This window comes from Eleutherodactylus coqui, chromosome 8 (genome assembly GCF_035609145.1).
Source record: "Eleutherodactylus coqui strain aEleCoq1 chromosome 8, aEleCoq1.hap1, whole genome shotgun sequence".
Lineage (NCBI taxonomy): Eukaryota > Metazoa > Chordata > Amphibia > Anura > Eleutherodactylidae > Eleutherodactylus > Eleutherodactylus coqui.
In genome coordinates, this window is record NC_089844.1 from 137,201,244 (window position 1) to 137,344,276 (window position 143,033).

The 143,033-nt window shown below is 47.1% G+C and overlaps 5 protein-coding genes across 7 annotated transcripts in view; 3 read left to right on the forward strand and 2 right to left on the reverse strand.

Annotated features, from left to right (window-relative positions):
• Nucleotides 1-952: 952 nt before the first annotated feature.
• PRR35 (proline rich 35) lies at nt 953-3,282 on the forward strand. Its single transcript, XM_066577851.1, has 2 exons — nt 953-2,418; nt 2,652-3,282. Exons 1-2 carry the CDS (start codon nt 953-955, stop codon nt 3,280-3,282), a joined length of 2,097 nt encoding a protein of 698 aa, XP_066433948.1.
• Nucleotides 3,283-18,838: 15,556 nt separating this feature from the next.
• Nucleotides 18,839-31,967, reverse strand: ASB8 (ankyrin repeat and SOCS box containing 8). Of its 2 annotated transcripts, none has more exons than XM_066576521.1 (4): nt 31,887-31,967; nt 24,803-24,917; nt 22,849-22,953; nt 18,839-21,585 (listed from the first exon to the last, which is right to left on the reverse strand). In XM_066576521.1, the coding sequence occupies exons 2-4, from the start codon at nt 24,905-24,907 to the stop codon at nt 20,953-20,955; spliced, it is 843 nt and encodes a 280-aa protein (XP_066432618.1). In that variant the 5' UTR covers nt 24,908-24,917; nt 31,887-31,967; the 3' UTR covers nt 18,839-20,952. The 2 variants fall into 2 exon arrangements, with proteins under 2 accessions (XP_066432618.1, XP_066432619.1); XM_066576522.1 differs by lacking the exon at nt 31,887-31,967 and adding an exon at nt 26,280-26,476.
• Nucleotides 31,968-42,256: 10,289 nt separating this feature from the next.
• PIGQ (phosphatidylinositol glycan anchor biosynthesis class Q) lies at nt 42,257-95,891 on the forward strand. Of its 2 annotated transcripts, none has more exons than XM_066576524.1 (11): nt 42,257-42,288; nt 78,717-79,353; nt 82,095-82,226; nt 82,370-82,490; nt 82,593-82,719; nt 83,684-83,837; nt 85,123-85,234; nt 85,813-85,893; nt 89,357-89,471; nt 89,584-89,645; nt 92,377-95,891. In XM_066576524.1, exons 2-11 carry the CDS (start codon nt 78,719-78,721, stop codon nt 92,524-92,526), a joined length of 1,689 nt encoding a protein of 562 aa, XP_066432621.1. In that variant the 5' UTR covers nt 42,257-42,288; nt 78,717-78,718; the 3' UTR covers nt 92,527-95,891. The 2 variants fall into 2 exon arrangements, with proteins under 2 accessions (XP_066432621.1, XP_066432620.1); XM_066576523.1 differs by lacking the exon at nt 42,257-42,288 and adding an exon at nt 76,711-77,206.
• Nucleotides 95,892-100,930: 5,039 nt separating this feature from the next.
• On the forward strand, nt 100,931-136,511 carry ERN2 (endoplasmic reticulum to nucleus signaling 2). Its single transcript, XM_066576525.1, has 22 exons — nt 100,931-101,151; nt 109,834-109,951; nt 113,377-113,410; nt 113,700-113,772; nt 114,285-114,357; nt 114,460-114,582; nt 116,457-116,558; nt 116,732-116,993; nt 118,925-119,003; nt 119,382-119,529; nt 120,653-120,771; nt 122,405-122,590; nt 124,329-124,563; nt 125,277-125,367; nt 125,650-125,839; nt 128,347-128,446; nt 129,641-129,840; nt 129,920-130,067; nt 130,295-130,422; nt 131,523-131,646; nt 132,608-132,675; nt 135,961-136,511. Exons 1-22 carry the CDS (start codon nt 101,107-101,109, stop codon nt 136,141-136,143), a joined length of 2,829 nt encoding a protein of 942 aa, XP_066432622.1. The 5' UTR covers nt 100,931-101,106; the 3' UTR covers nt 136,144-136,511.
• A 5,974-nt stretch (nt 136,512-142,485) lies between these two features.
• PLK1 (polo like kinase 1) overlaps nt 142,486-143,033 on the reverse strand; it is an 11,824-nt gene continuing 11,276 nt past the window's right edge. Inside the window, exon 10 of the mRNA XM_066576526.1 lies at nt 142,486-143,033. This exon is cut by the window's right edge and continues 37 nt beyond it. Coding sequence (XP_066432623.1) covers nt 142,861-143,033 — 173 coding nt within the window. The 3' untranslated portion in view covers nt 142,486-142,860.

The window sequence follows — 143,033 nt, forward strand, 5'->3', positions numbered from 1 at the left end:
GGAATGCAGCTGATTGTAACTTTTGCACATTGTGGCACAGATACATGGCAATCAGTCTATTAAATGAACACATTACATTTGCCATTCACTTTACTGTAATGCAACTCGAGGTGGGAAACGTTGTATGAGTCAAATATGATGCCGAAGACTGAATGTTTTAGATTATCCTCATACCTGGCTCTTAAATAGATGATTGAGTTTAGAAAACCCATTTTCATGCATCCTATCAGGGAATTCTGAGTTAAAAGAGGAGTGCTCAGTTCAGGATCCTCTACTGACCAGGAGAGAAGTTCTAAAGACAGTCTCTTGCCCTGGAGGACTTGTCCTTTTCTGTATTATACAGACAACCCATTGATGTGAATGAACACTGTGTATTGCAATAATTTTCCCTGTGGTGGCGCTGTTGGGAAATTTATCACTATTGCCAGGTTTCCCCACAGTTACAGCTGATCACTGGAGGTCCCAGCAGGGTATACACTTTGCCATCGGCTTATTGTCATAGGACCGTTCAAACAAGTAGGCAATGTCCTAAGTAGAGAACCTCTTTATCATTTCATTTTCTTTCCTCTTTTCTGTGATCTTGATGCCCATCAACCTTTTTTTTTCATCCCATTTCATTTTTCTTTTTTAATATTCGTGTTTCCATCTTTGTCTTCCTTCTTTCCCTTTTTTCAGATCTACAATGTATTTCCATTCACCAAATTCTCATTTTCTCATAATCTACATGGACAGAATCTTATCTTCTATTTATTGTCTCATGTATAAGATTGTGCATTTAGGCCTACCATGCTGATATATTGACCAAAATGCACCTACATTTTTTAAGAAAGTGACTCTAAATGTATTTACTTTTTCACTGCAGGTTGATTCTTACTGAAAGAACACAAAAGAAAATAAATTTTGATAAAGGATCTTGTAATTCTTAACGTGATAGGTGACCAAATCAGAAACAATGTCAAAAGACGAAGAGGCTGGTTGTAAATTGAACTCTACATGTAAACATAAAGAACGAAAGCCCAAAAAACCTCACTATATTCCCAGGCCATGGGGGAAGCCATATAACTACAAGTGCTTTCAATGCCCTTTTACTTGTATGGAGAAGTCGCACTTGTACAACCACATGAAATACAGTCTGTGCAAAAATTCTCTGTCACTTCTCATAGAGTCTGACTGGCCCTACAAAAAAAACAGCTTCCTTGTCCCAGAAATGAACCTACATGAAACACCTACAGAAGGAAACCAAGACAAACAAGAGGCTTGTGATTCTACAGGAGTATCGAACAAGTCTAGGCAGGTTGGTGAGAAGACTTCTTCTGAAATTCAGAGATTCCTAGAAGAGGACGATGAAAGACCAGAAGAAGAAGAAGAAGAAGAGGAAGTGGTGGGTCAAAGTCGGAAGGAGAAAAGTAAGAACATTTTGTCATCACATACAACCATGAACAAGACTGAAACTGGACCAAAGGGCAAAAGAGAGCCAGTGAACAGAGATGGAGAACCAGAATTTATCATTACTGATGTGTTCTCATTAGAAGGACACTGTGAGAAGGAGAGAGAGGAACAAAGATTTGTCAAGGCTGCTCGGAAAACTTCAAGCAATTTTGCAAGATCTCGGATGGATCAGTGGAAACTATTGACCAATACACTTAAGAAAGCTGGAGCAGAGACACCAGTTAGTTGCAATGGAACCAACATCATTCCTTGTTACCCACCACCAACATATTCTGATTACCAAGAACATCAGGGTCTTTCACTTTTGGGCCTTAATTACCCACTGAACACCAACCTCTTCTCATATTTGAACCCCACCATGACAAGTGGTACAACCCAGCTCCCTTTTCTTGCTTCTACAGCTCAACTAATGCACAGTCCACACTCCACTCACTTCCAGACCCTACAAAACACAGAAAGAACATCATTCCTTCCTCGGTTTTACTATCCCTTGCTGTTTGAGCATGCATTTAACAGTGACCCGAAAATAGCCACAAGTAAGCCAACGAACCAAGGTCAACCAGCAAACACATTTATTGGTACTCCAAAACCAAAGACACCTGCTGACCCTGTAAAGACCTGTTTACTTAAATCAGAAGAAGGTAACACCACCATCTCTTGGGTACCTGGAGACAAATTGCAAAATCAAACACTGGCTCAAAATAAACCGGAGGGAGAAGAAAAATGGGTTCCCCATACGGTAAGAGACATAATTCAACACCAGAAGGAGATTTTAGGAGCTTATGGGGTACAAACCTCCCAAAATAATGAAGTCTCCACACAGAAAGGTAACATTGAGATGACTCCCTGGGTAAAAATGAGTCCTTCAAGATGTGTGAAGAGAAAGTCTTGGCTAGACAAGGATGGACCCAGTGTAGTGGGAGAACAGACATCCTCTTTGGTGGAAGGTGAACGGACTTTCAATAGTAGGTAAGACTTTCTTGACACATTTAACTCTAGTGTAGATCTGTAGACTTAGCACCCCCTCGTTGCATTTGACTGCCAGGCCAGTAAGAAACTCACCACCATGATTCATGTCATTACATGTTCATTATTATGAAAAACTCATAAAAGTCGATTTTATCTAACTGAAGATATTTACTTAAAGTATCACTTACAATTTCTTTTTTCTCATGTTAGTTTCTTGAATTTTTTTCCCAAAGCACTCGTTCTCCTATTACATCACCGGATCTCTGGAGTGAGAAAAACCCTGTTTTAGAGGCGACTGCTTGCAAGAGGAGAAGACTATCTGAGGCTTCCAGTGAAAAGTCAGAGCCTGTGTTTGTCAATGCATCTCTACTCATTGGGGACCTCTCAAGAACCCTGGAGGAATATGGAAAGGTGGAGAGGAAATTGTCGAACCTGACGCCTGACGACTGTGGTCGACAGAAGACACTGGGAGAGCAACTTGGTAAAATACGACAAGAACTCCTTCATATCCACCAGGCTCTAGAGAAGGCTTCATGCTCACATGATGGGCCATTAGACCTCTCTATAAAGAGGACAGAAGATATAGATAAAGAAGATCCAGAAAAGATGCTACTGAGAGAAGATCCCCAAACACCTCCACCCCTTGAATGCGCACCAAAGCAGGTGGTCAAAGTGGAACTGTTGCCCCCAGAGTTGGTAACTTGTTATGCCCGTCCCACCAAGTGTGAAGCAGACTCAAGCGTGCTACTCTGCCCAGATGGAAGAGTCGGGAGCACTGGGCTTGCCCAGACACATGTAGCTCTTCAGGATGAAGGGGCAGGTGTTGGATTTGGAAGAAGCCGACTGCAAATAGAGAATATTTGAGGTCAACAAATCTAATATGGTCATCTTCACAAACATCCCCCATGAAGCTTTCCACATATAAACTCAAAAGACATTAAATGCAGGAGATTAGTAGAGCCGCGCTACCAATTCTGCATGAGTAAAACATTCAGCCACTTCACTGTGACAGATTTACAGAACACTGTGTCATATTACTTGGCAAGAGTTCTGGAGATGATGATTCCTTTTTCCCGGGAGAGACTGTTTCCTAATGTTAGTACCAGCCTTTAGCTGCGAGAGTGTACATACACCAGTTGTGGCCCCTATGGCTGCTGGGGACCTATTGAGATGGAGGCCCAAGCTCAGGTTAGCGACATCCCCATATCCCCATGGGCAAAATGAACTTATGCAAAAATTTCCCACATGTCCAATGGTTATGCTGCCATACTTTCTTACAAGGGATGGGAATAGGGGACAAAAACACTTGGTTCTTGTGGTGACGTGACCCAGCATTAGGTGTGGGCCTTATTTTTCTCTATGGGGCGTCCTGTCCTCTATGTACAATCCTGTTTATAGGACTTTTCAACCTTCTTAAGGCCACCTAAAACTTATATAAAAGTTTCTACTGGGTAACATCCTCAAGAAATTACATGTACGCTCTGCACTTCTCTCAAGGACATCTAAGTCCATGACACGCAAAGATCATGCAGTGCGTTACCATTATTACGGTATCTATAAACATGGGAAGTGTTATATATAATATCGCTGAGGTCTTAAAACCACAAGTGTAAAAAAAAAGATATTTATCATATGTTATTCACAACTAAAAAGTTCTTTGTTGATACCAATATTTAATATTTGTTAGTGATCTGATCTATTAAAGCAGTGACTGTGAAGACGTCTTATTTATTACAGGCAGAAGAGATAATTTACATTGTTAATGAAGTTTTCTTAAATGCTAATATTGTTGACCTATATTTACAATAGGGGGGGGTCCAACTTCTGGCACGCCACCAATCCGCCAAGTGTTGCTTCCCCTTCATCGTTTACCATTTACAGCTCTGTACAATTGGTAGTGGCCATGTCTGGTACTGCAAATCAATACGATTTTGCATAAATGGGACTATGCTTCAATACCATGCACAGCCACTAGCAAATGTACAGTGCTGTGAGCTGATTGGGAGTCACACCCCACTGAATTGATATTGATTGCCTATCTGAAGTACAGGTCATTAATATTATAGTCCCCCAAATAAAAGCTTAACTTAATGCATGCATTGCCCACAGCATAGCTGCTATCAGTTTAGATTTTTGTGGTGTTGACTCACAAACTGAACCACAAAGCCGACAGAGTTGATGATAAGATGATCCAAAATTAGGTGTTTTCGGTTGGGACAAAGTGGTGCTGAAATATTTCACGGTTTGGATTCAAATATTGGTAAGTACGCAGAAAGAAATTCTGGCAGCTACTACAGTAAGTACTGAAATGCTCAACCACTACTTCATTCAACCTCCTCATTGCAGCAAGTGCAGATCCACAACGATTAGACTTTTAGCACTTATCCTGTTGATAGGTGATAAAAGTTGATTTTGGTAGATCCCCTTTAAAAAGGGCTTGTGCATAAATAGAAAAACATGGCTACTTTCTTCGAGAAACAGTGCAGCACCTGTCCAACAGCCAGCAGAATTGATGATAAGATGACTGAAAGCAAGGTGTTACCAGGTGGGACAAGGTCGAACTTAAATGTTTCACGGTTTGGATTCAAATATTGGTAAGTATGCTATAAGAAATTCTGACGGCTACTACAGCAAGTACTGAAAATTGAATACAGTAAGTATGAAATTGTATGGAGCAGCAGTTGTGCATGTGCGGTGCTGCTCCATTCATCTTCAATGACAGAAATAGCCAAGTACAAGTGATAAAAGTTGATTTTGGTAAAACCCCTTTAAAAGGGCTTGCACAAGCGCTCAACTATTCCTTGCAGTCCTATTGAAGATGAATGGAACGGCAACCACTACTCCATTCAACCTCCTCACTGCAGCAAGTGCAGATCCCCACTGATTAGACTTTAAGCACCTATCCTGTGTATATGGGTGGCTGAAAAGATAGTGGTGGGCCAAACCAATGTTCAGGCAGCAGAGGACCATCCATATAAAGGGTACATCTACCACAACGGTAACTTCTACAGCTACAGTCCGGTCAGCAGGCTGTATCTCAGATTAGCACCACCTCCTTCCCCATGGGTGACTGGAACCTGCACATATCTCTGTTTTTCTATATGCGCCACAACATTAACATTAGACTAAGGAAATGGGCCAAGAGTGATATCATCCATATTTCCTTCGAGGAATGAGACGATACAGAGGTGGGAGAGGATACAAGCTTCATGCCCTGTTGTGCTTACCATAGAAACATGGCACACAAATGCATTGAGGCCCAGCACTGAATTGCTTCCATGCTTGCTTGTTATGTGTCATGGCGGTGACCTGCAGTCACTACTACCGTAGGTGAAATTGTTGCATAAATGGTAAGGAACTGAAAATTTTCCATTAGCATGCTGTGGGCCACGGATAGGAACCCCTGATCACTGATCATGCTGGCCTTATTCTAGTGAGCCGACAGGTAACCTTCTCTTCTGTAGGCACCATCATGTTGAAAAACAAGTATGGAGGGAGTAAATCATTTAAAGGGATTCTCCAGGATTAGAAAAACATGGCTGCATTCTTCCAAAAAACAGTGTCACAGCTGTCCATGGTTTGTGTCTTGTATTTTAGCTCAGCTCCATTGAAGTGAATGAGATGCAGTACCACATACAACCTGTGGACAAGGATGGTGCTGTCTTTGGAAGAAATCAACTGTGTTTTTCTAAACATTTCCAACCTTTTTAAAAATTTTAGATTCATCCTTTTATAAAAAAACAAACCCAAAATGTTCCTGTTAAACAGTTCTACCCTTCACATGCAGATCATTACAAGTATCTCAGCCCTGGCATTTCTGAAATCAATAAGATTGTACTTAGTCACCAACACATCACCCCCTGATTGTTTGTTCCGAAGCCCCTCCAGATCACCATGCTATCTAGAGAGATCCTGCCTCCCAGTAGGATGTGTGCTTACAGTGTAAGCCGTGGCAGAGCCTCACACCAGCGGGCACCGCTGCCAGCCCATGCAGATGAGTAAATAAGTAAGCCAGCAGAGTTCACATAACCCTGGGGACAGCCATAGGACACTGTCACCGCAGATCAACGTCACTGTCACTGGACCTCACTGCTGCCCCATTAAACACAGCTCCGGGCTCATGTAATTGGCTCAGACTGAGGGTTACCCTTAAACACGAGAGCATGGCTACCAGCACTCATTTACAGCAGGTCCCAGACTCTTAACCCTTTTCATGCCAAAAAGTCTGCAGCTCATACTCGACTGGATCTGATTACTAGACGGGGATATCAGGACTGATGAGTCTGAACACATATTAATTCTGCTCTGGTCTAGGGCCACATATGACACCCGCGTCAAAGGATCTCATGGTCCAAGTTGTAGTCCAACTTTTTTTCTTCCACTCTATTTCAATGGAGAAATGAGCAACCAACATTTACTCTGCAGTATGACTGTTGCTAATCCATGCCTATGAGGGCATGCATATTAATTTTTTTTCACACGGACTGATGGTCCACGTGAAAAAAAACTCTTGGCATGTCCTATTCCTGTCCTTTTCACAGACAAGAATTAGGACATACCAATGCATGTCAATCTGCTGTCTCCATATAAAACGGACAGCTGTCCAATGAGAGTTGCGGCCAAGCCTCTCGGTAAGCTGCCTTGTGACTCTGTCCTCGTCCCCATCTACGGATAGCCATCAGAAAACAGGTGACTACTGCAGCCAATCAAAGGCCGCAGCAAACTCCTAGCATCATGGCAGCCAGGATGTGAGCATTGATTCCAGGAGTTCGGATGATGACATTTCATACCTTCTGTGGATGGAGACAAGGGCGGGGTAGTGGAAGTGGTTTAGCTGGGTCCGAGGGGGCCAAAGACAGGTAAGTATAGTGTCTTTTTTATTTACTCCCTGCCCAGGCTTTAAAAAATGTTGTTAGAACCACACAACCCCTTTAAAGAGAATTCCATCTGCTACCAATAGATTGTATCAGTGGTGGTTTGTGAGATGGGACCCTCCCTAATAGTTCCCAGAATTCAATGGGATGTCTTGCCATTGCAATCACTTCCCATATAACGTATTTGGGCATATGGATGTCACAGCAAGGAGAAGCTCTCTGGCAGACCTAGTTTAACCATGTATTGCATTACAGTTGAATGGCCACATGTAATACTACATATCCCCTGTAGAGGAGCTACAGGAAAAATGAGCTACTAATAGCAACTTCCTCTGGCAAAATCTAGTGTTTACCAGGAGTCTTAAGAATTGAAGCTGTACCGAATCTCTTATGAAAGGAGTTGTCTGTTATGAGACAACCCTTTGCAGCACTTGGTAAAGCACTTTCGGCCTTGCTCATAATTTTTGAAATGATAGACAGATAGATATGAGATAGATAGATACCCTTTTCCCTAAAAATAAGACTTATCCTGAATATAAGCCCTAGGGTGATTTTTCAGGATTTTTAAGAATGCAGAATGTTCTTCCAGATTTTTGAGGATGCTTGAACTATAAGCCCTACTCCAAAATTAAGCCCTAGTTACACTTAATAAAAAAAGTCAATGTAAATAGTGTCTAGGCAACTATACATATAAAAAAGTAAAATCTTTTGGAGCTAAAATTTTTGGGGAAACAGGATGGGGGGGGGTGGATGGTAGGTAGGTAGATAGATAGATAGATAGATAGATAGATAGATAGATAGATAGATAGATAGATAGATAGATAGATAGATAGATAGAATATAGATAGATAGATATGAGAGATGGATAGATAGATAGATAGAATATAGATAGATAGATATGAGAGATGGATAGATAGATAGAATATAGATAGATAGATAGATAGATAGATAGATAGATAGATAGAATATAGATAGATAGATAGATAGATAGAATATAGATAGATAGATATGAGAGATGGATAGATAGATAGATAGAATATAGATAGATAGATATGAGAGATGGATAGATAGATAGATAGATAGATAGATAGATAGATAGAATATAGATAGATAGATATGAGAGATGGATAGATAGATAGATAGATAGATTGGGGCTGTCTAAAAGTATTAAAACGCACCAGATTTATCACAGTAGCTCTGCTGATTGACAAATCCGTCAAATTTTAAGACTGACTACTCTAAGTTTTGACAATCTTTTTGCTGTATTAGTTTGTGCTAAAATTCTGGTGCAATTTTTGGCATAAATTGTAGTTATTCAGGCCATGCCCCCTTTTTTATGATGGATTGCTGCTTTGTCAGATACAGAGGGGAAAAAAGCGTTTGAACGTACCTAACACACATAGTAAATCTGGCACAAACCATGTTCAACAATTTTCTGATGCAATCTGCGTGAGTAAACGTGAGTTTTCAATAGTACATAAGCCCCTATATCTTTTAGCCGTTCCTGGCTTGTTTAGGGTGCCGACAGAGGGGATGAAAAATTCCACAGGATGCTGCAGAATATTCCGCTGTCATAATCAGCACCTAAATCTGCAGATTATAATACAGATATTGACACAGAAATGCCAGCAAAATTCTGCCAATTTTCAGTTCTGCATCACATTAGACATGTGGATTTTTCCGCACGGTGGAATATTTCGCAGCATCCTGTAGAATATTCCATTTCGTATGAAAAGCGCCCTTAATGTTCCAGGACTTTTCGACACAACTTCCAAATTTTCCCGACAGGTCTAATTCCTCTGGATCGTTCTAATGAGGGCAGATGTGATGTTGGGCCTCCAGCTCCCTATAATGATCCCTATTGTGTGATATCTTTATTAGTACATCTCTTGCTGTGTTTTCTTCTCCAAGTCTTCCTCTCCTCCTTACCTCTCGCTCTCCCTTCGTCCCTCTCCCTCCCGCTTTCTCTCGCCCTTTCCTCTAGTTGGATGGATTGGTTGTGTCAGACTCAAACAGCCGTGTCCCTTCATCCCCCCCAGCTTGGTGCTATCATTTATCCCGATCACAGGAGAGAGGGGACCTGTCAGATTGCGCTCATGTCTTTATTTGCAGGGCTGCACTGAGAGGCAGTGACAGAGCTGTGAGTGTTTGTTATTACGTGCAGCGGGGTTATAATGTGCGTCAGTATGTCTGGGTAACGCACTACAATTTGCTCACTGGTTGATATCAAAGCTGATGGAAGAAGAGCAAAGGTTCACTATTTCCTACCTGGCCTGAAATCTGAGGGTAGTGTCCTAACACCTAAGTTTTTAATCGTAAGGATAAAATGACTTTCTCAGCTCAGTGAATTTTTTTTGCATTTTTACTGTAATTCACACATTTACATTTTTTGTCATTAGATTTTTTTATACCCCATTATGCACTAGCTTTTGTACGCACTGGGCAGTGGTGTATATAGAAGATGTGAAAAAGTCCTATAGATCAGGGGTCCCCAACTCCAGTCCTCAGGGACCACCAACAGGTCATGTTTTCAGGATATCCTAGGGTAAGAACACCGGTAGCAATGTCTGAGGCACCGACAATAATTACATCACCTGTGCAACACTGAGGAAATCCTGAAAACATGACCTGTTGGCGGTCCCTGAGGACTGGAGTTGGGGAACACTGCTATAGATCCTTTTACATGGAGCAATTCACTCCAGAGGACGAGTGAGGTGGGCGCCCATCTACATGGCCTTCACACAGGCCAATGCTGATTTTATTGGGGGACAAACAATGATTTAAGCAATCGTTTGTTCCCATAGTGCTACCGTTTGTCGGCTATGTCACAGAAAAGGGGGCTGCTGTCACCAATCTGTGATGTACGGCATCCTGGGGCAGACTTACTTCCAGCTGCCTGGATCATGCACTTGTGCAAGATGGAGGCTAAATCCCACCCAACCACGGTCTCACATGCCCCAAAACACTTTGCTGCACCCCTCTGACTGTTTACTTATAGTTGGGGCAGCTACCTCGGTTCTGCTTGTTGACTGGATTACAAACCTCTCTGGTTTCCAGGAGCCCAAACACAAGTATTACACCTTTGGGGTTGATGGATTGCTTAGAGCCCAAGGACAGACTAATAAAGTTTAAAGCTTTATTCTAAAAAGTAGCACTGCTTAGATATAAAATATTCAAAAAGGATCATGTACAAAGGGTAAGAAATAAAGATGAGCGAGCACCAAAATGCTCAAGTGCTCGTTACTCGAGTCGAACTTTCAGTGATGCTCGAGAGTTCGTTTCGAGTAACGAACCCCATTGAAGTCAATGGGCGACCCGAGCATTTTTGTATATCGCCGATGCTCGCTAAGGTTTTCATGTGTGAAAACCTGGGAAATTCAAGAAAGTGATGGGAACGACACAGAAACGGATAGGGCAGGCGAGGGGCTACATGTTGGGCTGCATCTCAAGTTCCCAGGTCCCACTATTAAGCCACAATAGCGGCAAGAGTGCCCCCCCCCCCACACACACACACAATTTTTACTTCTGAAAACCCCTCATTAGCAATGCATACCTTAGCTAAGCACCACACTACCTCCAACAAAGCACAATCACTGCCTGCATGACACTCCGCTGCCACTTCTCCTGGGTAACATGCTGCCCAACCGCCCATTTCAGTAATAGTAGGGGATGAATTGTCGGGAAGGGCTTAAATATATAAGCCCTTCCCTGCAATTCATCCAGAAATGTGTAAAAATAAAAAAAATATATATACTCACCTGGTCCCGGCAGACGGAGTTCAGTGCGACCTGCTGCAGTCCTCCTGAACTGCTCTGAACAGCTGTGAGTAGTATTCAGCAGCCGGGGATTTAAAATCCCCGCCTGCTGAATGAGCTGCCTCTGATTGGTCACAGCCTGACCAATCAGAGGCAGCTCTCACTCACACCCATTCATGAATACTACCCACAGCTGTTCAGAGCAGTTTAGGAGGTCTGCAGCCGGCTGCGCTGAACTCCGTCTGCCGGGACCAGGTGAGTATATATTTTTTTTTTATTTTTACACATTTCTGGATGAATTGCAGGGAAGGGCTTATATATTTAAGCCCTTCCTGACAATTCATCCCGCGATCGCCGGCAGCCCATTGCTTTCAATGGAGCCGGCTGTATTGCCAGCTCCATTGAATTCAATGGGCTGACATCGTTCTGCCGGGACAAGGTGAGTATATTTTATTTTTTATTTTTACACATTTCTGGATGAATTGCAGGGAAGGGCTTATATATTTAAGCCCTTCCCGACAATTCATCCCGCGATCGCCGGCAGCCCATTGCTTTCAATGGAGCCGGCTGTATTGCCGGCTCCATTGAATTCAATGGTCAGTGCTCGTTTAATCGAGACGAGTACCGCGTGGTGCTCCTCTTGAGTAACGAGCATCTCGAGCACCCTAATACTCGAACGAGCATCAAGCTCGGACGAGTATGCTCGCTCATCTCTAGTAAGAAACATATAATATACACACAAAACAGTTCTGAAGGTAAAAGGGATAAAATAATAGGAAAATACCAGTTTTAGAAAATCCTGGTTGCGAGAATAAAAGCGGAAATATGGACAGACGTGCATCAGATGCAGCTCCTTGGTCTGAGTTTGGAAAGAGGACCCCCTACAGTTTTAAAGTTTCTATGGGCTCCGACCTCCTTTCTGGGAGAGACCGGCTAAGTGGATGTACAGATTTTCCTGATAAAACACAATTCAATATTTTGGCTATGTCTGGCAGCTGCTTATCTCTGGAGAACTAGAAGAATGGACAGGTGAGATCCAACTACTTGCTCCTTTTCTCCTTCAGCATATCATCTGGGGAAAAGGTAGGAGGCCATCATATACATTAGAGATCATCTGATCAAAATCAGCATCCTACTAAAGTCAATGGAAACAGCACTTGCAGTACCATGTCAGCCACTGCAAGACGTACGGAGCTATCTGCTTCCTGTACAGCAAAGCAGCTCTGTACATTAGAACACCAGACCCCGCCAATCACTTATTGATGACCTAACCAGAGGAGAGTTTATTAGTCTTATAAGTGGGACAACTCCTTTAATAATCCCAAAAATGTTTAGTCCATAGGTTGTGTCTGGTATTGTGACATTCAAATGAACGGACCTGAGCTGCAATACCAGACACAACCTAATGGCAAGAGTGGCACTTTGTCTTGGTGAAAATACATTTTATATTCATACAACCCCTTACAGTATGAAGGTGTCATTTATATTCAGATATACATGAAGTGCTTACTTGTATTTCACCCAGATTTCCAGTTGGCAAATACCCCTCCCCCACAACATAATTTTCTAACATGTCTAAATGATATGTCAAGTGTCAAAGAATATTATGGTTCGAAAAGTCTTTAAACCCAGGAATATGGGATAATGGCAGTCACGGAGTATTAGCTAGGAGACTGCGGGAAGTTTCTCTTGTCAGATAACTTTTATCTCATTACCTATAGGAGAGGTTAGCGGCTTATTACAAATCACAGCTGTAGTACATACAGTCTGCTTATCTTCACATCTGACAAGCCTTCAATCCATACAATATCTTCTACCCAGGAGACATGACTGGAGCTGGCTGCTAACGACACCTACTAATGGATGTGCTGTATGGCAGCCTCTGTCACTGCCGATAACGTAGTAGATGCAGAATCACTGCGGGAAAAACGAGGCATCCATAGCATACGGTATTATTTATAAATGGTGCCTGCCATCACACTGTATGCAGACTATTCCAGGGGGCTAAGGACCATCATATAAGGTGGTTTGTATGTAGAGTGAATGGAGGTAAATGGATTAACAAGAGAAATAACGGGCCCTTGCACTATGGCCTCCAGCACACTAGCGTATTTGGCTCTGTGTACTGTGCGTATTAATTCACAAACAGCACACAGACCCATTATAGCCTATGGGGCTCTGTACACTGCCATCTTACCAAAATACATCATATGTTCCCTTCTTGTCCGTATCACGGACAAGAATTAAGACATGCAAATGCATATCAATGTGCAGGCCATCCGTACATCGGACAGCACATGGACAGGTGTTCGAAGCAAATTGCGCCCAAGCATCTCGGGCACAACTCGCATACGCAGTAAGTGTGCACTCGTCCTTAGGAAGAACATCCACTGGCGATATGACATCCTTGCGATGCGAGAGGTGAGTGAAAACGCATGATAATGAAACCAATGATTTTCAATGGTTTGATTCTCATTAGTGATGTTTTCACTGTAACCTTGCATCGCAAGAAAGAATCTGCGATATCGCCTATTGTTTTCAATGGGGCCAGCAGGGGACCAAGGGGATGAAGGAATGCCCTGTCACAGCTGTGGCAGAGGTTCAAGAAGCTATCCCATTGCTTTCAATGGGGCCGGTGGTGCTGCAGCCCCATGGAAAGAAATGGAATGAAGGCTACCACCGAGGCAATGATTTTCGGGGAAGGGCTTCCAATATATAGGCCCTTTCATGAAAACCATGGCTAGCTGTAAAAAAAAAAAAGAAAAAAAAAAGATTAACTCACCTAGACGAGCCGTCCGGCTCTTCTCTCCGGCCCTGGCAGTCGTCTTCTGTGTTCTGGAGGCCGGGGATTGAAAAATCCCCGCCTCCAGAAAGCGCTGCCTTTGATTGGCTGAGCGCTGTGGCCAATCAGAGGCAGCGCCCAGTCATCATTGCATGATAGCTGAGCGCTGCCTCTGATTGGCTGAGCGCTCAGCTAATCAGATGTAGAACTCAGCTGTCCTGCTCTTCCCCGAAAATCATTGCCTCGGTGGTAGCCTTCATTTCATTGCTTACATTGGGGCTGCAGCAGCGCCGGCCCGATTGAAAACAATAGGATAGCATTGCGGACCTCTGCCACAGCTGTGACAGTGCATTCCTTCATCCCCGCGGGGATGAAGGAATCCCCTGCCATAGCGGTCACAGCTGTGTCAGGGGAGCGCAATGTACTCCCTATGTTTTCAATGGGGCTAGCGCTGCTGCCGCCGGCCCCATTGAAAACAATGGGCGATATCGCAGATTCTTTGCGATGTGCGGTTACAGTAAAAACATCGCTATTGAGAATCAAACCATTGAAAATCATTGTTTCATTATCATGCGTTTTCACTCATTCTCGCATCGCAAGGATATCGTATCGCCAGTGGGTGTTCACCCTTAAAGTGACCCTCTGAACTCAGGATAAAAATTTGTCCAGGAACTTGGTGGGTGAAATACAGTTATATTACCTGGTGCCGTCCTTTTCCTGGTACTGCCACCAATTGACCTGTTCCAGGGGCACCTCTTCATACGTTCAACATTACAGGGCTCCTGTAATTACTTGTTTTGGTAATCAGGAAATGCAAGCTGATTAGGTTACTTTCACATGGGCTGAATACTTGGTGTGATTTAACGAGTGCCGATCAACACGCATGTTGATTGACGCTCATTTACTTTTGTTTTAAAGGGCCAAGAATAACTTATGGACACAATAACGATCGTTCGACCCTGTAGGCCAGCTGTACATCAACCAGTTCACACTGGCAGATGAATAGATGATCAGTGAGTATTCACTCGTTCATCAGCGATTGTTGTACCTTTTAAAGGTACGTTAACACGTAGTGGAAATGGTTTGGATTTTCTGCAGCGGAAGATCCGCACCATTAGTCTTTTGCAGTTCCGCACCAAAATCCATACCGATGGTGCAGATTTTGACATGGTTTTGACGCAGAAATGACATGGATTTTGGTGCAGATTTTCTACTGCATGTAAACATACCCTCATATGGCCAGAGGATCTGGGTGCCTGACGATGGGACTGTGTAAAAGGGTCTCTAGACTACAAATGCACCACCAGTCCTCAGGGTAGTCTAAGAATCGTTGGCCATCTTGGATTATGAAGTGGGGCCCCAGAAACAGGTGGGTTGGAGGCCAAAGAGGCCAGCACAGGTAATGTAACTGACCACTGAGTGCGTGGACAAATTTTGCCCTGGGAAAGAAGGGTCGCTTTAAGATGGACCTTTTTAGAAGGTCCAACCCTCAGTCACTTAATGAAGGGCCCACCGTATGGGAGCCAAAGAGCTCTTCTAGGCACCATACTGAGGTCCAATCTTTGAGTTCTCCCCCTGTCTGAAGATCTTTGAGTTAAATTTTGATAGATCCTTTGTGTAGTTGTAGCTGGTTCTAGTAATTCCAGAAGCCATCTTTAGTAGCAATGGAGCCATCACTTAGTCAGGGAGTCACGCTGGCTTCATAATTCAATGCAGCACTAGACCTATAGCTGCCCATACAACTCCAATGGCATTCGTCCGCAGCTATTTCTCTTTAATCCCCCATTCCAACGAACACTCGTTTCAACCAAGCACTCATGTGTTTTACACAGGGACAGTGGAGAAAGCTACAGCCAGACAGTTCTGGCATCGGCTTATCTCTCGGTGGGACAAAAAGATTAGGCGTTGAAATTAAACATCTCCGATCATTCGTACCTTCAACATCATCCATCGGGAAAAAGTCAAGAGGCCCACATACACATAGGAGACTCCTCTAGTCCCCTTGATATCAGCGAGTTCAGATGACTTATCTATTGCGTATCGGAGCCTTAAATATTTGCCTCTTACAAGAAAACCATGGTGTAATAATCCAGCACTATGAAGGACGACTCTACATGAATGTTAACGATTATTTCTGTGCACCATATCAGCAATTAGTCCCGTTCCTCGTCTCTAGTGCTAACTGCCCACACAGCAGCCGCTGATCTTATAGTATGCCATCAGTAGAGGGCCCTGATTCTCCAATGTGACCCAAGCACGAGCCGTGGTTACTGGTTCTGGCAGGGCTGGAGCAGCAGAGTGAGAACCGATAGTCCTAGAATAAAGAGATTAATGACCCCTGGCAGAAGCCTCTTCTCTGCCAGGCCCCCAGGCTTGATCTACTAGATAGTGAGTGATAGTAATCTGTATAGGTCACAGGTGAATAGCAGTGTGTTGCTGTACACGATCGTTTTCCCATCGTTATGAATGCTCATTAGTGTGTGCGGATCAGCGCACCCTCCCCTGGCTCCTGTCCATGTGTATTCTGAACAATTATACAGCGTTTCCTTCTGAGGTCAGAACATCACCGATAAATACACGTCCTTGACTAAAGTTATCAAAAAATTCCATTCCGCTTTGTTGGGGCACTATTATACCGCCCCGGTTACGGTCGCATTGTAGTGTATAATTGACAGTCTGCACCCATACTTACAAGTGAAAACGCAAGCGCTAGCGCACAGTTATGTTTGTTTCAGCAGTTGTTAATTCAGTAGTAGATGTATAGTTTTATATTTAGGTAGATTTGGCAATCAGAAATTTAGGAAAGCTGGGTGGCAACTTGTTGGATCAGTGACGGTGGACAGATTACTTGTCACTCATTAGGCATGATTTCCCAGAGCATTTCCTAAATGGAAAAATGTAGATTTACCGACACTAATAGTAGGACTAAAAGATTAATTAATCCTTTAATATGGGAACAATCAGTTGATTTTACCAAGAGAAGCTAAGATTGACTGCGTAGTTTTCCTGCAGTGGCCACTACAGGAGAAATGTAGAATTACATGTGGTCACTCAAATAAATAGCTGCTCAGGAAATGTGGGGACAGGTAACAACCCACATGCAATCTCTCACATCTATATGTCAGAGTGCTAAGGCAGCAGAAATGCAGTCCTAAGTTCTTGCTCACGACCTGAAGGTTGCAAGTTCAATTCCCGCGTGGCTTAGGTAGCCAGCTCAAGGTCAACTCAGCCTTCCATCCTTCCAAGGAGATATTAGATATACGGCAGCATATGAAGAAAAATGGAGATGCACAGCCTGACTAGGTCCAGATCAAATGGAAAGAGGTGATGTTTGAGACAGATGTTTGACCCATTGATGAACACCCACCCATTGACCTATTTAGATGCAGGTATGGAGCTCAGCTGCTAGTGACCCAGAGATCAGGTAGAGGTCATTCTTTACCCTTTCTATGTAGCATGCCTGCGTGGTGCCCTATCTTTTCGGCTGTGATTATGTAAGTATAGGCTTCAAAAAAATATACAAGCCCTACAAGGAGATTAGGCTGTGTTCACATATTGCTTTGTGAACACATTCGGTATATGTGCTGAGACGGCTCCCATCACATACACCAAATGTATCCATAGGCCCCTACTCCCCCGTCCTTTTGACATACCCATTTTTCTTTACTATAGAAAGATCCTCATACACAGGATGACTGTGGAGAACTTAAGTGCTTTCACACAGGAATGATAGTCTTTCAGTGAATAGAGGTGAAATCATCTGTAGATAGATTCCGGCCAGCCGCTTTCAATCACAGTAAACAGGCAGTCGCTTATAGATGAATGACTGCCTGTTTACACGGGACAATCGTTGTTTGATTTTTATGCCTGCACAAACTTAATGATGAGCGATAAGAGAAAGAATTATCGTTCCTCATTCAGTCGCTGGAAGAGTCGTACGATCCAGCGAGAATCTGAATGATAATGTTTCATGTAAAAGGGCCCTAAGAAAGGGAAGTGTAATGTACTTTCCTAAAACAATGGATAGTTAGAAAAAAAATCTGCATACATTTTCATTTTACAACGGAAATCAATGGAAGTCCTAAGCCATTGAATGCTTATATAGTGGCATACACTGATGCCTGTTTTGGGATGTGTACATTAGCGAATATACCTAACGTATACTTCCGAAGAGAGTTAAAAAATTAGATGAATAGAGCCTTAAAAGGGTCGTACCACAATCTACTGTTCTGACTTTTAGCACTTATTCTATGGAAATGTCATATCAGTGGGGACCTCCCTTCTGAGCTTTAGCGATTCTTAGACTACTGTGTGTCCCCCTCTTCTCGTTACTGTGGGATTGCTGCACCTTGCGCAGTGACTAGCCAAAATGTGACCGGTACTATGGAGTTAATTCCACGACTAGTCAGTCTTCTGGCTTCATCTATTAATATGGAAGTTCCCACTTACACTGCCCTACATATCTCCAGCCTTGGTTCATTTAACCTCTGCTGAGCTGGAAGACAAGATTTCTTACAGGGCAAGAATGGGAAGTGAGTGAGTGACAAGCGCATCCTCCTGACTGAGGGAATCTCTGTAAAGGTCAATGGAGAGGGTGGAGAATGTGGTAAAATGAGGGAAAGCCGGGATATTGCCCAGAGGGACAATCTGTTATTGTCTACAAAACCCTTTAACCTTTTCAGCACAGAGGAGGAGCTTTATGGTTATGAGCGGCAAAAACCAGGAGATGAGGCTGGAGCGGAGGGGTTAAAAATGCATTTAATAGTGCAGTATATCTAATCACCTATACAATGGGAGAAGCGTGACATAAAAAGTGCAATTTATTGTATTTTCAGCCATGAGATGAGTCCAATTTATAAAGATATAATAAACATTTTTATCAGCTGTAGCTAAAGGTGACAATACCTCTAACACTTTTATTGGTACCATTTAATGTTCCATATAAGGTATTGAGAAACTTTGAAAGTTTTCTAAGTGGGATGAAATGGGAAAAAATGCAATTCAAGCGATCGGTTTTTTAATTTTCTTTGTTTTATTTTTCATTTTGGTGTTCACAATGCAGTAAAAATTTAGACGTTCACTTTATTCTTTCATTGACTTTATTGAAAAGCTGTAGTTTTTATTGGCACCATTATGGGGTACATACAACTTCTTGATTCACTTTTTTCTTGAGTGACAGGGTGGCAAAAAAACCCTGCAATTCTGGCCTTATAGATTCTCTTTTTCTTACGGCGTTCACTTTGCAGGATAAGTAATGCAATATTTGATAGCTCAGACTTTTCAGTATGCGGCAATATCAATTATTATTTTACTTACTGTTTCGATTTTTTTTTAATATCCGAAAACGTGGAAGAGGTTTTTTTGTACTTTTAATATTTAATCTTTTAAAAAAATATTGCAACACAATAAAAGTTATTTATACTTTTTTTAATCCCATAGGGAACTTCAACTTGCGATTGTCTGATCGCTTGTACAATATACTGCAATACTTCAGCATTGCAGTACATTGTGTTTCTGATGATAGGCAGGATTTAATAGACTAAGATTCAGGGCAGGCTTGTGAGCCTTCACAAGGCAACTTATGATAGTGTTGAAAAAGGACGGGGCACCGGAGGGCCTCCCAATCCAGCTAGCAGCTTAGATGTTGTGGTGAACATTAACTGCAGCATCTACGCTGTTAAAAGGCTGCTATAAGCTCGGCTCCCAAGCCCCCTTTCTACTCACCCTGCAGATTATTGATGTACATGTACATCATTGGTCATTAAAAGGGTATTCTCGTCTCGGGAATTCTAGTTCAAGGTGTTCGAAATCACAAAACTATTTACTCCCCCATAAAATGTTTATTTCCAAAAGGCTCCGTTCTCCAAATATTGAAAATATTGATTCTGCTGTCCTCTGGTTATTTATTGCTCGCTGCCAGGAAAATGGACCATCTCTTCTATGGAAAGAAATAGTAGAGGAGGCCGGCGCTTGAGCACTTCTTTTATCTAAATCTGGTGGCAGGGATCTCAGGAGTGGATGCACACTATCTTTCGGCCCGGCCACCAGCCGCTGGTCCCCTTTACTATTTCTTTCCATAGAACAGGTGGTCGTTTTCACTGACAATGGGCAGTATGCAACCAGAAGACAGAGGAATCAATAACTGCAATATCTGGAGAACAGAGCATTTTGGAAATAAAAGGTTATGGGTGAGTGCATTGGTTAGCAATTTTAAACACACTGAAATAGGGTTCCTGAGACGGGTATATCCCTGGAAGGGGTTTAGGCCGAGCCTATACAAAGTCATTTTTGCTATTTTTCTTAACAGCTAGTGTTGAGCGATTATTGCAAATCAGGTCTTAAATGACCGACCTAATTATAAAAAATAATTATGAAACAAGACTCCCAATTCCATCTTAAATTAAAATCAATGGGAGTAAAAATCAGGTTCCCTAATTTGGCCTCTAAAATGTCCTTTGAACAATGGAGGAGGTGGTGGCGGCCAAGTGGTTAGCACTGCTGGCCTGCAGCGGTCAGATTGAAACCTAGAACTCCATTTCCTTTCCAAGCAGAATGCTGATATTTTTGCTAAAAATCAGATGGGGAGCATCCAATCCAATTGAGCAAAAATCCAATCAACACTATTAACAGCAGCTCAGGTAATATGGCTGCCTCCATAATCTTAGGAGGCGAACATCTTAAAGGAACAATTTGGTTATGTAGACATCAAATCATTTTAATCCGCTCTTAACACTGCTGGAAACAAAAATATCAGATTGTAACAATCACCCCCCAATCATATTCAACCATCCCAAGACACAATGTAGAATAGGAAACATTTTTGAGAACGGTTGCTTGTTTAATCACGTCTTCCTCAATCGTATGCCTCATCATCAAAGTCTTCATCCAACTGTGCTCATGAGGTCCTCTATTAGACGCTTACTCCCCATGATACAGGCCTTTATAGGGCATTAAATAAATACTAGAAAATGACCCTGTGCATCGACATCTATAGGTGTCATGACCATGGCTTGAGGCACTGGGAAGGCAAGTAAGTCTTCACTTGAAGAACCAGTCCACCCTGGGATACAATATGGAAGGCCAGTGGTCTTCACCTGTCATTATTTAGTATAGTCCAGTGTATTCAGTGTAACAGTAGAACATAGTCCTGTATGGATTTAGGGATGGGCAACTCAGTCACCACCTGAGACAACTGGCATTCACCAAGGCTGCCTCTCACTGCTCTCCTTGCCAAAGATTTCAGAGTGCCTGGTACTGAGCACAGCTTGATAAGGCGCTGACAAAGACGGGCATCACGGGCAGCTTCAGGGGGCACACCGCCTTCTCTCTTCAACCTGAGGGTACCACAAGCTCTGTGCAGCAGTTCAAGGCATTCCTCCTCCCTCTCACCACCCAGGCGTCTACCCATCAGAACTGCAAGACGCCCTGCTGGGTACTGACCTTTGAGGTTAAGAGTGTCAGGCTGTGCCCCATACTCCAGGAGCAGCTGCACGCTCTCTAGGTTGCCATTAATAGCTGCCCAGCTCAGTGGAGTGTCCTGGTTGTAGTCTCTGGCGTTGACCTTTGCGCCTCCATCTAGCAACGCCTGTACACAGTCGTCCATATTTTTGAAAGCTGCCCAGTGTAATGGAGTGTCCTGGTTACCATCTAGAGCATTGGGATCGGCGCCATATTCCAGGAGTATCTCAACGCAGGTCTCGTCTTTTTCTGCTGCATAGTGCAAAGCCGTGCGCTGGTATCCATCGAGTGCATTCACCTGCGAGACAGAGAATACAGTCATCTATAATCCAGGACCTATACAGATCTAATACTTATCACAGCTGAGGGTTTGTACCAAGCCGTATTTACATGGACAAGTGTGATACTATCCGAGAAACCCGTACCGATATTGCATTTGAAAACCTGCGATTTTGCCTGTGAGTGCAATGCGTTTTGCAATAGAAAAAGAACTGCATTGCTTCACATGTGATCTTCATGTGCGTGAAAATAGCATGTTGCTTTAATAGGGGGAAAAAAAAAAAAAAATCACATCTACATGAGAGGGTGTGGTGATTTTTTTTATTGCTCCAATAGAAAATAATGTCAACATGGTTCAAAACTAGTACGAGATTCAAAAATCACAGCAAGCCCTATCAGTGCAAGCGAAAAATCACTCATGTAAATTAACCGGTGGAAATCAATGAGTTATTTTCCCATGTGAGTTCCATCCATATCACAATCGGACAGAACTCGCACAAGAATATCGGTCGTGTAAATACCGCCTCAGTATATCCAGTCTAGACGATCCTCTGCATCACAAACCTCTCTCCTATCTTGATAGTTTGCTACAATGTATTGGACATTTCTGCTCACAGAAGGTATCTAGACTGGCTACAATTGTAGCAAGTCCTCAGCCATAAGAAATATGTTTGTAGAGGTCTTCAGACTCTGATGTAACTCAGAATGTTTTCAATTCACTGATAGCAAGCAGAAATACTGCCAGGGCACGTTTATATCAGCGTTAGAAAGTACAGTTTTCTTGCTCTGTTCAAGGAGCAGAAAAATGTCACCCCCTAGCTGAACGGTTTCGTCTGATGACAGAACCGAATGGCGTCAAACAGACCCCTATTGACTATACTGGGGTCCATTCGATTTACGGCCAGAGGTCCGGCATTTTGCCATTATTTATAGGATGAAATAGCAAGACTTGCTGCGCCATTTCATTGTGCTTTCTAGTGGAAATCAGCAATGGAGATTTTGAATAGAACCTCCAATGCTGATGTGGACGGACTTTAAATGATAAAAAACAAAGTTGCAGAGCTTTTCGTTACATGATGATTAAAGTGACCCTCCAGTTCCGGACAAACCACTGCCAATCCAGCCAGCACGTACTGTCTTTGACTTCCTGATGCATGCTATGCATTGGTAGTACACAGTAATCGGAGTAGCGGTACAGCCACCTATATGAGACTGCAGTGTCACTTTAAGATCTATGGACATAAAACTGGAATCCCCCTTTAAGAAGGTTCAGGGTACTGACATTAGCTCCATTCTCCAAGAGCAGCTCCATGCAGTCGGCGTCGCACACCATGCAAGCGCTGTGCAGAGGCATCAGGGTATCATGAGGACTATTGACGTCGGCCCCCTGTGGACAGACAGGTTCAAAAGAGGAAAGTTATGGAAAAGGGTGCATAGAAATAATGTATTGTCACCAATAGTGATTTATCACATGTAGCCATTTATAAAGCACACACATGGGTCCAAGTAAAGAAATTCAGCGACCTTGGACAGCTGAGTGACAGCGGAAACCATAAGTGGCTATAACAGTTACCATCCAGCTTTCCGATACACAGATGTAACTAATGGCTTGTTCACACCACGCTACAGGCTACGTTCTGGGGTTCCTTCTCAATTCCAAAAAATTCAGACAAAACTCCAAGACAAAGTCCTGAACGTAATCTTTAGCATGATGTGAACAGGCCGTAAAGAAAACGCTGAAGGTAATTTTTAAAGTGACCCTCCAGGCTTGGACAAACAAAGATGGCGAAGCACTTCGCTACTTATCTGATACACACTGTGCTTTAGCATGCATTGGTAGTCTAAAGGCCCATTTAGACACAACGATTATCGCTTAAAAGCCATCTTTTGAGCAATAATCGTTGCCTCTAAACGCAAAGCCATCATGCACTGTTCGTTCATCGCTCATTTCTAGCTAGCTAGAAATGAGCGATGCGCCTTATCAGCACAGCACGCTGTAATGCTGCTGGCAATTCTCAGCGGGACACCAGCTGAAAGCACGGAGAACAATGCAGCTGTTTGCATATTCAAAACAACTGCATTGTTCTCCAAGCAATAGCGGTGGTATCCCGCTCCACCTGCATAATTCTTAAGTAGCTAATTAGCTACTTAGAGTTATGCAAAGATGATCGCTCAAAACTGTCACTCAAACTGTGGTATGAGCAATTTTTGAGCGATCATTGCTCCGTGTAAATGGGCCTTAAGACTCTCCATGCTGCTCTAAAGGCCCTTTTACACGGTGACAATGATCGGGTGTGGCAGTGCTCGAGAGTCATCCCAGTAATAATTGACCCTGTACATCACATAGGAACGATGATTGTTCAGTGAATGGAGCTGGAGTGGGCCGGAGATCACTCCAGTCGCCTGCCTCCATTTACAGTAAACAGGCAGTTGTTCATAGATGAGACTGCCTGTTCACACAGAACGATCAGCTTTCAGTTTATATGCCTGCAGAAAGTGAATGATGAACAATAAGCAAACAAATTATTTTTCATTGTTTAGACTCCTGCAATCCAGCGAGAATTTGAATGATTATCATCCAATGTAAAAAGGACCAAACTGGCCAGTGTTGCTCACATGGGCAGCACTGGCCAATCAAAGCAGCGTGTAGTGTCTTAACCCTTTCCAATCCAATGCCCTCGACGGACATTAAGATCTCCCTGCATGGCTCTGATGTCAGACAAGGGCTGACACGTTTCCAACAGTATGCAGGACAGCTCTCCGATGCTGGAGGCTGTTCTGTATATGTATGTTAGAGTATACAGGACAGCGCTCCATCGGATGGCATACATATGCAGAGCACTCTCCTGCATACTGTTAGAATCGGAGTTATGCTGGGAAATCTTAATGTCGGACGAGGGACGACACTGGATTAGAAATTAATTTTGAAAAAATTGCTAATGAAATCATCATGACATCATTTTTATGTGTTTCTGTTGAGTAATTCCAAGAAATCCACAATGCACTTTGCCACCCAAAATAAGTAAGGGCAGGAGAGTGTGCGGGTGGCAGGGAAATTGGATTGGAAAGGGTTAAGACTAATGACGCATACTAATGCACAGTGTACATCAGGTAATCAGGAGCCATCTTCGTCTAGGGCCGGAGAGTCGCTTTAACAGCTTTGTATGGTGACGCTGCCAATTTAAGCCCCCCCTGACATCATGGATCACTCACGGCTCCCGTCTCTCTTCACTCACTTTGCGGATAAGGGACTCTACGGTGTCTCCAGGCAGGGACCGGATGGAGGAGATGGTCCGTATCAACCTCTCTGAGAGGGAGCACTTCTTGTACGTGTGGAGCATGATCAACGATCTATAAGAAAATATACACATAGCGGAAAGGGTTAATTTGTAATCAGATTACAGGTCTTCATATGAAATTAAAAAATCCTCCGTAATCATGCTCTTCACCCAATCTGTCATAGCTAACCCCGGGAAAGATGGGTCCCCGCAGTAAATATGGGCCCTTCATTCAAACCCATCTGTCATATCTGATCCCAGGAAAGCTGGGTAACAACCATTATCGCTTTGATTGCAGCTTACACAGCTTTCTCAAAACCTGAATAGCAAGTCTGCAATAAACACAGATCCTTGACTCGCTCCCATCTATCATATCTAACAGCTAGAAAGCTGAGGAAGAACCAATATATCTGCCATTCCAGTTAGACAGTGTGCTTCATCCGCAGTGTGCTGGAAAAGCTGGGTGACGACTATTACAGCCTCCATTATGCAGCTTTCTCCAAACCTGAATGGCACGTATTAGGTAGATATAGGTCCTTATCTCCCCCCCCCCCCCCCATATATCATATCCAACCCTAGGAAAGCTGGGTGACAAATGATACCATTCAGGGTTGGAGAAAGATGAGTAAACTGGAAAGGTGGAGGTATTGTCTGTCACCCAGCTTTCCCAGGGTTGGATATGATATATGGGGGTAAGGACCTGTATTTACTGCAGACGTACCATTCAGGAAAAGAGATGAGTAAACTGGAACGGTGGTGGTAAGTCTGCTGTAATTATGAACCCTTAATTCACATCCCTCTGTCATATCTGATCCCGGGAAAGCTGAACAACCATTATCGCCTCCATGACATCTTTATCCAACCCTGAATGGCAAGTCTGTGGTATATTTCAGTCTTTGATTCCCCTCATCTGTCACATCCGACCTGGAAAAGCTTGGTGACATACAAGATCTCCACCGTTCTAGGTTACTCAGCTTTCTCAAACCCTGCATGACAGACCTGCAGTAGACATATATCCATAATTCACCCCGTTTATCATATCTGATCCAGGGAAAGTTGGGTGACAACCACTATAGCCACCATTCCAGCTTATACAACTTTCTCCAACCCTGAATAATGACAAAAGATGTATTACTGTAGAGGAGCCAAGGAAAAGCTGGATAAGCTATACCAGCGGCCATATTGGTTAGCACCCAACTTTCCCACAAGACCGAAACAACTAAGAAACTGCTGAAAATCCTTTTCTTAAGCACTTTTAAGATGATGACGACTTGAGGATTCCTACGGGAGCTTCTTAAGTAGAGGAATGCAGAGTAGATGCAGGATATGAATGATGCAGGAAGGTTCCCTGTCTTGGCCTGGTCTCCCCTTTCCGCACACTCTTCCTGCGGTCCCCGGGGGGATCGCTGAGGTGCTCTTTCCTGCCTTCACTCACCCTCAGGGGAGGCTCCCTGCCTCTGGCACTCAGCGGGCACATGAGACGGACCAAGGCGATGCCTCCTAGGGCTGCTTTTAATGGATGAAGAGCAGAGAGCGTCTCCTTCCATTAATTCTTCCTCAGATGGGATGAAATATTCAGCAGGAGGAGGAGGAGGGGGACAGAAGAACCGGGCTTCCTCGTAGGCAAAAAGAGCGCTCTGCCAAATCCTCACACACGGCAAATATTAGGGGAGACTTTAACCAGTTTGTTGCCGGGGGGAGCAGCTGTAGATTGCTCGTCCCACAGTACAGGACATGACAGGACTGGGAGCGATGCGTTAACGTACAGCAGCTGGAATCTGTCAGCTACATGACGGGAGATAGGCCATTTACTGCGCGCCCAACTTATAGCTGCGTTCAGATCCCCTTAGAAATTTTAGCACATGTGACACACGAGGCGAACATGAAGCCGTGCCGTATCCAACGTGACATACAGCAGACGCTACATGTAGCGGGAAAGGGACTCTATTTGCGCTGACATCTCAAGTGAATGAGAAAAAAAGGCGAATTAACTAAATGTGAAAGAATGCAAGTGAGGGCTCATTCACATCTGCGTTGGGGGCTCCTGGTAAACATCATGGACAACATAGTATAGCATGCTGCACTATTTAGTCTAGGGGAATGTTGGACAGCATTATAGAAGCCGGACAGACCCCATTGTAGTCAATGGGGTTCAATCGGTTCCATCACAAGATGCCTCCGTTCCAGCCAGGGGTTCTGTATTTCTACTCCCATGAGGGAAGGAGAAAACAGAATTCATAAATGGCGATGTGAACGAGACTAAGGACTGGAAACTGAGCTTATATATAGGGAGCTTGTTAGCAAATTCTACATATTTAAAGGGAACCTGTCACCGGGATCATGCTGCCCGAACCATGGGTACCATAAGCTCAGGACTGGTATGCCCATTACCCTCCTGTATCCATTACTCTTAAATACTACACTTTGAAGTTTGACTCGGAACGGAGCTCCGAGTCGTAGAGGCGGGCCGCGCTGGCTTCTCCCTGCCCACAGCATGTTGATTGACAGATCTCTCCCTATATACAAAAATATGCATGATGCGGGTGGGGAAAAGATGGAGTGGCCTATCTCCTTGACTCGGAGTCTAGTTCCAAGTCAAACCTCAAAGTGCTCTTCTGAAATGCCACAGCCCGTGCTTTGAGCAGCATGAACCAGTGGCCGGTTCACTATAACGCATGTAGCATATATGTCAAAGAGGGGAACCGCAGGCGAGTCTATTCCTCCGAGATCTCTCCCTCCCTCTCTCCCCCCCGCAACTCACCTGTCACCTGCGCCGGCCCCGAATCTTTAGGGACGAGCGGGGAGATACTCGGCTAAGGCACTACTCGCTTGAGTAACGTGCCTTAGCGAGTATACTCGCTCATCTCTAGTCCCAACACCTCCTAACAGTCTGGTCAGAACAGTCCGGTGGGGGACAATTCATTGATATGACCATCCAGCTTCTCACTGCCCAATAATGCGCCCCTCTCAGACTCTGGTAACGGGGTGAAATCTCTTCTCTGTGTCATAGAGACGTCTAGTGGTCAACAAGCTCCACATAAGCGCAAGAAGAGGTTACTATACACAAGGAGCCTCCGAGAGCCTTTATAGGCCAAGGGGGAAACTACTTTTAAGGCCTCAGATGGCAAGACTGTTCATCTAATCACCCACACCTCTCATCATTTGTATATCTGCCTGAGATGGAACTGCATGCTGAGCCTTGCAGCAAAATGACAACAACTTGTGTCTACTGACGCAGTAGATTTGCCACAGTGTGGATATGCAACGGCAATCCGTGGCAAATACGCACTGTGTGAACCCAGGCTAAGTGTTCCGTTCTCCTACAGCACCCCCACAGGTGAAATGAAGCATTACACAGTATATAAATAAATAGGTTGCCCATGTAATGCACATACTCCTCATGAGTAACTCACGCTTTCATGGCCATTCTGTCTAACAGATGACAGTCCTGACCAGGTGAGCCCTCTGACAACTGCTTTAAATAATGACCATATACACGAACATACGACATTGATCATTATCTAGTTTTTTCCTCAGTTGTCCATTGATTTTAACAGTTAAAACCACTGGATGGAAAATGGATTTTGTCCCAGAGAATTCTACATAAATAACACATGCAACAGACAATAAGGTATCAGCTGCATCCCAGCAAAATAGATGTATGCAGAACCTAAATACAGTACATTTCCTGGAACTAACTGCATGGACAGCACAGCAGCAGCGCAAATGTCATTACTTATGGAGAGGAAAACCAGCAGTGCCACCTGGTGGAGAGAAGGAGCACTGCATATAACAATACGCAATTCCACCTACTAGACTATATATTTGTACGGGGTGGTGATAGCCACTCACTTACAACTAAAATTCTGTTTATCTTAAGGTCTTTTATGTCTTATTTTGTAAGTGTTCCCTTGTTACAACCCCCTGAATTGGAGAGGTTGGTAACATGAATGAGGCAGATAGATAGGGTGCCTCTCCTGTGTGGCACAATCCAGCTGGATGAAAAAAGTGGCATATATTGTAGAATATACGAGGTGGTACCTAAATTAACAGGACTCTTCATCTGGTGGTGGGGTGTTACTAGTACAGCTTCTGTTGCTAGGTATTGTCTGCAGAAGAGGCGGTATGCTGGCCGGCGTTATTGCGGATGGTTGCGCTTGGCTCCATTTAGTTTTTTCCCCCAACAAGTTGTTCAGTCTTTCGCCTGTTTTGCGATGGTGGATTCATACAAAGAACGTGTGAACAACATCCACTGGTTTCTTTGGTGTAAGAGGGATCGTGTGCTCAGAAGTTGTTACATGGGGCCAAAAAGTCAACCAAAGTTTTTATTGGAAAGTCCTGAAGAGGTTGCATCCCAATTTGAGGCGATTGGTTCTTCCATCTGGACAACGCACCTGCCTTCATAGTGTTAAGTAATTTCTGACGAAAACCGTCATGACCCGCTCGCTGCACCCTCCGTATTCACCCCATCTCACTCCGTGCAACTTTATTTTATTTTCTCTCGTAACAAGAGATGTCAAAGAAAACATTCTTCTGATGTTGAAGTGAAACAAAAAATGGTACAAATACCAAAAGAGATCAATAATGGGTTAAATATTTGGACAAATGTATAGCTTCAGATGGAAAGGCGGGTATTAGAGATGAGCGAGCACGCTCGGATAAGCCAGTTACTCGCTCTTCTTGAGCAACTGCATTCTTGTCCGAGTGTGCTCGGGGAGGGCGGCAGGGGTGAGCGGGGGGCAGCGGCGTGGGGAGAGAGACAGCTGCCCCCCCACCCCCCCCCCCCGAGCACGCTCGGACAAGAATACAGTTACTCGAGAAGAGCGAGTAACTGGCTTACCCGAGCGTGCTCGCTCATCTCTAGCGGGTATCACATCTGCGCTCAGATCCGGCTCAAAGTAACAGTAGAAAAAGTGCTGCATCAAGCAACTTTTCTTCTTTCCAAAAGTTGGGCAGCTGAGCGGAAACCCAACGGAACCCAATATAGTCAATGAGGTCCGTTCAGGGCTGTTTGGTTCCGTCCTAGGGAGGGGGGTAAAAGAAGGCACGAGCGCACTGCGGATCGCTTGCTTCCACTGAGATCCATGGAGCCCATTTGTGCAGAATCCACAATAAAATGCTGCGATTTCTTTTCCGAGCGTGGCATCCGCAAATCAAATCCGCAGGTGTTAAGTGAAGTGTGGACGCCCTATGCTTCCCTTTGGGCGGCTTGAACTGTGGATCGTCCCGCCCCTGGGACAGTGGGCCTAATAAGAGTTCCTTCAGATGTGTGCATGCGCAAATCCGCTAGTGTGAAGGAAAAAGCAAAAATACATGCCTTTCAATGGCTGCGTTTTTCAGTGGGATATCCGCAATACGAATCCAGCTGTGTGAGCGCAAAACTCATGAATATGAACTCCATTCTTATTCACACGAGTGATGCTGTGAGCGCGTTCTATCTTCCGTTTCCCCGATAGCCATCGTTTTCAATGGGACCTCACATGGCCCTCGCATTCCGTGCAATGTGATGTTTCCCATTGAAACCAATATGAAACACTTGCGATCCTCTGATGTGCGTGAAACGCCCGACTGCAGACCGCGATGTCACAGAAGTGATGCGAGGAGTTTTTAAATGAGAAGCCCCTCGCCTCAGCGTGAAAAAACGCAGTGTGGCAAGTGCGATATCGAGCAATATAGCGCTCCTCTGTGTGAATTTGGCCTTGGACCAGCGTCACATGAGCATAGCGTTTTCCAAAATGAACAATGTTTTTTCGTCTGCGCATTGGCGTATTTTACTGTACTTTTTACACGCACGGGGCATCGGCATTTCCGCGAGGGGAAAAAAAAAGCACACCAATTGAAATTGCTAATTAGTCTAATTAGTTTCAGATGTGTCCCTTTCCTGCACACTTAGGCTGCCTTCACACTGGCGAGAAAATTGCGCGAGATTTGTGTGTTGGCAGACGTACAAATATGAGACCAATTCATTGGAATGGGTTCATACACATGAGCGATGTTTTCGGACATGGAACCGCGATGCTATGCGGGAAGCAAATGGCGGCATGTTCTATCCTGAATGGGGTTCATATGACTGCACCAATACGCCCGTGTGTAGAGCGCCTGAGGGTGTATTTACACGGGCGGGCCATGAAGATCAGGCCTATATCGCACTTTTCAGGCTTCTGCGAAGTGTTTCCGCATTAAAAATGCATGATACGCATCACTGTACGTGTTTTTTACGAGCGCGACAAAAGAAAAACGTGCTTTTTTACGCATTTTTACGTGAGCACGATGTGATTTTTTTTGGCTCCCATACAGAATAATGCGCAATTGTTGTACAGAATCACGCAAAAATAGGACATGCTGTGATTTTTCGACCTCACACTATCGGTGCGAGCGAAAAATCACTGGTAATTTCAAGGCACACGTTTTGTGCGTCTCGCAATCGCACAGAAAGCGCATATTATTATCGCGCCTGTGTAAATGAAGCCCAAGGGAGTCCCAGTGAATGGGTTTTAATTGCGGAATCTGCAATCGCCGTCTGCACGGACCTTCCACGGCAAAACGTAAGCAATGACAGGCAAGTAGTTTCAATTTTTCCTTCGTACTTCCGGATACAAATTGCGTATTCTGCGAGTGGAAGAAAAATCGCAGCATGGCTGCATCTAAGTCAAAGGAGGCATCCGAACTGCTGCCCATACGCAATTAAAGTGCGTATGGGCTGTGGGAACCCTGCATGCTCTATTTTCCTGCGCACCCAATGGGGATGCGCAAAAGCACGCAAAATACACCAACGCAAAAAAGCATCATTCGTTGTACAAAAAGACTACGCTCAAGCGCCCGCAAATACACGTACGCTCGTGTAACGCTAATCTAAGGCGCCAAATACACAGAAAATCCTCCAATAATTTTGAAAAACAGCTGACTACACCCCTCCCTCATGTGACTCAGGACTGCCATGACACCACTAATGCTCTGCACTACAACTCCCAGCATACTGTGCGCAGACCAGCACTACCACGCGCTGTACAGCCATTGGGACTAATACACACCGCACACTCACCTACAGCACCGCACAAACCAGCTCAAGACCGAAGACGGTGTGGACACAGCTTCAGCCAATCAGGAGTCTGCAAAGTTAGACTGGCGGTCGGCTGCACCAATAGCTGAAGACGCAGGTGAGTAGGCGGGCCTACAGACAAGAGGGTCATTGACGTAATAGATATACGTTTTCTTACTAATTTGGTCAGTGCGGTGCGCCGTACGTCGCCATATTTGGTATTGGCAGCTGGTGTCCTGTATCGCTTGGTGCTGCAGCAGCTGCCTGTGCAGTTCCTCCTTATAGTCTGAGCAACTAGTATAGTAACAGGAATTGTTTGTGTAAAGTACAACTCGAATAAAAGGGCATCAAAACAATGGTACTGACTACAAGTGTAAGCAGTTGCCCATAGCAACCAGCCAGCTCAATTATATCAATATCAATGCTGCTCTATTATAATGAGATGATATTTGATTGGTTGCTATGAGTAATGGTGTCACTTTAAATCTTCGCTTGAGATCCATGTATTAGCTACATGTTGTATCCTCAGGATAGCTCATCGGTATCACATTAGTGAGGCCCATGGCTGGAAACCCGATGATCAGCAGTTTTTAACCACTTAAGGACTCTGACCTTTTTATTTTTTCGTTTTTTTCTCCACACTTAAAAAAAAAAAAAAAAAAATCATAACTAATGATGAGCGAGCATACTCGAGAGAAAAGGTTCGGGTGCCGGCAAGGAGCTCTCTCCCTCTCTCCCCCGCTCCCCCCTGCTGACTGCCGCAACTCACCGTTCCCCCGCGCCGGCACCCGAACCTTCTCTCGAGCGGGCAGGTACTCGCTAAGGGCAATGCTCGCTCGAGCAATTGCCCTTAGCGAGTATGCTCGCTCATCTCTAATCATAACTCTTTTATGTATCCTGTGGCTGTATGAAGGCTTGTTTTTTGTAGGACGAGTTGTATTTTTCAATGGTATTATGCAATGTACAATATAATGTACTGAAAAACTTTAAAAAAAAATCTAAGTAGAGTGAAATGGAAAAAAATGCAATTACACCATCTTTGGGGGACTCTTGTTTCTTCTGTGTACACACTGCAGCAAGAATGACAAGATCATTTTATTCTATGGGTCACTACGATTACTATGATACCAAATGTATATAGTTTTTTTTTTGCTACTTTTTTTCTACTTTTAGAAATAAAATATCTTTGGAAAAAATAAAATAATTTTCTTCCGCCATCTTCTGACAGCCATAACTTTTTTACTTTTCATCTGACATTGTTGTGTGAGGGCTCATTTTTTGTGGGAATGTCCTGTAGATTCTCTTGGTACATATGACTTTTTGATCGCTCTTTATTCCATATTTTCTGTTGCCAAGATGCGTGTTTGTATCCCATCTTTAGAGGATATGTGATAGTCGCACAACATGTGATGGGGTTGTTCAAGCCAGCCGATGTCTTTATGGACTCAGGGCTAATGCCCACGGACGGATTTCTGCCACGTTTCCCGCAGTGGAAATCTGCGGCATTATCTCGCAGCTAATAGGTTCTATTGAATCTAATAGCCTTCTGCCTTCTAATGCTCACGCTGCGGAATTCTACAGGGTGAAAGAAATCGTGGCATGTTCTATCTTCTGTGGAAATACGCGCGGTCGGCTTCCATTGTAGCCAATCTGTCCTGTGATACGTCAGCTGTGAGCCTACTGCACATGAGCATCGGCTCGCCGGACGAGACTCTCGCAGCGGATCCGGAGATGTGAGTATGGGGTCTTTGCGGGGCACCGTGTCAAACTCCGCTGCAGTATTCCGCTGGCGAAGTCCGACACGGCCGTGGACATGAGGCCTCATTCATACACATGTTTTCCGACATGTTTAAAAACTTTTTATAAAAATGCTATTAACGTCAACAGTTTTTCATAGGTTATTTACAACCTAATTTTCTAGCGTTTCTTCTCTGAAAGCCTCTAAGGCCCCCTGCATGACAGAATCGGATCCGGCATGCGGGATCCGGCATGCGGGATCCAACCCTGTGCCCAGTCGGTGACCCTGCTTACCTGACTGGATACTTCTTGTCCTGTACTGCAGGAGCACCGGCCGGCGTGCATGCGCAGTACAGATAAAGCCGCACCTTCGCTAGTCGATGACGTGGATCTTGCAACCCTTCTGCAGTGCTCCCTGCGGAAGGGCCGCGGGAAGGACAGCTTCCATTGACTTCAATGGAAGCCGTCAGTGCGAAAAACCGCACAGAATGGAGCATGCAGCGATTTTTCTGCCACAAGTGGAAATTTCTGCTCGTGTGCAGGAAGCAGTGGGACTCCATAGGTGGCTATGGGCGGTATTCGCTGCGGAATCCGGGGGCAGCCGTCTAAATATGGCATTAGTACTCTGTTGTATTTTTATTCCAACCTTAACATGAAGCGTTAAATCAATACTGACGAGCAAATACTCGGTTAATGTAATATATCTCCGTATCAGAATGGGAGAGAAGGAATGCTAATTAACCATGGAGCTAATGCGTATCATGTTTATTTAGTGCCTGTGTTAATAGGTGTTGCTAAATCTTGGTCGCCAACAACATTATATCCAGGGAAGTGTGTTTAGTAGATTACACTGTAGGCGGATTATGACTCGCATTAATATCACACAGGAGGATACGGACAGACCTGGGGTGAATTATCTATATCACTTGTAAGTACTGAACTGCATTTATTTTTCATGTCCTTATTTAAAAAACGGATATTAGACAGATTAGGAATTATAGGCGGGATTTTTGATGATAGCATGTATCAAGGGGGTCATATAATTTGGGTCCCAAGAGCAACGACCTTACATAGAGGAATCACCATTAGAGATGAGCAAGTATACTCGCTAAGGCTAACTACTCGAGCGAGTAGTGCCTTAGCCGAGTATCCTCCCGCTCGTCTGTAAAGATTCGGGGGGCGGGGAGCGGCGGGGGAGAGCAGGGAGGAACAGAGGGGAGATCTCTCTCTCCCTCTCCCCCCCCCCCCCGCTCCCCCTTGCTCACCGCCGCAACTAACCTGTCATCCACGCTGGCAGCCGAATCTTTACTGACGAGCGGGAGGATACTCGGCTAAGGCACTACTCGCTCGAGTAGTTAGCCTTAGCGAGTATACTCGCTCATCTCTAATCACCATGCATTGAAATCAATAGTAAATACGGAAACTACGGGAAGGTTGGCTCGGGATTTGCTTATTCATTGCTGTGAGCAGGAACCAGACACCCATGCACTTGGGATTGCGGTAGTTTAAGCAATGTTTGACATGGGTTTGTTGGGTCCACCAGAGAAGATGATATGTCTCTGAGCAGTTTATTTGCATCGTAACGTTTGTTGTTACCGTAGCACATCCAGGATATATTATCAGTAAGGTCTAATAGGCCAGGCTATTTTTACACTGTTTTTTAATGTTTTACTTCATTTTGGGTTTCCATCTTTTCTGCAAAGAACTGCATAGGGACATAAACCGTGACAGAATCATAAGGTATAATATGTGAGACAGAGACCTTCTGTTTTAGAAGGTGTCCGCCAAATAGGTCTCCATTTAAAACGTTAAACTTTAGTGTTCCATCCTGGTTTCTGACCCTGTGCAATTTTCTCAAGAGAAGTCATAAAACCGAAGACAGAAAGTGGTATTAGGTACAAAAACAATGTGAAAGTAGCCTTATTTGTTAATAATTCCTAGTGGCAAGTGACTGGCTCTACATTCTCCAAAACCTATGAGCTTGTCTTCTGCTGGAACATTGGGGACCACCAGAGTATTGTCTATGGTGGCGGGCAAGGTTGACCCTGGGTCTGAGCAGACAGAACCCCACCGATCATATATTTAGGCATCTACTACTAAAAATTCACCTACTTTTTCACATCTATAGTCTTTATTTTACAAGGTAGAATTAGGGTGTTGTGTTGTCAAGACTTTCACCTATGGAACGATTAGGTTTGGAAAAGTGACAACTTTCCTGAGCAAGAATATGTTTAGTAGGAAGTGCATAAGGATGAGAAAGCTTCTCCCAAGGTTTCATGAGAGTGATACATTTTTTTGTAAATGGCCTTTTCATGTTGAATATCAATTGCAACTACAATTGGCCTGAAAGTACCAGAATTGATCTACAGCAGGGGTCCCCAACTCCAGTCCTCAGGGACCACCAACAGGTCATGTTTTCAGGATCTCTTATAGTAAAAACACCTGTAGCAATGTCTGAGGCACCGACAATAATTACATCACCTGTGCAACACTGAGGAAATCCTGAAAACATGACCTGTTAGTGGTCCCTGAGGACTGGAGTTGGAGAACCCTGATCTACAGGATAGCTCTGTGTCTTTTTCAGAATGATGGACAGCTCTCTGGAATTTTCTCGCCAAAAGGAAGATCTAGTCCGGACAGTAAGGAGTCTTCAAGTAGCTTCACAGAACACTCTTCAAAAAACCGTCCCTCTTCTTTCTTCTCAGCCTGGACTTGGCCTTTTGAAACCTTCACATGTACAGCAACTCTCCAAAAAGACCACTCAAGTCTGCCGAGACCTTGAAGATGTGGGTAACCTGCTTTTGTTCCGTCAGAATGAGTTTACTCAAAAAATATTGGTGCCTCGGAAAGGGGGTGCATCTTCCCTTCACTGGTGTTCAGATGGCTCCCTCTACGTATGTGGAGATAATGGTCCTTATGTCCATTTAATGAATAGCCATGGGAAACCCACTCAGGCTCTCCACTGCTGTGATGATGTTCTCTTTCTTCCAGACTGTGTTACCATGACTCGTCTTGGTGCTGTAGCAGTCACTGACCTAGTTGAGGGTACAGTCCGAATTTACAATCCAAATTCACAGCCACCTTGGATTAAAGTAGGTGGTAATTTTAAGTCTCCAACGAGCATTGCTGTGGACTCCTCTGGACGGATCCTAGTAGCTGAATACACCTCTGGGGAAGTGCAAGCTTTCCATGTGAACCGAGCTTATCACATACATGGAGTCAAAAAAACCTCAGGACTTCAAGGGCCCCAGTATATTTGCTCGACACCAGATGGGGGCTTTGCAGTTAGTGAAGAGTGTGGAGATGTGAAGTTATTTACATCAAATCTAAAATTATCCGCTTCCCTTTCAGAAACTTACCAACATGAGTTTGGAAATCCGACAGGAATATGCGCCGATCCTGAAGGAAATATTTTAGTAGCAGATGCCCAAAAAAGAAGCATCACCCTCTTTCCACCCAGCGGGTCACCCATTTGCATCGTTTCCCAGGGTCTTTGTAAACCAGCAGGAATAACATGTTCGCCTTTTGGGCTCTTGTATGTGGCTGACTCCGGTGATAATTGTGTAAAGGTTTACAAATACCGTGCAAAGCCATACTACACTGCCACCAGCCCCCGTTGATTGGGAGATGCCCCCCCCCCTTAAATGCTAATGTGTTAAGTTCATTAAAGATTTACTATTCCCTCTAGCACATCTCTTTATCGGGATCCCATGGGGTCAGTATTGTAGTAGTTAGTGATGGTATATGAAACATACTCATCTAATTTTTGAAAGAACAACAAGTAGATGGGTCTCAACATGAACCCCTTTCCTCAAAGAAGATTGTCATTACTGATCCAAACCATGTTGCAGTCATTAGTGCATATCAATTTTATGTCTGTTATACCAATAACGATTTGTCCCAACTGATCATTTTAAAGGGCTTGGTTCATGAACAACATTTATGATCACTGGGGTTCCGACTGCTGGGACCCCCACCGATCATTAGAATGGAGTCCTGAGAGGCAGTTGAATGGAGCAGTGGTCATGCGCGGACCCTGATTTTCCCTTTCATGTATATAGGACTGACGGAGATAGATGAGCAAAGGGCTTGGCTATCTTCATCAGTCATATAAACATTAAATGGACCTGTCGTGTGTCTGCACGACCATGGCTCTATTCAAAATCCTAGTAAATGTAGCTCAGGACTAGAGATGAGCGAGCATACTTGCTAAGGACAATTACTCGAGCAAGTATTGTCCTTAGCGAGTACCTGCCCGCTCAGAAGAAAAGATTCGGGTGCCGGCGCAGGTGAGCGGTCAGTTGCGGGAGTGAGCGGGGGGGGGGGGGGGGGAGAGGGAGAGATCTCCCCTCCGTTCCCCCCTGCTCTCCCCCGCCGCTCCCCACCCCCCGCGGGCACCCGAATCTTTTCTTCCGAGCAGGCAGGTACTCGCTAAGGACAATGCTCGCTCGAGTAATTGTCCTTAGCGAGTATGCGCGCTCATCTCTACTCAGGACCAATGTTCTAGTGATGGAGGGGGTCCCAGTGGTTGAACCCACAGTAATCATACATTTATCCTGTGGATAGGTGATTAATCTTGTTCTTGGGTCAACCCTTTAATATTCACTATACAGATTTATATTAAACAGATTGTCTTATCACAGACAATTAGTGTTGAGTGAACCGCACCAACAGAACCCTGTTTCAGGTAGAACTTTACTTAAAGGAGATGTCCCGAGGCAGCAAGTGGGTCTATACACTTCTGTATGGCCATAATAATGCACTTTGTAATGTACATTGTGCATTAATTATGAGCCATACAGAAGTTATAAAAAGTTTTATACTTACCTGCTCCGTTGCTGGCGTCCTCGTCTCCATAGAGCCGACTAATTTTTGGCCTCCGATGGCCAAATTAGCCGCGCTTGCGCAGTCCGGGTCTTCAGCTTTCTTCTATGGAGCCGCTCGTGCCAGAGAGGGGCTCCGTGTAGCTCCGCCCCGTCACGTGCCGATTCCAGCCAATCAGGAGGCTGGAATCGGCAGTGGACCGCACAGAAGAGCTGCGGTCCACGAAGGTAGAAGATCCCGGCGGCCATCTTCAGCGGTAAGTATTGAAGTCACCGGACCGCCGGGATTCAGGTAAGCGCTGTGCGGGTGGTTTTTTTAACCCCTGCATCGGGGTTGTCTCGCGCCGAACGGGGGGGGGGGTTAAAAAAAAAAAAAAACGTTTCGGCGCGGGACATCTCCTTTAAAGTTTGCTGTGGCATGGAACTGCTTCGAACTTTTAGGAAAGTTCTACCCAAAACAGGGTTCTACTGGTTTCGTTCGCTCAACACTGGTGTATAAAAGTGCATTAAGAGACATAAAAGCCCTGTATAACACTACCAGAGTGTTATACAGGGCTTTTATGTCTCTTAGGGTGAATTCACACGAACGTATATCGGCTCGGTTTTCACGCCGAGCCAATATACGTTGTCCTCATGTGCAGGGGGGAGGGAGGATGGAAGAGCCAGGAGCAGGAACTGAGCTCCCGCCCCCTCTCTGCCTCCTCTCCACCCCTCTGCACTATTTGCAATGGGGAGAGCCGGGACGTGGGCGGAGCTAATTTGTGCCATTTAGCCCCGCCCCCGTCCCACCTCCTTTCATTGCAAATAGTGCAGAGGGGTGGAGACGAGGCAGAGAGGGGGCGGGAGTTCAGTTCCTGCTCCTGGCTCTTCCATCCTCCCCCCCCTGCAGATGAGAACGACATATATCGGCTCGGCGTGAAAACCGAGCAGATATACGTTCGTGGGAATGCACCCTTAGGGTGCGGGCAGACGAGCGTAGGCGTATTTACGTTCGCACGAGCGCAACGTATAATCGCCCGAGCGATCGTTTTTCACCGATCACGACCAGAGCTAGAAAGCGTATTTTCGTTTGTTCCTACTTTGCAAACGGTCTTTTCGGCGATCGAATATGCATTGGCGCGTATTTCGGTCGCATATGTTCCGTTTTTTTTCGAATTGCCGTTTTTACGCGCCCTAAAATCGCCCATGTGAACGAATACATTCGAAACCATTGCCTCAGATGGTCACGTATATACGTTTGGTCGCAAAAACGCGCCGTTTATGCGCTCGTCTGCCCGCACCCTTAGTGTTATATACTGGCTTTAATGGTTTTGGCAAACTTCCTGTTCAGTTTGAACAAATTTGGACCAAACCGAACGTTCTGCAAAAGTTCGGTGAGCCTGCTGAACTAAACTTTTCAAAAGTTCACTCGTCACTACAGACAATCCCCCAAATAATCTCCACTAAATATATTTTCTCCCTATAGAGTTCGCTGCAGGTGAAATATATTATTACATGGAGGCCATTTAGATGGCTTCTTGTTGCTCGCAGCTCTTTGCTCTGGAGCATAAAAGCGGGTCCTGAGCGGGGTCAGTGGTTGTCTGGATGGACAACAGTTTTAATATCACTTGTGACTAGAAATACTCTTGGTTAACAATACTGATCCAGAATATCTTCATATACTGTATATATTATTATTATATTATTGGATGTTTGGAATATATTTTGACATTTTTATACTATATATGGTTTTGGGCCTCAATTGGATTATATAGTTGTACTTTTACGATTTTGTATATTTTTTACAAAAAATTGAATTCTAAAATAAATGATTGCGGCATTAAATACATATTTATCTCCAGTCTTATATCATGTGTGCTTATGATAAACCAGTGGGAACAAGTTATGTACAAGTGATAGGCATTACAATTTCCTGGTCCAAATAGGTCGTCATTTTAGAGAAAATAACAATAAACTGTCATTTTTTAAATAAATAAGTGTTGTAAAGTCAGGCCATGGTTCTGTTAGGACACTCAGCATGCCCCCATAAATTATGCCAGCTAGATTACTCCTGTAAACTGTGCCAGCCAGGGGGCGTAACTATAGTGGGTGCAGAGGATGCGGTTGCCCTTGGGGCTTGGAGTTTTAGGGGTCCATAAATTCCCCTTTCCCCATGTGAGGAAACCAGTAATTTAACCCTTCCCAATCCAGTTTGTATCCTGGTTTTCCTAGGGGGCTTACTCTTTTTCTGCTGTTATACAACAGCGCCATATGCTGGCTACAGCCAGTACTGCATGAGGTAACACTTTGGATAGGCTCTAACAGCAGAGAGGCTGGCAATATACAGTAAGAGAACCCTGACAAACGTCTTCCAACATTAGAGCTGTACAGCCTTAAATCATAATGTCTTTAGACGTCAGATAGTGGATTAGAAAGAGTTAAATGAAGAATTACAATTGGGGGGCCCAGTTACAGATTTTGCTTTGCGACCCACCAGCTTCAAGTTATAGTCCATCTAGACCTGATAATTTCTCATTTGAACAAGTGTTTATACGAGCAGGAACATTGTTGACTCATTCAAACGAGAAATCATTCAGTCATTCACATTCGCTGTATAAGTGAATGAGAAAAACTGAACGATCAGTATTTAAAATGAACGATACCAACAATGATTTTTATGCCAGCATAGAATGAACAAAGAATAAAAAGTGAACGATTTATCATTAGACGTTCGGTCCTTGACTGTGTTTACACTGAGCTATATCGTTCATTTTCGCTTGTAAAGGGCCTATTTAGACTCAATAATTCTTGCTTAAAGCCGTCTTTTGAGCAAGAATCGTTGGGTCTAAACGCGCAGTTTTCGTTAACGATGCGTCTTATGAGTTCTCAGCGGGATAAAGCTAATACTATTGTTTCAGCTGGTATCCCACTCGGAGAACACAGCAGAAGTATGAAGAAGACAGCACTCCAGCTTCTTCTGTATACCCCGCTAGGAGCGCTTAGCTGTATACCAGCTAAGCGCTCCATGAACACAGCAGACTTATACAGAAGACAGCGCTCCAGCTGTGTTCTGCATACCTCGCTCGGAGCAATGAGCTATACACCAGCTGAGCGCTCTGTAAAACACAGCAGGAGTATGCAGAAGACAGCTCTCCAGCTGTGTTCTGCATACCTCGCTCGGAGTGCCCAGCTGGATACCAGCTGAGCTCTCCGAGAAGACAACAGCTGTATGCAGAAGATAGCAGTCCCGCTTGTCTTCTGCATACAGTGTAAGCCTTCATTTACACACTTATGCAAAGTGAACGCTCAAAACTGTCACTCAAACTGCTGTTTCAGCGAATTTCGAGCGATCATCTTACCACGTAAATGCACACAACGATTATCGCTCAAAAGATGTCTTTTGAGCGATAATTGTTACGTCTAAATGGGCCTTAAAAGGGCCTTTACACTTCTGGTGCCATTCAGAGTGCCCACAAGAGTTGTGTCAGCTAGAGTGCTACAAACGCTAGTCCCATTTAGAGTTCTTCCGTGAATGGCACTTTCTAGACTGCTATCATATAGAGTGCCAGCCTGAGAATCCATATACTCAGTATTGTCTGCAAGCGTGCCCCTTTAATTGTGCCTTCCTATCTGACAGGCAGTTCCCAACTTTGTGCGAGACTTTCTGCCAGGAGGGTTGCCACATGCGGTAAACAGCTTATACACAAATGTTACAGGCTTTATTATTTGGGCGTGTAACATTTTTGCAACAGCAGCACATGAACAGTTAGGGCGGTTGCCCAGTAGCCCATAAAGGAGGGCGGATGTTTTGTTATCAGTAGTGGTTCAGGTCTGTGATGCCGTTACATACATCCCCTGTGCTGTCTGTAAGTATATAACATATATGCTGTCATTTTATTATTATAGTACACACTCGTCTATATGTAATAGCACTCTATGAATCAGTGAATTGTTGGATGGTACACGACTGGCGTTTGGCGTTGTGTTGAATGGTTTAGCTTTATTGGATTACTAAGCAGTCCTTTATTTAATTACTATAAAGTGTCATTATACTGTTCAGCTTGTAATAAGGTTATTGCTCCATTACAGTCGCCATTATTAGATTACTTTACGTTCTGATAGAATACGCTATTTATTATCAGCCTACGCTTTGTATCTGCTTAATATCATACCGCTGTGTTATACTATCATACCCATCAGTGCCTTGCTGCATTTAATCAATGCTCTATTACTTTTATTGAAATGTTAGCAAATTCTTAGTGCAACTGCATTTGTAATTCCCCCTTGCCCAGTGTTGGAATGTGATCTAGAGGTGGCAGGAAGGGGGCACTCCGAGGAATGCCCTCTACCCGGATTTTCAAACAGCTGGTTAGGGAGGGTGCTGAGAGTCAGACCCCTGCCGAGCTGCTTATTGATAACCACCGTGGATAAGTACTTTAAACGGTTAAGGACTAGAGATGAGTGAGTATACTCGCTAAGGCACATTACTTGAGCGAGTAGTGCCTTAGCCGAGTATCTCCCCGCTCGTCTTTAAAGATTCGGGGGCTGGCGGCGGGCGGGGAGCGACGGGGGAGACCGTGGAGGAACCGAGGGGAGATCTCTCTCTCTCCCCCCCCCGCTCCCCGCCGCAACTCACCTGTCACCCGCGCCGGCCCCCAAATCTTTAGAGACGAGCGGGGAGATACTCGGCTAAGGCACTACTCGCTCGAGTAATGTGCCTTTGCGAGTATACTCGCTCATCTCTATTAAGGACCAAGCATCGTAAATATGTGGCGCTTGGTTCTGGGCTTTAATTCCGCACCATACTAAATATATGGCACGAGATTAAAGCTTGGGCTCCTACAATCTAGCAGGAACAGGTCAGGTGCCCAGCTGTAAGACACATCTGAAGACCTGAAGGAGAAGACATGGTTTTTAACCACTTCTGCCTTCTCTTTTACAGGCCACATAGCACTCAATGAGCGCCAGAGGCGTAACTTGAAGCTCCCGGGCCCCGATGCAAAACTTGTAACAGGGCCCCCAACTATAATGCTTTACTTATAGTACTGGGTTCCCTATATGGAGAAGAGAGGCCTTATGGGCCCCCTAAGGCTAAGGGGCCGGGTGCAACCGCATCCCCTGCATCCTCTACAGGCACGCCCCTTGTGATGAGCAATTAGTGGTATAATTGCCAGGATGGGGATGAGTTCACCAAAACTATTGTGAATCATGACTGCTGATTCCAACTCCCATGAAACTCAATGGGAGTAAAAATCATTTAGTATAAATATGGATTATTCAGTTATTCTCATTCACTGGTACAGCGGACTGAGTGATCCCGTAAGAATATAAATAAAGGATTTATCTTTTTTTAAACTGACCGCCCGAGCTAACTGTGTCATCGTTTGCTCATTCGCTCAGGCAAGCAATTTCTCATTCCATCTAAAGGCACCCTTAGACTGCCTATGGATCATAATACACAGTGTGCATCAGGCAGCCAGAGAAGTGGTGCAGCCATATTCATTTGTCCAGGCCCAAAGAGTCACTTTAAATACTTACGTTAGGCCACCAATATTTAAATGCTGTACCAGCATACAAATTCTAGTTCCAGCGGCAGCAATTGCAGTGATCACTCTTGATCATGATCACCATGTAAGGAGAGATCCAGATTAAAAAAACACCACGACCACAATGTATGTTTCTAATTTATTTTTTTTTATTGGAATGGCAATAAGCAACATTGTAATTAAATAGCCGGTAATAATAAGTTACACAATGGTCACAATGACTCTCAGGTCAGGCACAGTGGAAACTTGCTGCAGCCATTCTGACCTGCCCACCACTGTCCTGAGATGAAAGCCACCGGACCCAAAGATCCAGAGGAAGGCGAAGAAAACCCCCGGAGAGTTATACCTCAGGGGGAAAAATAATTCCTTCCTGACCCCACATGTGGCGATCGGATATCACCCTGGATCTAAAATAACCTGATGCATATTGCTATATATACATATATATAACATACAACAGTTGTCCTACTCCTAAGAGCTTACAATCTAATATAACAATAGCCGCCTTGCTTTTAAGAACTTAAAATTGAACACAATAGACATTCTGTTCCTGAGAGTTTACACTTTAGGGTGACTACCCACTACAGTTTTTTTTCACTGCTCAGGAGCAGCGATTAGCAAAAAAGTTGGCGCTCCCCATAGTCGAGGCACCGCTTAGGAGCAGCGGGTGGCCAAAAAGTTGGCCCTCCCCGTAGTCGAGGCACCGCTCAGGAGCAGCGAGTGGCCAAAAGGTTGGCCCTCCCCGTAGTCGAGGCACCGCTCAGGAGCAGCGAGTGGCCAAAAGGTTGGCCCTCCCCGTAGTCGAGGCACCGCTCAGGAGCAGCGAGTGGCCAAAAGGTTGGCCCTTCCCGTAGTCGAGGCACCGCTCAGGAGCAGCGGGTAGCCAAAAGGTTGGCCCTCCCCATAGTCGAGGCACCGCTCAGAAGCAGCGGGTGGCCAAAAGGTTGGCCCTCCCCGTATCGAGGCACCGCTCAGGAGCAGCGGGTGGCCAAAAGGTTGGCCCTCCCCGTAGTCGAGGCACCGCTCAGGAGCAGCGGGTGGCCAAAAGGTTGGCCCTCCCCGTAGTCGAGGCACCGCTCAGGAGCAGCGGGTGGCCAAAAGGTTGGCCCTCCCCGTAGTCGAGGCACCGCTCAGGAGCAGCGGGTGGCCAAAAGGTTGGCCCTCCCCGTAGTCGAGGCACCGCTCAGGAGCAGCGGGTGGCCAAAAGGTTGGCCCTCCCCGTAGTCGAGGCACCGCTCAGGAGCAGCGGGTGGCCAAAAGGTTGGCCCTCCCCGTAGTCGAGGCACCGCTCAGGAGCAGCGGGTGGCCAAAAGGTTGGCCCTCCCCGTAGTCGAGGCACCGCTCAGGAGCAGCGGGTGGCCAAAAGGTTGGCCCTCCCCGTAGTCGAGGCACCGCTCAGGAGCAGCGGGTGGCCAAAAAAGTTTGGCCCTCCCCGTATCGAGGCACCGCTCAGGAGCAGCGGGTGGCCAAAAGGTTGGCCCTCCCCGTATCGAGGCACCGCTCAGGAGCAGCGGGTGGCCAAAAGGTTGGCCCTCCCCGTAGTCGAGGCACCGCTCAGGAGCAGCGGGTGGCCAAAAGGTGGGCCCTCCCCGTAGTCGAGGCACCGCTCAGGAGCAGCGGGTGGCCAAAAGGTTGGCCCTCCCCGTAGTCGAGGCACCGCTCAGGAGCAGCGGGTGGCCAAAAGGTTGGCCCTCCCCGTATCAAGGCACCGCTCAGGAGCAGCGGGTGGCCAAAAGGTTGGCCCTCCCCGTAGTCGAGGCACCGCTCAGGAGCAGCGGGTGGCCAAAAGGTTGGCCCTCCCCGTATCGAGGCACCGCTCAGGAGCAGCGGGTGGCCAAAAAAGTTTGGCCCTCCCCGTATCGAGGCACCGCTCAGGAGCAGCGGGTGGCCAAAAGGTTGGCCCTCCCCGTATCGAGGCACCGCTCAGGAGCAGCGGGTGGCCAAAAGGTTGGCCCTCCCCGTAGTCGAGGCACCGCTCAGGAGCAGCGGGTGGCCAAAAAAGTTTGGCCCTCCCCGTATCGAGGCACCGCTCAGGAGCAGCGGGTGGCCAAAAAAGCTTGGCCCTCCCCGTATCGAGGCACCGCTCAGGAGCAGCGGGTGGCCAAAAGGTTGGCCCTCCCCGTAGTCGAGGCACCGCTCAGGAGCAGCGGGTGGCCAAAAAAGTTTGGCCCTCCCCGTATCGAGGCACCGCTCAGGAGCAGCGGGTGGCCAAAAAAGTTTGGCCCTCCCCGTATCGAGGCACCGCTCAGGAGCAGCGGGTGGCCAAAAAAGTTTGGCCCTCCCCGTATCGAGGCACCGCTCAGGAGCAGCGGGTGGCCAAAAGGTTGGCCCTCCCCGTATCGAGGCACCGCTCAGGAACAGCGGGTGGCCAAAAGGTTGGCCCTCCCCGTAGTCGAGGCACCGTTCAGGAGCAGCGGGTGGCCAAAAAAGTTTGGCCCTCCCAGTATCGAGGCACCGCTCAGGAGCAGCGGGTGGCCAAAAAAGTTTGGCCCTCCCCGTATCGAGGCACCGCTCAGGAGCAGCGGGTGGCCAAAAGGTTGGCCCTCCCCGTAGTCGAGGCACCGCTCAGGAGCAGCGGGTGGCCAAAAAAGTTTGGCCCTCCCCGTAGTCGAGGCACCGCTCAGGAGCAGCGGGTGGCCAAAAGGTTGGCCCTCCCCGTATCGAGGCACCGCTCAGGAGCACAGGAGCAGCGGGTGGCCAAAAAAGTTTGGCCCTCCCCGTATCGAGGCACCGCTCAGGAGCAGCGGGTGGCCAAAAGGTTGTCCCTCCCCGTATCGAGGCACCGCTCAGGAGCAGCGGGTGGCCAAAAGGTTGGCCCTCCCGTAGTCGAGGCACCGCTCAGGAGCAGCGGGTGGCCAAAAGGTTGGCCCTCCCCGTAGTCGAGGCACCGCTCAGGAGCAGCGGGTGGCCAAAAGGTTGGCCCTCCCCGTAGTCGAGGCACCGCTCATGAGCAGCGGGTGGCCAAAAGGTTGGCCCTCCCCGTATCGAGGCACCGCTCAGGAGCAGCGGGTGGCCAAAAAAGTTTGGCCCTCCCCGTATCGAGGCACCGCTCAGGAGCAGCGGGTGGCCAAAAGGTTGGCCCTCCCCGTATCGAGGCACCGCTCAGGAGCAGCGGGTGGCCAAAAGGTTGGCCCTCCCCGTAGTCGAGGCACCGCTCAGGAGCAGCGGGTGGCCAAAAAAGTTTGGCCCTCCCCGTATCGAGGCACCGCTCAGGAGCAGCGGGTGGCCAAAAAAGTTTGGCCCTCCCCGTATCGAGGCACCGCTCAGGAGCAGCGGGTGGCCAAAAGGTTGGCCCTCCCCGTATCGAGGCACCGCTCAGGAGCAGCGGGTGGCCAAAAGGTTGGCCCTCCCCGTATCGAGGCACCGCACAGGAGCAGCGGGTGGCCAAAAAAGTTTGGCCCTCCCCGTATCGAGGCACCGCTCAGGAGCAGCGGGTGGCCAAAAAAGTTTGGCCCTCCCCGTATCGAGGCACCGCTCTGGAGCAGCGGGTGGCCAAAAGGTTGGCCCTCCCCGTAGTCGAGGCACCGCTCAGGAGCAGCGGGTGGCCAAAAGGTTGGCCCTCCCCGTAGTCGAGGCACCGCTCAGGAGCAGCGGGTGGCCAAAAAAGTTTGGCCCTCCCCGTAGTCGAGGCACCGCTCAGGAGCAGCGGGTGGCCAAAAAAGTTTGGCCCTCCCCGTAGTCGAGGCACCGCTCAGGAGCAGCGAGTGGCCAAAAGGTTGGCCCTCCCCGTAGTCGAGGCACCGCTCAGGAGCAGCGGGTGGCCAAAAAAGTTTGGCCCTCCCCGTATCGAGGCACCGCTCAGGAGCAGCGGGTGGCCAAAAGGTTGGCCCTCCCCGTATCGAGGCACCGCTCAGGAGCAGCGAGTGGCCAAAAAAGTTTGGCCCTCCCCGTAGTCGAGGCACCGCTCAGGAGCAGCGGGTGGCCAAAAAAGTTTGGCCCTCCCCGTATCGAGGCACCGCTCAGGAGCAGCGGGTGGCCAAAAAAGTTTGGCCCTCCCCGTATCGAGGCACCGCTCAGGAGCAGCGGGTGGCCAAAAAAGTTTGGCCCTCCCCGTATCGAGGCACCGCTCAGGAGCAGCGGGTGGCCAAAAAAGTTTGGCCCTCCCCGTATCGAGGCACCGCTCAGGAGCAGCGGGTGGCCAAAAGGTTGGCCCTCCCCGTATCGAGGCACCGCTCAGGAGCAGCGGGTGGCCAAAAGGTTGGCCCTCCCCGTAGTCGAGGCACCGCTCAGGAGCAGCGGGTGGCCAAAAGGTTGGCCCTCCCCGTATCGAGGCACCGCTCAGGAGCAGCGGGTGGCCAAAAGGTTGGCCCTCCCCGTAGTCGAGGCACCGCTCAGGAGCAGCGGGTGGCCAAAAGGTTGGCCCTCCCCGTAGTCGAGGCACCGCTCAGGAGCAGCGGGTGGCCAAAAAAGTTTGGCCCTCCCCGTATCGAGGCACCGCTCAGGAGCAGCGGGTGGCCAAAAGGTTGTCCCTCCCCGTAGTCGAGGCACCGCTCAGGAGCAGCGGGTGGCCAAAAAAGTTTGGCCCTCCCCGTATCGAGGCACCGCTCAGGAGCAGCGGGTGGCCAAAAAAGTTTGGCCCTCCCCGTATCGAGGCACCGCTCAGGAGCAGCGGGTGGCCAAAAGGTTGGCCCTCCCCGTATCGAGGCACCGCTCAGGAGCAGCGGGTGGCCAAAAGGTTGGCCCTCCCCGTATCGAGGCACCGCACAGGAGCAGCGGGTGGCCAAAAAAGTTTGGCCCTCCCCGTATCGAGGCACCGCTCAGGAGCAGCGGGTGGCCAAAAAAGTTTGGCCCTCCCCGTATCGAGGCACCGCTCTGGAGCAGCGGGTGGCCAAAAGGTTGGCCCTCCCCGTAGTCGAGGCACCGCTCAGGAGCAGCGGGTGGCCAAAAGGTTGGCCCTCCCCGTAGTCGAGGCACCGCTCAGGAGCAGCGGGTGGCCAAAAAAGTTTGGCCCTCCCCGTATCGAGGCACCGCTCAGGAGCAGCGGGTGGCCAAAAGGTTGGCCCTCCCCGTATCGAGGCACCGCTCAGGAGCAGCGGGTGGCCAAAAGGTTGGCCCTCCCCGTAGTCGAGGCACCGCTCAGGAGCAGCGGGTGGCCAAAAAAGTTTGGCCCTCCCCGTATCGAGGCACCGCTCAGGAGCAGCGGGTGGCCAAAAAAGTTTGGCCCTCCCCGTATCGAGGCACCGCTCAGGAGCAGCGGGTAGCCAAAAGGTTGGCCCTCCCCGTATCGAGGCACCGCTCAGGAGCAGCGGGTGGCCAAAAGGTTGGCCCTCCCCGTATCGAGGCACCGCACAGGAGCAGCGGGTGGCCAAAAAAGTTTGGCCCTCCCCGTATCGAGGCACCGCTCAGGAGCAGCGGGTGGCCAAAAAAGTTTGGCCCTCCCCGTATCGAGGCACCGCTCTGGAGCAGCGGGTGGCCAAAAGGTTGGCCCTCCCCGTAGTCGAGGCACCGCTCAGGAGCAGCGGGTGGCCAAAAGGTTGGCCCTCCCCGTAGTCGAGGCACCGCTCAGGAGCAGCGGGTGGCCAAAAAAGTTTGGCCCTCCCCGTAGTCGAGGCACCGCTCAGGAGCAGCGGGTGGCCAAAAAAGTTTGGCCCTCCCCGTAGTCGAGGCACCGCTCAGGAGCAGCGAGTGGCCAAAAGGTTGGCCCTCCCCGTAGTCGAGGCACCGCTCAGGAGCAGCGGGTGGCCAAAAAAGTTTGGCCCTCCCCGTATCGAGGCACCGCTCAGGAGCAGCGGGTGGCCAAAAGGTTGGCCCTCCCCGTAGTCGAGGCACCGCTCAGGAGCAGCGGGTGGCCAAAAGGTTGGCCCTCCCCGTAGTCGAGGCACCGCTCAGGAGCAGCGGGTGGCCAAAAGGTTGGCCCTCCCCGTATCGAGGCACCGCTCAGGAGCAGCGAGTGGCCAAAAAAGTTTGGCCCTCCCCGTAGTCGAGGCACCGCTCAGGAGCAGCGGGTGGCCAAAAAAGTTTGGCCCTCCCCGTATCGAGGCACCGCTCAGGAGCAGCGGGTGGCCAAAAAAGTTTGGCCCTCCCCGTATCGAGGCACCGCTCAGGAGCAGCGGGTGGCCAAAAAAGTTTGGCCCTCCCCGTATCGAGGCACCGCTCAGGAGCAGCGGGTGGCCAAAAAAGTTTGGCCCTCCCCGTATCGAGGCACCGCTCAGGAGCAGCGGGTGGCCAAAAGGTTGGCCCTCCCCGTATCGAGGCACCGCTCAGGAGCAGCGGGTGGCCAAAAGGTTGTCCCTCCCCGTAGTCGAGGCACCGCTCAGGAGCAGCGGGTGGCCAAAAGGTTGGCCCTCCCCGTATCGAGGCACCGCTCAGGAGCAGCGGGTGGCCAAAAGGTTGGCCCTCCCCGTAGTCGAGGCACCGCTCAGGAGCAGCGGGTGGCCAAAAGGTTGGCCCTCCCCGTAGTCGAGGCACCGCTCAGGAGCAGCGGGTGGCCAAAAAAGTTTGGCCCTCCCCGTATCGAGGCACCGCTCAGGAGCAGCGGGTGGCCAAAAGGTTGTCCCTCCCCGTAGTCGAGGCACCGCTCAGGAGCAGCGGGTGGCCAAAAGGTTGGCCCTCCCCGTATCGAGGCACCGCTCAGGAGCAGCGGGTGGCCAAAAGGTTGGCCCTCCCCGTAGTCGAGGCACCGCTCAGGAGCAGCGGGTGGCCAAAAGGTTGGCCCTCCCCGTATCGAGGCACCGCTCAGGAGCAGCGGGTGGCCAAAAAAGTTTGGCCCTCCCCGTATCGAGGCACCGCTCAGGAGCAGCGGGTGGCCAAAAGGTTGGCCCTCCCCGTATCGAGGCACCGCTCAGGAGCAGCGGGTGGCCAAAAGGTTGGCCCTCCCCGTAGTCGAGGCACCGCTCAGGAGCAGCGGGTGGCCAAAAAAGTTTGTCCCTCCCCGTATCGAGGCACCGCTCAGGAGCAGCGGGTGGCCAAAAAAGGTTGGCCCTCCCCGTAGTCGAGGCACCGCTCAGGAGCAGCGGGTGGCCAAAAAAGTTTGGCCCTCCCCGTATCGAGGCACCGCTCAGGAGCAGCGGGTGGCCAAAAGGTTGGCCCTCCCCGTAGTTGAGGCACCGCTCAGGAGCAGCGGGTGGCCAAAAGGTTGGCCCTCCCCGTATCGAGGCACCGCTCAGGAGCAGCGGGTGGCCAAAAGGTTGGCCCTCCCCGTAGTCGAGGCACCGCTCAGGAGCAGCGGGTGGCCAAAAGGTTGGCCCTCCCCGTAGTCGAGGCACCGCTCAGGAGCAGCAGGTGGCCAAAAGGTTGGCCCTCCCCGTATCGAGGCACCGCTCAGGAGCAGCGGGTGGCCAAAAGGTTGGCCCTCCCCGTAGTCGAGGCACCGCTCAGGAGCAGCGGGTGGCCAAAAGGTTGGCCCTCCCCGTATCGAGGCACCGCTCAGGAGCAGCGGGTGGCCAAAAGGTTGGCCCTCCCCGTATCGAGGCACCGCTCAGGAGCAGCGGGTGGCCAAAAGGTTGGCCCTCCCCGTATCGAGGCACCGCTCAGGAGCAGCGGGTGGCCAAAAGGTTGGCCCTCCCCGTAGTCGAGGCACCGCTCAGGAGCAGCGGGTGGCCAAAAGGTTGGCCCTCTCCGTATCGAGGCACCGCTCAGGAGCAGCGGGTGGCCAAAAAAGTTTGGCCCTCCCCGTATCGAGGCACCGCTCAGGAGCAGCGGGTGGCCAAAAAAGTTTGGCCCTCCCCGTATCGAGGCACCGCTCAGGAGCAGCGGGTGGCAAAAAAAGTTTGGCCCTCCTCGATGCACCGCTCAGGAGCAGCGGGTGGCCAAAAGGTTGGCCCTCCCCGTATCGAGGCACCGCTCAGGAGCAGCGGGTGGCCAAAAGGTTGGCCCTCCCCGTAGTCGAGGCACCGCTCAGGAGCAGTGGGTGGCCAAAAGGTTGGCCCTCCCCGTAGTCGAGGCACCGCTCAGGAGCAGCGGGTGGCCAAAAGGTTGGCCCTCCCCGTAGTCGAGGCACCGCTCAGGAGCAGCGGGTGGCCAAAAGGTTGGCCCTCCCCGTAGTCGAGGCACCGCTCAGGAGCAGCGGGTGGCCAAAAGGTTGGCCCTCCCCGTAGTCGAGGCACCGCTCAGGAGCAGCGGGTGGCCAAAAGGTTGGCCCTCCCCGTAGTCGAGGCACCGCTCAGGAGCAGCGGGTGGCCAAAAGGTTGGCCCTCCCCGTATCGAGGCACCGCTCAGGAGCAGCGAGTGGCCAAAAAAGTTTGGCCCTCCCCGTAGTCGAGGCACCGCTCAGGAGCAGCGGGTGGCCAAAAAAGTTTGGCCCTCCCCGTATCGAGGCACCGCTCAGGAGCAGCGGGTGGCCAAAAGGTTGGCCCTCCCCGTATCGAGGCACCGCTCAGGAGCAGCGGGTGGCCAAAAAGTTTGGCCCTCCCCGTATCGAGGCACCGCTCAGGAGCAGCGGGTGGCCAAAAGGTTGGCCCTCCCCGTATCGAGGCACCGCTCAGGAGCAGCGGGTGGCCAAAAGGTTGGCCCTCCCCGTAGTCGAGGCACCGCTCAGGAGCAGCGGGTGGCCAAAAGGTTGGCCCTCCCCGTATCGAGGCACCGCTCAGGAGCAGCGGGTGGCCAAAAAAGTTTGGCTCTCCCCGTATCGAGGCACCGCTCAGGAGCAGCGGGTGGCCAAAAGGTTGGCCCTCCCCGTATCGAGGCACCGCTCAGGAGCAGCGGGTGGCCAAAAGGTTGGCCCTCCCCGTAGTCGAGGCACCGCTCAGGAGCAGCGGGTGGCCAAAAAAGTTTGGCCCTCCCCGTATCGAGGCACCGCTCAGGAGCAGCGGGTGGCCAAAAAAGTTTGGCCCTCCCCGTATCGAGGCACCGCTCAGGAGCAGCGGGTGGCCAAAAGGTTGGCCCTCCCCGTATCGAGGCACCGCTCAGGAGCAGTGGGTGGCCAAAAGGTTGGCCCTCCCCGTATCGAGGCACCGCTCAGGAGCAGCGTGTGGCCAAAAGGTTGGCCCTCCCCGTAGTCGAGGCACCGCTCAGGAGCAGCGGGTGGCCAAAAGGTTGGCCCTCCCCGTAGTCGAGGCACCGCTCAGGAGCAGCGGGTGGCCAAAAAAGTTTGGCCCTCCCCGTAGTCGAGGCACCGCTCAGGAGCAGCGAGTGGCCAAAAGGTTGGCCCTCCCCGTAGTCGAGGCACCGCTCAGGAGCAGCGGGTGGCCAAAAAAGTTTGGCCCTCCCCGTATCGAGGCACCGCTCAGGAGCAGCGGGTGGCCAAAAGGTTGGCCCTCCCCGTAGTCGAGGCACCGCTCAGGAGCAGCGGGTGGCCAAAAGGTTGGCCCTCCCCGTAGTCGAGGCACCGCTCAGGAGCAGCGGGTGGCCAAAAGGTTGGCCCTCCCCGTATCGAGGCACCGCTCAGGAGCAGCGAGTGGACAAAAAAGTTTAGCCCTCCCCGTAGTCGAGGCACCGCTCAGGAGCAGCGGGTGGCCAAAAAAGTTTGGCCCTCCCCGTATCGAGGCACCGCTCAGGAGCAGCGGGTGGCCAAAAAAGTTTGGCCCTCCCCGTATCGAGGCACCGCTCAGGAGCAGCGGGTGGCCAAAAAAGTTTGGCCCTCCCCGTATCGAGGCACCGCTCAGGAGCAGCGGGTGGCCAAAAAAGTTTGGCCCTCCCCGTATCGAGGCACCGCTCAGGAGCAGCGGGTGGCCAAAAGGTTGGCCCTCCCCGTATCGAGGCACCGCTCAGGAGCAGCGGGTGGCCAAAAGGTTGGCCCTCCCCGTAGTCGAGGCACCGCTCAGGAGCAGCGGGTGGCCAAAAGGTTGGCCCTCCCCGTAGTCGAGGCACCGCTCAGGAGCAGCGGGTGGCCAAAAGGTTGGCCCTCCCCGTAGTCGAGGCACCGCTCAGGAGCAGCGGGTGGCCAAAAAAGTTTGGCCCTCCCCGTATCGAGGCACCGCTCAGGAGCAGCGGGTGGCCAAAAGGTTGGCCCTCCCCGTAGTCGAGGCACCGCTCAGGAGCAGCGGGTGGCCAAAAGGTTGGCCCTCCCCGTAGTCGAGGCACCGCTCAGGAGCAGCGGGTGGCCAAAAGGTTGGCCCTCCCCGTATCGAGGCACCGCTCAGGAGCAGCGGGTGGCCAAAAGGTTGGCCCTCCCCGTAGTCGAGGCACCGCTCAGGAGCAGCGGGTGGCCAAAAGGTTGGCCCTCCCCGTATCGAGGCACCGCTCAGGAGCAGCGGGTGGCCAAAAAAGTTTGGCCCTCCCCGTATCGAGGCACCGCTCAGGAGCAGCGGGTGGCCAAAAGGTTGGCCCTCCCCGTAGTCGAGGCACCGCTCAGGAGCAGCGGGTGGCCAAAAAAGTTTGGCCCTCCCCGTATCGAGGCACCGCTCAGGAGCAGCGGGTGGCCAAAAAAGGTTGGCCCTCCCCGTAGTCGAGGCACCGCTCAGGAGCAGCGGGTGGCCAAAAAAGTTTGGCCCTCCCCGTATCGAGGCACCGCTCAGGAGCAGCGGGTGGCCAAAAGGTTGGCCCTCCCCGTAGTCGAGGCACCGCTCAGGAGCAGCGGGTGGCCAAAAGGTTGGCCCTCCCCGTAGTCGAGGCACCGCTCAGGAGCAGCGGGTGGCCAAAAGGTTGGCCCTCCCCGTATCGAGGCACCGCTCAGGAGCAGCGGGTGGCCAAAAGGTTGGCCCTCCCCGTAGTCGAGGCACCGCTCAGGAGCAGCGGGTGGCCAAAAGGTTGGCCCTCCCCGTATCGAGGCACCGCTCAGGAGCAGCGGGTGGCCAAAAAAGTTTGGCCCTCCCCGTATCGAGGCACCGCTCAGGAGCAGCGGGTGGCCAAAAGGTTGGCCCTCCCCGTATCGAGGCACCGCTCAGGAGCAGCGGGTGGCCAAAAGGTTGGCCCTCCCCGTAGTCGAGGCACCGCTCAGGAGCAGCGGGTGGCCAAAAAAGTTTGGCCCTCCCCGTATCGAGGCACCGCTCAGGAGCAGCGGGTGGCCAAAAAAGTTTGGCCCTCCCCGTAACGAGGCACCGCTCAGGAGCAGCGGGTGGCCAAAAGGTTGGCCCTCCCCGTATCGAGGCACCGCTCAGGAGCAGCGGGTGGCCAAAAGGTTGGTCCTCCCCGTAGTCGAGGCACCGCTCAGGAGCAGCGGGTGGCCAAAAAAGTTTGGCCCTCCCCGTATCGAGGCACCGCTCAGGAGCAGCGGGTGGCCAAAAGGTTGGCCCTCCCCGTATCGAGGCACCGCTCAGGAGCAGCGGGTGGCCAAAAGGTTGGCCCTCCCCGTAGTCGAGGCACCGCTCAGGAGCAGCGGGTGGCCAAAAAAGTTTGGCCCTCCCCGTAGTCGAGGCACTGCTCAGGAGCAGCGGGTGGCCAAAAAAGTTTGGCCCTCCCCGTATCGAGGCACCGCTCAGGAGCAGCGGGTGGCCAAAAAAGTTTGGCCCTCCCCGTATCGAGGCACCGCTCAGGAGCAGCGGGTGGCCAAAAAAGTTTGGCCCTCCCCTTATCGAGGCACCGCTCAGGAGCAGCGGGTGGCCAAAAAAGTTTGGCCCTCCCCGTATCGAGGCACCGCTCAGGAGCAGCGGGTGGCCAAAAGTTTGGCCCTCCCCGTATCGAGGCACCGCTCAGGAGCAGCGGGTGGCCAAAAGGTTGGCCCTCCCCGTAGTCGAGGCACCGCTCAGGAGCAGCGGGTGGCCAAAAGGTTGGCCCTCCCCGTAGTCGAGGCACCGCTCAGGAGCAGCGGGTGGCCAAAAGGTTGGCCCTCCCCGTAGTCGAGGCACCGCTCAGGAGCAGCGGGTGGCCAAAAAAGTTTGGCCCTCCCCGTATCGAGGCACCGCTCAGGAGCAGCGGGTGGCCAAAAGGTTGGCCCTCCCCGTAGTCGAGGCACCGCTCAGGAGCAGCGGGTGGCCAAAAGGTTGGCCCTCCCCGTAGTCGAGGCACCGCTCAGGAGCAGCGGGTGGCCAAAAGGTTGGCCCTCCCCGTATCGAGGCACCGCTCAGGAGCAGCGGGTGGCCAAAAGGTTGGCCCTCCCCGTATCGAGGCACCGCTCAGGAGCAGCGGGTGGCCAAAAGATTGGCCCTCCCCGTAGTCGAGGCACCGCTCAGGAGCAGCGGGTGGCCAAAAGGTTGGCCCTCCCCGTATCGAGGCACCGCTCAGGAGCAGCGGGTGGCCAAAAAAGTTTGGCCCTCCCCGTATCGAGGCACCGCTCAGGAGCAGCGGGTGGCCAAAAGGTTGGCCCTCCCCGTATCGAGGCACCGCTCAGGAGCAGCGGGTGGCCAAAAGGTTGGCCCTCCCCGTAGTCGAGGCACCGCTCAGGAGCAGCGGGTGGCCAAAAAAGTTTGGCCCTCCCCGTATCGAGGCACCGCTCAGGAGCAGCGGGTGGCCAAAAAAGTTTGGCCCTCCCCGTATCGAGGCACCGCTCAGGAGCAGCGGGTGGCCAAAAGGTTGGCCCTCCCCGTAGTCGAGGCACCGCTCAGGAGCAGCGGGTGGCCAAAAGGTTGGCCCTCCCCGTAGTCGAGGCACCGCTCAGGAGCAGCGGGTGGCCAAAAGGTTGGCCCTCCCCGTAGTCGAGGCACCGCTCAGGAGCAGCGGGTGGCCAAAAGGTTGGCCCTCCCCGTATCGAGGCACCGCTCAGGAGCAGCGGGTGGCCAAAAGGTTGGCCCTGCCCGTATCGAGGCACCGCTCAGGAGCAGCGGGTGGCCAAAAGATTGGCCCTCCCCGTAGTCGAGGCACCGCTCACGAGCAGCGGGTGGCCAAAAGGTTGGCCCTCCCCGTATCGAGGCACCGCTCAGGAGCAGCGGGTGGCCAAAAAAGTTTGGCCCTCCCCGTATCGAGGCACCGCTCAGGAGCAGCGGGTGGCCAAAAGGTTGGCCCTCCCCGTATCGAGGCACCGCTCAGGAGCAGCGGGTGGCCAAAAGGTTGGCCCTCCCCGTAGTCGACGCACCGCTCAGGAGCAGCGGGTGGCCAAAAAAGTTTGGCCCTCCCCGTATCGAGGCACCGCTCAGGAGCAGTGGGTGGCCAAAAAAGTTTGGCCCTCCCCGTATCGAGGCACCGCTCAGGAGCAGCGGGTGGCCAAAAGGTTGGCCCTCCCCGTATCGAGGCACCGCTCAGGAGCAGCGGGTGGCCAAAAGGTTGGCCCTCCCCGTAGTCGAGGCACCGCTCAGGAGCAGCGGGTGGCCAAAAAAGTTTGGCCCTCCCCGTATCGAGGCACCGCTCAGGAGCAGCGGGTGGCCAAAAAAGTTTGGCCCTCCCCGTATCGAGGCACCGCTCAGGAGCAGCGGGTGGCCAAAAGGTTGGCCCTCCCCGTAGTCGAGGCACCGCTCAGGAGCAGCGGGTGGCCAAAAGGTTGGCCCTCCCCGTAGTCGAGGCACCGCTCAGGAGCAGCGGGTGGCCAAAAAAGTTTGGCCCTCCCCGTAGTCGAGGCACCGCTCAGGAGCAGCGAGTGGCCAAAAGGTTGGCCCTCCCCGTATCGAGGCACCGCTCAGGAGCAGCGGGTGGCCAAAAGGTTGGCCCTCCCCGTATCGAGGCACCGCTCAGGAGCAGCGGGTGGCCAAAAGGTTGGCCCTCCCCGTATCGAGGCACCGCTCAGGAGCAGCGGGTGGCCAAAAAAGTTTGGCCCTCCCCGTATCGAGGCACCGCTCAGGAGCAGCGGGTGGCCAAAAAAGTTTGGCCCTCCCCGTATCGAGGCACCGCTCAGGAGCAGCGGGTGGCCAAAAGGTTGGCCCTCCCCGTATCGAGGCACCGCTCAGGAGCAGCGGGTGGCCAAAAGGTTGGCCCTCCCCGTAGTCGAGGCACCGCTCAGGAGCAGCGGGTGGCCAAAAGGTTGGCCCTCCCCGTAGTCGAGGCACCGCTCAGGAGCAGCGGGTGGCCAAAAGGTTGGCCCTCCCCGTAGTCGAGGCACCGCTCAGGAGCAGCGGGTGGCCAAAAAAGTTTGGCCCTCCCCGTATCGAGGCACCGCTCAGGAGCAGCGGGTGGCCAAAAGGTTGGCCCTCCCCGTATCGAGGCACCGCTCAGGAGCAGCGGGTGGCCAAAAGGTTGGCCCTCCCCGTAGTCGAGGCACCGCTCAGGAGCAGCGGGTGGCCAAAAAAGTTTGGCCCTCCCCGTAGTCGAGGCACCGCTCAGGAGCAGCGGGTGGCCAAAAGGTTGGCCCTCCCCGTATCGAGGCACCGCTCAGGAGCAGCGGGTGGCCAAAAGGTTGGCCCTCCCCGTAGTCGAGGCACCGCTCAGGAGCAGCGGGTGGCCAAAAAAGTTTGGCCCTCCCCGTATCGAGGCACCGCTCAGGAGCAGCGGGTGGCCAAAAAAGTTTGGCCCTCCCCGTATCGAGGCACCGCTCAGGAGCAGCGGGTGGCCAAAAGGTTGGCCCTCCCCGTATCGAGGCACCGCTCAGGAGCAGCGGGTGGCCAAAAGGTTGGCCCTCCCCGTAGTCGAGGCACCGCTCAGGAGCAGCGGGTGGCCAAAAAAGTTTGGCCCTCCCCGTATCGAGGCACCGCTCAGGAGCAGCGGGTGGCCAAAAAAGTTTGGCCCTCCCCGTATCGAGGCACCGCTCAGGAGCAGCGGGTGGCCAAAAGGTTGGCCCTCCCCGTAGTCGAGGCACCGCTCAGGAGCAGCGGGTGGCCAAAAGGTTGGCCCTCCCCGTAGTCGAGGCACCGCTCAGGAGCAGCGGGTGGCCAAAAGGTTGGCCCTCCCCGTAGTCGAGGCACCGCTCAGGAGCAGCGGGTGGCCAAAAGGTTGGCCCTGCCCGTATCGAGGCACCGCTCAGGAGCAGCGGGTGGCCAAAAGATTGGCCCTCCCCGTAGTCGAGGCACCGCTCACGAGCAGCGGGTGGCCAAAAGGTTGGCCCTCCCCGTATCGAGGCACCGCTCAGGAGCAGCGGGTGGCCAAAAAAGTTTGGCCCTCCCCGTATCGAGGCACCGCTCAGGAGCAGCGGGTGGCCAAAAGGTTGGCCCTCCCCGTATCGAGGCACCGCTCAGGAGCAGCGGGTGGCCAAAAGGTTGGCCCTCCCCGTAGTCGAGGCACCGCTCAGGAGCAGCGGGTGGCCAAAAAAGTTTGGCCCTCCCCGTATCGAGGCACCGCTCAGGAGCAGTGGGTGGCCAAAAAAGTTTGGCCCTCCCCGTATCGAGGCACCGCTCAGGAGCAGCGGGTGGCCAAAAGGTTGGCCCTCCCCGTATCGAGGCACCGCTCAGGAGCAGCGGGTGGCCAAAAGGTTGGCCCTCCCCGTAGTCGAGGCACCGCTCAGGAGCAGCGGGTGGCCAAAAAAGTTTGGCCCTCCCCGTATCGAGGCACCGCTCAGGAGCAGCGGGTGGCCAAAAAAGTTTGGCCCTCCCCGTATCGAGGCACCGCTCAGGAGCAGCGGGTGGCCAAAAGGTTGGCCCTCCCCGTAGTCGAGGCACCGCTCAGGAGCAGCGGGTGGCCAAAAGGTTGGCCCTCCCCGTAGTCGAGGCACCGCTCAGGAGCAGCGGGTGGCCAAAAAAGTTTGGCCCTCCCCGTAGTCGAGGCACCGCTCAGGAGCAGCGAGTGGCCAAAAGGTTGGCCCTCCCCGTATCGAGGCACCGCTCAGGAGCAGCGGGTGGCCAAAAGGTTGGCCCTCCCCGTAGTCGAGGCACCGCTCAGGAGCAGCGGGTGGCCAAAAAAGTTTGGCCCTCCCCGTAGTCGAGGCACCGCTCAGGAGCAGCGGGTGGCCAAAAAAGTTTGGCCCTCCCCGTATCGAGGCACCGCTCAGGAGCAGCGGGTGGCCAAAAAAGTTTGGCCCTCCCCGTATCGAGGCACCGCTCAGGAGCAGCGGGTGGCCAAAAAAGTTTGGCCCTCCCCGTATCGAGGCACCGCTCAGGAGCAGCGGGTGGCCAAAAGGTTGGCCCTCCCCGTATCGAGGCACCGCTCAGGAGCAGCGGGTGGCCAAAAGGTTGGCCCTCCCCGTAGTCGAGGCACCGCTCAGGAGCAGCGGGTGGCCAAAAGGTTGGCCCTCCCCGTAGTCGAGGCACCGCTCAGGAGCAGCGGGTGGCCAAAAGGTTGGCCCTCCCCGTAGTCGAGGCACCGCTCAGGAGCAGCGGGTGGCCAAAAAAGTTTGGCCCTCCCCGTATCGAGGCACCGCTCAGGAGCAGCGGGTGGCCAAAAGGTTGGCCCTCCCCGTAGTCGAGGCACCGCTCAGGAGCAGCGGGTGGCCAAAAGGTTGGCCCTCCCCGTAGTCGAGGCACCGCTCAGGAGCAGCGGGTGGCCAAAAGGTTGGCCCTCCCCGTATCGAGGCACCGCTCAGGAGCAGCGGGTGGCCAAAAGGTTGGCCCTCCCCGTAGTCGAGGCACCGCTCAGGAGCAGCGGGTGGCCAAAAGGTTGGCCCTCCCCGTATCGAGGCACCGCTCAGGAGCAGCGGGTGGCCAAAAAAGTTTGGCCCTCCCCGTATCGAGGCACCGCTCAGGAGCAGCGGGTGGCCAAAAGGTTGGCCCTCCCCGTATCGAGGCACCGCTCAGGAGCAGCGGGTGGCCAAAAGGTTGGCCCTCCCCGTAGTCGAGGCACCGCTCAGGAGCAGCGGGTGGCCAAAAAAGTTTGGCCCTCCCCGTATCGAGGCACCGCTCAGGAGCAGCGGGTGGCCAAAAAAGTTTGGCCCTCCCCGTATCGAGGCACCGCTCAGGAGCAGCGGGTGGCCAAAAGGTTGGCCCTCCCCGTAGTCGAGGCACCGCTCAGGAGCAGCGGGTGGCCAAAAAAGTTTGGCCCTCCCCGTAGTCGAGGCACCGCTCAGGAGCAGCGGGTGGCCAAAAAAGTTTGGCCCTCCCCGTAGTCGAGGCACCGCTCAGGAGCAGCGGGTGGCCAAAAGGTTGGCCCTCCCCGTAGTCGAGGCACCGCTCAGGAGCAGCGGATGGCCAAAAAAGTTTGGCCCTCCCCGTAGTCGAGGCACCGCTCAGGAGCAGCGGGTGGCCAAAAGGTTGGTCCTCCCCGTAGTCGAGGCACCGCTCAGGAGCAGCGGGTGGCCAAAAAAGTTTGGCCCTCCCCGTATCGAGGCACCGCTCAGGAGCAGCGGGTGGCCAAAAGGTTGGCCCTCCCCGTAGTCGAGGCACCGCTCAGGAGCAGCGGGTGGCCAAAAGGTTGGCCCTCCCCGTAGTCGAGGCACCGCTCAGGAGCAGCGGATGGCCAAAAAAGTTTGGCCCTCCCCGTAGTCGAGGCACCGCTCAGGAGCAGCGGGTGGCCAAAAGGTTGGCCCTCCCCGTAGTCGAGGCACCGCTCAGGAGCAGCGGGTGGCCAAAAGGTTGGCCCTCCCCGTAGTCGAGGCACCGCTCAGGAGCAGCGGATGGCCAAAAAAGTTTGGCCCTCCCCGTAGTCGAGGCACCGCTCAGGAGCAGCGGGTGGCCAAAAGGTTGGCCCTCCCCGTAGTCGAGGCACCGCTCAGGAGCAGCGGGTGGCCAAAAGGTTGGCCCTCCCCGTATCGAGGCACCGCTCAGGAGCAGCGGGTGGCCAAAAGGTTGGCCCTCCCCGTAGTCGAGGCACCGCTCAGGAGCAGCGGGTGGCCAAAAGGTTGGCCCTCCCCGTATCGAGGCACCGCTCAGGAGCAGCGGGTGGCCAAAAAAGTTTGGCCCTCCCCGTATCGAGGCACCGCTCAGGAGCAGCGGGTGGCCAAAAGGTTGGCCCTCCCCGTATCGAGGCACCGCTCAGGAGCAGCGGGTGGCCAAAAGGTTGGCCCTCCCCGTAGTCGAGGCACCGCTCAGGAGCAGCGGGTGGCCAAAAAAGTTTGGCCCTCCCCGTATCGAGGCACCGCTCAGGAGCAGCGGGTGGCCAAAAAAGTTTGGCCCTCCCCGTATCGAGGCACCGCTCAGGAGCAGCGGGTGGCCAAAAGGTTGGCCCTCCCCGTATCGAGGCACCGCTCAGGAGCAGCGGGTGGCCAAATGGTTGGCCCTCCCCGTATCGAGGCACCGCTCAGGAGCAGCGGGTGGCCAAAAAAGTTTGGCCCTCCCCGTATCGAGGCACCGCTCAGGAGCAGCGGGTGGCCAAAAGGTTGGCCCTCCCCGTAGTCGAGGCACCGCTCAGGAGCAGCGGGTGGCCAAAAGGTTGGCCCTCCCCGTAGTCGAGGCACCGCTCAGGAGCAGCGGGTGGCCAAAAAAGTTTGGCCCTCCCCGTAGTCGAGGCACCGCTCAGGAGCAGCGGGTGGCCAAAAAAGTTTGGCCCTCCCCGTAGTCGAGGCACCGCTCAGGAGCAGCGGGTGGCCAAAAGGTTGGCCCTCCCCGTAGTCGAGGCACCGCTCAGGAGCAGCGGATGGCCAAAAAAGTTTGGCCCTCCCCGTAGTCGAGGCACCGCTCAGGAGCAGCGGGTGGCCAAAAGGTTGGTCCTCCCCGTAGTCGAGGCACCGCTCAGGAGCAGCGGGTGGCCAAAAAAGTTTGGCCCTCCCCGTATCGAGGCACCGCTCAGGAGCAGCGGGTGGCCAAAAGGTTGGCCCTCCCCGTAGTCGAGGCACCGCTCAGGAGCAGCGGGTGGCCAAAAGGTTGGCCCTCCCCGTAGTCGAGGCACCGCTCAGGAGCAGCGGATGGCCAAAAAAGTTTGGCCCTCCCCGTAGTCGAGGCACCGCTCAGGAGCAGCGGGTGGCCAAAAGGTTGGCCCTCCCCGTAGTCGAGGCACCGCTCAGGAGCAGCGGGTGGCCAAAAGGTTGGCCCTCCCCGTAGTCGAGGCACCGCTCAGGAGCAGCGGATGGCCAAAAAAGTTTGGCCCTCCCCGTAGTCGAGGCACCGCTCAGGAGCAGCGGGTGGCCAAAAGGTTGGCCCTCCCCGTAGTCGAGGCACCGCTCAGGAGCAGCGGGTGGCCAAAAGGTTGGCCCTCCCCGTAGTCGAGGCACCGCTCAGGAGCAGCGGGTGGCCAAAAGGTTGGCCCTCCCCGTAGTCGAGGCACCGCTCAGGAGCAGCGGGTGGCCAAAAGGTTGGCCCTCCCCGTAGTCGAGGCACCGCTCAGGAGCAGCGGGTGGCCAAAAGGTTGGCCCTCCCCGTAGTCGAGGCACCGCTCAGGAGCAGCGGGTGGCCAAAAGGTTGGCCCTCCCCGTAGTCGAGGCACCGCTCAGCAGCAGCGAGTGGCCAAAAAAGGTTGGCCCTCCCCGTAGTCGAGGCACCGCCAAGCAATGCAACATTGCTAGGCACTGTGCCACCAATAAAGGATTGAAGATTTCCCCATCAAGGAATTCAACCCCGATCTCCAGCTTAACAGGGAGGGATAGTCACCACTATGCTAACAAGAAAGAAACCAGCCATATAGCTGACCTTCAAGCACCCAAAAGTAATATTGCTCCCCCTCACGCACCCATAGGTAATACTGTTCCAACTCATTCCTCCATAAGTAATATTGCTCTCTATGAGGCTCTTATAAGTAATGTTGCTCCATCTCATGCCCCTATAACTAATGTTGCTCCACCTCATGAGTATTGCTCCTCTTCATTTCCTCTTAAGTATTCTTGCTCCACCTCATACCCCCATAAGTAATCTTGCTACCTTCAAGAACCCATAATTAGTGATATTAAGTTATTTTACACATCTATATAAGACATACATATCCTGCAGTGCTGCACATCGTTTTGCCATCTCTATTGGGGTTTTGCAGTAAGTTCTCCCACATACTGGTACGTCTTTGGAATGTTGGGTAAAACTAGAGTACCCGGAGGAAGCCCATTCCAACACGAGGAGAACATACAAACGTCATGCGGATGCTGGAATATGAACCTAGGACCCCAGTGCTGCAAGGCAACAGTGCTAGCCACCGTGCTGTCCCCTAAAAGGTAGCAAACCTCCCACATCAGGGAATCAAAACCAAGTCTCTAGCGTAACAGGCAGGAATCCTCACCACTATACTAACAAGGAAGTATTGCTCCCCCTCATGCATCCATAAACAGTATCGCTCCCATAAGTAATATTGTTCCATCTCATGCCCCCATACGTATACCATTCAGGGAAAGTCACAACTTCTTCAAATCATAACTGCTACCAGACCTGTGGTCAGCTTATCGCTGGCTAGGACAACCTGTAAGGCCGGGTTCACACATGCCATATTTTTTTGGAAAGTCAAATCACACAGCACCCTGATGGGCATTTTTTTGCAGCTACACAATGTGTGAACAAGGCCTCCGTACTTGGTGAAGAGCTACATACCTGGTGACTTGTCCTCCTCAGCTGTCAAACTTAAGTAACACAAAAAGCTTTAGATTTGGAACTTTAATCATTCAGCTCCAATTGTGATGTCATAAGCCTTGTGATGTCATGAGCCTTGTGATGTCATGAGCCTTGTGATGTCATGATAACTGCCATTGTTCTTTTAAACTGGCTTCATGCACACCGGAATACTTTGGAATATTCCGTCAATCAGAAAAATCATCACCAATATCCGTGTGACCAACGGGTTTGAAAATAGCTTAACCCCTTCCCGCTTCAGCGCGTGCGTCAGCTGTTTATTACAGTTGACACCCCCGGGCAATAGCATCCCCCGAATGATGTTCGGGGGTCCCGTACGCCCCCCTCGCAGTGAGATCGGGGGGCATATATCTATAATTACTCTCAAGCTCGGCACTAACAACCAATCAGGTTAAATCAGGGAACCTAAACAACCAATCAGGTTGAATCAGACAACCCAAACAACCAATTAGGTTGCTGGAATAGTTAATTAGAAACAATGAGGTTGCTGGAATTGCTCCATAGTGCCGAGCTTGAGAGTAATAATAATAATAATACAAGTTTAAATCCCCCCCCCCCTTTTGCCATATCTATAATAAAGAAAATCTAAATCATTAAAGAAAAATACATATTTAGTATCGCTGCGTCTGTAAAAGTCCGATCTATCAAAGTAGCACATTATTTTCCCCCGCACAGTGAACACCATCCAAAAAATAAAATAAAGAACGCCAGAAATGCACTTTTGCCTCGACTCCCCGTAGTCGAGGCACCGCTCAGGAGCAGCGATTGGCCAAAAGGTGACAAACATGAGAACATACAGTCTCCACACAGATGTTGTCCTTAGTGTGATTTGAACCCAGGACCCCAGCTAAGCAATGCAACATTGCTAGGCACTGTGCCACCATTAAAGGGTTGAAGATTTCCCCATCAAGGAATTCAACCCCGATCTCCAGCTTAACAGGGAGGGATAGTCACCACTATGCTAACAAGAAAGAACCCAGACATATAGCTGACCTTCAAGCACCCAAAAGTAATATTGCTCCCCCTCATGCACCCATAGGTAATACTGTTCCCCCTCATTCCTCCATAAGTAATATTGCTCTCCATAAGGCTCTTCTAAGTAATGTTGCTCCATCTCATGCCCCTATAACTAATGTTGCTCCACCTCATGAGTATTGCTCCCCTTTCATTTCCTCTTAAGTATTCTTGCTACCTCCACCTCATACCCCCATAAGTAATCTTGCTACCTTCAAGAACCCATAATTAGTGATATAAAGTTATTTTACACATCTATATAAGACATACATATCCTGCAGTGCTGCACATCATTTTGCCATCTCTATTGGGGTTTTGCAGTAAGTTCTCCCATATACTGGTACGTCTTTGGAATGTTGGGTAAAACTAGAGTACCCGGAGGAAGCCCATTCCAACACGAGGAGAACATACAAACGCCATGCGGATGCTGGAATATGAACCTAGGACCCCAGTGCTGCAAGACAACAGTGCTAGCCACCGTGCTGTCCCCTAAAAGGTAGCAAACCTCCCACATCAGGGAATCAAAACCAAGTCTCTAGCGTAACAGGCAGGAATCCTCACCACTATACTAACAAGGAAGTATTGCTCCCCCTCATGCATCCATAAACAGTATCGCTCCCATAAGTAATATTGTTCCATCTCATGCCCCCATACGTATACCATTCAGGGAAAGTCACAACTTCTTCAAATCATAACTGCTACCAGACCTGTGGTCAGCTTATCGCTGGCTAGGACAACCTGTAAGGCCGGGTTCACACATGCCATATTTTTTTGGAAAGTCAAATCACACAGCACCCTGATGGGCATTTTTTTGCAGATACACAATGTGTGAACAAGGCCTCCATACTTGGTGAAGAGCTACATACCTGGTGACTTGTCCTCCTCAGCTGTCAAACTTAAGTGACACAAAGAGCTTTAGATTTGGAACTTTAATCATTCGGCTCCAATTGTGATGTCATAAGCCTTGTGATGTCATGAGCCTTGTGATGTCATGAGCCTTGTGATGTCATGATAACTGCCATTGTTCTTTTAAACTGGCTTCACGCACACCGGAATACTTTGGAATATTCCGTCAATCAGAAAAATCATCACCAATATCCATGTGACCAACGGGTTTGAAAATGGCTTAACCCCTTCCTGCTTCAGCGCGTGCGTCAGCTGTTTATTACAGTTGACACCCCCGGGCAATAGCTGCAATCAGCCGCGCGGCCGATCATGGCTATTAACCCTTTAAATGCCGCTGTCAATTCTGACAGCGGTAGAATTGACAGTGGTATTTAAATCCCCCGAATGATGTTCGGGGGTCCCGTATGCCCCTCCCCCCCGCAGTGAGATTGGGGGCATATATCTATATTACTCTCAAGCTCGGCACTAACAACCAATCAGGTTAAATCAGGGAACCTAAACAACCAATCAGGTTGAATCAGACAACCCAAACAACCAATTAGGTTGCTGGAATAGTTAATTAGAAACAATGAGGTTGCTGGAATTGCTCCATAGTGCCGAGCTTGAGAGTAATAATAATAATAATAATACAAGTTTAAATCCCCCCCCCCCTTTTGCCATATCTATAATAAAGAAAATCTAAATCATTAAAGAAAAATACATATTTAGTATCGCTGCGTCTGTAAAAGTCCGATCTATCAAAGTAGCACATTATTTTCCCCGCACAGTGAACACCATCCAAAAAATAAAATAAAGAACGCCAGAAATGCACTTTTGCCTCGACTCCCCGTAGTCGAGGCACCGCTCAGGAGCAGCGGGCGGCCAAAAGGCTGGCCCTCCCCGTAGTCGAGGCACCGCTCAGGAGCAGCGATTGGCCAAAAGGTGACAAACATGAGAACATACAGTCTCCACACAGATGTTGTCCTTAGTGTGATTTGAACCCAGGACCCCAGCTAAGCAATGCAACATTGCTAGGCACTGTGCCACCATTAAAGGGTTGAAGATTTCCCCATCAAGGAATTCAACCCCGATCTCCAGCTTAACAGGGAGGGATAGTCACCACTATGCTAACAAGAAAGAACCCAGACATATAGCTGACCTTCAAGCACCCAAAAGTAATATTGCTCCCCCTCATGCACCCATAGGTAATACTGTTCCCCCTCATTCCTCCATAAGTAATATTGCTCTCCATGAGGCTCTTCTAAGTAATGTTGCTCCATCTCATGCCCCTATAACTAATGTTGCTCCACCTCATGAGTATTGCTCCCCTTTCATTTCCTCTTAAGTATTCTTGCTCCACCTCATACCCCCATTAGTAATCTTGCTACCTTCAAGAACCCATAATTAGTGATATTGTTATTTTACACATCTATATAAGACATACATATCCTGCAGTGCTGCACATCATTTTGCCATCTCTATTGGGGTTTTGCAGTAAGTTCTCCCATATACTGGTACGTCTTTGGAATGTTGGGTAAAACTAGAGTACCCGGAGGAAGCCCATTCCAACACGAGGAGAACATACAAACGCCATGCGGATGCTGGAATATGAACCTAGGACCCCAGTGCTGCAAGACAACAGTGCTAGCCACCGTGCTGTCCCCTAAAAGGTAGCAAAGCTCCCACATCAGGGAATCAAAACCAAGTCTCTAGCGTAACAGGCAGGAATCCTCACCACTATACTAACAAGGAAGTATTGCTCCCCCTCATGCATCCATAAACAGTATCGCTCCCATAAGTAATATTGTTCCATCTCATGCCCCCATACGTATACCATTCAGGGAAAGTCACAACTTCTTCAAATCATAACTGCTACCAGACCTGTGGTCAGCTTATCGCTGGCTAGGACAACCTGTAAGGCCGGGTTCACACATGCCATATTTTTTTGGAAAGTCAAATCACACAGCACCCTGATGGGCATTTTTTCGCAGCTATACAATGTGTTAACAAGTCCTCCGTACTTGGTGAAGAGCTACATACCTGGTGACTTGTCCTCTTCAGCTGTCAAACTTAAGTGACACAAAAAACTTTAGATTTAGAACTTTAATCATTTAGCTCCAATTGTGGTGTCATAAGCTTTGTGATGTCATAAGCCTTGTGATGTCATGAGCCTTGTGATGTCATGAGCCTTGTGATGCCATGATAACTGCCATTGTTCTTTTAAACTGGCTTCACGCACACCGGAATACTCTAGAATATTCCGTCGTTCAGAAAAATCATCACCAAAATTCGTGTGACCAATGGGTTTGAAAATGGCTTAACCCCTTCCCGCTCCGGACGTACTTTTACAGGGTGACCTCTCTTCATTCAGCGCGTGTGTCAGCTGTTTATTACAGTTGACACCCCCCGGCAATAGCTGCAATTGCAGTGAGATCAGGGGGGCATATATCTATATTACTCTCAAGCTCGGCACTAACAACCAATCAGGTTGAATCAGGGAACCTAAACAACCAATTACGTTGCTGGAATAGTTAATTAGAAACAATGAGGTTGCTGGAATTGCCCCATAGTGCCGAGCTTGAGAGTAATATTCGGGGGAGCCAAGCAGGTGTCATGGCAGCCGGGAGCCTTCTGAAAGGCCCCAGGGCTGCCTTAAGAGACTGCCTATCAAGCCATCCCCGTGGGGTGGCTTGAAAGACTGCCTGTCAAAAAGCAGTATGACGTAATGCTATTGTAGGAGCAATCAAAGCATCGCATGTTGTAGTCCTCCAGGGGGGCTTAAAAGAAAAGTGCAATTAAGATCAATAAAGTTTTAATAATTGTAAAAAAAAAATAATAATAATAATACAAATTTAAATCACCACCCCTTTTTGCCATATCTACAATAAAGAAAATCTAAATCATTAAAGAAAAATACATATTTGGTATCGCTGCGTCTGTAAAAGTTCGATCTATCAAAGTAGCTCATTATTTTCCCCACGCAGTGAACGTCGTCCAAAAAATAAAATAAAGAACGCCAGAAATGCACTTTTTCAGTTACCCTGTCTCCCAGAAAAAACGCAATAAAAAGCGATCAAAAAGTCGTATGTATTCCATATTGGTACTAACGTAAACTACAGGACATCCCGCAAAAAATGAGCCCTCACACAAGTACGTCGACAAAAAATAAAAAAGTTATTGCGCGCAGAAGATGGCGGCAGAAAATAATTTTAAAAAATGAAATGTCTTTGAAAAATAAAGGAGTAGTACAGTAGAAAAAAACTATACAAGTTTAGTATCGTAGTAATCGTACTGACCCATAGAATAAAGTTATCATGTCGTTTTTGTTGCAATTTGTGCGCCGTAGAAACAAGACGCACTGAAAGATGGCGGAATGTCATTTTACTCCACTTAGAATTTTTTAACAGTTTTTCAGTACATTATATAGTACAGTAAATGGTATCATTTAAAACTACAACTTGTCTCGTAAAATACAAGCCCTCATACAGCGACGTCGATGGATAAATAAATAAAGGAGTTATGATTTTTTTGAAGGAGGGAGGAAAAAACTAAAATGGGGAAAAAAAAGGGGCCGTGTCATTAAGGGGTTAAAGCTCTGTTCACATCATATTATGTAAACATATTGGTCATATGTGTCAGGAGATGTTTGCCCACCCTATTTTACAATATTAGGTTTAATCTACATAGATACTTGTACCACACATTGGGGGTGGGTTTTTTGGCACCAAAGGCATATATACTATGAGGCAGACTATAAGGCCCCTGCTATGGGGCGCTTGGAGAGTAGTAATCCAGGCTCAGTTGGTCCTATTCCCCTTCACTACTGGGTAACACGGACCTGTACACAATACCCCTCTCTAGAGGAACTGCATTGTTAGCCAACAAAGAGTAAGAACTGTCCTATGTTCATGGAAAGGGACATAGAGGTGGAAAAAAACACCAGGCCCTTCTGTCCTGGATACTAAAATCTGACACCATAAGCTTGACTCCGATGACAGCTCTTGTATAAAATACGCGCTCCTAGTTTTAGAAAAGACAGACTGAGGACATGGTATCTAAAGCATTGGACTTCTAAGAGTGGGTAAGACCACAGAGGAGTTGGGTTACCTTGAGTGCTTGAGTTTACCGCAGTCCTTGCTCAGCAATAGGTCGAATACAGAACGCTGCATTGAGTAACATCACTGCTCAACATAGATATCCACTTTTGGATTACCCAAATGAATAGAAAGGCAGACTATCAGGAGCCACATAGACTACTTCCAAAATGCATTCTAAATGAACTTAAAGGGCTATTCCCATCTTGGAACTTTTTTGGCATATTCATTAGATATGCCATAAAAGTCTTATAGGTGTGAGTCCTACCTCTGGGACTTGCATCCATCTCAAGTTCAGACCCCTAAGACACAATGCCTGTCTGTATATATCATGTTTTCCTGAAAATAAGACACTGTCTTATATTAATTTTTTGGCCCAAAAGAGGCACAGTGTCTTATTTTTGGGGATGTCTAATACTTACCTGGCCGACGGCATCCTGGTTCCTCACGTTGTACTTCGGCGCTGTGGCAGGCTGCCATGTCCTCTGTGCTGACAACATTCTCTTCCTGGTAACAGGGCTTTAAATACCTCCTCCATGAAGAGAGTACTGTGATTGGATCACGAGCATCACTGGCTCAGCCAATCAGAGCCAGCGTTCGATCATTCACAGCCATTTAGTGAGTTCATCTAGCGCCAGCTCTGATTGGCTGAGCCAGTGGCGCTCGTGATTCAATTAAAGCACCCGGAGACTAGCGCGAGGGATCAGGCTAGGTGAGTATTGCTGTTTATTATCTAGTGTAGCTAGGGCTTATTTTCGGGGAGGTCTTATATTTCCAGCTTCCACTTCTCCCCTTCCCTTCTGAAAATCAAGGTAGGGCTTATTATCATGGTAGGTCTTATTTTCAGGGAAACATGGTAGATGCCGGAAACAGCTGAGTGGGACTTCTATGGGAGGTATAAAAACAGCGTAACCAAGCCAGGCTCAATTTGTTCCATCCTCTCACCTGCCTGGCTTCCTTGTTTCTGACAGTGTTCCTATCTAAACCGTTTTTGGCCCAAATAGGATCGCCCCTTTAATGGTTATTTCATTCATTTCAGGTTGTGTCTAACTTTAAAAATAAACTTTATGTACTTTCTATAAACATACAATAATCTGGAATATTTGATAATTTTCCACCTGCCAGGGGCTTGAGTATATAGTACACCCCTTCATCACTACCATTACAACATGGAATCATAGAATGGTAGAGTTGGAAGGGACCTCCAGGGTCGTCTGGTCCAACACTCAGCTCAATGCATAGCCAAGGCAAAAAAAGGGGAAATGGCTGGCATCACTCAAAAACTATATGGTGCAAGGAATGCCACACACCTAAGACAACATGCTCTAAGAAAAAGAAGGTGGTGTGTGAGAATGCATTATATGTACTCAGTCATTACCAATTATCAAGAAGCATACGCCTTTATTAAAGTAAATGTGCAAAGACAGACTTAAAAGGTTAGAAACATTTTTACAGTGTCAAATGGTGCGTAATCAATACTTGGGCGTGCAAGCTATATAAGATGCCTCCTCCTGGACCAAGCCGCCTTTATTACATTTATTATGAATTTACATTATTTATTACACTTCTACTACTATGATTATAGATTTTTTTATTGTATGTATTACAGTGTCATGGTTTAATAAGGGCGGCTTGACCTGGGAAAGGTAAACCTATTAGGGTTTGCACTGCTGTGTACTGATTATTGAATAATTAAAGGAGTTGCCAAGCAAGTACTATTGATGAACTATTGTCAGGTTATTAGTTGTTGTTTGGCTGGGCTCCACTGCTTGTGACCCCAGCTGATCGGGCACCCGCTGTCAGCGCCACAACACACAAGGGTATGAAGCAGAGGCACTAAGTTCAGACCCCTGTGTAGTGGCTGGCACTCATAATTGCACACTCAGCGCTCACTGATTTTAATGGGAGCTGCTCCTGCAATTTACGCGTGCCATCAACTACATAGGGGTCGGAACTAACTGCTTCCGCTTCATATTCCTGTGAGTTGTGACGATGACAGTGGGTACCTGATCAGCTGGTCAGTTGGCGTCCTAAATGGTGGACCCCAGCTGGTGAATTATTGATGACCTGTCCTGAGGATAGGTCTTCAAAGGGGTCCTGTCATTAGAAAACAAAAATTCTATACTTACCTATTCCTTCCCCGTCAGTCTTCTTATGAAATCTTCCCCTCATTGATCTTCTCCTGTCTCCTGCAGTTTCCCAGGTCACCTCACCTCCAGCCGGCCGGTGACGAAGCATACATTCTCGACAGTCTCATTCCTGCAGGGCAATGTACACTACGTTACTAGTGACATAGCGTTCAGTCTAGCAGGGAGTGCCGAGCTATTGCAAAGACTGCGCATGCACGTTGTCTCTCTGCAATAGTATATGAACACTCGCGGTAAGACAGCACGCATTCACAGTCTTGGCAGTAGATCGGCATTCCATGCTAGGCAGTGAACGTTACGTCACTAGTGACGTAACTTACACTGACAGGCCGAAAAAGAATGTAGAGAATGGATGCATCATAACAAGAAGAAGAGGATTTGACCGGCTGGAGGTGAGGTGACCCGGGGGACTGGAGAAGATCAGTGAGGAGAAGATAAGGTAAAAAGATTGCCTGGGGGGGAATAGGTAAGTATTGATTTTTTTTTCTAATGACAGAACTCCTTTAATAATATTTGCCTGGAAAACCCCCCTAAACTTTTTTGTAATTCACTTTAATAAAGGTTTACTTTTTTGCTAATGTTTAACCAGATAAAGGACCAAGCATCGTAAAGTTATGGCACTTAATCTTGGGCTTTAATCCCGGCCAAAGGTAAAAGTATGGCATGAGATTAAAGCTTCTTCCACACTGGCGATAGATTTTCCTGCTATGCGAGAGTGAGTGAAAACGCATTATTTTGAAATCAATGATTTTCAATGGTTTCCTTCTCATTTACGATGTTTTCACTCTAAGTTGCAATAAAAAAAATCTGTGATATCGCCCATTTTTTTTATTGTGAGAAGATTGCGAAAGAGCTTTGGAATCCCCCATAGTGAGAAGAGAGAGGAGGCTGAGCTACAGGGGATCTCTTACATATTTTTCCATATTTGCAGAGCTAGGGGGCAGGGCTAGAGGGCTTTCTCAGGGCTTCCCCGGAGAGCAGCAGTGAGGGTCAGGGCTAGAGGGATCCGCCCTCTAGTCCTGTCCCTCACCCCCGCTCTTGGGGAAGTCCTGGGAAAACCCTCTAGCTCTGCCCCCTATTGCTCCAAATATGGGGAAATATGTAGGAGATCCCCTGTAGCTCCGCCCCCTGTCTCTCCTCACTATGGGAGATTCCAAAGCTCTTTTGTGATCTTCTCCCATTGATTTTAATGGGGCCAGCACTGAAAACAATGGGCGATATTGCAGATTTTTTTTATCGCAACTTGCAGCGAGTGAAAACATCGCAAATGAGAATGAAACCATTGAAAATCATTGGTTTCAAAATCATGCGTTTTCACTCGCTCTCGCATCACAGAAAAATCTATCGACTGGGTGGAAGAGCCCTAAAGCTCCTGCAATGTAGCAGGAGCAGGTCAGATCCTTGGCTATCAGTGATAGCCGGGGACCCAGAGGAAAAGGCAGAAGTGTTTTTTAACAGTTTCTGTCTTCTCTCTTGCAGGCTACATAGCACTCAATGAGCATAGTGAATAAAGAAAGCAGAAGTGCTATTTTTGCTATTCAACCTACCGATCATGTGACTGTTGGGTGCCTCCTACCACAGTAAAGCTGCAGGGTCCTAGCAGACCCAAATCAGCTCTACCAGTGACTATTGTCTCTATAGGGGGATGTTTTTCCCTGTAACTGGGGCTCCTATTGATGGGGTTTCTATGGATGCCTCAGCTATAGTGGAAAAGTGTGAAATAAAAAAATAAAAAAATACAATTTGAATGGCCCCCTGAGATTTTATATGACATCATGGGGGACAAAAATGTTTAAAAAAATTAGTAACTAAAATAAGTAAAGAAAAATACAGAATAAAATAAAAAATATACATAAAAAAGAAATGACCCACCACCAACGCCAACCAAAACTGTCGTCATATGTGCCTTGTAATCCGAGACTATACAAATTTATCAAAAAGTGCCAAACAAAATGAGGAACCTGCTTCCTGTACTTTATTGTAGTGGAAATATACTAATTTTAAAAATAAATAACTATAAATTTAAAAAAATTATTTTAGCTCTTTAACCCCAATAAAACTAAAAAACAGATTTTAAAAATCCAATAAAAGAAGATATAAAAACAGCCCAATACATCATGGGGAAAAAACGAAGTACTAATAATTTTGATAGCTGAAGAAAAAAATAGGACCATAAAACCACCACATGGCTAAAATCCCTAAAAAGTGTCTGGTCTTTTTGGACCAAAACGCCCTGGTCCTTAAGGGTTAAGTGCATATATTGGACTTTCACACTGCACTTCATTTTTCTCAATGCCCATTGCAACATGCATAATTACCAATAAATATGTGACACCAAAATTATACAGGAAACCATTTTTAGGGCAAATTAGCACTGCCGCACTTCTTTTAATGTTCGTCTCTCCTTCGGCATATGGAATTTGCATAGTCTTTATTATTTACTATTGTTGACTATCATCAGGATCATTAACCCTTTGCAATCCAATTTTGGTTTCAGGGTTTCCTAGGGGGTTTTCTCTTTCTGCCATTATACAAAGGTGCCATCTTCTGGCTAGAGCCAGTACTGCGGTATGGAACATGCTGGAGAGGCCCCGAGAACAGAGCGGTCGCGCTACACAGAGAATGCAGGTAGTGCCAGTGCTGTTTCCTGCATGGGACCCGGTGATCACATCAGAGCTGCAGGGTCTTCGCTAAAGCCACTAAAGAGGGATATTTTCCCCTTAAACCCCTTTCTGCTCCAGGATGTACATTTACGGGGGCAACCTCTCTTCCTACAGCACGGGTGTCAGCTGTTTATTGCAGCTGACACCAGCGGGGAATAGCTGCAATCGGCCGCGCAGCCGATCATGGCTGTTAAGCCTTTAAATGCCACTGTCGATTCCGACAGCTGCATTTAAATCCCGCAAACATCGTTCGGGGATCCCGTACAGCCCCCCTGCAGTGAGATTGGGGGAGCCGTGCAAGTGTCATGGCAGCCTGGGGCTGCCTTAGGAGACTGCCTATTAAGCTATCCCAGCGGGGCTGCTTGATAGGCTGCCTTTTAAATCGCAGTATGACGTAATTCTATAGCATTACGTCATACTACAGGAGCGATCAAAGCATCGCATGTTGTAGTCTCCCAGGGGGGCTTAAAAGAAAAGTGAAAAAAAAATCAATAAAGTTTTATTAATTGTAAAAAAAAAAGTAATAAAAGTTTAAATCACCCCCCTTTTGCCATATCTGTTATCAAAAAATGTAAATCATAAAAGAAAAACACATATTTGGTATCGCCACGTCCGAAAAGTCCGATCTATCAAAGTAGCGCATTATTTACCCCGCAAGGTGAACGTCGTCCGAAAAAAAATATAAAGAACACCAGAAATGCACTTCTTCAGTCACCCTGTCTCCCAGAAAAAAACGCAATAAAAAGCGATCAAAAAGTCGTATGTATTCCGAATTGGTACTAACGGAAACTACAGGACATTCCATAAAAAATGAGCCCTCACACAACTACATCGACGGAAAGATAAAAAAGTTATCGCGCGCACAAAATGACCGCAGAAAATAATTGAAAAAAATTAAATGTCTTTGAAAAAAAAAAAAAAGAGTAGTTCAGTAAAAAAAAAAAAAAAGCTATACAAGTTTGGTATCGCAGTAATCGTACCGACCCATAGAATAAAGTTATCATGTCGCTTTTGTTGCCGTTTGTGCGCCGTAGAAACAAAACGCACTGAAAGATTGCGGAATGTTGGTTTTTGTTTCATTTTACTCCACTTAGAATTTTTTAAAGGTTTTTCAGTATATTATATGGTACAGTAAATAGCACCATTGAAAAATACAACTCGTCCCGCGAAAAACAAGCCCTCATACAGCGACGTCGATGGATAAATAAAGGGGGAGGAAAAAATGAAAATGGAAAAAAAAGGGGGCGGCGTCATTAAGGGGTTAACTGGGGCTCCTATGAGGGCTGCTCCTAGGGATGTCCCAGTTACAGTGAAAAAGTGTGAAATAAAACAAAAAAATGCAGTTTGAATAACCCCTAGAGGTCTTCTATGACATCATGTGGGACATAGTTGTTAAAACAAAAGTTTCAAAAATAAGTTAAAAAAAACAACACAATAAAATAAAAATATATCTAAAAAAAGAAAACGAGGCACAGAAAACGCTGCAGTGTTGAAATGTGCAATGTTTATTTCCCTCTGTAGGCTGGTTCACACGCGGAATTCTATGTGGTCTTTGGTGCCAAATACATAGGAAAATAGAACAGGGCCTTCTTTTTTTTTTTTTTTTTTGCACATGCACGAAATGCGTGCAAAAAAATCGTCAATATGAATGAGCCCATTGACGTCAGAGGGTTCTATTCTCTGCGTATTACGTGCGCTAATACCGCAAGCGCAGAAGGTTCATACATATTTTACACGCACATTTTTGACACACACAAAAAAATTGTACTTGCTGTATTTTGTGCACATTTCTGCGCCAAAGGGCCCTATAAAAGCCTATAAGATGGGTGCAAATACGCACACAATGCAGACAGAAATGCGCAATACATTGTGCATTTTCGTGAAAAAGAGGACACATCTGGAGCTCATTAGGCTAAATAGACATTCAAATCACAACAAGGATGTATTGCGCACGTATATGAACAGACCTGCATGCGCAAAAACGTACGGTACGGAAAACATCCCCGTTCCAAGTGCGAATCCGTTGCGCTGAAGTGTGCGCATTTGTGCATACACTCGTCTGAAGGAGGCTTAATTAGGGAGTTCATAATACTGTGTAATTAGTCAGCTAGATGCAAACTACACAGATAGGCGGAAACTACATCCAGCAGGTTGTTAGGGCGGCTTCACCTGCACATCACTCACAACTGGGAACCAAACATCGCGGTCACATGTTTCACCCGGACGCATTACACAGGCGCACAGCGTCTCTTAGTAACGGAAGTCAGCAAGACCGGAAGTGGGTTTGAATGACAGGCTGCGGGGAGAGTGACCTCCCGAGAGGGTAATTAACCCTTCCAAAGGGCTGGCAGTCATGTGACGGATGTGACAGCTGTGTATACCGGAGACAACCGGCGTCCGCAGTCCAGGTGAGCCGCTTCTTGCTTATACAGAACACTGATGTTTGTCAGTCGCTTGAGATAATATATAGTGTGATCATACATGCTGGAACTTGTAGTTCTACAACAGCTGAGGGGACACGTGATCAGAGCAAGCTACAGGGCTGTGTACCCTCCTCCTCAAGTAGAGGGGGCACTGCTGGCACTGCACCATATTTTGTGCATATGGGGGCCCACTGATTGGCATCTGTGAACCAATGCAAACCCAGCGGCACAAGATGAACCGCGTATGCCGTTGGCATAGGTGCCGTTAGGGGGCGCACTTAAAGATGGGGGGTCTGCTAGAAAAAAAAAGTCCTTAGAGGAGGGGGATGACATGAGGCACCTGAAGGGGCTCATGCCCATGAACGTATCGGTAAAACACTGGGGGTCTCCCGGCTATGTGAGCCGGCAGAGGCCGTGTATGCCTGCACGTACATAGGCTGCATATGATACGCTGTCCATATGTAATACATTTCGTACGGGCGGCATTTACATACGCAACCCTACTCTGAAGCAGAGCGGGGAGTAAAATAAGAGTCACACTGCGCATGTGCGTGAGATACGCGGGCGTACGCCGTGCACTCGCAGCCATACGTGGTCTCTGGTGTTTACAAAATCGGTAAAATGTCGCAGGGAGACCCATAGGGTTTTACTGATACGTTTGTGGGCATGAGGTGGTACGCAGAGACTTAGAGCGTGCTGCCATCTATTTCTCTTGCGTGCCCACACGCTCATCTGCAGGCATCAGTGAAAGTCAATTGACTTTCATTAATTCCATCCACCACGTATCATGAGGGTGCGCAACGCACGCGTAATACGAGGGGAAAACACGGTCGTGGACATGAGCCCCAACGGTGGGGGATCACTTAGTACCTGGAGTGCGAGAAGACTGAAGCTGGGGGTTTGCCTAAAAGGGGGGAGTCCTATGGAGGCATGAGGCTCCTGATGGGATGAGAGGTTCCCCTGGAGCACAAGGGGTTAACTGGAGCATGAAAGGCCAGGGGGGTGGGGTGTTACTTGCAGACATCTGAAAAGGTGGGGTTCACCTACAGCATGAGATGCCTAAACAATTGGGGGGGGTGGGGTGAAGGATGGGCGTCATTTGGCAAAAGAGATGCTTAAAGAAGTCACTAGTTTTAAACGATGGTTGACAGTGTTACAGGGGGTCTTCAGGACAAATGTGGTGACCTATTTATCAGCGTGTGATTGGTGGGCTTCTTGAACCCACGTGGACCAACCCATCACACCTGTGAAAACAGTGTATTTTGCCGATCGGACAGCAACTCAGAGGTCAGACCTCACCGATCAAACATTACCAGTGTTTATGTCTTGGAGGACCCCTTTAAGGTGCTCTGCTATGCTTTGAGGGTTCTTAGGCCATTGATAAGAATATGTATTGCGGACGTCCTTGTAGGAGACCCCATTACTGTGTAGACGGGGTTATTACTAGGTTGCCGGAAAATGCATCTAAATGTGAACCTCTTTTGTCTCTCTGCAGCCATGGCTATAAAGATCTTCTTTCCGACCAGCTGCTCAGCGGCAGAGAGCGGCCTCCTTATCGGGCGCTGGATGGAGGAGCACCGGTCCGCCGTCATCCTGGCCACACTGCAGTTCCCGTTCATTCCTGCCAGTGTGAAGAGGCACCTGAGTCAGCTGGAGCAAGTAACGGGCATGAGCCTCTCTGTCCTGGGAACCTGGAGCCATAGTAAAGCAGAAGCAGATGAGAAAATGGAGAACTTCCTGGGGGAGCTGAGCAGCATCTTCAAGCACCAGCCCTGGCTGCGGATGGCGAGAGAGACCACCAGCAAGTTCTGGGACTGTCGGATTGAAAGCCTGGAGGATGGCGCCTCGGAGGATGTGGTCTTGGTGTACTATGATCAGAGGAAGGTCATGTTATCAGAACTGCATTCTGCGTCGGAGCACTCGGAGATAGCCGCCATGTTTAATACAGTGGCCAAGAACCAGCTTCTCTTTGCCAACGATAAGTATGACGAGGGGCCGGTGAGATTAACGCATTGGCAATCTGAGGGCATGGAGGCCAGTATCATCGTGGAGCTGGGGAAGCAAGCGTCTGTGCCAATGTGTGCCGTTCTTTCGTTTTTTGTCTCAGCGATCACTAGCATCTGCAGTCTCAGGTATGAGTATAAAGCAGTCATCTATTTCATCACATCTTCGTCATATATTGTACTTCCCTCTCTATGCGCCAAGCCCGCTGCTCAGCTGAGAGCCAAGGACTGGGACCGCGGTGCAATGTGCGGGTGGCCCAGACTCTCAAGATTGGTTTTAGAACCAAATTGCTGAATCACTTGTAATGACACCCAGATCGGGTAGGGAGTTTCAAACCCACCACTAGAGGGAGCTTACTACCATTGATAGGCAATAGTGTTTAGCGGACTGAAACAGTCAAACCGTGGGCGATTTGTCTCTGCCAAACTTTCTTCGTCGTCCTCCGTGTGATACATCAGTATTCATGATGCTCAGGTTTGGTTCAAACTAATTCGGACCGAGCCAAACTTTTTGCCCAGATTGAACAAACTGGCTGAACTGAACTTTCCAAAAGTTTGTTAATCACTAATATACAACCTTAGGATTCATTCACACGGACATATTCAGTGCTGGAAAAATTTGCCTCATAGTCCATGATAGAAATCCAAAGCTAACCATCGGATTTTTGACATGGGTTTGCATTTTTAAGTGCTACAGATACAGTCCCATTCCATGAGTCAGATCTGCGTGTGGTCACCTGATGTGGAAACCACGTCAATTCTTTTTTTTTTTTTCCTTGACATGGATTTAAAATCTTCATTCTTGAACATGGTAGGAGGCCAACGTCACGCAGGTTTCAGTGTGGAATCTGAATACAAAAAAACTTTCTGAAAGTCCAGTGCTTCCAAATGTAGTACTACAGAAATAATAGTGACCTAAGGATTGTCACCCCCCCCCCAAAATAATTCATATTGTCATACAGACCCTGCTCCAAAAACAATGCCCCACGCATAGTGCCACCTAATGTAATTGTAAACGGACGGCACAGCAATTACTGCCATAAATAACGCCCCAGAAAATAATTATGTACCTATGGTACCCCTGACCATTAGTGCCACACACTGTGCCCTGATTGTATTAGTGCTCCAGTGATACCCCTACCAAGCAGATGATGCCACACTGTGATTGTGCTCAACATATATTGCCCTAAAGAAGTACTAGTGCTCACAATATAACTACAAATTGCATCCATCGTGTCTAGAAGCATACCTCCAACAGTACGTACTCACATAGTGCCCCCTAAAATAACTGTGCCAACCAGTGTCCCCAAGGTTTTCCCAAAGTAATAGTGCCCCCAAACAGAGTAGCTAACGCTTGCGTGCCAAAAAAGTAAAAATGCCCACCAAACCTCATTCCTACGACAAGCCTCTTTGGTAAATTGAGCAGTTTGCAGGATGGCAAGGAGGCGCCTTAATATTGTAGTTTGATGCCCTGTAGCTAATAAACCAAGATCTTGCTGTGAAGATATGCTACAATAGATTTTGGTACCCATGTTGTATAAGAATGGTTCAGTAGAACTGTGGTGATCTGCGTGTTGTGACTGTAAGGCCTCCTTCACACGGGCGACACAGCATCGCCGCAAGAAAATAGCAGCGGTATCGCATCTCTGGCCTATGCGATATATCATGATTTTGTAGCACTACAAAGTCGCGAGTGGTGCTACAAAGTCACGTGACTTGGTAGCACCACATGTGAGGATTTTCAAGAAAATAAGCCCCAGCTATGGGAAAAAGTAAAAAAAAAAAAGTATACATCATCTTAGAAGTATTGTCCGGGGCTCCGCTACAGCTTCCTCCTGGTCCCCGGCACTGGTCTTCTTCATCACTTCTGGCCGGGGATTGAAAAATCCCCACCTCCTGGTAGTGCTGGCTGTGATTGGCTGACGCTTAGCCAATTGGAGCCAGCGCTCGATGAATGGCTGTGATTGGTTCATGGAGCGCTGGCTGTGATTGGCTAAGTGTCAGCCAATAAGAGGCAGCGCTTCCAGGAGGCGGGGATTTTTCAATCCGTGTCCACAAGAGATGAAGAACAACAGTGTTGGGGACCAGGAAGAAGATGCAGCGAAGCTGGGCAGCGCTTCTAAGGTGATGTATACTTTAAAAAAAATTTTTTTTCCTGCAGCTAGGGCTTAAGTTATGGCTTTGACAATAGGATTTCCTACTGTCAAAGTTGCACCGCACAAAAAAATGCTTCTTTTGTGCAATGCGATGCAACAGAGAAGAAGGCTCCATAGGAAACATGGGCTACAAAACCTTGCAGGTCGCGTGCATATCGCGAAACCCACAAGATTTTTGTCTCACAATGTCACATGTTACAAAATATCGCAAATGTGAAAGAATCCATAGGAAAGCATGGGCTTCACATACATGCGATTTGTAGCATTGTCACATCGCAAGATAATCGTGCGCCTTTGTCACCCATGTGAAGGAGGCCTGAGGCGGAGTTCACACCAGCGTTTTTTTTCAACTAATATCGTCTTACGTAAACCGATCTGTACAAAAAGATGAAATCAAACTGCTTTCCATTTTTTTTGCAGTCAAAAAATGGATCCGTTTTCGTTCCCTGTTCTGACCTGGCGAAGCAATTTGCGTGTGTTTAAAAAAAAAAAAAAAAAAAAAAAAAAATTTGAATGAAGACAGAAAAATGAGAAACTGTTATACCCGATGGTCTTCAGTTTTAATGCAATTCAATGGGCTAGAAAACTGACTCTTTTTTTTCTGTTTTGCTGCTCTCACGAAGGAACAGCTAGACGGAAAGTAAAACGCTGGTGTGAAATGGCCCTAATATTTACGTTAAAATCCATCCACATCACATGTCTTTTGTCTCGCAGGGTCCTTAGTGGGAAGCCGCTCTCCTTCCTGTGGAACAAACTGTCCACTTTTGAACAACTGGGGAACCGCTTGGAGAACCTGCGTATCATCAGCAGCGCTGAGAAAGCCCAAGACCACGTGACGTTCATGAGGTATCAGCTAGTCCTCCAGGACCGCCCAGAGATGTACAGCATGTGGATGCTCTCATCTGCTACGTGATCACGCCTTGTTTAAGGTAGTTTTGTTGTTTTCTGACTTACTTTTCATGTCCTCCTCTGACTATTTTGTTTTGTAGAAAGGCCAACATGGTCTTGTCGCTGCTTTTGGACATTGTACTTGGGATATTACTCATGTCCTGGCTCTATCGGGGGAACCACATAGGACAGCTGGCTGATGCCCTCATGCCCGTCGCTGATGTGAGTACTGTCTATTCTTTAGTAAGACGTCCAGGACTGATCTTCCTTCTGTGTAATAATCAATTTGTACTTCTTTTTTTTTTCATCCTGTTTCTACTACAGCGTGTCGCTTTGGAACTTCAAAGCCTACTGCAGTGGTTGATGGGAGCTCCGGCTGGGCTTAAAATGAATCGGGCATTGGATGAAGTCTTGGGGCGATTCTTTATGTACCATATCCACCTGTGGATCAGTAAGTTACATTCAATGGCAGATGTAGTATTCACCACTGTCACTGGCAGATCCTCCATGCTGTGTCCTTGTCCCTCACAGATGAGCGAGCACACTCAATAAGGCAAACTACTCGAGCGAGTAGGGCCTTATTCGAGTACCTGCCCGCTCGTCTCTAAAGATTCGGCTGCCGGCACGGTTGACAGGTGAGTTGCGGCGGTGAGCAGGGGGGAGCGGGGTGGGGAAGCGAGGGAGAGAGAGAGATCTCCCCTCTGTTCCTCCCCGTTCTTCCCCGCCGCTCCCCACCCCCGGCCGGCACCCGAATCTTTAGAGACGAGCGGGCAGGTACTCGAATAAGGCACTACTCGCTCGAGTAGTTTGCCTTATTGAGTATGCTCGCTCATTTCTACCTATGACCATTGCCATACAAGTCACCTTTGTACCCCCATTCCTGATGGGTTGGTATTTGCACACCGTTTTCTGCTACTAGAGAAGATAGATTATAAGTTCCAAGTAAATTGGCTTGGTGGATAGCAGACAATGAGTTAGGGTCCACTTATGTGAGCTGAGAATCGGCCCGTTGTAACTAGCGCAAATTGGTGCTTGTTTACAGCTGCTCACAAATGGAAGAGGATCGCCATTATGGGGACGAGCAATCGGTAATACAATTAGTCGTCCTCATACATCTATTATTGGTCGGATGCATATCTCTCTGTTTACATGGGAAGATGTACAGCCAACCAGCGAGCATTTTTATACTTGCATAAATGACACAGTGAGCGTTCGATCATTCATCAGATGATTGTGAGCATATTCGCACAGCCTAATGATCGGGTAAACAATCAGGCCACGTAAGCCAGGGCTCTTAAGTAGTAAGTGGACTGGTTATACCCATTCACATGTGTTTTGCTTGTAAATTGCACCAAGCCAGCATGTAATTCATTGCTTCTTCACTCCCACACCTGACCCTAGTTCACTGCTTGCAGGTTACATCCGCCTGATGTCTCCATTCATTGAGGTCATCCTGTGGTACATCGGACTGTCAGCTTGTCTTGGGCTGTCTGTGGCTCTCTCTATTCTGTCTGACATCATTGCACTCCTCACCTTCCACATATATTGCTTCTATGTGTATGGGGCCAGGTAAGCCAAACGCCAACAATGGAAACTGCAAAACACATTGTTATGGTTATATCAGAATTTAGGGGATTGTTTATTCAGCAATTTGCTAATATAGATCTTTTTCAGAATGACTTTCTATATGCGAAGGAAATGTCTAGCAACTCCCAGTCTGCCTTTTTGTGATGTCACTGAGGGGCCTTACTCTGCGCTACCATGTTTTTACAGTGTGTAGAATAAGTACTGCACGGTTGTGCTCCATGCTTCCCTGGAATGGGTGTCCTCACAGATAGGCTGACCGCGGAGAATTGCAGCAAATCACAGCATGCTGCGATTTGCCACCCGCGAGCGGAGAATCGCTATGATTCTTCGCTCGTGGACGGGGCTGCGCTTTCCATAGCAATGCTATGGAAACCGTTCACTGCGTTCCCCGCGGCCGGATTATCGCTGCAGGGAACGCAATGAAAATTCGCCCATGGACAGGCAGCCTTAGGCCTCATGTCCATGGGTAGATTTGATTTGCGGAATCGCTACTGGTCACCCGCGCGGAAGATCCGCAGTTCAAAGAGCCCATAGGGAAGCATTGACATCCACCACTAAATTTCCACTACGGGCTCGATAGACGTCAATGGGTGCGGACGATCCGCAGTGTATCCGCGTGGGAATACCATTACATCTGCGATCTCCCACTGCAGAAATCCACATGTGGTATCCAATCTGCCTGTGGACGCGAGTCCTTATGCAGCCTAGCTTCTGCTCAAAGTTCCTCAGATCCCTGTTGTTTGGCCATTTTCTTTTCTTTTACAATAATCAAGAGTGATCGTGGCATTGCTAAAGGGATCTCCTTCCCCTTTCAGTATGGCTACTGGTTTTCCTTATGAGGCAATCTGAGACTGGGAAGTCCCTGTGGAATAGCCCTTGAGTACCAAGTTGTCTGCACACTTAATCTGCTGATTGGCACATTAAGGGTCCTTTAACACAGGTTGATTGTCGGGCGCTAAAGCACCTTACAGTCGCCCTAGCGATGAATGCTCTGGTGCTGTGACACAGGAGCGATGATCGCTCCGTGAGTGGAGGTGGATCATGCCAGAGATTGCTGTAGCGGCCCGTCTCCATTCACATTTTGGCGCATGTTTATTGAATCACAGGATGGTGCTTGAAAACATTTTTATTGCACCCATATTAGTCCATATTCATTTCTATGGCTCTTGCACTAATGCATGTGATTCATAGTGGGCGCTCCTGCTCTGTGTGATATCACATGGGTTATGAATGCTTTTCGTCTGACTACTCTTTTCTCATCGGTCAGACTCTACTGCCTGAAGATGCATGGGCTATCTTCTCTCTGGCGTCTGTTTCGTGGTAAAAAGTGGAACGTCCTGCGACAGAGGGTGGACTCTTGCTCATATGACCTGGATCAGGTAAACCTTCTGTGCATGCACTCCCTCAGGTCCCCCAGCAGAGGGCATTATATCACTGCAAGTCATATCTATTGTTATTATATATATATATATTAATGATGTGATATACAGTCAGTCACTTTTTTTTCTTAACAAAGGTTAAGGAAAATCTTTTGAGATTGGTGAGACACTCAGACTCTTAACCCTTTCCAATCCACTGTCTGACGTCTTCCTACAGTCTGATTTGAAGCTTGTACAGCTCCAATGTCAGAAAACCTCCAACGGGGTATTCTTACCGTCTACTGCCAGCCACTCCGCTGTCGAAGCCTCTCTGGCACGCACACACTGGCTTTAGCCAGCAGATGGCACTGTTGTATAACAGCAAAAAGGGAAAGCCTTTTAGGAAACCCTGAATGTAAAATTGGATTGGAAAGGGTTAAGGATTCTCTAAACTAACGGGTTGTGAAGGTCCATACAGATCTTGGATCAGATTGAGCCCAGCGCTTCTCCGTTGTGTCAGATATGACAGACTCTGTGACAGCGCCTCCAACACGGGTGTGAATATGACCTTACATGTAATGTACTTTTTTCTGCTGCAGCTATTTCTCGGGACCCTGCTGTTCACGATCCTGCTTTTTCTGCTGCCAACCACTGCCCTTTATTACCTCGTGTTTACCCTGGTATGTACTGATCACTTTACTACCACAACATGTTGCACACAAGTCTGCATATCGCCTATTACAGGAGTTGTCTCCTAATTCCCTCTTATCACCAGTTAATCAGAGTGCCCTTTACTCTGGCCATACCCTTAAAGGCCCATTTACATGCAACGATGATCACTCAAAATTCGGTCAAACGAAGCGGAGTCTGAGATTACATTGTATTCTGCCGACAGCCCGTGCGAGAAGAAAGGAGCTGTGTACAGAACTTAGACCACATGATGTACTCTGCGAACGGCTCCGGGAGGCCCTTTTACACGCAAATGATATTCGTGTCCATTAACACTTTATGTAAAATGATCGCTAAAACTGTCAATTTTTCAATCGTTTGAAAGACTGCCTTGGCATTTAAATGGGCCTTTAGATGCAGAATGGCCAAGCCCATGATTTTTGGCAGGTCTGGTCAATCAACTAATGTGTAAAGCAGCTTGCCATGTCCCCAGGTGGCAAATGTTAGAGGACATAACGATTGGTCAGTTGGATTTCAACTACACAGTCCTTTGTCATACAATAAACCACCACCAATGGAGTCTGACAGCAGATTTCTACACTTTCTACGCACACAACACATGCATGCTCGGTCGGTTGAAAGTGCGCTTGGCCGACAGGTATCTAAAATGTATTGGTCGCCTTTAGGTTTCCTTAAAGTTATGCCAAGAGCACAGCCCCTGTTCTAGTGCCCTATTTGGGTTTATGAGTGTCATACATTGGGGTATGCCACTTGGGATCCCTCTCTATGACACAGAACAGAGAGCTGCTAAGTAAGAGGGACTCCCTTTCAGCCAGATCTCTGCTGTCCTGGTATTACAAGACGGCTATTCGTGTGAATTGCTGTCCTGTAATACTGCATTTTCGCTACAGCTGCTGATATAGGGAAAATATGTAGCTGGCAGTGGTTTTCCCGAAAAAGTCAGCTAATTATCAGGGGTACCTAGAGGCGGAACCCAGGGTGATCAGCTGTTTGCCCCTGGGCCAAGCATCCTGCCTGGGAGTTAATTGTGTATCTTGGCACAACTCCTTTTAACCCCCCCCCCCCCTTCCCCCATTCATTTCATCAGAGGGTGAGCATATGCCCTGTCGCCACTAAACCGAGGACCAGGACAACACATCTTATGTTTCTCACCCATTGTCATGTGTTGTCGACTTTTACCGCACTGTGTACAGACATTCACATCTGATGATGATGAAAGAAAGCGTGTTGACATGAGAACAGATATGTAAATATTAGATATTTAAAGCCTGACTGCATTTAATTAAATATATGCATGGCACTGGCAGCAACATCTCTGGCACTGAGCCTGTCTGTGAATATTTACACAGTAATGGCATCCTTTACATAGGAAGGTGCCCAGACAGGAACTGAAAACGTACTTTATAAGAAATAGGCATTCACTGCTCTACCTTTATACTACCAAATACTCCAGGAGTAAAACTGACCTTTATGAAAGGGATTCAGGGGATTGGTTTAAAGATAGTCCAGCCATATAAGTGAAGTCAACAACCCGTAAGCTGCTGGAATTCTACATCTGATCATGTAAAGGGGTCTTTCCATTCTTGGCCAAACACGGTCGAGATGGGAACGTTGCTGATTACAAGGTGGCCAAGATGATGGAAGTAGTAGAATTCGACTGATCTGTGCTTTTTTGCAGCTCCCATAGAAGTCACTGGGAGTTATGCAAGCAATGTAGCACAGCAAGCTATGCTGTTTCTACAGTCCCAGAGGTACAGAATCGGCATAGTTCGCTGTGCTATGCTGTTTGCCTAATTTCCATTGACTTATATGGAAGTTACAGAAACAACATAAAACAGGGTACTTGGCTATTTCTATTGCCATGACCACTCCTAGTTACCACATCTAGGTGCAGTGGAAGCCCTAATTCAAGAGAGGTTCAGGTTCCGTACCTATCAGACTTTTATGGCATATCTTGTGGATATGCCAAGGTGGGAAAACCCCTTTAATTCTATCTTTGCTGGGGATTTGGAGCTCTGTATCCGATGGAGAGCCCTGATCCTTACAGAAATATATATTAAGAAGTTTATCCACATAGAACATTAGACATAAAGACTACATGAGGTTAGAAGGTGAAAACTCTCTTTAAAGGGGTTGTACCACAATTACAAGTTATCGCCTATCAACAGGTCCTATCACTCATCGCTGTCATTGAGCAGTGGGTTGGATCTCGTGACTCTAGAGGATCCTTCCAACTCTACCATTCTATGATAACTTGCTGATTGGTGGGGATCCCTGCCAATCAAACGTGGGTCTAATGTTGCCCGTTTTTCTCACTGTGGGGTTACTGCACCCCCACAGTGATGAGTAGACTGAATGAAGCACTGGTTGCTCAAGCGCACTAGCGCTACTTACACTGTCAATAGGACTTTGGAGATGGTTGAGCAGCACCCGCTTGGCCATTTCCGTCAGCCCCATTAAAATGGAGTGCCAACTGCACATGCTCGGCCATCGCTCCATTCACATTGATGTCACTGCAGGGGGAGAAGTAACCCATGCAGTGACAGGCAGAGCAAGACACGAGTCCCGTTCTCAAGATCAGCAAGGTATTCCCTATCCTATGTCGTGGTACAAACCCTTTAAGGCCCTAGTCATATAAGGGCTGTATTGCATATTCAGGATAGAGTCTGTGTTGTGGCAATGATTGATTGCTGGCCTCATGGCCTGGGCACAGACGCTGAACAGGAAGTTCTAGAGTACATCCCAACCAGTTCCTATCACCAGTGCCGGCTGTGTACTTATCTCACACTTTCTGTCTTTGCTGCAAAAAAGGAAGTTACGATGTAATAAAAACATCACTCTACTGTGTGTATAAAAGAGGACTGTCATAAAGTAACTGTATAAGGTTTTATTAAAAAATCCCTCCGTACAAGTGACACATTTCCCTACGGTCTATGAGCTGCATTCAGAAGTGTCCAGAGGAGCTATGTCACGTACTTCATTGCAGCCTCGGACGGTCGTCTTCAGGCCCTAATTGGGGGGTGTAAATCTAACCTGTCTTTGCAACAGATCCTCTTTAAAGGGAACCTGTCATGTCTTGTAAACCCTACAGACTAAGGTTATGGGCTCATAGGACTGAGAACTGAGTCTGGGGATGTGACTTTTATACTGCTTCCATTCATTGTATCCGTACACACAACTGTCCATAATGGGAAAACGGTGTGTGCACATGCATGCAATGAAGAGGAGTCCACTCAATGGACCGAGTATCAGCTTAGAGAGCAAACGGCAAGGGAACAAGGAGACGGGAATATGAAAGTCACATGTGACGTAGGACAGCGCCTCGGCCTATGAACCCATAACATTAGTTTGTAAGGTTTATAGGATATGGCCGGTTGACTTTAAAAAAAAAAAATCACCAATTCTATACTGCCTGGTACATTGTATTTCTTGACTTCTTCTCCTCTCCAACAGCTGCGCCTGGTCATGATTGTAGTGCAAGGTGTGATCCAAATGACCATCGATCTCCTGAGCACCCTGCCTTTCTATGCACTTTTACTGCGTCTGTGCCGGTCATACAGATTGGCAGGTGAGTTTCTGTGATTGTTTCCTTTAGCTAAAAAAGACCCAAATCCTGGAATCACTATACAATGTGTGCAGTGCTTTACTCACTGTAGTAATGGCACTCTTACTTCTTGCAGCGGGTGTAAAATTTCAGATGTTGGAGCAAAAAAGTGGAAAACCCCTTCGATTGTTGATGCAGGTAAAGTATGAACTTTTATATTCGGTGCTACTTTTTCTCCATTGAACTACACTTCCCAGCACTTGTTAAAAAACATTTGACTGGTAACTTGACTAGTTCTATGTATGAGTGGTCTATTCCATCTAACACGCACTACCGGTATGTATTAAAGGGGTTGTATGCGAAGAGAAAAGCGTAGCCAATCCAGTCCGGGTCCAGCGGTGTGTTGGCACCTCCACGTCTGACCTGGCTTTGACGCTGGGTCATGCACCTGGTATTAGTTATTCTTCCCCATCTTGTTGTCAGTGATATTGTTGTAAGGCAATGCTCACTTCAGTCACTAAGACAACCCCTTCTGTCTTTGCATCATCCTTGACAGAGACGGGCTGCTTTAGTTATTGAAATAAGCCAAACAGCCAGCACTCAGCAATGGGGTGACATACACTGGGAGGAAGGAAGAGGCTCTATACCACATGGCCTGGTGTTTGAACCAGATCGGAAATGAGGGTGTTGGCGCCACTGGGCCTGGACTAAATTGGGTATGTTTTTCTCTCCCTGGACAACCCCATTAAGTGAAGCAGGCATGGCTACACAGTGGATGGTAGTAACTTGTAGTGCAGTGACGGACTGCCAGAGAGACCTCCCTAAGTGATCAGTTGACAGTGAGCAAGACTGCAATTTATTTACCACCTCACTCTATTCTATTTTTTTTAGAACCGCTGCAAAAATAAAGTTAGTGGATGCACTAGAATACATTTCACACGGGGCGGATTTGCCGCAGAGTTTTTCTGCGGCAAATCCGCCTGCGGTCATTAATCCTGGCATTAGCCAGCCATGTTGACGAGATTTGTCAAAAATCTCGTCCATGCGGGGCGGCGAATCTGTCGCGGCAAGGCCGGCGCTGCGGCGTGAATTCCCAGGACTCAGCATGTCCATTCTTTTTTTTTTTTTGCGGCTGCGCTCTCCTCTATGGGAAAGTTGACCGCAACAGAAAAGCATGCGGCAAAACCACTCCAGACCCGTGGAAATCTTGCGGTGGCAAAACCGCTGAATTTCCGCCGAGAATACGACCCGTGTAACCCTCAGCCTTAAAAGCCCCTTATTACTTAATTCAAATTAAGCCATGTCAGGGGCATAGCTAACAACTCATGGGCTTTAGTGCAAAAAGGAACTTTAAAAAAGTGCTGGCAGATCCCCTTTAAAAAAAAAACTGGGGCACAAGCCTCAAGATATGTCTCCGCACCCCTCTCCCACATAAAAATATACCTTATACACATCAGAGGCAGCATAAGGCAGCTCATGTAACACAGCGGCTAAGCTCTAGTTTACCTCTAAATAATTTATTTACCTCTAGACAAGTAAAAGAGATAAAAGTGCAGTTACCTCCAGTGATCACAGGCGTCTCCTCCGACTACTGACATCTGTTTTGTTTTTCTTCTCTCTGGTCCCAGACCAAAGGAAGAATTCTTCCAGAAAAGACTCATCTCTGCGCTCTCTCTCCATCCTGTTGCTACCTGCAATGCCCCTATATACCTCCTACAAAGTACGAGTGTCCTGTCCCCTCTTGTGCCTCACGGAGTAATAATTTCCCCATTGTACTCGCCACAAAATAATCGTGTCTCTTGAACTAATAATGCCCTCTTTGTGCCTCCCACAAGGTAATAGTGCCCAGGTGCCCCTGCAAAGTAATCGTGCTTCCTCAGTGCCCCCATGTGCTAATACTGCCCCTTTTATGCCCCCATTAGGTTATAGTGTCCTATGTTTCCCACACAAAGAAATCATGTCCCCTAGAGCCCTCCACAATGTCTACTATGCCTCTCCCTTCACACATGGCTAATCATGTAACAATAACACTGAGTAGGTTCATTCTAGAGCAGTGCGGCCAGCAGGGAGTAAATCATTACACATTCTTTCTTGTCTGGACTCTGCTTTAGGGCTCATTCACACGGGCGTATGTGTAAACCGCTGCGGGTTTTCCCGCAGCATTTTACACACTTTGCAGTCATATGCTCTACCGGCAGCACATGCACTGTTAATTATTTTTCTTTCTTTTAATTAAGTTTATTTAAAAATTCTGAACAGAGCGGGAATACATATGAAAATGCTGCCCATACGCAATATATAACGTATGGGCAGCGTATCATATGCAGCCCAAACAAGTGTATAGGGCTGACGCTGTATAGGTATGCAGAGAAATAGAGCATGCTGCTATTTATTTCTCTTGCATATCTATAGTGTCCACACTCCCATGTGCATGGAACAATCAAAGTCCATTGACACCATTCACGGTATTACGTGCTGGGTATACGTGTGAAAATACGTCCATGTGAACGAGCCCTTGCTCTGACTAATAGAGCAGATAAGACAGAATGATTGATAGTTCACACTCTGCTGGCCACAATGCTCATAGAATGCACCTACTCTGTGTTACGGTTACATGAGGTGTCCTGTGAGGTCCCCTACCGTGTCCTGTGAGGTCCCCTACCTGACTTAGGGGCCTGATTGCAAGTGCAACCCCTGCGACTCCTATAGCTACACCACTGGTCCCTGTGGGCCCTCTCTGTGCTTTTTATTGGCCAAGGGGGCTCAGGTGAGTGCTCATTCAAGATGAAGGGATCTTTCATGTGAGGTGTTAGGATGGATCATGTGAGACAATTGGCATGCAGTGTGGGGATGTATGTTGGCAGCTATGTATTAAGAGTGGGCAGAATTTGGTTTCTCATATCTAGTATTCTCTCTCTTTTTGCCATAGATCAACCCGCTACCATATGGGCAGGTGCTGCAAACCTACAGGCTGCCGTCCAGAAGATGCTACCCAAAGGATTCCTGGGGTTCCTTATGCAAAAAATTGTTCATTGGAGAAGTGATCTACCCCTGGAAGCAGAAGGATAAACAGCATTAAGAGAGAGTACTGTCATCTGACAGTCTGAGGGATGAGAGCACCGGAAGGCTCCTTACGGATGAATGGGAATGATTTTCTGTTAATGTGATCTGCAGTGGAATGCGCCATTTCTCTTGCTGCAGCTTCTTGTGCACATTTATATTCTATTCATATTTAATAGGAAAAGTCATGAAATTAGACCAAAAACAGCTCTGGAGGTCAGAATCTCTGTACCTGACGGGAAGGGATCTGCCTTTTATTCCAGAAATGGCGCCTTTCCTGTTAATTGGCTATACACGGTACTGCAGTTCAGTCTTTATTTGACTTTGCTGTGCTGCAATACCATACACAGCCTATAGATAAAAGTGGCGCTATTTCTGGAACAGGGTGGGGGCAGCCATTATATTTTCAAATCTGATACCATTCTTTTGAGTTCTGACAAGTCCTCTGCAAGGGTTTTCTCCTCTTTTCTAAGACTTTTGCTATTTTAAATATGAGAAGATGGCAGCTATGCACTCGTTATACTGCAGCAAGGGAGACCTGCAGGTTATCGAAGGGTAACTAAATCTATTAGGAGTTAATGAGGCCAAAGTGAAGGATTAATAAGTCCCACATCTATGCTCCAGCAGGACTTAGATCCACCCCCCCCCCCCCCCCCCTACCTTTTCTCGTTTTAAGAAATGGACATTGTAGCCACAGTCTACAGACTTGAACCACTTGGAGGCCAGTTATTCATAAAAGTAACAAAATGCTTTTAAGAAGTTAATGTAAGTTATAATATGCAACTTTCTAATATTCTCTGCATTTCAGTTCCTCACTATTTTCATGATCCTTGCTTGCTGTTGGTGAATGGAAGCATTTAAAAGGTTGCCCTGGACTTTTGTGATTTTTTTTTTTTTTTTTTTTTTTTTTTTTTTTTATTGGTTACCTACCCTCAGGATAGGTAATGAGTAGATGATTAGTGGAGGTCCGCTGCTCAGGATCCTCACTGATCAGCTAATTCCGGATGCTGCTGTCAATATGGCCAGCACAAGAAGCAGATCATGCTGATTATACCGCAACGGCGCAACTTGGTCCTGCAGGCACAGCTCCTATGGAATTCACTGGGAGCTGTGCCTGCGATTATCACTAAGGCTGCTGCGCTATGGTCAGTGTGATCTGCTTCTGTAGTGACAGTGGCATTGGGAATCAGCTGATTGGTTGGGACTCCCCAGCGATCATCTGATGACCTATCCTGAGGAAAGATCATCTATAGAGAAAAAGTCCTGGACAACCCCATTTACATTTACACACAATACCTGAAAGCTTGTTCTGATCATGGCTAAGGATAGGTTCACACCATGATTTTGCACCATGTTGAAATGTCTGTTTTGTTTTTTTTTTGCAGCCTTTTAAGGCTCTGTTAACAGCCGTGTTCATTTTTCCAGTTTTTTTCTTATCCATCATAGGAAAAGATAAATGAAATTGACGGCAATGCCAAATCCATCACCTGACTGACGCCAACAGATCCCACTGACTACCATGGGGTCCATAAGGTTTCCATTACAGTGTCTGTCATTTGTTGTCCTGTTACCACACAGCAGCATTGTATTAAAAACAGGTCCTTCAGGCTCTACGTCTGTAAAAAGGAAACCTTCTCCATTTGTACTGTTGGAAAAAAAAAAAGCAGCTTGGCAAATTGACATTTTAACCATGATGAAGACATTAAAAACCAATTGATATTTCAGCAGGATAACCAAGTGTCATGTGAATAGGCCTTAAAGAGACTGTCGACTACTTTGAGCCCTATAAGCTAAGTCAAAGTAGTTGACCCGCGGAGTCGGATAAAAGTTCTATATGTGCCTTCCCGCTGTTCCTGTTTGCAGCGCTAAAACTGGGCGGACGGCGGGAATGGTAATTCTAAAACTTACATCCCGGACGAAGTGTGTCAGCTACTTTGAGCCCTTAAGATTAGTTTTTAGGGCTCAAAGTAGCTAACGGATCCCCTTCAATTCATACGGATGCCTGGTGCGTTACAATGTGTCAGTGATTGTCTGTAGCTTAATTACTGTGAATTGAAGCGTTACATGACTTTTCAAAGGAAAACTCAAGTGCGCATTTTCTTCTTCTCTCTCTTTTTTTTAAAAGCCAAATCAGGATGGGACCAAAAAAGGGGAGAAGTACAGGGTTATTGAAAAAGAAGGAGCAGATCTATTCTGCATTTCAGTTCCTCATTTTTTTCATGATCTTTGCTTGCTGTTAGTGAATGGAAGAGGTTGCCTGGGACTTTTTTTCTATTGATGACCTACCCTCAATATAGGTCATTAGTAGATGATTGGTGCAGGTCCGCTGCTCAGGGTCCCTACCAATCAGCTGATTCCTGATGCCACTGTCACTATGGACAGCGCAAGTAGATCATGCTGACCATACCACAGCGACCTGGCATGGTCCTGCAGGCACAGCTCTTATGGAATTCACTGGCAGCTATACCTGCAATACCAACCCAGGTCGCTGTGCTGCAATCAGCACAGATTTGGGGGTTTAATTAGAAATAAACTACAAAAGACATCTACACAATCCGCACCTCACTGAGAAGAGGAAGGTTACGAGTTTATTACATACCAGTAGGTTGCATTTTCTGCCACATCGCAGCGCTCGGTGCCTTGTTTACAGTTTTACGGTCCCTGAGGTGTGTATACATATACAACCCAGTTCCATGAATTCTCTGTGCGACTCCTAAACTTGCTTGTGACCAGGCGGCTGTTCCTGGAATTCACGTGGCCCTTAAACAATGGATTCACACTTAGCGAACAGAAGCGCACAAAGCGATTTCTCCTCCGGTGTCGCCATTTTCCTATAAACTGTAAGCAAGAAGCCGCGCTGTGAAGTGGCAGAAAATGGAACTTACCGGCAGGTCATAAAAAGCCTCGCACCTTCCTCTTCTTCCTCTTCTCAGTGATGTGCGGATTGTGTAGCTCTCTTGTAGCTCGTAATTAAATCCCCCAAATCTGCTCCTTCTTTTTGAATAACCCCTTTGTAAGTTGTTCTTGCCTGGGATCACATTTTCTAGCCCAAGAAGGGTAAAATTAGATGATGAATTATCTTCCGTTTTAGTTTTTTATTCTCCTTCTCCTCTTTGACTGAAGGCCTGCTGATGTACAGGAGCCGGGTGCCATTCCACACTGGATTAGGAGATCTTTTTCCCTTTAGTTCGTCTTTATTTGTTCATTCCTGTTTTTTCCTCCTCATACCTTATAATTACATCCTGACCGTTTAGTAGACAAAACTCTTGTGTTGATTTTAATGAATTGCCAATTTTCATCATCATGCCGCTAATTGACCATGTAGAACTCTTGTTTTATATTATTACATGTCTGGACCCAAATGCAGATTTATCTTTTAGTTACTGATGACGTCTGTGAATAGTTTTTTTTTTTTGTATCGATTTTAATTGTGGTGATTCCTAAAAAAATTATATAATTTATCCAGAGAGGCTGTGATTAATTTTTTGTGTGTACTTTTATAGTGTGTTCATACATCACTGTCAAAACATGGTTTATATATTTTTTTTCAGCATGATTTTTTTATATGATGGCTTTGCATCCTGAGGATAAAGCCCCATTTACACGCAAAGATGATCGCTCAAAATTTGTTCAAAATATAGGGAGAATGACCGCTTGGGCGATCGCTTTGCATAAGCTGCTAATGGGCACTAATGTCCATTAGCCACTTATTACCTTCATTTGCGTGTAAATGAGCCTCCCTGAGTTGTATGCAGAGAACAGCAAGTGGTCTGTTATCTGCATACAGCCCCTTTGTTCTGCTGCGGGACTGCAGCTGAATACAGTGTGATCAGCGCTCCAGTGCAGAATCGCAGCGTGCGGTCCCTGCTAACAGCTCTCCATCCGAACGATGGATTTTAAACTCGACTAAAAATCATTATTCTGACAAAAAACAAACGGTGGTAGCATTTATACGCAGCGGTCATTCAAAAGACATTGTTTAAGCCAATTTTGAGCAATAAGTGATGCATGTAAATGGGGCTTAAGTCATTTAATAGTAAAAGTCCAGGTCAGCCATGTTTTTCTAATATATATTAAAAGCCATTTAGGGCCCTTTTTACAATAAATACTATCGTTCTTACTGGATTGCAGAAATCTAAACAATAATCGATCAGTGTGAATGCCTAAACAATAATTCATGATGAATTACTGCCTGTTTTCTGTGAATGGAGTGTGGCGGAATGATCGCCAGCCTGCTCAACCTCCATTCACTGACCAATGATTGCTCCTATGTAGAAGCACAGGAGCGATCATCGCTGGGGCAGCTGTCGGCTGCTATTTCACCCCAACTGTTTTCCCTTGTAAAAAGGCCCTTGGCCGATCTGCTTAACGGCCAACCATTCATTTCTGAGTATTAGGCCTCATTCACACAAGCGTTTTATCGCGGTTATTTTACCACAATAAAACAGGTGAAAATCGCGACCATCTGAAGTATTGGATTCCAATGCATGTGTTCAGATGGGTGATTTTCCGGTGTGTAAAATCGGCTGGACAGACAAGATAGTACATTCTAGCTAGCTGCTTTTACACACACAGCTGGAAAAGATAGAACTTGTCCTGTCTTTTGCCAGAATACGCTGGCCGTTCCCATAGACTCCTATGGGAGCTGCCAGAAAAGGGGAGGGGTAGGGAGTTTAGCAGCAGCTCACATTGCTAAAGTCCCTTCCCCCTCCCTCCCAAGCCTCTAGGAGCTGCAAGTAAGGGTAGGGGGAGGGAATTTAGCAGGGCAAGTGCTGCTAAAGTCCCTCCTCCTCCTCCCATTGCTGGCAGCTCCCATACGCTTCTATGGGAGCTTCTATTGCCACTATTAGCCAGCAAGGGGAGGGGAAAAAACCATCTCTTCCGCAGCCCATGGAATTCTGGGCTGCGGCGTATGCACAGTGTGAACCGACGAGAAAACGGGAGATTTGGCCCCAGCTTTCTCCTGTTCATGCGATTTTTTTTATTTTTTTTTATTTTTTATTTTTTTTATTTTTTTTTTTCCAGACGCAATGTTGTTGGCCGAAAATTGCAATGCCCGAGTGAAAGAGGCCTTACCTTGTGTAAACCAGGAAGCAATCAGCCAACAAGCAAGCAAACACTCGTTTGTCAGCTGATAGCATCTTATATGGGCCAAAACAATAATCGTTTGTTGGCAGCACATGTAAACTGGATGTGCTGCCGACAATATGCAAACTAATCGTATTAACGATCATTTATCCCAATCGAGTCTATAGCGTTCCGTGTAAAAGACCCCTTATACAAGCATCAATCCACTTGTTATATCAACAATGGGCTGGAAATCTGCTTGTAGAGATGGATTCTAAAGCCCCTTTTACACGTGACGACAGTACCAGAAATGATCACTCCTGTGCTTTTACATAGAGGAACAACTACCTGTTTAAACAGAACAATGCAGCGGCGGACCAACAATGATTTTATGGTCTGCATGATAGATCCAATTAGCGGTTTTTCGCTGAACGGTCTGTCACTGCATGTGTTCACACTGCACAATTATCGTGAAAACCGTTCAATCTAACGAGTAATTTGCACAATTATCATCCTATGTAAAAGGGTCTTTTTAGGCTGCGTTGTGGCTTCTGTTTATAACAAAAGACACAATACTTTGCTGGATCTATCACACTATGGACAGCTACAGCTAATGACTTATAATGGGGGGGGGGGGGGGGGGGGGTTGACCCCTGTATGATGAATGTTCACAATATCAAGCATTCAACTCCCTGCAGATCTCAAAACACTTATGACTGAGAATCAATTTGCTGTGGAGATATTGAAGCCGGCCGCACCAACCAGGATGTCGTGTACGTGACCATGAGTTAGGGAGTGTCCCATGTAGGATCCGGCTACTTTCACTTTGTAACAAAAGACTCCAGGAGTAACCTGAGAGCTGTGCAAATAAGGAGTTTATTCTAGCTTGGCTTCACTAAACAAGAACAGACCAGGAGTGATGTTTGTATTAGATTTTCAAAGGACCCTTTTATACGGGATGACCTGGCAGGCGCAGATGCCCGACAGGTCGTCCCAACAATATAGTTCCTGTGCTTTTAGACGGGAACGAGCATCGCCCAGCGACGTAAAAGCGCCCAGCCGGCCAATATAGCACCGGCTGTTTTTACGTCGGGCCCAAAAGATAGTCCTGGAACTATCTTTTGGGCCGGAATAAGTCGGCCACTGCATGGGCTCCTATGGGAGCCCATGGCAGCGGCCGAAGGTGGGAGGGAGTTTAGCAGCGTGGGATGGGGCTAGAGATAAATGGAGTCTATGCAAAAATGAGCCAACAAGCTTGAGTGTTGGCCCAATTGCTATGTGAGAATTAAGGGCTGAGTCCAAAAGGGCAGGGAGCCACAGGAGATTAAAGATGGGTATGGATGCCATGCTCTAGTCTACAGAGACCCAACAATTATGCATCAAATGCCTGTGCCACTCCGCTATCCTCGTAAAGGTCAGGGAGTGCCACCCCACCGCTTGTTTAGAGAAAGTATAAACCTGGCCAAACAAATTTAGTTCAGCCAGAGGCATCTCACGGAAAGAACATCGGAGAGTGGAATATGGATGGGTAGGGCTTGAAAGACGTACAGCAAGTGGGGAGGACATTCATTTCATTGATGTTCCATCTGCTGAACCAAGAGATGGGCTGAGTTTTCCATAAAAAACCTTTTCCTCGCATCGCTCCTGTGAGTAATCCGCTTTCACACGGGCGACAAAATCGCGCTATTTTCTTACAATCTGACGTTGCTACAAATCGCATGTACATGAGGCCCATGCTTTCCAATGGGTTCCTTTACATTAGAGATGTTCTGTAGGCTGCTACATTGCGAGAGAAAAAAAATCATTGCAAGCTGAATATTGCCGCGATTTGCGAGGTTTTGTAGCCCGTGTTTCCCTATGGAGCCTTCCTTCCTGTTGCATCGCACAAACTAAGTTTTTGTGCAGTGCAATGCAACTTTTACAGTAGGAAGTCTTACTGTGTGTCCCTAAAATAAGCCCTAGCTGCATAAAAAAAACAATGCATTACCTAATAGATGCTGTCCGCTCCGCCATACTTCTTCTCCGGAAGTTCCGCCGCACTTGCTTGTAATCTTCAGCCGACACTATCTGGTCAGGGGGTTCAAAAATCCTGCATCCAGAGAGCACTGGCTCTGACTGGTTCTTGAGCACAGTGGCTCAGCCAATCACTGCTCGATGAACCAATCACAGCCATTTAGTGCGATTGGTTGTGATTGGTTCATCGAGCGCTGCAGTGATTGGCTAAACCGCGGCGCTCAAGAAACCATCAGAGCCAGCACTTCCTCGAGGCAGGATTTTTGACCCCTCCGACCAGGAAGTGTTGGCTGAAGACTACAAGCAGGTGTGGCGGAGTGGACAGCGCCTGTTAATGTATTGATTTTTTTGTTATGCAGCCAGGGCTTATTTTTCAAGCCTCCTGAAAATCCTGGCAAAAGAGCGCTACAATGCAACTTGTAGCACCAGATGCAAGGGCGAAATATAAGCCTTACACTGAAAATAAGCCCTATTTGCAGAAAAAAAATATGCTTCACCTAGAAGCGCTGTCTGGAGCTTCGCTGCAGCTTCTTCTCAGCCTCCAGCACTGGTCTTCTTCATCTCTTCTGGATAGGAATAAGCATCAGCCAATCAGAGCAAGCGCTCAATGAACGGCTGTGATTGCCTAAGCGTCAGCCAATCAGAGGCAGCACTTCCAGGAGGCGGGAATTTTTCAATCCCCGGTCAGAAGAGATGTAGGAGAATAGCGTCAGGGACCGGGAGAAGATGCGGCTGGGCTGACAGTGCTTCTAAGGTGTATACTTTTTTTTTTTCCTGCAGCTAGGGCTTAGGTTATGGCGATGTCAAAGTTGCATCGCACAGCACAAAAATCGCGTTGTAGTGCGATGCGATGCAACAGAGAGGAAGGCTCCATAGGGAAACATGAGGTACAAAACCTCACGAGTGACGGGCATATCGCCGGACCCACAAGGTTTTTGTGTCGGGATGTCGCATGCTACAAAACATCGCATGTGTAACCCATAGGAAAGCATGAGCTTCACAATCCTGCCATTTGTAGCAATGCCACAAAATCGCGCGACTTTGTCAACCATGTGAAGGAGGCCTTAAGGCTTAAAACTGGAGAGATGATTTGGGAATCGGCTTATCTCTACTGCCCTAGAAATCACATGTGATGTGCTGAGAGCCTCAGTGTTCGGAGCGGGTCCCTGGGAGGACTGCAGGCTGCTGACACTCACATCACCGCCTCTTTCATCACCTCCACGTGTCCACCAACAACACAACACCTACTTCCGGGTTTGGCTGGGCACGCCCCCTCGCCTTGTCAGTGGCCGTATAGAATGTGTGGTCTTCAGTGATTGGTCAGAGGGCGCCATGACGTAGAAGGGGAATCCTCTGGACTCGGACAGGTGGAGAAGTGTTTACTGTGTCCCGGATCTGCCTGCCACCGCTCAGTCGGGATCATGGAGGAGGGACACTGACTCACTGCCCAGCAGTTGGCTCTACTGAGAAAGAGGATGAGAGAGCCCCCAGAGTCTGCAGGTGACAACCTCCCAACACTATGCACCCTGCCTTGTGGCTGGCACTGGGCCTGCTCCTCCTACAGGTGAGTTACTACCAACCTGCAGCTCTCTAGTGCTTGTAGAACTACAACTCCCAGCATGGCTGTTAGGATATGCTGACACTTGTTTCACAACCACTAGAGAGCCAACAGGGCAAGCACCACTGATCTGAAATATAACTGCAGTCTTCAATTAACAAGGATTGCTGAGATCTGTAGTTCTATTTCTGTATGTTTTCTGGGATCTGTAGTTCCATAACTGATGGAGAGCCACAATCTGTTCAATTTCTATCACTGTAGAAGAGGTAGATAAATATACATCACCTGTATGAATTCTTGGGATGATTAACATGTCGCATTACGTGGGACGTCAGGACTGCCCTGGTCCATTAAAAATATGAGGCATAGAGAGGGAGCGATGTGATTCGCTAGTCTAGTCCATAGATTGGCTTAAAAAAAACACAAATTACAGATTCCCTCCTTGCACGATTTCATTTAGCCCCGCATGTTGATATATGCGCCTCAGGGCTTATTCACACGAATGAGAAACTCGTGCGGGGTTTCTGTGATGTGATGCGGCCAAAACTCGTACTACTATCAAATCCATTTTTAAAAAAATGGATTTATTAACTTTTTTTTCACCCTCGCAGCATGTTCTATTGTTGGGCATCATTCTCACGGGATGAAGCACCCATTGTTCTCTATGGAACCTTTGTAAAAAAAAAGAGAAAAAAAATCGCATGGCACTTGTATGCCAAGTGATGTGAGAGTTGGATGCGATTTGCCCCTGCATTACAGTCTATGGGAAACACTTGGGATCCTTTCACGTTCTTGAAGATCGCAACTTCACAAAAGCTTATTTTAATCAAAAGCACATCGCCGTGAAAATCGCACACCGGCAAGCGTGATATCGGGCCGAGTCTCATGGCCTGATATCGCTCTCACCCGTGTGAATGTAGCCTCAGGGTGTGAGTCACTTTAATGAATCTCACTGGCAAGGAAAGAGTTAATTTTTGGTCCCTGCCTTCTGAGCCCAGATTACTATCAGTCAGGGCTTAGGTTAACCTCTTCCACTTTGTTCTAAATTTCTGAAGCAGACATAGAAAATTGAACTTCTTACCTGTTATGGTGCCGTTAGAGAAAAAGAAAGACACACATGCCATATTTAAAGGGGGGGGGGGGGGTCAAAAACTCAAAAAAACTGTCAGCAATATGAAATATAAAAAATAGTAATGTCTTTAAAGGGATATTCTAGTTTCAATAATTGTGTTTTGTTTTTTTTTGTTATAAACGTTTATAATTTTCAGATCTCTGCTTGCTGTCATGCAGTAGGAACCTCCACTGTTTACTGCCAGGGGATATAAATGTGACCTGGTCATGTAACGGACACACCGGCGCCCAGCTTCTTACAGCAGGGCCTCATTCACATATGATATGAAATCCGGCTGAGAAATCCACATGGGACCCGGTGGGGCAATTATGTATACGGATTTTACGTCAAGATTAAATTTGTTAATACCCTGTTTCCCCGAAAATAAGACATACCCTGAAAATAAGATTTTCCAGAATTTTTGAGGATGCAAAATGATTTTTCAGGCTTTTTGAGGATGCTTGAAATATAAGCCCTACTCCAAAATTAAGCCCTGCTAACAGCTAATTTAAAAAGTCAATTTAAATAGTGTCCAGGCAGCTATACATGTAAAAAAGTTAAACCTTTTTGAACAAAAATTAATATAAGACACTGTCTAATTTTTGGGGAAACACGGTAGCTTCATTTTTTTTCTGCAGCGCAGACTTCAAATCCTTGTGTGAAAAAAAAAAAAATCAGTTCTGTAGGGATTGTGGCGTGAGTTCCTATTAAAGTCAATTGAATAGCAAAAAGTTGCGGATTCTACGTAAAACAGTGCCTTGGGGCGACATAACACATGTGGTTGATTACTGCTAATTGCCGTGCTGCACCTTTATTGGTAGCTTGGAACCACAGTGAGCACGTGTGATTCCGGAGGTTTGGCGGTGAATGGGTACTGATGCCTTGCAGCTAGGATTGCATGGCATTTGGTCACAGTGCAAAAAAACTCATATAAATTGTGCAACCCAAAAGTGTGTGCGATTTACCCGTAACTTACTGTTACACAACGAAATTAGAGCTATGATTGACCATTAAAACGCGTCGAGGTTAGGAGACCAACGACACGGTCTTTAGCTTTGACAATTTTATGGACGGCGTTCCTGGCCTGACTGCGGGTGTCTGAAATCGAACTCGAAGCATCATACACATATGATGCCTGGAGAACTGCGGTCAGGCCGGGACACTCTTCGGAACTCCGTCCGTAAATCGAACAAAACAGAAGACCGTGTAGTTAACCCCTAAGTTGCTTTTGCATGTAACTTGCATTGCAGTTTCTGCTAAAGTTACACACAACTTGCAACCAAAAATCCAATAGTTTTGGATTCTATGCAACTTTTGTGTCAGTCGCATTACGTCACAACGTGACCCCATCGACAGTCATTAGATATGATGATGTAGCGTAGCACTGCGATCTTCATGTTGTGTAGCCCTAGGCTTACCATTACAGTATAGTTCTAGTGTAACGGGTCACACGCCTGTGTGTTCATCACATGACCAGGACAGATTTGTATACTTCGGCAGTAGACAATGAGAGCTGCTATTGAATGACAGCAAGTAGAGATCTTGACAACTGAAAGGCAGTGATACAGAAAGCATGTTGGAAATATCACTTTTTATGATACAAAGAATGTGTATTTAAACTAGAATATCCCTTTAAGGAGCTTCCCCCTGTTCCCCACTGCTGCCCCCCGAATCTTTTCGCCCGAGTAGTCAGTTACTCGAAAAAAGCAGTGCTTGATTGCGAAATCGTCCTAAACGAGTACGTTCGTTCATCTCTAGTGAGCACCCAAATGCTTGAGTCCGTGTTATTCGAGTTGAGCTTTTCGTAAAATTCGAGAGCTCTATTCGAGTAACGAACCCCATTGTGTCTCTCCCCTTCTCTATATAGTAGGTGTATTACAAATGTCTTCTGTGTCTGAACCCCTCACTGCCAGAGATGAAGGGAGCCACACTGTGCTCGACCCTCACTCTATTTTATACCGGGGTGGTGATGGGACCCCCATTCTTGTGATGTATGGGAGTTCTAGCGACCAAAGACTTATCCCATCCTGCAGATGGAAACTTATTTTTATCTTGAGACAACTTTTAATGGGGTTGTAACTAGTTCTTAATATTCACACAGGCGTATTTAAGGCCCATTTACAGAGGTCGACCTATCGGGCGCAGGGCAGGCGAGGGGGGGGGGGGGGGATGCTGCTTGTATTCATTGATGAGTAGTGTTGGGCAATTATTGAGAGGTCTGCTCTGAACCGTCTTCCAGTTTATCGTGCGACCGCTACACTGCGTTTCAGTGCTGTTCCAGCCAGAGTTGTTACTTCTTGGCACCATCTCTCAGTATAGCGGTCACATGTTGAATCGGCGGCCAGGATCAGAGCGATCTCTTCAGTAAAGTGCCGAATAAGGGTTTATTCACGTGAACGCACTTGTGCTATGTATTACGTGCGAACAATACGCAGTAAAGAGAACCGATTTATTAATTGGCTCGTTGACATGAGTGTATTTTGCGCGCACATTTCATTTTACACAAAAAAAATTAGCAGCACGTTCTATTGTTGTCCGTATTGTGCTCGAAAATAGCACATATTAAACTTAATTGTCCATTGAAAGTAATGAGAGAATGCTTGCATGTGTTTTTGTGCACACATATACGCAGACATGCACATGCAAAAAAATATAGTAGAACATGCATGCGTGTGCAAAAATGCAATGCCCATCGTGCAAAGACGCAGCGCAAATGTGAGTGTAAATATACTTCTACCTGTGTGATGCTCGGCTAACAGAATGCCTGGCACCAGTGTATATAAGCACACAAACCCGTTATAGCCTATAGGGCTGTTCACATGGCGCTGTACAATGTGCGCTGTCCGTGCGGGTGGGTGTCTGTGTGCTGTCCGGTGCGAGTTGCGCCCGAGATTCTCAGGCATAATTTAGCCGTCTGAATGAGGCCTTTGGGTCCTTTTAGACAAGCCGATTCTCGTTTTAACGTGCCAGTGACGTCACCACTAACTCGTTCGCGCTGTCTAGACAGGTGAATGCATTGGTGACTTGTTCAAACGAGAATCAGTCAGTTCCTGTATAAGCGAACAGGGGTACAAAATGATCGATGTTTAAACCGAACGATCAGCGAAAGAGCCAATGATGATTTTTATGCCTGCCTAAAATGACAAATAAGAAGTGAATGATTCTCCTTCAGTCATTGGCGCGCGTTTTGCTCGTTGGAATGATTTTTATAAATTATAATCGTTCCGTCTAAAAGCACCTTTAGTCCAATGTGAACTGGCGCCTTAACGGTGTCTACATGACGCATCCTGTTAGCAGCACGTTTCCATAAGGGCTCACACCCACACCTCAGAGGCGTCTTCCGGCTGGCTCCCATGCACTGCTGTCCAGCACTTTCAGCATTTGGGGATTTAAAAGTCCCTGCCTCCTGAAAGGGCTGTTCTAATTGGCTGAGCGCTTAGCCAATTACAGCTAGTGCTTAGCTATTCATTCATGAATTTCCTTTCATGAATAGCGAAGCCCCCGCCGGGATGAAGGAAACTCCTGTCACAGCTGTGACAGAAGTCCGCAGTATTCTCCCTATGTTTCGATGGGGCTGCCGCCGCTGGCCCCGTTAAGAACACTGGCAATATTGCCGCGTTTTTCTTGCGCGGCGAGTGTTGTCACTTTTTTTCTCGCAGCGCAAGAGAGAATATAACGCCAGTGGCTGTGAGCCCTAATCCTGATAATTCAGTTGTAGCATGCTGCTAATACAAAGAGGATCCGGTTCTCTTATGGAAACGTTTCCCGAATCAATATTTGCTAATGTCACTGACTGGTGTATAGTAAATAACGTAATGGAATTCACCCCTGCAGGCTCCGTATTTGGACCATAACCTTGCTTAAAGTGGAATTCCACCTGTACAGTATATAGATATACAATAAATGAGATATATATATATATATATATATATATATACACACCTACAGGGTGCGGCATGGGAAAGTAGGCCGCACCACACTCTTATGAAAGGAAAATCTGTCTCTGTTGCCCATAGCAACCAAGCACAGCTTTCATTTTACCTCAGTAATGTAAGGACCCATAGCAACCAATCGCAGCGCAGCTTTCATTTCTAATACTGCTGAGGTAAAATGAAAGCTGCGCTGTGATTGGTTGCTATGGGCAACAGAGACAGACTTTCCTTTCATAAGAGTGTGGTGCGGCCTGCTTTCCCATGGCGCACCTTGTAAGACAGATTTTCTTTTAGTTGGCTTTCATAAGTGTGTAGTGTGGCCTGTTACCGTGGCCTCTCGTCTGTCTGTCTGTCTCTTTCCTTTTTTTTTTCTCTCTTTTGATCTGCTGTCTGTACCGACAGCAGTGCCAGGAATCAGCTGATTGGCGGGGATCCCGAGCGGCAGACCCCTGCTGATCATCTATTGATGACCTATCCTGAGGCCTCATGTCCACGGACATAACTGAACTGTGGAATCGGCGCGTGTCACCCGCACATGCGATCCGCAATTCGATCAGCCCAAAGACAATCATTTGGCTTCCGCAGGTAATTAAATACCTGCGGATGTCATTTTTTCCAATATGCGGATCGCGCACGCGGTAAAAAAAATCGCAGCATTCTCTATTTTCTGTGGATTTCCACCCGAACGGCTTCCATTGAAGTCAATAGAAGCTGTCTGATCCACGGTACAGCCTTAGCTGACACTGCAGAATCCCACAACCCTGTAGGGGGCGTAATGCTCCGAACATAAGAACTATGATTGTTGCAAGTTACCTGAAACTTTTTGCCTTCTAGGGAAACTTTGCAGTCACACACAACTCTACTTTTCTGAGGCATTTCAAGAGTGACCCCTTTATGCTTAATCAATGGACATTATTCTTGAGTGCTGGGTGAATATGTAAAATAGCTCTTAAAGGTGCAGTGTCTCTTTAAATTCATCGCATAGATTCTGACAGTTGCTCCTTAGCTGAAACCTACCGTCTCATCATGGCATGTATCGTTATTTAAAAAGTTGATCGCCTTCTATCAATCTCGTTGTCTGTAATCGCTGGACCATGATACCCCTCCAGAGACTCTGCTGCACTAGTTGTGTGGAACCATAAGTCCCAGCATGCCCTGGCTATATATTTTTATTAGTTATTCTCAGTTTTTCCTGACCCCTCTGCTCTACTGTTAGGATGTTAGGGCCTTGTGAACACACCGAGAATTTACAGGAATGTGTCATTCAGTTCTCCTCCTGACTACAGGCACGAGTCTAGATCATGAAGGCGGGGGGCTTCTGGGACGAGGTCTTGCCGCACATGTCATGTGTGTTGCACCAATCCAGTTTCACGTGTGTCACCCTGTCTCATGTGACTCTGGTGCTCTTCTATTGTTCCAGACGCCTGGATTAATCCACCCATTGTGCAAACAGTGCAGCAGGCAGGTGTGTGAGCCGGAGCTGTATACCGTTTACGAGCAAAGTTCATTTCAGTCCATCTACACCTGCGCCCAGCAGCCTTATTGTCTTCTAATGCCATATAGAGTTAGAATATATGGCGTGCCAAGGGGGCACAGTTGGCTGTAGACTTGCATGTACATAACTATGCCTAAACTTGGAGCTCTCATAGGAGAGAGGGGACGCGGGGTGCTGTTTCTGTGACCTTTAGATGTGGGAGCGGTTATAGCTACCTGTGCACTACTACGGCATGTAGGAACGCAACCTAGAAATGAGATGAGCCTTACTGCAGGCAGGCAGGGCGTGTATTGCAATTTTATAAAATGCCCTTCTAAAAATTCAGCAGGGATTGGGTAAGGATCTGGGAATGGCTGCACTCAGGAATGTGCAGAAGACATCAAGGTTACCAGGGCAATACAAATATACAGAGCTGGGGGCAGTAGTGTCTTCATTTGTGGGCAAGAACTAGGGTTGTCATATAGTTCTATACTGAGCATTCATTCTCTAAACTATATAAAGAGTTGAGTAACTATAAATATATATTACATTACTCATCCTGTACTGATCCTGAGTTACTTCCTGTATTATACTCCAAAGCTGCACTCACTATTCTGCTAGTGGAGTCACTGTGTACATACATTACTTATCCTGTACTGATCCTGAGTTACATCCTGTATTATACTTCAGAGCTGTACTCACTATTCTGCTGGTGGAGTCACTGTATACATACACTACTTATCCTGTACTGATCCTGAGTTATATCCTGCATTATACTCCAGAGCTGCACTCACTATTCTGCTGGTGGAGTCACTGTGTACATACATCACTTACCCTGTACTGATCCTGAGTTACATCCTGTATTATACTCCAGAACTGCACTCACTATTCTGGTGGTGGAGTCACTGTGTACATACATTACTTATCCTGTACTGATCCTGAGTTACATCCTGTATTATGCTCCAGAGCTGCACTCACTATTCTGCTAGTGGAGTCACTGTGTACATACATTACTTATCCTGTACTGATCCTGAGTTACATCCTGTATTATACTCCAGAGCTGCACTCACTATTCTGGTGGTGGGGTCACTGTGTACATACATTACTTATCCTGTACTGATCCTGAGTTACATCCTGTATTATGCTCCAGAGCTGCACTCACTATTCTGCTAGTGGAGTCACTGTGTACATACATTACTTATCCTGTAGTGATCCTGAGTTACATCCTGTATTATACTGCAGAGCTGCACTCCCTATTCTGCTGGTGGAGTCACTGTGTACATACATTACTTATTCTGTACTGATCCTGAGTTCAATCCTGTATTATACTCCAGAGCTGCACGCACTCTTCTGCTGGTGGAGTCACTGTGTACATACAAAACATTACTTATCCTGTATTGTAATACTCCACAGCTTTCACTGTCTACATGCATTGCTTATCTTGTACCGACGACCCCGATTTTATATCCTGTATTATACTCCAGAGCTGCACTCACTATCCAGTCAGACAGCTTTTTGTCAGACACAGCCTTAATTTTCTTACAGCAAATTACGATACAGTTTACGGTGTAAAGATGACATTTCCAGAATACAAATCACCACGCTATGCTCTGGAGCTAGGAATACTAGGAGATTTCAGCTCTGAAGCTTGCAGAATTGTGAATGCAGCTCTGGAGAATAAAGATCAGTAGCCGTACAAGATGCAGTGCAATTGCTTTATATTAAACACCAATTTGCCACAGGCAGCCATGTTGCCGCTCATACGAATTGTGTGAAATACAAGCGCAAGAAAAATCGCAGCATGTTCTATATTGGTGCGTATTACATGTGCATACATGCCGAGATGGTACATGGCAATGGGTGGCCCGCAGCAAGTATACAGTGTCACTGGGTACTTGGTGTGTGTCGCACGCGTGCCTCTTGCAGCCTGCATTCCTGATTTACGGTCATGTGAGCCCGGCCTTAACCACATGCAGGGGACAACTGTTTGTGTGTTATTCATTACATTGTGTCTGTCTATGATTGTCATTTAGAGAACAATCGGACCTCATTTTATAATCCATGCAAAAATCCAGGTAATTCCAAAGGGTTCACTTACTTGTTCTTACAACTCTACCCCATTAATAAGTCATTCAAAATAGTAATAATAAAGGCGGTGTCTTGTATTGCAGTATGCTGCCGGAGTATCGGTCTCTCTGCCGGAATCTATGCTCTTTGTATCTACACTGGATGGCAAATTTCATGCTGTGAGTAAGAAAACCGGAGATGTGTTGTGGACCTTAATAGACGGTAAGTCGTTAGGGGGTAAGAAATGTATTTCCATTGGTTATGTGTTCAACATATGTATACGTGTCAAAACTTAAAGGCCCAATGTCCACAGGTGGATCTGATTTGCGGAATCCGCGTGGATCACCTGCGCGGAAGATCTGCAAATCAAGCCACCCATATTGATGCGTGGGCGTCCGCAAATGAAATAAAGCATGCGGATTTGCTTCACGGACCTTTTTGGTCCAGAAAGAAAATCGCAGCATTCTCCATTTCAGCGCGGATCCCGCACAGACAGCTTCCTTTGAAGTCAATTAAAGCTGTCCGATCTAGCCCACCCACAAATAACTCTGTGGACGGGCCGTGGATCCCGCAGAAAGGTAGGAGATTTAAAAAACAAAAATCTGTATTGGGCATGTCCTACGGCACACCGTGTGGACTATCTGCAGTACAGATAACCCGGAAGAAGAGGGGTCCGCGTGGCCGCTGCCTTCCCACACAGGTACGGTAGGTCCTCGGCCGTGGGCAGGGTGGAATTCCGCTGGGGGCTCCTGCACAAGGAATCCGACCAGCCTGTGGACATGAGACCAAATGGGTCTTTCCGTCATTTACTTTTTATGATTTATCAATGCCACCTTCTGAGATGGCATGACCGGGTGTCATGTCAGAAAATAGCAGCTGGAGGTCTTATCATAGACCATTACAGCAGTTATACAAACTTTAACACGTCAGGTATACACAGGTTAGGCAATAAGTGTCTGATTGGTGTACGTCCGATTGTTGGGACCCCCCCCCCACACACACTTAACATGAGAGAGGGGTTTTTTGCAACGATGACTGGGAATTGTGAGCCAAAGCCAGAATCTTCTCCTTCTGAAGAAGATAACCATGTACAGACAGGCTGTTTCAGGATGATTGCCCCTTATCAGTCTAGCTTGGGCTCACAATTGCCAGTCATTGTTACAAAGCTTGTTTAAAAAGTCTGACATTGACTTGCAGGAATGCTGCCTTCCAGCAGATGGTGCTGTAGAGGTATTGTTCCATCTTGTCATTTGCATATATTTCCCAGAGGAGCATGCATGGCCTTATAAGTCTCCTTATACCTTCTAGGTGCTCTCCCTAAGAAGAAACGATACCCTTCCTAAATCGAATTATGTAACCCTTTTATTATTACTTTATGATCACTTTTATGGACATTGAAGCATGTATATATCTCCCTTGATACAACACTGTTTTGAATGATTGCACGTATGCAGTTTACTTTTGATCGTGTACCTTATTATGTTTATGACTTTTGTAATGTTGTTATAATGGATATTGATTATTTTGATATATTTGTGGTTGAATGTACTATTAGTTGCTTGTGAAAGGTTGAAGACAACTGAAACATTGCAATGAGTGAATAACTGGGTCAGGTTTTTGGATATGCTGTCTCGGTGGTTCTTCTATGGCAGTTGGGTACATATGAAGTTTTGGATCAGGCTTCTTCTAGAGACGGGCATGTATGGCCTTAATCCCAGTGTTGTTTCACTGCTCTAGTGGATTTCCTCAATGTATAGGGTGAAATCCTCAGCAAGATCCACTGCCCAATCTTTCTGCCAAACGTGGACTTGCTACCTCTCGTATATGGCCGTCATTCAGGGAGCCTCGCAGCTTCCTTCTTGTTGCCTGGGGGACACTACGAGTCCCGTACTAATCCCCTCTAGTCACCAGGGCGACCTTCGCTGTTTCCTCAGGCTTCTCCGAAGCATTCTCATGGTTTCCCAACTGCGTATCCACAACTGCAGCCGATAAAAGGAGAAGCCGTTTATCTTGGCTGAGCGCCCACTGTCGTAGCGTCTTTGGGCTATAAGTAGGCAGCCTCGTAGTTGGGTTTAGTATGGGGCTGGCTGTATAAGGGGGAATTTTCCTTAGATTATAGAAACTCTCCAGTGTGCAACCTGTTTACATTTTATTTTTGGGAATTGCATTATAAGCAATTCTCTGTTTTAACCCCTTTAAAGACCAGCAATTTCTCAAATTTTCCTTTTTCATTTTTTTATCTCCACTTTTCAAGAGCTCTAACTTTATTTTCTATTGAAACAGTCGAATGAGGCTTGTATTTTTTTAATAGTACCAAATAATGCATTGAAAAGCTTTAAGAAATTGGAGGAGACTAATTTGTTATGTTGTGTGACTTGTTTACTATTTACTTCATTATATCGCTGATGTTAAATGTTGTACTTTGAATTTACTTTCAATAGAAAGAGAATTTACAAAAAAAAGAGAGAATTTCCACGTATGAGCTGTACAATGTAATGTATTTTAGATGGCGGATGGGTGTGTACTTTGACTGGTGGGCTGGAGCGACTGTAATTGCAGTAATTCAGGAAGGGTAGCGTTTTTCCTTAAGGTGAGCACCTAGGAGGTGAGCGAGGAGACTTGTAAGGCCATCCATGCTCCTCTGGGAAATATGCAAATAAGAAAGATGAAATAATGCCTCTACAGTGCCACCTATTGGAAGGTAGCATTCCTGCAAGTCAATGTTGAACTCTTTATACAAGCCTTATAACAATGACTGGGAATTGAAAATCAAGCCATAATCCATACATAGACAGCAGTTTTGGGTTTGTTTGCCTCTCATCAGTGTGAAGTACATTTCTGACTTGGCTAGTGAGAGGCCTATGACGTGGATCAGGAAGGGTATCATTTCTCCTTAAGAAGAACACCTAGAAGGTGAGTGAAGAGACTTATTTCCCAGAGTAGCATGCATGGCCTTATAAGTCTCCTCACGCACCTTCTAGGTTCTCTCCTTAAGGAGAAACGATACCTTCCCGACCCACGTCATAGGCCCCTCACTAGCCAATCCAAGATCCTACTGCACACCAATGAGGGGCAAAAACCCTGAGACAGCTGTCTGCATGGATTCTGGCTTGGTTTTCAATTCCCAGTCATTGTTATAAAGACTTGTGTAAAGAGTCTAACATTGACTTGCAGGAATGCTGCCTTCCAGCAGAGTTATTGTTCCATCTTCCTTATTTGCAGTAATTCGTATATATACATGGTGGGAAAAGAAGCAAAAAGAGAATTACGGAGCACACTATTAAAACAATAAAACCAGTTGTACTTACCTGTCCTCACCCCCCAGTGATCCAGCAATGCGGTCCACTCGGTCTTTGTTTTGGACTGGCTACCACCTGACTGCTGCAGCTGATCAGAGGCTTCAGTGGTCCGGTACCATTCTCCTAACATTACCACTCAGATGCTGGGAGCTATGATGTCATTTGACTGCTGTGGCCTCTATGAAAAGAAAAGGCATTTAAAAAAAAAAAACAGCAAAAAAACCATTTATTGATGTGCGAGTACAGCTTTTTGGAGAAATAAGTATAGCTCTCTGTATGGCATATTACCAATATGTACAAGCCGTCTTTTTCAATAAATATGTTAATACCTTGCATCTTCTCTTTCAGATCCTGTGATTGAAGTGCCGCTTTATGTGTCTGAGTAAGTCCAGCAATCGCACTGATTGGGTAGAGAATGGTTTGTGCAATAACCAGCTAAGCAGTGTCTTCTTGCAGTCACCTGTATGTATGCAGTAAAGTAATCTCTGATGGCTTCCATATACTGTAGCTTTCCACATATATCCGTCTGAGATTTAACCTGCAGTAATTTTTTGGCTCCCTAGTATTGCTTGGCAGTCTGGGTGTTGTGTTGAACTTCAAAGACGAATTGTAAATACTGAACATTGTAACAAGCCACATGATGATCAAACCAGATTCCTTCTGTCTCGTAGACCAGCTTTCCTGCCAGACCCCAGCGATGGAAGTTTGTACATCTTGGGAGGAAGAAATAAAGAGGGGCTTATGGTAAGCTCATGCGTTCTTATTATATAATTCACAGTGAGGCAACTTATAATTTGTCTGTTCATGAGATGTGAGGTACCGTAATGGGTACTAACCCTGATCCAGAGATTTCCATGTTTCTCACACAGTATGCAAGTTACTAATCTGCTGGATTGACCTTATTATGGTGGTTATCACTTGCATCAGTGCTTGGACTTATTTACACGTAGAGCAAGTAAAAGTCTAGGGGTTGAATTTTCTGGGCTATGGTGGGTGCCCATGGCAGGACCTGGAGCTTCTGAGTCAAAATGGCATATATTGAGTTACAGCTGCACAAGAATTTTGAAACTGAAGGTTCTAAAATCCTAAATGATTTTTTAAATTGCTACTTGAATGTACTTTTAGTTATACATAGCGGCCAGTATGCATGCAGATTGTAAAGATGTCCCACAGCTATATCCATTTATAGAAATAATACAGCTCTTTATGGATAGAATAGGACAGAACTTTAACTGCTGTGCTTCCATATTCCCCAGAAATTACCATTCACCATCCAGGAACTGGTCCAGTCCTCCCCCTGCCGCAGCTCTGATGGAATCCTCTATACAGGTAATGGCAGCCTAGTAGCAGTGCTGTCCAGGTAGGAGGGGGTTACATTTGTGGTTAACAATGGTCATCAGTAATGGTCTGCCTATGATTAAATCTGGATAGGGAAGAAGCAGGACTCCTGGTTTGTACTGGATCCAAAGTCGGGAGAAAAGCAAACCACACTGTCCACGGACTCCTCTGATGGGTTGTGTCCTTCCACTCCTCTCCTGTACATAGGACGAACGCGTAAGTTCCATAGATTTATGTCATGTATATTAAGACACATAGAATTTGTTATACACCTGCTGTATCTTAGGGTACATTCACATGTAGTGGAAATAGTGTGGATTTTCTGCAGCGGCAATTGCGGAATTTGCCACAGACCTGCGGCAGACTTCCTTTCTTCAATTGAAATAGTAAAGTCTGCTGTGGATCTGTAGCAAAAAGTGCATCAAAAGCTGCACTAATGGTGCAGATTGTAATGTTATTTTGGTGCGGATTTTCTGCTGCAAAAAAATCCACATAATTTCCACTACGTGTGAACGTACCCTTAAGGGGTTTTCTCATAAAGACTACCCTTTATAAAATAGAAGCCAGACCGCTGCTCTTTCTCAATGTAGTATTACATGCTAGTCATTCATATGATTAGCTGACCAAGTAATTCATGGATAGGATTGGTCTACAGTTTCTGGCTATTAGAGGCTGGTCTGAAGATCTCTGCTTGTGATCAGTAAATGGAAACCTTCTAATTTTACATCCAAAGGCCAAAAACCCGCCCTGATCATCTACACTGCAGTATGTGAGGAGGGCAGGTTTTTAGTATTTTAAACTAAATAATATGTTTCCATGTAGTGCCTGGAAGCAGAGATCTTGAAAAATGTGAGATACTAAGGGGTTTTCTGGGCAGAAACTTTACAGGACTAATCTTCAGGATAGGTCATCAATAGTTAATCACCAGGGATCCAATACTCTGGATACATGGCGATCATCTGATAACTCAGCTATACGTCATTGTAGCGGGGCGGATGTCATTATTAGGGACAGAAGTGGAAGTGGCATAGAGGGCTTCACACCCATTGAAATCAATGGGAGCTGAAGATGGTTATTACACTTCCGGAACTTCTACCTCCAACATTGGGGTTGGATGCAAATCTGTAATAGGAGGTTTCATTTGGCTGGCTGGCTATGGCATTTCCGCTACCATTGCCGATGATGTCCGGCTCTGCTGCACTGACAGTGGGCCGAGCGATTAGATGATTGCTGGGGATCCCGAGCAGCGGGTACCCATCGATTTAACTATCGATGACCTATCCTGAGAATAGGTCATCAATAGTTTTTGACCACAAAACCCATTTAACCCTTTCCAATCCAATTTGTATTCAGGGTTTCCTAAATGGCTTTCTCTTTTTGCTGTTATACAATGGTGCCATCTGCTGGCTAAAGCCAGAGTGTGCGCCAGAGAGGCTCCAACAGCGGAGTGGCTGGCAATAAACAGTAAAGGCCTATTAACACGGAGCGATGATTGCTCAAAGATCGCTCAAACGACAGTTTGAGTGACAGCTTTGAGCGATCATTTTGCATAAACTATTAAGTTGCTACTCAATTACCTTGTAGCAACTAAGTGTGCAAATGAAGCCTTCCCTGAACGCCCCCCGAGGGCTCTTATCTTCGCTCAGATCCTTTGTTCTCCACGGGAAACAATGCTATTAGCACTTCCCGTGGAGAACTGCTGATAAGGCTGAATGATTTTTAGGTTGGACTAAATTTAACGATCAGCTAGCAGTGCCCGAAAAATGCACAATGGACGCGCGTTTAGATGCGCCGATGATCGCTAAAACGATCGCCGATTAGTGTTTGCTTTAAAAAAAAATTAAAAATCATCAGCTGGTGTAAATGGGCCTTAAGAATACCTTGTCAGACGTCTTCTGACATTGGAGCTGTACAAGCTTCAATCAGAATGGAGGAAGACGTCAGACGGTGGATTGGAAAGGGTTAATTTGAATACAAAGTACAGCATATTGTAAAGACCTGAGAACCCCTTTCGTAGTCCTGTATAGCTTTCTGCTTTGTTATATTACTTGGAGACCTATTGAGGAGAACTATCCATTTTTACCATGCAGAGTACATGATTACAATGTATGACACCAAATCCCGGGAACTGCGCTGGAATGCCACCTTCCATGACTACTCTGCCCCTCTGTGCGATGAGAGCTATGAATACAGTGAGTACAGCAGTGGTCTCCAACCTATTGCTCGCCAGCTATTGCGGAGTTACACAGCATGCTGGTAACTGCAACAGGTGGAGATATTGTATTTAGTACATGAAAAAAACACATATTTCTTCGCCTACGTTCTCACTATATGGGCAGATCTGAGTTCTCCTTCTTTACAATAGAGATGGCACACTTTGCCTCCACTGGAGATGCGATGCTGGTGACTGCCGATCAGGGGAGTGGAGAAGTGCTATGGATGCAGAATTATGGTTCCCCAGTAGTCGCACTTTTCATGTGGCACCAAGACAGCTTGAGACGAATCCCACATCTGAATGTTGCACTGGAAACCCTTCGTTATTTGACCTTCAATTCCAAGGACAAAAGTCTTCTCAAATGGAATTACCAGGCTGTGCAGGACCTGAGCAGCACCAAGACTCACCTGCTGTGAGTACTCTTACCTACAGGACGCTTTTCCTAACTGGGGTGTTCAACAGCTGGACATTGTTTTAAGAAGTTTGGTGGAGGCAGCCTGTTCCTTGGTTTACTTATGCAAATTCGTAATTATTACATACTAATTATCTACAAGGGAGTGCTGGTAAGTCCTTGGCTTTGACCACAAAAAGTTGACCTAGAACAATGAAATTAAACCGTGTGCTTTCACACCTGAGCTGAAGATTCCTCTTTCCTGCTCTATTCGAGAAGCGGGAAATGGAAATCCCCATGGCTGAACGGTTTAATCTCTGAACAGACCCGAACAGTGCTGCGTGGACCTCCTTGACTATATTAATGAGGTCTGCCCGCTATCTGCTCAGTTTCCTGGCCTTTAGACATGCAGCGCTGTTTGTTTCGGTATATTCAGCCGCATCTGTGACGGGGGCCTCTGCCCAGATGTTCCGACTCAGATATGAAACCTCCCTTATTCTACTTAGTTTCCTTGGGTAGCAATACACTTTTGACTGCGATGTTGCAACTTCTTCAACCCTTTCAGATAGAATTCCTTTGGCTGAGCGGTAAACCAGGCATCAGTCACTGCAATTGTGTCACGAATAGAGGCAAATTTTGTTCCTTTTGAGGTGTTTCTTCAAATTAGAAATCAGATGATAGTCCGAGGGTGCCAGACCAGGTGAATAAGGAGATAATCCAACACTTCAAAGCACAGGTCAGCCAATTTGCTCTGGGTGATGGCCGCTGTGTAGGACAAGGTATTGTCATGCAAGAATTTGACACTTTAGTCAACTTTCTGCACCTATTACACTTCAATGCCTCCTTCAATTTATCCAGAAGTATTATGTAATACACAGCTGTGATAGTAGACCTCTTTGGAAGGCAGTCTACAAGCGGTATCCCATAATACAGATCTTGGATGATGACTTCTGCACTCTGAACGTCTCTGGATGTGGGGAACCTCTGTGTCCCCATTTTTTTAACTGCTCTTTTGACTCCATATCATACATAAAAATTCATATCTCATCCATTATCGGCAGTCGAGACAGGAAAGCATCTTGCCGAAAACGCTGCAGAATTCCCCGGGAAGCTCGCACTCAGGCACACTTTTGATCTGCTGACAAACATTTCGGGACACACTTGGCATACCTCTTCCTCATGTCCAGATGATTGTGAATGGACCCAACTCCTCTGGAAATGTTTAGAGCCTCCGCTATCGTATAGCAGATAATTGCCGGTCTTCCAGAATCCTATCATGGATGGTGTCTGTGGTTTCTGGAACGGTCACCGGCGGAGGTCTCCTGGAACGGTCTTCATCGTCGGTTGAAGTGGCCAGTTTTAAATTTGCACTCCAATTTCTTCACAGTGGAGTACGGAGGGCACTTGTCACCTAATGTTTGCACCCGGTCACCATGAATATTTTTGGCCGATACTCCTTTCAGAAACGGGAACCTCATTGCTGCTCACCTTTGTAGTGAGATCTGCTGCAGACTCCACCATGTTGTCTTCAGACCTGCAGAACATAAGAATCACACATGAGAGCAGACCTTAGTTTGTTCACAAAGAATTACAAAGAATGGGCTTTCAAATGATAGAACTTCCTTTCACTTAAGATCTTGGCTTGACCTTTCTTTTTATCAGCATCCCCTCGTATTTATAGTGGCACCCACATTTGTGAATTAATAGAAAGCGAGGGGGCATTTTGGACCCCCCAATAATGACTACTCTGGAGGATTTGGCGCATCTATTCATTATATAAACCACTCATTGATTTCAGTAAGTTCATTTCCCCTGTGGTACCGCTGCAGAGAAGCCGAATACTTGCTGCTGGGTTCCCCCACAGCTTTAGACTGATCAATTAGTCTGAAGTAGCTTATTTTCGGCTCTGTTGTATGAACTGGAATAACTTTTGCGCACTTGTCTTTTTACAGGCCGTCTCTGTATGTGGGGAAGCACGCCAGTGGATTCTATGCGTCCACATCACTGATCCATGAGGGGGTCTCTGTAGTGGTGAGAATATTTTCTATACATGTTATTTGTGAGATTTGTTCATATCCATCTAGTTAGAAGTGACTTTACAGTTAGACAGTTTTGCTGAGTTGTCATGTCCCTATTAAATGCACTGCCTAAGTTCTGGTTTTGTGCTGCCTTGTCTTAGGGCCATTGCATGGATCGAAATCCTTCTACATTAGTGTAGACACACATCTGTGTGGGCATTCATGTGGTCCTACAGGGTGCCTATGATAAGTGTTGTCATGGGGTATCTGGCTTGTAACTTCAAGCACTTATAAATCAGCATTAGCATTTTTCATGTGCACTGTAAGATATTTTAGACATTCCTTTTACTATTTCTTCTTTTAATACATCCTGTTTTGGGATCACTACTAGCCCCGGGGGATCACACTGGCCCGGATCGAGGGGCCCACCACTCAGGATGTCACACTGAAGGAATCCACTGAGTTTGATGTAACGCCGACCACAGACGTCAAGTACCCACTTGGGAGCATCGTGTCTGCAAATCAATGGCTGCTTATAGGTAAAGGAGAAGGAGGGGAACACGTGTCAACCCTGTTATTTGAGCATTACATAGTACTGTTATTATTATGCATTCACAATAGGGCTGAACTACACTATAACACCAAAAGCAATTGAACCAGAGCAAAAAACAAAAGTATTATTTATTTACATATGTTAATACATCAGATACTCTCTGTGGCATACTTTCTACTAACATCTGATACACTTCAGTTGGTATTTCCCTCCATTCATCCTGCAATTTCTGGCATGTCCTCTCAAAGAAGATACATCATCCTGTGTACAATGGTACAGAGAGAGTTGTCATTGAACAATTGAGTAATGGAAGAATGTTCTATGGAGTGATGAATACTTCCAACAAGACAACGCACCTTGTCACAAATCCAATACAGGTTTACGTTGGTTTGAGGATATGGATGTTCAACCATTGGACCGGCTGCACAGAGTCCGACCTAAACCTACTGAACATCTTTAGGATGAACTGGAATGTCGGGTCAGGAAATCTGAACAGCGTTCAACTTCTTTGGGAGAACTAACCAGACATTTGCAGGATGATTGGAGTGAAATGCCAGCGAAAATGTATCGGGTGTTAGTAGAAAGTATATCACAGAGAGTACCTAATGTCATTAGGGCCAAAGGAGCCCCACCCACTAAGTATTAACATATGGAAATAAATACGACTTTTGATTTTTGCCCAGGTGTTTAATTCTATATGGTAGGATAGTGTACATAGGCACTATGCGATGGTATTATTTAGTTACTATTGGCAAGTACTACTCTCAATTTCCCTCCTTCACATAAAGCATGGGCACCTCCATGTTTACACCTCATAACTGGCTTTTTTTCCTGTGAAATGGGCTGTAGACTGGGAAGAACGTATGAAATTTGCATTTAAATAGGCATATTTTTAGTGGGTGAATCCGAGCAGGGTTCTTAAATGTCCCATGAATGAGGAGCAAATATTGGGAGGTATGGCTATGTATCCATGGACCATCACAGACCTTGAACCAGCCCTGAGTCTGCAGGTATTAGTTCAAAGAACTTTCTTCACAGATCCAATAGGTTTATCAGTTACACCCTTCTAATAAAATTTCTCATTGCTTAACTTTTTTTTTTTCTTAAAGGACACCATGAAGTTCCTCACGTTGTTCACACCACCATGCTCCGAGCATTTCCAGAGACTCTGAGGAGGGATACAGAGACAATCATTCGTGGACCAACACCCAAAACCCTATTCGATGATGTAAGAATTATCCTGGATTTTGATAATCTGTTAAAGCAGTTTTCCAAAACTGACATATTGATGGCTTATCCTCAGGATAGATCATCAATACCTAATCAGTGGAGGTCTGACACTTCTGATCCTTGCCGATCAGCTGTTTGCAGGGGCTGCAGCACTTGAGGAGCACCGTAGTCTCTTCTCAGGCCAGTGACCTCATGTTCATTTGTAACATGGCCTGAGAGCTGCTCAGTCCCATTCAAGTGAATGGGACTGAGTTGCTATACTAGGCACAGCTGCTACAAATTGTACAGCGCTGTGCCTAGTATGCAGGGAAGAGACCTCAGCGCTTGGGCAAGTGTTGCACCCTCTTTAAACAGCTGATTATTAGGGGTACAGAGCTAGAAAACTCCACTGATCAGATATTGATGCCCTGCCCTGAGGATAAGCCATCAATATGTCAGTCCCGGGAAAACTCCTTTTAAAGGGGTTTTCTGACGGCACTTCTATTGATGACCTATCCTCAGGATAAGATCATCAATAGTTGATTAGTTGGGGTCTGCCACTCTAGACCCCAGGCAATCCGCTGTTAAGGCCCATTTACACCAGCCAATTATCGCTAAAGAAAAATCACTAATCAGCGATCGTTTTAGCGATAATTGGTGTGTGTAAATGTGCAGCCATCGTGTGATCCTTAAATTCAGTTCAACATAATTTATCAGTGGTTCTCCACCAGGGGAGTGCTGATTAGCATTGTTTCTCTGTAGAACAAAGGATCTGAGCGCAGATAATAGCTTTGGGCTATTAGCTGTGTTCAGGGAAGGCTACATTTGCATACCTAATTGGCATTTAGGTAGCTGAGTAGATACTTAAATACCAATTAATTTTTATGCAAAATGATCACCCAAAGCTGCCACTCAAACTGTCCTTTAAACGATCTTTGAGCGATCATCGGCCCACGTAAACCAGCCTTTGGTGCCTCAACACAGTGCATGGAACGAAAGCAGAAAGCTGTGCTTCCTCTCTGTGTAGTCTCCGACACTGGTAATTGCAGTTGCAGCTTTCATTAAAATCAATTAGCGCTGATTCTTACACTATGTTGTGGCACTGACAGTGGGCGCCCCAACATTTGTTTGGCCAGTGTCCTGAGCAACTGACACCAGCTGATCAGCTATTGATGATCTTATCCTGAGGATATGTCATTGATAGAAAGTGCCCTTTAAACCCATTCAATGATATAGTTCTGTTAAATATTTCGCTGTTAACAGGCCTCCTTCAGATGGAGACCTTGTGTGTATCAGAATCAGCATCTTCATCAATATCTACTTCCTGCCTGCTTAGAAAGTGACAATTATTTCTGCATATGCGGGGTCCATCTAATGTATGTAGCGAGTCAAATCCACACAAGGTCTCCATGACAATGCTGAATCTGCCAGAATTTAGAAGAAGCCATGTTGTCATCGGAATCTCCCAGTAGTGCAGCCTCAGGCTTTGGGCCTGTAACTGCAAGCCATTCATATCTCAGTATGGAAATAGGATATTATTAATTAGTTTTCACATTTTTACTGTACACTGAATATTTTTCCATTTTCATCTTCCTCATCTCTAAATCTGGTTATTGGCATCCTATGTAACCCATCATCTTATTTTCCTGCAGTTTCTGTCCCCACAGAGTCAAGGAGAATCCCCTCTGGGTGACACAGAAGGCCGAGTAAAGATAGAAACTACCCCAGAAGAAGCAGGAAATGTCCTCCCAGACTCCACGATTACCAATCTGCTTGTCACGGGTATCGTCACTCTTCTTCTTGGAGGATGGGTGATGTTTGGATTCACTTTTCCCAAGGTGAGCGGATGAATCTGTTTCTCCCTGTTATCAGCTATTTGGAAGGTCACATGTGTCTGGGAAAATGGACTTTAGGATGCCTTCAAACTGGTGATAAAATTGCGTTTTGTTTTTTTTTTCCTGCGATGCAAGTGAAAAATACATAATTATGAAATCAGTGACTTTAAATGCTTTCATTCCCATTTGCTTTTTTCACTCACGCGATGTTGCGTGGAAAAAAAAACGCAGCATGTCCTATCTTTTTGCGATATCGCCCATTGTTTTCAACGGGGCCGCGGCTGTGACGGGGAATCCCTTTCAGCCACAGCTGGAGGGATTCCCCGCAGTGATGCGATTACATGATTACACATGAAAACGCCTCGCATCCAGGGGTTTCACATGGATTACAAGGGCGATATCGCCCTCGCCAGTGTGAAGGAGCCCTTAAAGGGAACCTGTCAGCAGTATTTTCAGCATTAAACTGCCGCTGTATTGCGATCAGTCATTTTCTGTGCAATACACACGTCTGTGCCCAAACTTGGAGAGTAAGCATCTGTCTAAAATCTTTTATTTTTTGCCACCCTCTATGTACATTATGAGTTTCAAGTCAATAGGGTGGTACCAAGAGCTCTGCGGATCACTGCTTCATTGCCAGTCTCCACTCCTGCTCTTCTTAATCGCCATCTTCTCCGGCTCCTGATGGCGCTGGTAGCGTTGAAATCCCGCACACACACTGCAGCCATCTCCCCAAATCTTCCGGCACATGCACAGTTCAATATACCTGCTTCATCTTGATGTGGGTGTGCACTGCGCATATGTGGGGAGCGGGGCCACATGGTGCGTGTGTCAGATTTCATCGCTGAAAGCACTAACCTCAGGATCCGGGGAAGGTGGGTATTGTGAGAAGGGGTAGTGGTTAAGGGCATGATGTAGCGACTTGGTGAGCTCTTCGCACTGCCCGATTGACCCGAGACCTGGAATTTGTATTCAGGGCGCCACATTTTTAAAAGTACGTTTTTTGGGGGGCTGATGCTTGGGCCAAGACATGTGTACAGCATAGAGTGTAATTGATAGCTCTATGGCGGCAGCTTAATAGTAAAAATGATGCTGACTGGTTCACACTAATAAATCTTATTAGTAATTGTTAGGAAATTGTAGTACCAGTGTTTCTGGTGGCTCCACTGCCTGTACATCACATACAGCTCTGCTACATACGTTCTTCATCCCGTACAACGGGGATCACAAGCACAGCACTTGGGATGAAGAACCTATGATTACGTCACTGTCATACTCTGCCCCTTATCACATGACAGTGACGTTCTTGCAGGTCCTTCATCCTGAGTGAGTTACATGCTCTGTCTCTGATCACATGACTGTGACGCCATCACAGGCCCTTCACTCCTGTGCAGCTTACAGGCGGACTACATCCCCTGCGGCCTCAGTTGCTATGAAATACTAATGAACACCTAGCTGGTCAGCAGCCATGTGCTGGCAGGATCTAAGATGACGTCATCATCATGTGATCAGGGGCGGAGCATGCAACTTACGGATGGACTGGTGGTCGTTAGTATTTTGACTAAAATACAGTGGTCTCTGACTTGTGGCTATCCAGCTGTGGTGAAACTACAACTCCCAGCATGCCCTGACGGCCAGCGGTTACTGGCATTTTGGGACATATCGTTTCACCACAGTTAGAGATCACCATTTTAGGAGTAGGTGCGTGCAATGATGGGATAATAATGGCGCCTGCATTTTTCAGATGTGGGAGCAGCAGCGCAGGCAGCAGCAAGAATTACAGCAGCAGCTGGAGGAGAAGATTCAGCAGCTGCAGCATCAGCAGCAAATGGCATCAGAGGCCGCTCCACACAGGCTGTCTACTGAGAGCACCGCGTCCACGGGAGATCATGGATCCGGGAGCAGCAAGCGGAGAAGCGAGGAACAAGAATATGGTCAGGCCAATGGCATGAAGAGGTTAAGCACTGGCGAGCCAGAAGGTGAGTGAAGCAGCGGGACCATCATTGTTGTTCTACTGATTCCCCCCCCCCCCCCCCCCCCCTCCCTTTACATAAACGACCTGTGGACATCTAGCCATTTTAAAAGAAGTTTTTCGGGAGTATAGTACTGATGAACTAGTCTTCCATAAAGTAGCAATTTTGGCGCAAGTTTTCTTACAACTCATCATTTTGCCATTTCTCTATTACTCTTTCTGGAATAAAATGGAGAAATTGGCAACTTGGTGTTACTGTTCCTCTTGTTGTCAATGGCGCATATTCCTACACTACGCAATTTGGTTAAGGGTAACTCTCCCAATTGGCAACTTATTTATACATTTCCAGGAGTAACAAAGGGGCATCACACAACAGTTTTACTGAAATCTACTCTAGCATTGTTATTTCATATATACAAATATTTACAAAGCCGACATGTCGGTAGAACGGACCAATCCTTTCAACTTTAACATCTTAACGCTCCATGATGTACAGTTACGTCATGGAGGTTCGGGGTTTGTATGGAGGGGGATCAGGAGCCGATTTCGCTCTATACAATACAGGGTACAACTGTTGCTTCCAGCTGACACCTGCCTGCAATAGCTGCGATTTAGCACTTTCCTGTCAGATCACCTTGATAAATGATGTTCGTGACATCAGCACTTTGTGGTGGCCATGATTCCAGCCGTGATTCCTCTTCTTTCTGACTCTACTTACAGCTTCTAACGACGACGAGATAGAAGTGGGTAAAATTTCCTTTTTCCCCAAAGATATTTTGGGTCGCGGAGCTGGAGGGACATTTGTATTCAGGTGAGTAGATGCTTCAGTGTGAATATAATATTTAACCTTTTGTATAGTGAAAAGTTTTGCAACTTTCTAGTATACTTTTGCGTTTCAATTCTGCACCATTTTGAGGTACTCTGCTTGCTGTCAGTGAATGGCAGCATTGTTTACATCCACAGAGTGAAAATGGTAGCAAACTTCTGCGTCATCAAGGATCCATTATGGATATGGCAGATCTGTTATGATTCCCCCCGCATTTACTTATAACTAAAGATCTCTAATATTAAACTGCGCTTTGTTTTGGTACAGGGGCCGGTTTGATGGACGTTCAGTGGCCGTAAAGAGAATCCTGCCAGAGAGTTTCATGCTAGCTGATCGGGAGGTGCAGCTGCTGCGAGAGTCCGACGAGCATCCCAATGTGATTCGCTATTACTGTACCGAGAGCGACCGGCTCTTCTATTACATTGCCCTGGAGCTGTGTGCAGCGACCCTACAGGAGGTGAGCGGATGGCCGAGGGAAAGAGATGTGGTGGTCCTCAGCCCGCACCTACACTGTATGTTATAGGGCATTATGTGAGGTACTTTGCTTGAGCATCAGGCAAATACAGTAGCTGTGAATAAAATACTACACTGCGGCCATTCTGAACTTCGAAATGGATTCATAAGAATGTAGGTTCATGGATAAAGCCCTCAGATGTTATGTTAACGCCTTAAGGATACAGCTTGTTTTGGCCATAAAAACACAACGAAGTTTTGGGGATTTTCATTTCCACTTTTCAAAAGCCATAAGTTTTTTTTAATTCTTCCGTCGACATGGCCAGCTTGTTTTTATTGGTACCGTTTTGGGGTACATCTAATGTATTGTAAAACTTTTAGTAATTTTTTTTTTTTTTTTTGGCGGGCAGACAGAGAAAATGCATACAGTTTTGCCTTTTTTTTTTTTTCCCTTCCCGCAGGCTCGTACGATTACGATACCAAAAAAGTTTGTTTTTAAGGTTTTACAACTTTTGCACAATAAGGTCGGATCCCGCTGTGAGAATTCTCGCAGCGGGTTGCAGACCTGTGCCCCTGCAGAGACCTGCGGCTCACCCGCTCCCAGTGTCTCCTCTTCTCTGTGATGTGCTGGCTGCCGCCCAGCCGGCGCATGCGCAGAGTGGAGCCGGACCGTCACTACTGACATTTCTGTGTGGGCCTCTGCGAGACCCGCACAGAAATAGAACATGCCGCGACTTGTTTTCTGCGTGTGTTTTCACACTAACAAATCATGGCCGTGTGCATAGGATTGTGTGCATGCATGCAATCCTATGGCAACGGGCACGGGCGGAAATTCTGCAGGAAATCTTGCCGTGGAATTTCTGCCCGTGTGGAGGGGGCCTGAAACTCCTGGGATACATGCAGCTTTTTTTTTTTTTTTTTTTTTTTTTTTTTTTTTTTTTTACGTTTTTGTTCTGTAGGATAAAATTAGTATGTTCAATTTATTGTACAGATCAACACCGATATTATACCAAATATGTGTTTTTGTTTGTTTTTTTAATTTACACAAACGGGAAGTGCACAGTAAAGCGTTTTGTTTTTTTTCTTGTTTTTTTTTCTTTTTTAACATTGTTATGTTTCTGTAGGGGTGTTTGAACTATAAAAGGTATGATCACTATGATAATGCATTGCAGTACTTCTGTACTGCAATGCTTTATCGCTTATAATAGTGATCCCAGGCCAAGGCAAGCCCAGACACCAGTGTCTGGCGTCCAGTTGATATGGCAACCCATCGGCCGATGACGTAACGATGGCTCCCTCTGTGAACCCTTTACATTCTGCAATGTACATTGATCGTGGCATGTAGAGGATTAACTGCGGGGATCGCTGTTCTCCTTGATTCCCGCTGTTGCAGCAGTAGACCGGCTATCGGTCACAGCTGGCTCCCACTGCGGGATGACATGGGCTCCCTGTGAGCTTGCGACATCCACAGGACGTAAATTTATGTTCTATTGCGTTAAGGACAACCCTGCCAGGACATAAACATGAGTCCTGTGGTTAAGAGTGGTGTCCTTTAACAACTCATTAACATATTCATAGTCCTTTTGTTAGGGGGAAGCAGTATGTCTTTGTGCCTACAACATGATGATGTCACAAATATTACTGCCTCCCTCTCTCTCTGTAGGTAATGTATTTCTAGATAGTACGGCTCACTGTCTCTTCTTGTAAATGACGTAAGCGCGCACAACACTGCTTTCGTGTCTCATCCTGTAAATGATGTCTGTACAGATAGTACTGCCTCCCTGTTTCATTCTCTAAAAGATATAGGCACAAATAGTACTTCTGCCCTATTTCTCTTTATAAATGATTTAGGCGCAGATGGCACTGCCTTCCTGTGTCTCAGGATAAATTATGGTGATACAGGTAGTACTGCCTCCCTGTCTCGCCCTGTAAATGATATAGGTGCAGATAGTACTGCCTCCCTGTCTCGCCCTGTAAATGATATAGGTACAGATAGTACTGCTTCCCTGTCTCGCCCTGTAAATGATATTCTGCCTCCCTGTATCTTCTTACAAGGCTTCATTCACATCAGCGTTTTACGTCTCCATTTCAGTTTTCCATTAAAAGCCTGGATGAAATGGTCCTGCATGCATTGCTGTTTAGTCCGGCAAGATTCAGGACTAAAACCAAGCTGACCCCATTATAGTCATTGGGGTCCTTTCAGCGCCACCATTCGGTTCTGTCACATGATGGATTTGTCAGTGGATTCAGTTTTTCTGCGCCCATAATGGAGCCACAATGCTAATGTGAACTAAGCCTCAACTATGTAGGTACAAATAGTACTGCTACCCTTTCTCTCCCTGTAAATGATGTTGTTACAGATAGTACTGCCTCCCTGTCTCATCCTGTAAATGTTCTAAATACAAATCCCCCTCGTCTCCAAAAATCAGAGACTAGCCTAAAAATGCTTGCTGAGTTGTGAAAGGCTTTAACGTTCTACATATTGACAATATCTTATGTTTTTCTCTGCAGTATGTGGAGAATCCTGCTTTTCCTCGCATCTGCCTAGATCCTGCGACCCTTCTCCATCAAGCTATGTCTGGACTCGCCCATTTACACTCCCTCAATATTGGTGAGAAGTATTGGGTTCTTATTTAATAACTCATCTCATGACACATTTACAAAAGGGGTGTGGCTTGTGGTGTGATTAATGGGAGAAGTCTTAAGATTTAAAAGATTACAAGCCCTAGCACAATCACAATGGACTTCGCTGAAATAACCATAATGTGCACCAATAATGCCACCACAATGTCCAAATAGCAGAGCCATACACTGAAGAGACTTTTCACGAGTGCCACTTCCCTGTATGAAAACTATCCCCATGACCCCGGAGTGCGCCATAAAGTTATGTGAAAAATTTTCCGTGGATCAGTTTCAATATGAGTCCACATTAAATGGGAATGACCTGCAATCTGATCAACTTACAATGAGGCCTGGTCATCGGTGCTGGACTAGCCGGGGTCAGGATGTCACTGCCAGCTGCGTGGGGTTTTCTCATGTAACAATGTGGTGAGTATACCAAAAATGGCGCGTTTGAAAAAAAAAAAAAACTGCTATAAAAGTGGGTCCTGTTGATGGAAACAACTTGTCAAAGAAAAAGGTGAGAGGAGGATGTTAAGAATCATTCACAGGTGTTGCACAGTCAAGCAAATTGCAGGCACATACGATGCTGGTGATCCAACGAACGTGTCCGAATGCGCAACTCATTGTTCCTTAGCATGGATGAGCAGGCGACCAGTTCTAGCGCCATTGCAGGCTAAGAGACAGAAAGGAGAAGCTCCAGTGGTGCAAAGATCAGATGACTGAGCAATAGAAAAGCATCCCCTGGTCAGATGAATCCAGGTTTCTGTAGCCCCGTGCTGATGGGAGTCAGAATTTGGCGCAAGCAGCGTGAATCAATCAATCCTTGTCAAGTGTCAGCACTTCAGGCTGATGGAGGTGCAGTAATGTTGCTGGGAATGTTTTTATTTGTGGTTTTTGGCATACCTTGGGCTCCCTGATACTTTTTGGATGGACCGCATAAGAAGCTACTATAGTTCTGAAGACCTAGAGTAGATCCAACACGTGCCACCAGATGAGTGCCTAAATACTACTGCCATGCAGTGGTCTAATGTACAATGCCCCAATACAGGGCTTCAGTTCTGGAGGCTTCTAGTTAGAACCTGTTGTGATGATGGCCTCTGTCTGCTAAAGGTTCCCCTAAAAGTCCCTTTGTGCTCGACTTGTAAATTTTGGTCCTTGATGGATTTTCTGTTTTTCTGCACAGTGCACCGAGACTTGAAGCCGTGCAATATCCTCATCTCTCTGCCCAATGCCCAGGGCAGACAGAGAGCAGTTATTTCAGACTTTGGCCTCTGTAAGAAGCTTGGAGTGGGAAGGAACAGCTTCAGCCTGCGCTCAGGAATCCCCGGGACCGAGGGCTGGATCGCACCGGAGGTTCTACGGGATGGAAGAACGCAAAACCCAGTAAGTGATTCCAGAATCGTATCGGATACTGCAGAACGTGCGTGCAGTCTGAGATGGCACTTGTGTTGTATATTCGCAGACGGCAGCCGTGGATATTTTCTCTGCCGGTTGTGTATTTTATTACGTCCTGGCAAGTGGACAGCATCCATTTGGAGACAGCCTGAGGAGACAAGGGAATATACTAAACGGGTCGTACAGCCTGCCGCAGCTCCAGGAGGAGACGCATGGTAAGGAGCTATAGAGGATCTTCATATGGGGCGTTCTGTATATAAGACAGTGGATGATGTTAAATATGGCAACTAATTAGATGGAATTTGCCACCTTATATTATTATTATGCCACTTTTGGTTCTTCAAATCTGGTGGTTTACATTTGCAATGGTTAGCGCATTATATATAGGACCTGGACCTACTATGCCCACTAACAATGCAACATGCCCAAATTGTGCCTACAGATAATGTGGTAGCACGGGACTTGATTGAAGGAATGATCAGCAGTGATCCAAAGCTCCGGCCTTCAGCGCCTCATGTTCTCAGACATCCGTTCTTCTGGGCGCGTGAAAAACAACTACAATTTTTCCAGGTTGGAATGGTGAAAAATGTGTCTTTTATTGCTCTGTAGACTTCCAAGCTGCCTTTCATCTACAGCTATCCAAAGTACTCTTCTGGTTAATTTTTGTAATTTTTATGTTTATAGGGAACAGAACTTTTTCTGATACAAAGCTCTAAATCCTCTCCTTCCCTTCATATAATCATTGAGTTAAATAATAAAATTGTAGCCGTTCACAGCCAGCACTAGGGGGAGCTCAGGAGCTTTCTGAAGACAGATTTTATTTATTTATTTTTTAAAGGTAATTTTCCTGGCAAAAAACTACTACTGAACTTTTCTCAAAGGCAGTCGTCAATATCGTCACCGACCGCTTGGGGTCCCCAGCAATTAGCTGATCTCTTGGCCTGCTGCTAGCGCAGAGGGCTGGGCATTGTCATCGGGAACAGGAGCGGAAGTGCCATAGCTGGTCTAACTTCCATTGAAAACAATGGGAGCTGAAGCAGCTATTACATTTCCAGAACTTCCACCTCTGAAACGGACAGCGGGCTGGGCGATCAGCTGATCACCGGGGATCTCGAGCAGTCGGTCCTTAGCAATTAATTATTGATTACTTATTCTGAGGATAGGTCCCCATTGTTTTTTGTCCAGAAAAGCCCTTTTTAAAGTGGTTGTCCGGGGTTAAAAAAACAGCTGCTTTCTTACAAACACAGCACCATCCTTCTCCGTGGGTTGTCTGGTATTGCAGCACAACTACCATTCACTTCAATGATGCTGAGGTGCAATACCACACACATCCCCCTATGGACAAAAGGGCAGTGTTGTGTTTTGACAAAAGCCGTGTTTGTCTAACCTTGGAAATCCCTTTGATGGGAGCTGTTTTAAAATCTGTATGCAGTGAGCTCCCCCTAGTGATGGCTGCAGGTAGAAAGTATTTTATCATTTACCTCTATGGCTGTGTAATAGAAAGGAGAGGATTTGGAGCCCTGACCCTCATAAATGACCCTTGTACAAATAATAAATTTGTATATGTATTAACAGAAAATAGTAATATATAGTTCATTATGCAATATATTAAATATTAGCTAATACAAGTTGTATTTTCTCTATTTGTGTTTTTTATTTCACACATTCAGGATGTCAGTGACCGCATTGAGAAGGAGCCACAAGATAGCCCCCTGATTGTCAGCCTTGAGACAGATGCTCGTTCTGTTGTGCGAGTCAACTGGCGACTACACATATCTGTTCCCCTACAGACAGGTAACATCACAGCTAAGAGACACGGGGGCTCATTTATAGAAACCATGACGGAAAAAGGTGCAGCTGTCACCCATAGCAACCAGTCCAGTCACTGAAGTTGGAAACCTGTAGTTAAAAAGTCACATCTGAATGTGATTGGTTGTTTTAAAAACATCTATATTTTTATGTTTAAATAATTGGCAAGGAATGCTGGGAGATTTCAGCTCTGTAGCCTGTGAAAATAGCACTAGAGTATAATACAGGCTGTAACTCAGGGTCAGTACAGGAGAAGTAATGTATGTACACAGTGACTCCACCAGCAGAATAGTGAGCACAGCTCTGGAGTATAATACAAGATGTAACTCAGGATGAGTACAGGATAAGTAATGTATGTACACAGTGACTTCACCAGCAGAATAGTGAGCACAGCTCTGGAGTATAATACAAGATGTAACTCGGGATCAGTACAGGATAAGTAATGTAAGTACACAGTGACTCCACCAGCAGAATAGTGAGTGCAGCTCTGAAGTATAATACAGGATGTAATTCAGGATCAGTACAGGATAAGTAATGTATGTACACAATGACTCCACCAGCAGAATAGTGAGTGCAGCTCTGGAGTATAACACAGAATGTAACTCAGGATCAGTACAGCATAAGTAATGTAATGTAATGTACACAGTGACTCCACCAGCAGAATAGTGAGTACAGCTCTGGAGTATAATACAGGATGTAACTCAGGATCAGTACAGGATATGTAATGTATGTACACAGTGACTCCACCAGCAGAATAGTGAGTGCAGCTATGGAGTATAAGACAGGATATAACTCGGGATCAGTACAGCATAAGTAATGTAATGTATTTCCTCAAAGAGCAAAACATATTTGCAGTTTATAGCTGTACCAGTTACAGCATGAAAGTGACATTTACATGTGGGTGGTTTCAATACTTTATTCTCCTTTTTTTTTTTTTTGTTTACAGACCTGAGGAAATTCCGTTCATATCGTGGAAATTCTATACGAGATTTACTCCGAGCCATGAGAAACAAGGTAGATTGCAGCACAGGAGCCTGTAAACTATAAGCAGACTCGCATTTCATTCTGTTTATCACACAATAGCACTGTAATAGAAATATGGAGCTTTTGAGGGTAAACATCATTAAAGGGGTTGTCCCGCGGCAGCAAGTGGGTCTATACACTTCTGTATGGCCATATTAATGCACTTTGTAATGTACATTGTGCATTAATTATGAGCCATACAGAAGTTATAAGACGTTTTTCACTTACCTGCTCCGTTGCTAGCGTCCTCGTTTCCATGGAGCCGACTAATTTTCGCCGTCTAATGGCCAAATGAGCCGCGCTTGCGCAGTAGGGGTCTTCTTCTTTTCTCAATGGGGCTCCATGTAGCTCCGTGTAGCTCCGCCCCGTCACGTGCCGATTCCAGCCAATCAGGAGGCTGGAATCGGCAATGGACCGCACAGAAGCCCTGCGGTCCACCGAGGGAGAGGATCCCGGCGGCCATCTTCAGCAGGTAAGTAAGAAGTCACCGGAGCGCGGGGATTCAGGTAAGCACTCTCCGGTGTTCTTTTTTAACCCCTGCATCGGGGTTGTCTCGCGCCGAACGGGGGGGGGGGGGGGGGGGTTGAAAAAAAAAAAAAAAACCGTTTCGGCGCGGGACAACCCCTTTAACCCTTTGCAATCCACTGTCTGACCTCTGAAGACATTATGATTTAAGGCTGTGCAGCTCTGATGTTGGAAAACATCCGTTGGGGTTCTCTTACTGTATTTTGCCAGCCTCTCTGGTGTCAGAGCCTATCCAATGTGTCACTTCATGCAGTACTGGCTTTAGCCAGCAGGGAGCGCCGTTGTCTAACAGAAGAAAAAGAGTAAGCCCCCTAAGAAAACCAGGATACAAATTGGATTGGAAAGGGTTAAGCTCCAACCCAGCAGAATGCGAGTGACACTTCACACCTCCACAATAGTGTGCAGGATCTGGATGTGTCACCATACATATTGCTTAGAGGGGCATTCCAGTTTCACCAAGTAAAGCTTTTTTCATTGTATGGTAACTTTTATATAACCTTTTACTGTGCAGCTTCACAAAGTTTTCAAGATCTCTGCTTACTTTCATCAAATTCCCTGTTTATTTCCAGTGGCTGGAAACCTGTCCTGGTTATAATAGGTTCTAGTTACAGGAGGCGGTGCTCATACATGCTGCTTACTGAGTTGTGGACGCGTGCGATGATCACATAACCAGGACTAATTCATATGTCTAGCACATTGCACTAGGAAGGATGATATTCATTGACTGCAAGCAGAGATCTTCAAAGCTATGCTGAAAGTATATTACAAAAAAATATAATTTTTCATCATAAAATGAAAAGACTTTATTCACAGATACCCCTTTAAAGCGACCCTCCACTTTCAGGACAAAACTGCGCCCTAGGACGGGAGGCGGGAAATATATTATTGCTGTTTTTCTTTGCTCATGTCCACCCGATCCACTGGTTCAGGATCCTGTTTTCAGCCATGTAAGATGACCACTGCTCTCTGATTGGCCAACACAGATCACATGAGTGTTGCTAGTGATTAGAGAGTAGGTATATTGCAGTGATGGCGAACCTTTTAGAGACAGAGTGCCCAAACTGCAACCCAAAACCCACTTTTTTTATCGCAAAGTGCCAACATGTCAGGGGGCGGGGCTTATCATGACATACGATTTTTACCTCAGTCGTTCTAAAAAGGACAGGGCTGTTTCAAAATAGATGGGGAATGCCCTGTGCTTGTTTCCTAGCTGTAGTACCATTGGTGCGGATTTTGACTGGAAATCAGCCGCGTATCCGCATCTGATTACATACTATGTGGCGCTCTCTCCTCACCTTCCCTGAAGGCTTCCTGCTTTCAGCGCTCGCCGGCTTCTGGTTTCCAGCGGCCTGTAGTGGCATCACCTGACCAGGCTGCTGGGAACCGGAAGGTGGGGAGCGCTGACAGCAGGAAGCCTTCAGAAGAGGTGAGGGGGAGCGCCACATAGTATGAAATCAGATGCGGCATTTCCACCACGTGTAAACATACCCTTTAAGTCAGCTTGAGGTATACTGCCACGTGCAGAGGATCCTCACTAGTAATGGTGTCCCCCCGCAGTGGCCCCAGTAGTAATACTATTACTACTGGGGCTGATATAGGGGACACTAGAGACCCATATACTTACAACCTCCTTGTAGTCTAAGCGCCGCTCCTTCTTATCTCAGTGCTGCAGCAGACGTTAATGTGTGCACCCGGACACATCCTTCCTTCTCCTCTTGCGGAACCAAGGAGGAAAGGTCAGGAGAATAGGGTCCCAGGTGCACACATTAATGTCACAGTGTGCACCCGGGATTAGCTGTGCAGCTGAGTGATTACTGGCTGGGGAGCCATGGCACCCCAGCCGGTATTCACTACTGTGGTAAGCAGCTGGTGCGTGCCCTCCCTGGCATGCGTGCCATAGGTCCGCCACTACTGGTAGTTTAACCATACCAATGCACTGAAGGCATTAGGTAGTCTGAAAATTGGGTTGATCATCTTGGATAGCTGAAAACTGGGTTCAGAACCAGCGAATCTGAGGGCCATCCGTAAAGAACAGCAGCAGATAAGATGATTACCTCCTCCCGTCCCAGGACAAAATTTTATCCAAAGCCAGAAGGTCTCTTTAGGTAAAGGCACGAACAGTAGGTTCGAAAGCATTCGTTGAGGGGAGCATTAAGGGTCCTCCAAAGTAACTGGAACAATTTTCATCCACTCGTCAACCCGACAAGTGTTATTTAGTAACTTGCTCAATGTATGTGAGCAACAAGCAGGCGACTGGTGAATCAGACTACATAGGCTTTGCTTGCAGTCTTTAACCATGGAGGCACATCCGTCTGCATACTGAAAGAGACCGTTTGGAAAGCTGCTTAAAGGAATTGTCTACGAAAACAAGTTTTCTACTCAACGCAGGATAGGGAATAGCTTGGTGATCAGTGCGGATCTGACTGAGACCCCCACCAATCCTAAGAACTGTTGCAGTCATACATACAAACTGCTGCTCCATTCATTCAAGTGGGACTGCCAGAGCACATTAAGCATGTGAATGTTGCGATCTCCAGTGGTCCTCCTGAAATAAATGGAGCAATGGTGCGCATGTATGGAAGTCGCTGCCTTTATTGCAGGACCATCTGGCCCTTTTTGGAATCCGTAGGGGTCCCAACAGTGAAAAATGATTTAGGTGGGATAGCCTCTTTAATGCATCTAAAATAATGAGAGAAGTTTAAAAATGAGTTCTTCAACATAATGTGGTCAACTTTTATTCTGTTCCTCTAGAAACATCATTACCACGAGCTGCCGGCTGAAGTCCGGGAGACGCTCGGCTCCGTCCCTGATGAGTTTGTGGCTTATTTTACATCACGTTTCCCACTTCTGCTCCTCCATACGCATCAGTCTTTGGCGCAGTGTGCACAGGAGAGACTCTTCCATCCGTATTATCATTGGGAGCCAGGCCGTTGATGCTGCCGCCTGGACATCTAGTAACCATGGCCAGACCCGTCTGGGGGACGAGCTGGATCACACTTGATGTACTGTGACCAGGCTGCTGTTTTTATACAGTCCATTGCACTGCCTTTTATATTTGCACCATTATTTTATCACTGTTTTGCTTTTAGATAATGTGTAACCCAAAAGGTGCCTTTTTATATCCGTTTTGAATCAGTTGCACCTAAGGGGCTCCTCACAGGCCTCATGTCTCCAAAAATGGGTACAGATTAGAGATGAGCAAGCGTACTCGCTAAGGCAAGCTACTCGAGCGAGTAGTGCCTTATGCGAGTACCTGCCCGCTCGTCTCTAAAGATTCGGCTGCCGACGGGGGAGGAACGGGAAGGAGATCTCCTTCCCCCCCCCCCCCCCCCTCCCTCCCTGCTCACTCCCGCAACTCACCGCTCTCCCCCGCCGGCACCCGAATCTTTAGAGACGAGTGGGCAGGTACTTGCATAAGGCACTACTCGCTCGTGTAGTTTGCCTTAGCGAGTACGCTCGCTCATCTCTAGTACAGATCCCATTAAGGCAAGGGTCGTCCGCCCGTAGCACTGCAGACTATTGGGGCATGTAAGGAGGTGTAGTTTAACAACTGCTGTGCCACATGTTGAAGTTCCTTGCCCTAAGGTGAAAGTCTACAAAACAAAAAGTTTCATTTTACAAGATTTGCCCATTTGGGTGTGGATGTGGCACTGAGATTAATTAAAAGTTATGTTTCCCATGTTTTGTTAGGGTATATAGAAAAGGATACCCTCCCGGCTTGGGGTTTCTGCTAACGGACCTGTCCAGTTAGAGATGGTCCTGATGGGACAATCCTTTTAAGTATTTTTATAAGGGTATATTCACACATAGTGGAAAATGTGCAGCATGTTTTTGTACTTGCCCGCACCTTGTTCTTGCGGAATCCAGTGGTGAAGGCTGCGGGCACTCTGAAAATCTGACTCTTTTTAGACTGCTGGGTGTGCGCTCAGTGCCATAGAAGTCTATGGGAGAGCTTGCACACAGTGCTCTAAGAACTCAGATTGTTGGACCATGCAGACTTTGACAGTGAGGGAGTAAAAAAAAAATACATCCTTTAACTCCCTGAACAGCATCCGGGGAAACTATCCCCACTGAACACCACCATAAAGGGGTTGTACCAGTATAGATCTTATTACCTATCCTCTGGAAAATCTAAGTCTCATTGCTGGGGGTTGCCCCAGTGAGACCCCAAACAATCTGAAGACCAGGCGTCCTGTGTTTCCCTCTTTGTGTCACTGCAAGTTTGCTGTATCCACACGCAGTGATATCAGATTGAATGGAGATGTGGTCACACACGTGCCTGCGCTACGCCATTTGTTTCGGGGGAGGGGGGGGGGTGCAGTGTGTGACAAGGGATCCCGGTTCTTGGTATCAGCAAGACCCCCACTGATTAGACTTATCACCTGTTCTAGGGACAGGTAATAAAAGTGAGGATAGACTTTTATTAACAGCTTTAAGAAATCCCATCCATACACTGTGGGAGAAATCTACAGCGCGCCAATTTATGCTGTGGATTTCACTTCAAGTGAGGGGTAAAAGCTGCGCTCCATGCAGATCTGCTATATATGAATGTAGCCTAAGGCTCTATTTATACGTCACTTGTCATAGTAGGTTTTTGTGGCAATTTTTGTAATATGACAGCTAGAACTGGTGATGTAGGCAGAACCTTCCACTGATGCCTCTACGGTTTAGTCATTTTACATTCCATTGATGTAGCGTTTATTCCAGTTTGATATTTTGAATGAGAAATCTAAAAACTCTGTTTTTCCCTCTAAAGTGTTAAGTGGTTATTTTTAAATGGCTTTTTTCTAAGGAAGTAATTTATTTTGTATTTGCAGGGGAGCGACTGTACATATTTTAAAAAAGGATTTAAGAAGTGAATTAAATGTGCCAATATAAATGATTTATTGCTTTAAATGTCAGGTTTTTTTAAGTAATTTCCACTTTGGTTGGTGAAGTAGATCTGTCTTACCTGGTGCAGAGAAAAAAAAAGAAACATATCCAAGCACAAAACTGAAGTGAATGAGATGATTAAAATGCAGATTTAGGGCCCATTTACACAACGATTATTGCTTAAAACTCGTTTAAACGAACACAAGCGTTACGTGGAAATGGGCCATTTCAGTCAACGAAAAAACCCGCTGGATCACAGGTTTCTCAGTCAGCGCTTCACCTTCTAAGTCCTTCAGTGTAACCTCCCTGCAAGAGCCCGGATTACCTTAGAGGTGATGTCAGCGCTTGTGCAGTAGTTTAAATGTAGGTTGGTCCTTGAAAAAAAAAGCCCATGATGTCCACAGGGGATGGTGAATCTCAACTCCCCGTGTATTTCTATAGAAGACAAGGAGACTTATGCTGTTCAGGGTAAAAAAAAGTGGTATTCCCAACTCGGCAAACTATCCAACCACAGCATAGGGGATAACATGATCATCAGTGGTGGGCTGAGCACTGGGACCTACACCAATTCAGAGATATGTCCCAGACCTAAGTGGTGGCTGTGCACTCACACCACTGCTCCCTTCACTTTTATGGCAGTGCACATGCTCAGTAACTTCTGGCACTCCTAGTGAAGTGAATGGAGGAGCAGCACACATGCCACTATCCATGCAGACAGTTAGGACCTGTTTGAGTGGTTGGGGTCTGGGAGACCCAATCATTGAAAAGTTTTCCCCTTATTCTGTGGGGTTGCGCCAAGATGTGTATGCAGGTGTCCAGACTTTCCCCTTTCAGTGGATGGCAGGGGAAAGAAGGATTGGGCTGGTGGATTTAACATCTTTTTAATCTCAGGGAGGGAAGGCACCTGGTATCTAGCAGGAGCCTGTTCTCTAACCATGTGTATGCTCAGTTGAATTTGTATATTAGTGGGGTTATTTACTATTTAAGACCTCATGTCCATATGCAAAATTGATTTGCGGATGATCCGCCGTTCAATATGCCCATAGACATTCATAGGGCATCCATAGCTAAGTAAATACCTCTGGATGGCATTTTGATTTTTTTTCCCCTGGCGTGTGGATCACCTGCACGGGGAAACCACCTGCAGCACTCTATTTTCTGCGGTTTCCTGCATGGATGGCTTACATTGACATCCATGGAAGCCAACTGTGTTGCGGAAAAGCAGATTGGAACGCCCCCTGGTTTTTTGTTTTTTTTTTCTTCAAACATCTGCTGTGCAGAAGAACGATCTGGCCGCAAAAGAGAAGCCCGACACGGCAGCTGGACAGGTAAGTAAATGTCTTTAGGCCTCATGTCTGGACATCGCTGGATTCCACACTTGGGAACCGTACATGCCTGTGGACATGAGGTCTAAAAATTAGTGCAAACTCAGGCCAATACCTTACAGGAGTTTGTAAAAAATAATTTTTTTTAAATTCATTCGATAGTGTTAACGCACCCCATCATTACAATGGGTCATCTGGTACATTAAGTACTGCAACGAACTAATAGAACTGACAGCATTCAATTAGCGCAGCGCTAATCTGAAAACCCCCGTTGAAATCAATGGAGGCTTAGAGCATAAAAACACCTGTGTGAGTGGTCTTAAAGGGGTTCTGACGTGAAAAAACATTTTTTTACTTACCTGGCCAGGACTGATCGTCAGGCATGTCCCCTCGGTTGGGCATCTTCTTCTGTGGCTTCTAGAAGCAGAGCTGGAGCGGTCAAAATGACCGCTTTCTGCTCTGCTCCGCTCCATCAGTCAGCCACTTCTGATGTGAACGGACAGACGCCACGTCACAAGCAGTGCTTGCTGTGGGTGGGCCCTCCGTCTTGGCTGAACTCCCGCGTTCTGAGCATGCGCAGTGTCAGAGGGCACCTGTCTTCTGTGCATGCGCGCAGTCGGAGGGGGGTTGCCTGTCCAGGCTCGTCGGAGGAGGAAGAGAGCCTGCTGGGAGATGACCCCCACTGCACAACAGGAAAAAGGTAAGTATAAGGTTTTTATGTTTTAGCATGCCATTACTCGTGAGTTCCCTGTGTCCATTAGGCAGACCAAGTAACAATGGCTGCTAAAGCATAAAAACCTTATTCGTGTCAGAACCCCTTTAAGGCCCTTTTACATGCAATGATTATCGCTCAAAAGTCGTCCAAACTGATAGTTACATGTAAATGCAGGCATTGCACTGGTCGTCTTTTTATTGATGGATTTTAGTTCACTTAAAATCCATCATTCAGCAACTGAAAGACTGAGCAAATACATTCCATTTGAATGTATTTTGCTCATCTTTCAAAAGACTGCAGGATGTTCTCTGGACACATTTACACTAGCTGTGGAAGAGAACAATGCAATCTGCCAGCAGCTGGGAGGAGAATGGAATGTGTGGCAGCTGTTTACACAGCTGGGCTCTGCAAACTCCTAGGGGTAGTTTTACATGCAAATGAAGATGTGTTAATGACCATTAACACTGAGGCAAATAGATCGCCAAATCTTTAAAGGTGCATTTACCCAGCAAGATGATCGCTCAAATGGCAGTTTTGAGTAATCACTTTGCATAAGCTCTTAAGCAGCCAATTAGCTACTCCATGCAGAATCCCACAGCGGGTCCCTCCTTTCCTGCGGGCACGAGGCCTTAAAATTAATTTCTCTTACCTGTCCAGACGCAGCAGATCTTCCCTCTGTTGTGGCCGGATCTTCGGCCAGGTGGATGTGCTCGGCACACCGGAAGTGGGCCGCGCACTTTTTTTTTTAAACTCCTGCTTTCCCGCGCCGCAGAGCAGAAATTCAGCTGCAGGTGCACTGCGAATACGAACAGCTTCCATAGGCTTCTATGGAAGCCTGTGGGAGACCTGCAGACAATGGGAGCATGCTGTGGGTGATTTCCTGCATGTGTGATCCATGCGGCAGGGAAAAAGGACATCTGCATGTATTCACTTACCTGCGGGTGTCCAATGCAGCCCTAGGCCACGGAAACCATGTGTGGGACACTCATGCGGATTTTTAAGTTATAAATTGTCCAGTGGACATGAGGCTTAAAAGTACAGTTGCAGGTCCTGTATGGGACCACAGACAGTTTGGTGGATTTAAAGGTTGCTGATAAATCTAAGGGTTAACAGCCGCGTGGCTCGTTGCAGCTGTTGCTGCTGGGTGTTGGCTGTAACAGCTGACACCCAGGATATATGGAGGAAGGTCACCCCTTCATACTCGTCCTGCAGCAGGATGTAAAACACAATAGGTCACAAAGGGATTAAGGACAACCAACCAAGTTACTTTGCAAGATAAGTGATTGTTCTCAGTAAGAGAAGCCAGGTAATCTTGTAGATATGGTATATCAGTCTGGTCTCCTGCAGTAAGAGGCTGGAGCCTAGAGCCAAGATTGCTCCCTTGGCTGGTTTTCTGTGGGCAATAAACAGCTCTGAATTGACCCAAAGCCAACCACAGCCAAATGGGTACACAGTACTCCAGTAAGTAAGGGGTTCTGTCCCTTAAGTCAAAACATAGTTTACTCTGTCTTAGAAGACTTGATGTGTTCATCCATGTTAGAGCTTTGTCTCAACGGTTTCATTTCTTTGGAGCAGAATTCTACAAACACCGATTTTCCATAGATTTCAGCGTTTGAAGACAAACTGAAGCAAACAAAGCATTCAGTTCTTAGTTTTATTTAACGGAACATGCAGCACTGCAAATTGCTTTAGGTTATAAACTAAACCATGAACGGAAGCAAACTGAAAGCTTTCAGTTATTTGGTAACCAGAAATGTTTAATTTAGTTTAGCCCAAAACAGGGCAGATAAAAAAAAAGCCCAATGCAGATGTGAACACAGCCCAACTGCTCATTTACACACAAAGACAATCTTTCAAACAATTGAAAGATTGACAATTTTAGTGATGGTTTTGCACAGTGTTAAACTATTAATGGATATTAGTGTCCATTATCAGTTTCATTTGTGTGTAAAAGGGCCTCCAGGAGCTGTTTGCCAAGCCCAACAGGTGGTCTGAGCTCTGCACATAGCTTCATTGTATTCTGCTGATAGCACATGAGAACAATGTAATCTCCAATTCCCATGCAGAATACAGCATGTGGTCCCTGCCAAACGATAGATTTTAAGGTCACCTTAAATAAATAATCATGCTGCCGAAGAGTGATTGATAGCATTGTTTACACACAATTATCACTCATATGCCATAGTGTGAAAAAATTTGAGCAATTGTTGCGTGGAAATGGGCCTTTACATTTAAAGTTAATTTCTAACTTAACTTATTTGATTGTGATCTATTCAGAAGCCAGTCTGAGCCCACCACTTGCTGAACCAACCCCAATAGGCCAAGCTTTGCACTATTTTGCAGTCTAAAGAAATCCAAGGAGACAAGGATCTGCATACATATACAGAGAACTTTAATCTGATAACATACAAAAAAGTTATAAATTTGATATTTTACATTAAAACCTGACAACATTAAGAAGTTACAGACAAGACAGGTTGTTGCTCAGCGAGATTCATGATATCCCCCAATTCCACAAGTCTCCTTCTGCACTAGTAATAAGTGCACATTACTTGTAGGCGAGTGTGCGGTGTAGTCTCTTATGTTAGACATCTACTTTAATATGCAACTTGGCACTTCTGGGCTCTGGATTAAAAACAGACCTTGGTTGCTGCAGCCATTTAACCACCTACTATGAGACAAGACTTCTGGGCCCTGGAGTGAAGCAGAGGAGACAGCATCCATGTTTCTGCAGTCTTGCTATGCTGAGGCTTTAACATGTATGGCGGCTCCAGATCTTGTGTTCTGCAGCTTCTCTACCATAGTGCGGGCATAACGCAGCCGGCTAGCCAGTTCTTTGCAGCAGCCAAATTCTTCTATTAAGCTTAGTTTATACGTATGGAATTCCCGTTTCTCATCAATGTAGGAGACAG

What these genes read in the sequence shown, in the direction of transcription:
- ASB8 (XM_066576521.1), bottom strand. Translation starts at nt 24,907, where the DNA reads ATGCTCCACACGTACAAGAAGTGCTCCCTCTCAGAGAGGTTGATACGG. An exon ending in TAGAGTCCCTTATCCGCAAA is followed by an intron (nt 22,954 to 24,802) that starts GTGAGTGAAGAG and finishes GTCTGTCCACAG; the next exon opens with GGGGCCGACGTCAATAGTCC. An exon ending in TCTTGGAGAATGGAGCTAAT is followed by an intron (nt 21,586 to 22,848) that starts GTCAGTACCCTG and finishes TCTGTCTCGCAG; the next exon opens with GTGAATGCACTCGATGGATA.
- PRR35 (XM_066577851.1), top strand. Translation starts at nt 953, where the DNA reads ATGTCAAAAGACGAAGAGGCTGGTTGTAAATTGAACTCTACATGTAAA. An exon ending in GAACGGACTTTCAATAGTAG is followed by an intron (nt 2,419 to 2,651) that starts GTAAGACTTTCT and finishes TTTTTCCCAAAG; the next exon opens with CACTCGTTCTCCTATTACAT.
- PIGQ (XM_066576524.1), top strand. Translation starts at nt 78,719, where the DNA reads ATGGCTATAAAGATCTTCTTTCCGACCAGCTGCTCAGCGGCAGAGAGC. An exon ending in ACTAGCATCTGCAGTCTCAG is followed by an intron (nt 79,354 to 82,094) that starts GTATGAGTATAA and finishes TTTGTCTCGCAG; the next exon opens with GGTCCTTAGTGGGAAGCCGC. An exon ending in GACCACGTGACGTTCATGAG is followed by an intron (nt 82,227 to 82,369) that starts GTATCAGCTAGT and finishes TTTGTTTTGTAG; the next exon opens with AAAGGCCAACATGGTCTTGT.
- ERN2 (XM_066576525.1), top strand. Translation starts at nt 101,107, where the DNA reads ATGCACCCTGCCTTGTGGCTGGCACTGGGCCTGCTCCTCCTACAG. An exon ending in GTGCCGCTTTATGTGTCTGA is followed by an intron (nt 113,411 to 113,699) that starts GTAAGTCCAGCA and finishes TCTGTCTCGTAG; the next exon opens with ACCAGCTTTCCTGCCAGACC. An exon ending in TGATGGAATCCTCTATACAG is followed by an intron (nt 114,358 to 114,459) that starts GTAATGGCAGCC and finishes AAATCTGGATAG; the next exon opens with GGAAGAAGCAGGACTCCTGG.